Source organism: Podarcis melisellensis (genome assembly GCF_964234715.1).
Source record: "Podarcis melisellensis genome assembly, chromosome: 7".
In the NCBI taxonomy this organism is placed as follows: domain Eukaryota; kingdom Metazoa; phylum Chordata; class Lepidosauria; order Squamata; family Lacertidae; genus Podarcis; species Podarcis melisellensis.
Window position 1 is genome coordinate 43,608,424 of NC_138539.1, and position 144,179 is coordinate 43,752,602.

The 144,179-nt window shown below is 42.2% G+C and overlaps 2 protein-coding genes and 1 pseudogene across 6 annotated transcripts; 2 read left to right on the top strand and 1 right to left on the bottom strand.

Annotated features, from left to right (window-relative positions):
* Positions 1-19,527: 19,527 nt before the first annotated feature.
* Positions 19,528-84,876, bottom strand: TAF4B (TATA-box binding protein associated factor 4b). Of its 2 annotated transcripts, XM_081919522.1 has the most exons (16): positions 84,733-84,876; positions 77,362-77,526; positions 61,104-61,252; positions 60,408-60,512; positions 59,597-59,764; positions 59,386-59,508; positions 58,342-58,431; positions 57,051-57,704; positions 54,181-54,310; positions 51,758-51,863; positions 46,595-46,764; positions 43,533-43,663; positions 42,245-42,370; positions 40,109-40,165; positions 33,457-33,564; positions 19,528-20,564 (listed from the first exon to the last, which is right to left on the bottom strand). In XM_081919522.1, exons 3-16 carry the CDS (start codon positions 61,215-61,217, stop codon positions 20,421-20,423), a joined length of 2,226 nt encoding a protein of 741 aa, XP_081775648.1. In that variant the 5' UTR covers positions 61,218-61,252; positions 77,362-77,526; positions 84,733-84,876; the 3' UTR covers positions 19,528-20,420. The 2 variants fall into 2 exon arrangements, with proteins under 2 accessions (XP_081775648.1, XP_081775647.1); XM_081919521.1 differs by lacking the exons at positions 77,362-77,526; positions 84,733-84,876 and adding an exon at positions 70,976-71,777.
* LOC309374541 (malignant T-cell-amplified sequence 1 pseudogene) lies at positions 71,898-73,385 on the top strand (annotated as a pseudogene). Its single transcript, XR_014173495.1, has 2 exons — positions 71,898-72,013; positions 72,577-73,385. The product of XR_014173495.1 is annotated as a malignant T-cell-amplified sequence 1 pseudogene (transcript).
* A 103-nt stretch (positions 84,877-84,979) lies between the features above and the next one.
* Positions 84,980-108,569, top strand: SS18 (SS18 subunit of BAF chromatin remodeling complex). Of its 3 annotated transcripts, XM_081919533.1 has the most exons (11): positions 84,980-85,178; positions 87,800-87,876; positions 89,168-89,252; positions 94,533-94,686; positions 96,010-96,231; positions 97,368-97,535; positions 98,365-98,469; positions 100,721-100,813; positions 101,520-101,636; positions 105,939-106,072; positions 106,937-108,569. In XM_081919533.1, the coding sequence occupies exons 1-11, from the start codon at positions 85,110-85,112 to the stop codon at positions 106,961-106,963; spliced, it is 1,251 nt and encodes a 416-aa protein (XP_081775659.1). In that variant the 5' UTR covers positions 84,980-85,109; the 3' UTR covers positions 106,964-108,569. The 3 variants fall into 3 exon arrangements, with proteins under 3 accessions (XP_081775659.1, XP_081775657.1, XP_081775658.1); XM_081919531.1 differs by lacking the exon at positions 100,721-100,813 and having other exon boundaries at positions 84,983-85,178; XM_081919532.1 differs by lacking the exons at positions 98,365-98,469; positions 100,721-100,813 and having other exon boundaries at positions 84,983-85,178.
* Positions 108,570-144,179: the final 35,610 nt, after the last annotated feature.

Below are 144,179 nucleotides of genomic sequence, written 5' to 3' on the forward strand. Positions count from 1 at the left end.
ATAGAAATTAGCAAACCAGTGATATTTTAGGGAGCAGGCTAGCAGGCGGGGCCCATTACTTACATCATAGGAGCCTACACAACACAAAACACTGTTGCTGTATGTAGGTTTTTATTTGTTTTCTATCTTATATTTTAGAAATGTACATCGTTGTTTTTTCCTTTAATTTTTGTGGGGGCCCCCAAGAGAGTGGGGCCCTAAGCTATAGCTTGTTTAGCTTATACATAAATCCAGCACTGGTTCTGTGCAACACTCTCATTTTTGGTTGGTTTTGATTTGAGCAATGTTTTCCTTAGTGTGGTTGATAGAGCAGAATTGAACATGATGCAAGAATGTCTGTCTGGTGGGGTTCCTTCTTTCCCAAAGATCTGCATCTGCTACAGTCCTTCCTAATAATCATTTATTTGACTTTATTGTGCAAAATAAAACAAACTGGAGTGACTCTGTGCATGCATGCCCACGTTATCACTGAATGCGTTACGCAGCTTCCTGTTTATGTCTTAATAAATACACTGGTCTACAGACCATTGCTTTGCATTATCAAAGGGCTGTGGAAACAGTGGCTTTAACTGAAGTATTGCAGCTCTCTAGTGAGGCTGGTAAGCAATACCACATAGAACGTGAACCAAAGACTGAAATCCAAGTGCCTCTCCTAAGGCTGCCGAGATGGTCATAGCAGTGTCTGGATTAGAGCCTGGCAAGCTATGTGGCTGCTTTGATTGCTTTTGGGAAACATGTATTAGCACATTTCCTCCTGTTTTACTCCCGTCTCAGCATGGTATATTTTAAAACAGATAGCATTTGCAGATCCAAGTCAAAAGATCAAGAAATGGTAACACAAAGGAAGTTGCTTCATAATTAGCATTAATACCAAGTACATTTTTGCATAACAGAAATTTAGAAAAGGATTGTCATTTCATGGGTGGGGGGTTTAATCTTGGTACGTGAGGGGATGTGTTGAGTGCAATATGTTTTGTTCTTTAGACATTTGATTCTGCAAATCCGTATTCAAGTTGCACTCCTAAGAAGGTATCTATTACTCCTGTACTGGGAGTATTTTCATTTCAAGGCCAACCAGTGAACATTTTACTTAGTAGTATTTTTTTTTTTTAATACATAGATGACCCACATTAAAAAACTATTCAAGAAGCAAACCATTTTTGTCTTAGAGACAAGACTACTGCCACACACACAAACACAAAAATACCCTCTCCTGGTGCATTATTGATCATTAAAAGTTAAAGCCACAAAGCTTGCAGCGTTATCAAGCAATATCTACTAAATCCTGGAAGCATGGAAGATAACTGAAATGTAATCTACTGCAAAGCAGCTCCGCTAGTGATGGATAGCGAAACAGAAGCAGGACTAATGAAAAATTAATGAAAACAGTTAGTTCCATAAGAAAAATGATCTGTTTTCTCCCACCTTTGTATCGATTTTAACTGCCCCTGTAATTGGAAGTGTATAATTTTGTCCTAAGGTAAATATGAAAGGGATTGGGGTGGGGGTGTTAGGTGAGCATATCATTCTGGATGCATTGCTGACATACTTTCAGCTAGAAAAACAAAGCATTTTCCTTAGGATGTTGAGGCCTCATGTGACTTGAGTCTTCAAGCGCCTTTCCCCCACCCCTCCGCCCCTGTTCAGGCAAACTGCCATGTGTTTGCCTGAAGCCACTTACTGCTTGATCAGTGGACTCTGAACATTTTGCAAGTATGTAGAAAAATATTTAGCAGAAATCCATTCCATGTAATGTTTGTGTGTCTGTGTCCAACATGTCTTGTGCATTGGGGGGTTAGTTTCCGATTGATCTGCACAATGCCACAAATGTTCCCTCAAGTCATGTTTACATTTCAAAATGTTGCACAAGATGGATGAATGTACAATAAACAGGTCGCAGAAAGACATGAGGACCTAGAAAATACTTGCAGTAGCTCAGCATCATTGCTGAAGTACAGAAAGTGTCCTAGGGTGAGGGCAGAATCTTGGCCATGTCAATTTTCAGGGGTGGACTTGGGTAATATAGCATCCTGAGCAAGAACAAAAGTGACTTCTGCCCCCCCCCCCATGGTTCTTAAGTTTCCTTTCACTGCGCACTTAATTTTATCTCTCATAGATTCTCTATCATTTTTGTTCTGTAACAATCTCTTCTTTTCAAGCAGAAACTCAATCCAAGCCTGCCAATGAATTGGTGATATTGTTGTTGTTGAGTTGTTTAGTCGTGTCCGACTATTCGTGACCCAATGGACCAGAGCATGCCAGGCACTCCTGTCTTCCACTGCCTCCCGCAGTTTGGTCACTCATGCTGGTAGCTTCGAGATCACTGTCCAACCATCTCGTCCTCTGTCCAACCATCTCGTCTCCTTGTGCCCTCCATCTTTCCCAACATCAGGGTCTTTTCCAAGGAGTCTTCTCTTCTCATGAGGTGGCCAAAGTATTGGAGTCTCAGCTTCAGGATCTGTCCTTCCAGTGAGCACTCAAGGCTGATTTCCTTAAGAATGGATAGGTTTGATCTTCTTGCAGTCCATGGGACTCTCAAGAGTCTCCTCCAGCACCATAATTCAAAAGCATCAATTCTTCGGTGATCAGCCTTCTTTATGGTCCAATTGGTGATATTACAATGTTCATTTAAGTAGTCTCTCTAAATATTCTACTCTCTTGAATATTTGAGCTGTATAGTCTTGGAATCTTGCTGTTAATCTTGCTAGTTCAGCATATTCTGACATTTTACTTTGCCAATCTAGCTTTGTGGGCATGGAGTCCCCTTTCCATATTTTAGCAATAACGATCCTAGCTGCTACTACCACATACATATTTTCCTTAATCTTTTTGGGATTTCATTATTCATTATGCCTAGTAGGAAGGCTTCAGTCTCCGAGGAGCTCAAATGCACGACCTGTTTCAGGACGCAGCTAAACCAGAAGTCTGAAACTGTCTTTTAGTTCGACACTCCACCCTAATATTTCTTATTTTCATGCCCCCCCACTTGCAGCAACTCAATTGCCCATCTGATTGGGGCTTAACTTTGAGTAGGTACCTGTAAATAGGGTTTAAAAACTTTTTATTTTGTGCCCCCTTGGCTCACGTCATGTGGGGAAACCACCTTCACTGTCCTAAATCCAGGACTGCCATATTACATAGAATGCTGCTATAATCCATATATTGCTTCATCTTTATTTATAAGATCACTTTTGAGAGTAGATGCCCATGCCTCTTAATGAACACCAGCCATTTTTGGGGGGGGGGGATTGCACACCATGGCTCAAATTGTGTTTACTCTTTGAAAAATGAGATTATCCAGCACATATTTTCTTACTGCGTCTTCTTAAATGTAGAGCGCAAAACTTTGCTAGCCTCATGTAAAGCCATATAACTGAATGAGTAACATTACATTCCAATGTATTAAAACATACCCTGGGAATGCAGGTCTATGGATTTAAAAAGGGGGCAAATAACTTTTTCCATTTGTAGTATTCCAGTTAGCTTCACTCTGGGTGCTTTTTGATAGACTGTAATATTTGGTTTAAATACTATCTCAGTCTATGCAAGGGTATCTTGTAGCTTTGCAAGGAGAACCGTTTCTTAATCTTAAAAATGAATTGCCTCAATCTGGCAATTTGACACAAATTGTTTTACAAGAATGCTACCAGCACCGAACATCCCTTCCTGGGGAGAGGCCTGATGAAAATCCAGTTAAAACGCACACTAAATCGGTGAGTAATTAATTCATTAATCACACAGGACAATTAGTGCTTTCACCCCGAGTATAAGCTTATTCTTTGCAAGCCCAGGAAGGAGCAAGACGGATGCATCTACAGCTGGAGGTATGTGACATGTCTCTAAACTATGGTCTAAACCTGTGGCCTTATTTACACTTCTGCTTTAATTCAATGATGAGCTGTTTCCCTAATCATGCTGCTTTGTCAAAAGTTTGTTTGCTTTTCCAAATGTCACCACGCTTAAGGCTAGTCAGTAGGTAGAGGCTTTGCTGAAACACCAGCGTACCCTGGATGCAGCTGTGCCTCAAATTCCTGCAAGCTACTCCACCTGTTCTTGAGAGCCCTCCCTAACTCCTCTGTTAAGTGAGGGGTGGGCGACTGCACCTTGAGATGGATTATTGTTACTCTGTGTCAATTTTTCTCAGGTGCTTTTATGAGTCTCTTCTGTCCTGTTTCTGCATTAGTTTTCAGATCCATTTTTTAAAAAAGTATTTAGATAACATATGTTATTTCTAAATGTATTTTATTTCAAAATATGCATTTTTACATATGCTTCCCACCTGCCTTAGTTTAGTGCTGTACTGGAAAACTTGGAAACGGAAGGATAGTTGTGTTCCATTTGATGTAACAATAGTCTGAAAGATGTGGATTAGTTTATTTGCTTAAAAATGCAGACTGAACTAATTTTTCTTTCATTCCTACCTACCTACCTAACTAACTCATCAGCTCTGCTATGGAGACCAGGACCAGTGTGATGTAACAGGTTTTCCCTAATTACTACATTTGGGGTGATGTTGGGCCAGCCACTATGTATCAGTGCTATTGTGAAGATAAAGGAGAGAGATGTCCTGCGATCCTTGGAGGAAGAATGGGATCTCCTTCCATGAGGGCCTGTGATTTCTCATTTATTGAGGGAAATGCCCCATTCAGCCATTCTTTGAAATACTGTTCCTGTTCCTGTTTAATAAATAAAATGGCTTTCAGGTACATCCATGTGTTCAAACAAGTTCTGGATGAAATTAAGCTCTGTCCCGAGGGGGGGGGGGAGTGTAATTTGGTATGTGTCCTCAAAAGGACTTTTCCATCCCACTTGGACCAAAAATGCATCAAAATAAAATGGCAGTAGGAAATGTCAAAAGGTGAAATATGTCACCTCAGGATAAATGATGGCAACGCATAAATTGTACGTATTCCTTCTTCACTCTACTCTGCAATCTGGAAATTGTATCAATATCATCTGATCCTTTTCAGGCGAGATGCCAGGACCTGAAACTAGGATAGATGCTCTCCAAACCATCCCAGGTCAAAAAATAAGTTACCGGTACCTTTACTTACAGCACACACAGAGAGGTGAATTAATGTGTTATATGACAAATACCATGCTTTTCTCCCCAAGAAAAGATTGCACTTGGTTTTGTCACAAAAGGGATATTTGTTTTGCTGCCATCTACAAGAGCTGGTTGGATAGTGTTCTCAAAGCTACCAGCATGAGTTTGACCAAACTGTGGGAGGCAGTGGAAGACAGGAGTGCCTGGAGTGCTCTGGTCCATGGGGACACGAAGAGTCGGACACGACTAAACAACTAAACAACAACCACTACCAGAGCTTGACTTTAAAGGCTGAAGTATGGGCTGAGTGCAAGAAGCAATGCAGGGGGAAAGGCTTTTGAATCTGATGCCACACATCCAAACTCTTTTTTTTTAAAAAAAAAGTGTATGTGACTCCCGCTCTCACCTTCATCTCCACCCTGCATGCATCTCTGCCATCTCCCAGTCATTGCAGCTCTCTCTCCACCACTCCTTTTTCCTGCATCACTCCATCTCTCTCTTCCCACTCTTGCCTTTGGGCTCTTTTTCCACACCACTCCCTCTGCATGGAATGACCTGCCCGTCTTGCTCCACAAAGCTTCCCTTCCTCAGTCACTCCTCAGGCATCTCTCCCAGCCTTCTTTGCCCCCATCTGCTTCTATATAATCATGGCTGCTCAACCTCTTCCTTAAAAGAAAATCTTTGGGGTTTCCCCCCTTTTCTTTTTTTAACGAGAACCATGTTTTGCTTGCTACATAAATGAAGCCCGGGGATTATCTAACATGGGTTTCATTTACATTTCTTTGTTGACAGATTGCAGCTGTAACCCAGACTTCATTGTCTGGGTTGTTGTATTTGAAATATATCGTAAGCCATTGCAAGGGTACAAATTCTCCCATCAAATAATGCAGGGCTGAGTAGTCTTGGCTTCTAGATGTCACCGGCAACCTGAGCCACATCTGCAGCTTCTACTTAAAGTACTTTTATGCCGCTTTAACTGAGAGAATTCTGGGAGCTGTCGTTCCTTAAGGGTCAAGACTTTTTCCACGTATAAGGGGAATTAAAAAAAAAATGTAAGAAAACAACAAAGAGCTCGACAATTAAGCGGCATATAAAGATTATTTTTAAAAATCAAATGGCAAACAAAGGTTTGCAGAGGAAAAAACAAGTCAGGATTCTAGATTTCATTCATTGGCATCCAAGCATTGTCCTCGTGGGCTGGCTATGGCTCTCTAGGGTTGCAGGCAGCCTTCCTCAGCCCCACCAGAGATTGATCTTGGGACCTCAGCGTGCAAAAAAGATTCTCTATTTCTGAGCTACAACCCTGCCACCTCAAAGAGGACTTTGGCTCCATGTCTAACATACCACATAATACCAAAGAAATCAGATGCTTTTTCTTTCACTGTAAGAAATACAGATTGCTGTCTGTGGTTCATGGTCTTCTGAATATTTGAATAAACTCAGGGCTTTTTTTTTTAAGCCATAATTTGCTGGAACTCAGGTCTGGCACCTCTCAGGTGTGTGCCATTGCCATGATAAGAGACCAAGGGAAGCATTCATAGTGAGTTCCGGCCCCTCTTTTTCTAGAGAAATAACACTGGGTATACTGTGTCTTCTCATAAGTAAAGGCAGCTGTGTTGGGCTCTCAGAAAACAATCCACAAAGTTGCTATGATGGCACCATACCTTGTTCAGGGCATTCACAAGCGTGTCCCAGCTTTGGCATGCTTCAGGACTATTCCTTGACTAGATGAGAAACAAAGGAGGTGTTTGCTTGTGGGGCAACAGGGACAAAAATCCTGGTGTCCCAATCTGGATCTTGTAATAGTCTCAAGATAGAATGTGGGTGGAGGCAGCAGACATTCAAATAAGGCCCTTTTACATGCTCTGCAGGTATCAGCTTGCACCAAGGCCTATTGGGAAGCAGCACGGCTGATGGTTCTTGCAGAGCACTTTATCCGTTATGCTGAAAAAAGTAATATTAAATGAGTTAGCAGCAGCATCTGCGTTTTCTCCATCTGGCTTTCCACAGAGCAAAGCAGACTGAATTGACCCCCATGTGGGAAACTTGCAGCCTGACATGCTTCCTGGCCAGGGTTTGGTCTCCACGCCAATTATTGTAGCAGCTCCTTTAGGCTAGGCTTGTTTCATGAAGCTTCAACTCTTTAAAAGGCCCTCGTTGCACAAACAAAGCAGCACTCCCGTTCCCAGATCGTTTTGAAACATCTATCAGTACATCTGAAATAATCCAGGAACACCAATTTGCTGCAGAGCTGAGAATTTGCATCTTGCTAATAAAACATTTACAGTGGGGGGAAAAACAAACAAACAAACAAACGGCTGGAGAAGGAGGGGTTTGGAGAGAGGAGGGGGAGAATATATCAGCCTGAGATAAGAAATCTGGGGCAGAAAAGGACACACACCAATTACTGCAGCTTGCACATGCATCTGCCAGCTGAAACCGGTTTCACTGGCAGTTGCCCAAGGACAAACGCCACAGGGCTGCTGACTCTCTGATGCCCTTTGGTGGTATGCCTGGATAAACCAGACTTTAAAAAAAACACACCAAAAAGGGGGTTTGGCATGAAGGCAAGATAGAGCTGTGCTCTTTAATGCCAGCTTCAGATCCTTGTGTTCTCCAAGCATCAATTAAAAATGCCTCAGTCTTGTTCTGCTTGCTTGCCAGAGGACAGGGTGGAATTTGCTTTCTTTCCATAACTCCTCAGATTGCTTTTTACAAGAGCAAAAGTTAGCATTTGCCTGCAGCATGGCAGAGAGAGGGAGAGAAAGGCGGGGGGACCCCCGTTTTCCCTCGTTCTTTCAGGCTATTTACCCCCCTCTCTGTTTCTCCTTACAGAGAAGTAAAGGTATTTGATGTGTTGGCTCGGAGAGGCACTGCAAAGGGCGGGAAGTGCGGTTAATTTGCAGTGTTTTTCTCAACAGCACCAGCTCTTTCCCGAGGAGTTTGCTCTAATAGCTGAGGCATGTCTGTGGGAATCACGCTGAAGCTGTGAACTAAAGTGTAGGTGTGGGGTGTGGGGGCCTCTTCCAACCTGCCCTCAAAAATCATATCTCATTAACCGTGCCTAACAGAGGAAGCTCTACACTGCCGTCATTTTACATATTTTGGGCTACAGCTGCCCGAGGCAAATGTTTTTAGGCTATTTCATAAAGCTGTCAGGCCAACATGCCTGCTTTTGTTTGAAGGAGGAATGCAAAAATAATCTCTGGTGCATCTCTATTTTGCTAAAGGAGAGAGGGGGAAGCAGGGAGGCAAAAGAACATCATGCTTTTAAAAAAAGTTGCTTAAAAAGATTGTCAGTATTTTGGTTCTGTTCATTAAACCATACATTTGTGGTATGCCCAGCTCAGTAAGCCTGGCCTCAAGAGTTTTATACTGTATATACACACACGTCGTGTGTGTGTGTGTGTTGTCTACAGTGGCACCTCGGGTTACAGACACTTCAGGTTACAGATGCTTCAGGTTACAGACTCCGCTAACCTGGAAGTAGTACCTCAGATTAAACCTTTGCTTCAGAATGAGAACAGAAATCACACAGTGGTGGTGCGGCAGCCGTGGGAGGCCCCATTAGCTAAAGTGGTACCTCAGGTTAAGAACAGTTTCAGGTTAAGAATGGACCTCCGGAATGAATTAAGTTCTTAACCTGAGGTACCACTGTATATCTTTTTTCTCTCTTTTCTACTTCACGCCATGACATCTGCATTCACAGTGTAAAAGGTGAGGATGGACATAGGGAGGCCTGTTAATTTCTTCACTTTAGTATCATTTAGGTAAGAGAAAATGGTTTGCTAATAACAATGCACGCAAGTATATTTCTCGAGTCTCTCCTGCTAAGCACAGGTCAGTTATTGCCACTGCTAAGCTCACCACCGCTCTTGTTACTAAGTGGTTACACTAGAACACAGTGGGCCAACGTGTAGCCGAAGGGCTGCATGTAGCTTTCAAGGTATTTTGGGTGCCCCTCAGCAACATGTGACATACCCTCATGCCGCCTTCCCAAAGCTAGTTGGAGACATAAGATGAAGGAGCCTCAGGTTGCTTAGGAAGGACCTGAGGGAGGAGGAGCCTTAGAGAGCTGTGGGAAGGCAGACTTTCAGTCCTCGCAACTGCCAGATGGGAAGAGTTACTGTACTCACTAGGCCTGAGTGGTTTTGTTTCTTTGAATAAGCACCTTGTGAGTTCTTCCTGACCTGCTGATACCCGTCCTGACATGAACATACCTAATTTGATTTTTATGGTAAAAAAACAATACATCAACAGTAACAGCCATCTTTCAGAATTCACACTTCTCCAAATGCAATTCTCCAGCCCCAAATGCATGAAAATAAAATAAAAATGCATTGCACTGGGCAAAATTGCATACAAATGTATGTATATTAGGAGGAATTTGCAGTAAAATTCTGATGAATTTTCATGAGGACTCAGGTTAAAAAAAAACTGATATGAAAATATGAAGACCTAAAATTACATTTGGAAAAATGAGAAAGCAAAATGGACATTTGCCCATTCCAGGCAACAAATTAACACTTATCACAAAGGTTTTCAGGGAGGTGGGTAAGAAAATAGAGCTTTTGAAGAGGAAAGTTTAAAAGACCTAACAGTGGTAATAGCCTCAGGGTTCTATTGTAAGGAGTGGGGCCTACCTGCAACAAAATGTTGCTTTGTGGCGTTGTCTTGGTTTAGAATGCCAGCCAGCCATGCTCACTCCCAGTCTACTCCATTACAATTCCTGTTACAGTGGTACCTCTGGTTACATACGCTTCAGGTTACAGATGCTTCAGGTTACAGACTCTGCTAACCCAGAAATAGTGCTTCAGGTTAAGAACTTTGCTTCAGGATGAGAACAGAAATCATGCTCCGGCAGCGCGGCAGCAGCAGGAGTCCCCATTAGCTAAAGTGGTGCTTCAGGTTAAGAACAGTTTCAGGTTAAGTACGGATCTCCGGAATGAATTAAGTACTTAGCCCGAGGTACCACTGTAATTGTTTTCACCTCTCTGGCTGGCTCTGTGTACTCATTGGCCTGTTTAATTCTAACACCCTTCCCAAAGGTAGTGTTTTAGTCAGTCAGTTAGTTAGTTTTTGGTACTTCTGCAAAACCCTGAGTCCCCCCAAAAAAACCTCCCCCTTCTGTATGGATGGTGCCATTTTGGCTCCATGAATGGATCACACTCAACGTAAGTGTGCTATTCATGTGTGGCAAGGCTAGGCAGCACAGGGTGCTCCAGCAAGCTGTTGAACCATAGGCTCCTCATTCCTGAGGGAAAGGATTGAACCTTACCGCTTGCTTAAGAGGGCAACTGGCATGTTAAGAGTTTGCAGGTTGCCTACCTTTTTTATGGTAGCAGAGCCAGGATCACTCTTTCCTCTTCCGAGTTCTCACACCCTCCATCTCCAACTGGATTGTGCTGGCTCTTCCCCACGACTGGCTCCCAGCAAGGCTTAGGGCTACCCTGTGTTCCTGCTTGCTGTCCTTTTCTGTCTGATGACAGCGGGCCCAGGGGCTTGCCTCAGGCTTTCCTTCTTAGGGGAAACAGCTCCTACCACTTTAATGATAGCTTTCTACCTTACAGCTCTTCTCTCTCCCACCCCACGCCCCACTTTGAAGTTGCACATCATGCACAGCCATTTAAATTAGCTGAAGGCAGAGCTGAAACGATTCAATATTTTAGGGCCTTGCAGACAATTCATGGGTCTGTTGGGCTTGTGGGCATTAGCACTGGTGCCCACTTCTGAACACCTATTAAGTATTATGTCTGCTATGAAGAGGGACCTTTAGCCACTGCCCACAAAGACAGAATTAGTACAGGGACATGGAACCTCCCACCCTCTGGATGTCACGGGGTTAAACCTGCCATTGGCCTCTGATTGGATATGGAGTTCAACAACATCTGGAGGACCACAGCTTCCCCACCCCTCTCATAATACGTAAGTGCGGATGGTGGTTGGAGTCAGCCCTGGCCTTCACAGACTCTAGCTAAAAGTGCTCCCAAGAAAGAAGATATGTTGGAGCCCTTGGCATTATCTTGATGATGTGTCACTTGGCTTCTCTCTTTTCTTTCCTCCATCTCTCATTTTTACACACTTTCCTTTAATGGTGGCACTTCTCATGCCAAAAATCAAGGGAGGGTATGTCTAATCGACTTATTAAAAGTAAACCTAAAGCAGCACTCAATGTGGCATAGTTTCCCTAAAATGTTGCCAGCTGGCTTTCTTGGGGGGGGGGGGATTTGAACTGAACATACAAAAATATTAGACATGAACTTTGGAATGTTGGATGATAACATTGTTAATGTATATGTTAAAGGGAACGCAAGCTGAGCAGTTGATGTACATGACAACCAGCCATTGTGCACATTCACCCAACCTCATGGACATGCACATTTGCGATCTGCAATCATCATCTGAGGCCCTTTTTTGTGTGCCTCCTCCACAAGAGTTCCAGAATGTGGCAACGCAAGAACGGGCCTTTACTGTAGTGGCCTCCCATTTGTGGAATGCTCATCCCAGGCACCAGGCAAAAACATTTCTCTTCAACCAGGCCTTTGGCTGATTCTACAGCCTTTTAAATGTGTTTGGAGGAGTGGGCATTTTTGTTTTATTTTTATACTATCTCTGCTTATATTCTGAATTTTTATCTTGTGATCTTCGCTGAGATCTTCAGATGAAGGGCGGTATATGAATTTAATTAATATATGATCTGCTAGTCATTGCACACAATCCCTAACAGGTTGTTGGGAATGTGCATATATTGAGTGCATTTTGTATATTCCCCCATGCAATCTGCACATTCTCCAGTCAGTATGCAGTCTCCAAAAAACATGCCCCGCCCCTTCTTGTTCAGAAATGTGCATTTGCACTCCCCAGACTGCTTCTGGCCCACAAAATATCCTTCCATTGATCAGCGAAGCAGCAGGAACATTCTAGTTTCTATACCACTCTACCCTAGACTTCAGTAAGAGCGATCGTGAACACTGCCTGTTTATAGAGGGGACCATAACAAGAACAGCCAGGTACACAGTATCTCTGCAATTAAAACGGCTGGGAAAGCCATCAGTCCCCATTCCCAGCTGCTCAGCTACAGCCACAGTTCACACCTCCTTTCCCAACCTGAGTGCATATGCAGCAATGGCAGCCATTAATCTCTAGGCAACATTTTCCACACAGAAAGTGACAGCTCTTGCTGGCACAAAGCCAAGGGAAGGCCTACATACAAATATGCCTTATTTACTACCCTTAAGCATAAATAGAGTTCAGTCTCCTATCACCTCTTGCAAAAGCAACCTTGCACCTACTTCCAGACTGCATAAGACTCAAAGCATGCTACCACCTTCGAACTCTATGTAAAGTCATCAACTGGAAACATGCATCAGGACATAGGAACATGCTAAATGATTTGGGTGGAGATTGTTAGCAAGGGAATGTTGGCAAACATCCTGCTGCAACTGTGCATCTGCACTTCTGTACATCTTTCCATATGTATCACTAACTAAGGACATGGGAGAAATTAGATTCAGTTCACATTTGAAGACGAGTTTTTCCAATTGGCACTTCCCAAAACAATATGCAGACAGCAACACACCTATCCCTTGAAACTCACACTCCTCTGAATTTTGCAGTTCAGTTCTCCAGCTGAATCATGTTTAAAAATGCATATATTAGGGGGAAAGTGTGCACAAAGATAACTATATTCACAAAAATAACATATTAAAATGCATTATATTGGAGAAAATGGCTTGCAAAATTGTGTAGTCAAAACTACATGGAAAGATTGAGCAGAAAATTGCACTAAAATCCATCAGGTTTTTTTAATTAAAAAAAAATAAACAAATTGCTAATTCCTGCAGGAATGTGGAAAACTGGGTATAAGATGGGAAAAATAAGAAATAGAGAGAACCAAAATTGGACAGATCCTTCCATCTCTGTTCACTACTTTTCTGGATGCTTTCTATTCTCAGTGTGTTGCACAGTGTTTCCCCAGCACAGCAGGAGGCAGAGTGAAACAGAGACAAGCGAGAAAAAGGTCCCCATCCTCTTCCAACTGAGGTTGGTGACGCCTAGGAAGGATGCCACCCCACATCCCTCTATGCTGCTTTTTAAGAGCTTGCGGCCCACAGATGCCTTGCTAGCCACTATCACATCCATGATAGCAAACATTCACATTGTATACCAACATTCCTCTAGCATACAAGGACACCTATAAATATGAGTCTAATCAAGATTGCAGAAGTATGTTTATGTCACTAGAGTAGGAGGGAATCTAGTTTTTTCTCATTGCTTATCTAGGTAGCTAGCTACATACAGAGCTACTTGGAAAAAACTTACATCATGTGATGGCCCATCTAATGCCCAATTATATGTACTGTGGTACTTCCGGTTGTGCATGGGATCCATCCCGGAGCTCCAGTTGGATCCTGAGGAGTTTGCAACTGGAGGTGCCGCTTCTGCGCATTTAGCGAAACCTGGAAAAATACTTCTAGGTTTGCCGCATTCACATCCTGAAGGATACGCAACCAGAGATGTACGTATCCAGAGGTACCACTGTAGTATCCTTTCTTCACAAACTCCTTACAGCTATGGAGAATCTTTGTTGCTGAACTCCAATTCCCATCATCCCCAGCAAGCTTGGCCAATGGCCCAGGGATGATAGGACGTGTAGTCAACAATAAATGGCCCCCCAACCCTTGCCATAATAGGTCATTATCAGCCCCATTTTACAGACTAGAAGAGCGAGTGGGACCGCGATTTGCCAGTGACCATGGCAGAGTCATGTGCACATTAACTACAATAGCTGCGCTGTGTTCTCACAGCTGAATTTGCTTGGTGAGGCTCAGCCCCTCAAAGCTCTAGCAGAGCAGTGCTCTCGCACAACCCAGAGTGTGCAAATTAAAATGTGCTCCCACAGAAGAATCATTAACTTTGTGTCGTTAGGGACCTGAGGGAGATAGGAAAAGATTTTTGCTGGTGGCAAAGTTTCCAGCGTTAGCTAATGAATGTTTATAAAGTACTTTGCATATATAGTACCTTTTATCAGAGGATCTCCAAGTATTAGATTTATCTAGGAGGCCTCAGGCCTAGGCACACTCACACACAAGCTGCACACAGCCAAGGTGGTTCACACCGGGTTTTAAATTTTGATCACATCTTTGTATTATATGCAAAGGACATTTCGTTGTAGTTGAGAGGCAAGCCGTACTAACAGGACCAAAAAAAATGGAACAAAAGCATTTTGCCAAGGAAGTGAAAGGAAGAGGAAGCGAGTGATAAGTGGCTGTATCAGGTGTGCTGATAGCTGGAGCAGAGGGTCAGATAGCACAGGAATGCTGAAGCTCCTCTCTCCCCTAAAGCTCTTCTTTGCCAAAGGGGAGGAGAGCAACACACCTGATTTGTCCTTCAAATAGTCACACGTTGCAGACTCGGCTGCTGCCTTGCAGACTAGCAAGTCAGGCATTTCTTTCCCAATGACCCTTTGTAATGGCAGAGATGCAGTGCTCTCTGTTCTAGAGTCAATATGCTGCTACATTAAAGAACCATCAGCAGGGAATGCAGAAACAAGAAGATGGAAGGCAGAAACACCCTGCAGGATTAATGCTGGAAGGTTCCAGCAAAACAGAATCACCGGCAGCTACAGAATTCAGTTTTAAAGGTCCATGCCTTACTGCCTGCAACTGTGAATGCAGAACACAGCCATCTTGGCTAGTAGCCATTGGTTTGGGGAATATGCTTCTGTGCTTCATTAACTTTGATATTACTGTGGCCTCAATTTAGGGCAAAGACATTTGGTTAAAACAAATTGGTTATATAAATTTTAATATGCCAATAGTGTGTATTACTAGCTTTATTCTACGTGTGACTTTTGAGGGCCAAACTTGATTTTTGTTTTATTGTTTAAATACCTTCATCCTTAAAAAGAAAGAAAGACAGAAATCCTAAGGCAGATTTCAGCCTGTTAAACTAAACTAAACTAAAATGCATCCCTTATCTCGGATGTCATTAGTGAGGAAGCCACCACGTTCCTTTATGAAAATCCCCCATAAAACAGTAGTTTGACCACAAGTTGTGCAGAAATGTAATAAGACTCGAAACACTTAGCATTTCCTCATGACATACCATACACAAAATGGTAAAAATATAAATAAATGCAACTGCATGTGGGACAGCAGCGAGGATGATAAGTTTGGATGTGAGAAACCCAGGTTCCGTTCAGACCACATAGAACCTAAGCTAAGCTACTTTACAAGACAGAGAGTGGCTGAAAAACTAAGAGGCAGCTCAGAGCTCCTGGAGGACAGGCAGAATTACAAGCTAAGAAAAATAAAGCTCCCAGAACGAGGACCAGCTTGGCATGCTTACATTCTGCAAGCTGCCTCTGGGTGTTCTTTGCCTTTGTGCTTCTTATTTGGGTAATAAGCAGTCTTTATACAAATGCTTGTCCCCTTCCAGGCCAAGACATCAGCACCTCAGCTGTACCTTACCTGTGAAAGAGGAAAAGTGGCACACGAGTGATGCTTCTGCTGGTCCCCTTCCTTTACAGCATCCAGAATCTTGGAGGAAGCAGATGCTGAAGTCTTGTGTCATAGGCGGCGACAAGAAACCTGGCTGGGAATGAGCTACTATCAGGGCCGTCTTAAGCATATCCGGCGCTGTGGTGCAAAGATCTCTCCGGTGCCCCCCCCCTTCCCAGAGTTGATCTTTTTTTTTTAGGGCTGGAGGAGGCAGGCAGTGGCTGGAGGGCAGCCTCTCTGGCAGGGAAGAGGCAGAGGCTGGATGCAGCGCCTCCTGGCATCACACCAAGCGAGTGGCCTGCGCTGAGCGAGTGAGCAAGGGCACGTGCGCCGCTCTCGCCAAGGGTCAGCTCAATTTTTTCCATTTTAGCCTTCTGGCGCCCTGCAGAATTCGGCACCTGCAGGCTAAAAGGGAAAAAACTGAGCCTACGCTCGCTCAGTGTGCTCATTCGGTGTTCCCCAGACTCTCGCCTGGCGCCCTCCAGAACTTGGTGTCCTGGCACCCCGCACCACTAGCCTCAATGGGTAAGACGGGCTTGGCTACTACACTATTAGCCTTGCCACTGTCAAAGCCCAGCTGCTGGTGATTTCCGAGGCAAAGGCAAGTAAGGAATTCTTTGCATAAAGACTAGGGCCTAGTAATGCTTGTGCATTGGAAGAAACTCCATTTTGGAGAGGCATGGTGCACCCCACATTGCAATCTGTATTTTTGAGCTTATTCTGCACTCCTCAATCCCAAGATTCCTCTTCAAAGGTCACCTCAATGTTTACATCTCAGTAGCTTTAGCTGTTTTCCCACATGAGTTCCCCAGATTAACCCCCTTTGTACATTTTTCCAGCTAAGATACTACCTCGGCTGTCTTCATCTCCAACTAGTGGGTAGGATTGCCTTGCTTGTAAAGGGATTTTCAAACCTCTTTCTTGAGTTAACCAGGGTTGGGGACCAGTCCTCAACTAGGAACACCAGGTTTTTACTATAGTTTCAGTAGCATCAGAAGTATTTAAATGTTCCACTCAGCTCCACTCAAAGAGCTTTCCACAAGACTGTGGAGGAGAGAAAAAAATAATATTTGACTTGGAATTTCCAAGTTTGGTAGCAATATGCCACTTCTTCCTAAGGGACAGGTTTATAGAGTCCCCAAGGGCTTCACATAAAAAAAATCAAAAAAATCTGCAGCAATAGTTGTTTTCGGATATCCATCATTGGGTATCCTCAGGCAATGAAAACACCAAGATGTTTTGCAGAAGAAGAAAGGTCACAGGAATCAGAAAACAAGTCCCTTTAAATAGGATTTTATGCATTCAGAGCTATTCCTGCACAAACCTAGTACCATATTTAGGACAAAGGTTCCAAGCCTACACATATAATTTGTTCATTCATTCATACTTTGCCTTTCCCACCTGTAAAGAAGGGCTCAAAGTGGTTCACAGAAAGCATAGATTTAATGAGCAACCTATTTTTAAAAAAATACAAAAGCAGGTGAGAGAAATAGAAACATACTAGGGAGCACATCCTATTGAGCACTGGGATTTTCTGAGTAAACATGCATAGGATTCTGCTGCAACTATTAAACTTGGGCATGAACAAATTAAGCTGACACCACAAAATGGTTAATTCAAAGAGCCAAGTGTAGGATCTTCCAAGTTCATCCAGCTGCTCTCCCATTAAAGAAACAAATCTCAGCTGCTGGACTATCAAATCCTAGATGCAAGTTCATTTTCTCATCTAACAGTTCCCTTTTCAAAACTTGTTTTATACCTACACCTAATGGATTTGTAGGAGCTCCTAACATTAAGAAATGCTAGCTGACCGCAGGACCAATCCTCTGGCTATAGCAAGGAACCCATAATAACAATGTCAGCTAATAAAGAGATTTTGGGAATCTTTGTAGTCATCCCATTCAGACCTGAGCAAATCAAGTCCCAGGACCTCCAAATGAAAGTTACTGTTGTTATTGGAGGTAAGTTTATCTGCTTAAATTGCAGCATCAAGGAGTAAACTAGTTGTCCCTATCTGAACAACCTGTCAGTCCACAATTTAAAAGGTTTGATAATTAACAAAGTTACCACCAGGAAAGGACTTGGACCAAGCCCAAGCATAATCAGTGGAAACAACTGGTGTTTTGAGATACACCTCTGACCCAACATGATTGGTTTCCTTCAATATCTGGTAGTTAAGCTACATTAAAATCAGAGGCACAGAGGCTTTTCGCACTGGTGGTACCAGTGTTGTGGAATGTCCTCCTTGCAGAAATACAGGCGGCTTTATTGGTAGGGCATTTTTCAGAATCTTTTAGCAGGTTTGTTTCACTGTATATTTTAATTGTGGGTGCCTTTAATGCTTTGATGGAACTGTATCCATATGTAATTTAAATACGGTCCCATCAAAACATTAAGAACACTCACAAGAAGAATTTAAACAACTAGATCAGAATCTTCACATTCAGGGGAATGACATCCCTAGGAGAACAGAGTTGCGAGTCAAGAAAAAATTGGACGATTGCTGATTCCCCGTCCCTGGCATAAGGGATTACCTACTCACAAAGAACAACTGGAAGGTTAGAAGAGCCAATTGTGTAGAGCTGCAGCAAGTAGCCTTTGTCAGTGGGTACCTTCAGGGCTCACAGGGCACAATTTCACACAGCACACTTGCCCACCTCTATTGCAATGTTTGGGGACTACTGGCTTGGCTTACGATGTGATAAGGTGACAGAAGACATGCTTAATTCCTCCTTTCTCCTGGGCTTCCATGGGAGGAAGGCTATGATATACACTGGTTCTCATTAATAACAACAAATCAAACTAGATGTGTGGGGCAGTGTTCACAAATGGCAACACTCATCTACCCTTATCTTATGGTGTTCTGCTGCTTTCAAGCCATTTTTCTACAGCTCAGTTCCAATACCAAAGGTGAGCTAGGTAATGAGATAATTGCATAAAGCCCTTACAGGTCTAGTTTGAGGGCACATGGTGCAGTTCCCTTGCAGAAGCTAAGCAGGTCTGAGTCTGGTCAGGGCCTGGATGAGAGACTGCCTGGGGGAGAGGGAGTTCCTTGATGAGAGGCAGGATATAAATGTAATTAAATGGCATGGGGGAGAGGGAAGAAAGGCCCGTTTCACTTCTCACACATGCACTTTTGAGGAAAAAGACCCCAACTCCCACCTTACATGTGAACAGTGCAGACAAAAATGCTTTAACACAAGCTATATGCAAATATCGAGCTATATTCTTGAAGTATTCTCTGCTATTGCGGACATTCTGCTTTGATGTGCTGACAGCTAGCTCTTCATGACAACAGTGCTGGATGCAATAATGCCATCTCTGATGTTTGATGGAGTAAATACTCGTTAACATTTTTAATAAAATAGTTATTTTAATGCAGTATTTAAAATAATTTTAAACAATTGTCAGCAAGACTGAATACACAACCAGGGAAATGCTGTACTTTACATAAATAGTAAAGCTATGCATTTTATTATACAATTATCTTTCTTCTTCTGTCTGCCTTATCCCACCAGTATCTTGCTGAAATTTCACACAGACAAATAATTCACTATGTAGGTTTAACTAACTTAGTTCAGTTTTTCTAACAGAGAAACTAACTAGATTAGAGCCTCTCAACATTCTGCAGTAGTCCTGGTGTCTTAAGTTAGACGGTTTCCCCAATTTGTAAGGTGGCATACCCAAAAGATTTGAAAGCCTTTAAAAATAAAGACTTTAATGGTAAAGACATTCAGCTGCTATCTCTTACCCATCCCAGTATACACCCAATGTTATACATTATGTGCACAGGGTAGTGCAGAATTTGTAGGAAAGTGCAAAAGGTGTCTTCATATGGCTCTCCACAACCAACTTCTTCTGGAGTGATTCACAGCAGGCAAACCGGCAGGCTCTCTTTAAAGTCCACCAGAACTATGACTTCAGCTCCTTGCAGAGTTTTGTGCTCTCCCACGAAATGCCACAGCAGAATTTTTCTCCCTATTAATCGGATTTCGGAATCGCATCCAAACTTCCAGTTTAAGATCAAATCCCTGATAACTGTATGTCTGCTCTTTGATTTCCATAATGTAGGAAGCAGGAGATCAAATAATTATATTCTATACTTTACATAAAGCAGTGTTCCACACTGCAAGAGCCTCCAAGATAGTTCCCTGCTTTAAAGTCTGCACAGATGCAAAACCGAACGCATCCAAAGTCATTGTTATGCTGGAAATGGAATGGAAAGGGCAATCGGCTTGTGTTAAGTGTTCCACCAGATTTGCCTTTTAGATTTCGGCAAGTACATTTCCAAAAGCTGCTCGCCCGAACTCTTACAGTTCCAGCTTGCTTCATCCGTCCAGTAGTACTGGCAGCAGAAGCCATGCCACTGGGAAGTCCCCCTTTCTTTGGAGGCAATAGATTGCAGATCTCACTTTGGCACTTCTTTGGCTTGCTCCCAAGTGGTTTCTCTTCCAGCTAGCTATAGCGAACTCTAAAAACTAGGACAGCTAGCGAGGTTGAATCCTGTAGGCAACACGCTAGCAAGCTGCTTGCCTGCTGGTTTGTGATTAAATACATTCGTCATACCACCCTTCCCCAACTGCAGCATTACAAGGCACAATATTCATGGGATAATATTGCAGATTGAAATACTGACACAAGTGTCGCTTATACTGAACTTCGCAGGCTCCTGAAGCCTTCTGTCTCCAGTGCATTCAGGCAGCATACATGTTTCTAGTAACCACCCAGTAGACTGTTCTAGGTGGTTCCCTTCGTTTAAGAAAAAAGGGAAAGGAAACAGGTGATCACTGTAAACCAAGGTTTCAAGATAGTGCAAACAGGTGTTCTTTGGCAACAAATGCTGGCAAGCCCAAACGCAAACTGCCTAGCCGTTACTTCAGAAGAGCTCGGTACAAGGCTAGAGAGTGCTTCAGCTCTTTTTCTTGTTCCATACAGAATATCAAGTCCCTGAGGCAGATGCGTGTTATTCGTGGATGAAGATTTGGTTTCGCAAGGCTGGGTGATCTGTTTAAGCCCTAGAACAGGAGAAAGGAGAGAAAAGGTGAGTAGTCATTAAAAATAAATAAAACTCACTGTACAACGTAAGTGCAACTCCAGTAGGATCTTATACTGCATGAGCTTCACCCATCATTATTTGCCCTAACTTTAGAGGTCTCCCATGCAAGCAATTGCTCGACAGGGCACAGTGTCTTTGCAGGAAACACATGCAATTCAGTATGCTGAGACCCGTTTCTCAAAGAATTGTGTTCAGAGTCTTCAGGAAAAAATAGGATAAAGCTCTTAAATGGCCTCATCCTGAATATCCAAAAGGAGACCTCAAAAAACTCCACCCCAGCCTTAAGATCTATTGAAGAGGTCCCTTTATCTTTTTTTTTTTTCATATATTTTTATTGAGTTTTAGCAACACAAAAAAGAAAAACTTATTTGTATCCCATTACATCTCATCTCTCTTCTCTGTTTAGACCTCCCTCAACTTTCCCGACAATCTTTCGCACCCTCTATCCTATCTACACATTTCTTAGCTTCAACATTACCATTAAACGTTACAATTCTTTCTATGTTTCTCTTTGCGTAATGTTCCTCACTCTTTCACAAAGCTTCTTTGAGACACACTAACGTTGTCTGTTCCTCACATACGATTTCCAAATAATCCGTAAATTTCCCCCAGTTTTCCAAAAATTTCTGATCTTTTTGATATCTTATTTTGCCTGTTAATTTGTCCAATTCTGCGTAATCCATAAGTTTAGCCCTCCAGTCTTCCAGAGTCGGGACCTCTTTTCCTTTCCAATTCTGGGCCACCAGCATCCTTGCCGCCGTAATAGCATATTGAAAAAATTTACAGTCTTTCCTTATTATATCCCTTCTTGTTATTCCTAATAGAAAAATTTCCGGTTTTTTAACAAAATTATATCCTAATATTTTCTTCAGTTCACTGTGTATAGTCCCCCAAAATTCCCTTATTTTGCTGCACTCCCACCACATGTGCATGAATGTACCCTCCTTCTCTCCACACCTCCAACATTTATTACTGATTTTATACATTCTAGCTAATCTTACTGGCGTCAGGTACCATCTATACACCATCTTCATTGAGTTCTCTTTTAGGGAGACACAGGCTGTAAATTTTATGTTTTCGTTCCATATTTTGTACCATTCATCTATTTCTATGTTTTGTCCCAAATCTCTGGCCCATTGAATCATCGTATCTTTCACCCCCTCATCCATCGTATACCATTCTAGCAAGATTTTATACATTTTTGAAATCACCTTATGGTTGTTATTCACTATTTCTATTTGAAATTTGGATTCTCTTTCTCTATACCCTTTTTCTTTTTCATCCCTCTTAAACATTTCGTTTATTTGGAGGTAGTGTAGCCAATCATAAACCTGCCCTTTTATTTCCTCGTATGGTTTTATCCTCCATTTTCCCCCTTCCTTCCTCACCAATTCTCCATAAGTCGCCCAGTTGTCTCTCATATTAACTTTTTTAACTGCCAACACCTCTAATGGGGACAGCCAATGTGGGACTCCGACTTCCAGAATGTTTTTATATCTATCCCATACCTCCAGCAAGGCTCTCCGAAAGATATGGTTTTCAAATGATTTATAACCCTTTTTCTTCTCCTTCCATAAATGGGCGTGCCATCCAGCTCTATTATCGAATCCTTCCAAATCTAACAGCTTTGTGTTTTTCAGGTTGATCCATTCTTTCAGCCAACATAAGCATGCTGACTCATAATATATCTTTAAGTCGGGCAGGGCAAACCCCCCCCTTTCCTTTGCATCTATCAATAATTTATGTTTAATTCTTGGTTTTTTCCCCTGCCAAACATATCTTGCGATCAACCTCTGCCATTCTTTAAAAATCAACGTTCCTTTTAGGATCGGTAGCATTTGGAATAGGAACAACATTTTGGGCAATACTGACATCTTAATTAGAGAAATTCTGCCCCAAATGGATAATTTTAGTCTATTCCATATTATCAAGTCCTTCTTAATTTTATTCCATGTCGGTGTATAGTTATTCTGGTATAGGTCGATATTTTTTGGGGTCAGCCAAATTCCTAAGTATTTCACTTTTTTGACGATTTCAATTCCTGTTTGTTGCTGCAGTTCTTCCGTCGCTGATTTCTCCATATTTTTAACCATGATTTTTGTTTTCTTCCTATTTATTATGAACCCCGCTACCTCTCCAAATTTCTCAATTTCATCCAATATTTCTGTAGCTGACTCCAGCGGATCTTCAGCCGTCAGCACCAAGTCATCTGCGAAGGCTCTTACTTTATGTTGGTCTTTTCCTACCGCCACCCCTTTTATTCTTTCTTTTTTCCTTATTGAGTCTAGTAACACCTCCAGAACCATGATGAATATCAATGGGGACAGTGGACAGCCTTGTCTAGTGCCTTTTGAGATTTTTATTTCTTCTGAAATCACACTATTTACTATCAATCTGGCTCTTTGCTCCGTGTATATCGCCTTTACTCCGTTGAAAAAATCGTTGCCCATATCCCTCTGTTCGATGTTTTTCAGCAGAAAGTCCCATGATACATTATCAAATGCTTTTTCAGCATCCACAAACATTAGCATTGCCTGCTTCTCATTCCTAGCAGACAGATATTCTATAATATTTACAATATTTCTCACATTGTCTCTCATCTGTCTGCCGGGAAGGAAGCCTGCCTGATCTTCATGTATAATTCCTTGTAAAACCTTTTTCAGCCTTTCTGCCAGTATCCCTGCGAAGATTTTATAATCCGTATTCAATAGGGAGATTGGCCTATAATTTCTGACTTGCGTCAGATCTGCATCGTCTTTTGGAATAAATGTTATGAGTGCTTCTCTCCACGTCTCCGGAATCTCTTTCTCCTTCAAAATCATATTCATCACTTCTTTCATTGGTTGTATCAGAGTTGTCTCTAATTCTTTATAGTACCTTGCTGTAAAGCCATCTGGTCCCGGGGCTTTTCCATTTTTCAGTTTTTTGATTGCCTCTTTTATCTCTTCCAATCTTATTGGGGTGTTCAGTCTCTCTTGTGCCTCTGTTGGAATCTTCTGTACTTCTTTCTCTTTTAAATATCTTTCTATTTTCCTTGTGTTGTTCTTTCCTTTCCTTCTATACAGTTGTTTGTAGAAATCCAAAAATCCTTTCCTAATCCCCTTAGGGTTGGTTATCTCCTCTCCATCCACCTCTATTTTGTTTATTGTATTTCGCTCTTTTCTTTCCTTAGTCTGCCATGCCAGCCACTTCCCTGCTTTATTTGCAAATTCAAAATTCTTTTGTCTTAATCTTTTAATATTCCATTCAACTTCTTTGTTTATCATCATTTCGAACTCCTTTTGCAACACTTTAATACTTTGTTTGATTCTGGCATTATTTGGTTTTTTTATCAGTTTCTGTTCGTTTTCCATAATTTGTCTTAATAGTTCCTTCTTTTCCTTTTCTCTATTCTTTCTTTTAATCGAGTTCTGTTGGATAAAGTACCCCCTCATCACCGCCTTGCCTGCGTCCCAGACCACACTCTTCTTCGTTCCTTTGTCCCAATTATCTTCAAAATATTCTTTCAATTTCTTCTTCGCCTCTTCAATTACCTTTTGATCATCCAATAAGTAGTCGCTCATTTTCCATCTAAACGATCTTTCTTCCAAACTCTTGATTTCTATTTCCAAAGGACTGTGATCTGAGATTACTCTTGGTTGAATTTCTACCTGGGATATTCTCGGTGCCAGCTCATTTGATATCCAAATTTGGTCAATTCTGGACATAGATTCATTTGGGTCGGAGTAGAATGTGAATTCTTTTCTTAGTGGGTATCTCAGCCTCCAGATGTCTATTAGATTACAGCTCTTTATCATTTCAAAAAAAGACTTAGGTAACTTCCCTTCTTTTGAGCTGTTATTCCTTAGTCTATCCATTTCTAAGGAGACCACCCCGTTCATATCTCCCATCAAAACTATCTTTTGGTCTGCAAATTCTAATAGTTTGTCCTCCAATTTTTTGTAAAATTCGGATTTATTATCATTTGGCGCATAGATCCCGACCACTATTATTTTTTCACCTTGCCAATTGATCTGAATTGCCATCATTCTTCCTTCATCGTCTTTGAATATTTGTTGGGCTTCTATTTTGCTTTTGACGTACATTACCACTCCTCTCTTCTTCTTTTTATCTGAGGATATAAATTCATTGCCTAATCTCTTATTAATCAGGATCCTTCTGTGACCCCTTGCGATGTGGGTCTCTTGTAGACAAATTATGTCTAAGTTTTTCTTCTTTAAAAATTGTTCCACCTTGTTGCGTTTTTTCTTTTCATTCAAGCCATTCACATTCCAGTTCCAGATTTTTAAAGCCATATTATTTTACTTAAATGTATTTAGATGCCTTCCTCCTTTTCTTCCTCCTCTTCCTCTCTCGCCTCTTCTTCCTCCTGTTCCTCGTCTCTCTGGCTGTTTTTCCTCTTCGTCTCTTCTCCTCCTGATGCGCCCTTATCCTCTTCCTCCTCTTCTGCCGTCAGCTCTTTGTATTTCCTTTGAAATTTACTTATCTCTTGCGGATTGGTCAGTCTGTGCCTTTTGCTCTTGTAAAAAAAGGAGATCCCCTCGGGGAACTCCCATTTAAATTCTATATTATTCTTTTTGAGAGTTTGGACTATTGCTTTATAGGGGTCTCTCCGTTTCAATAATCTAATTGGAATGTCCTTGAAAATGATTGTGTAGCTACCGTCTATAATTAGCCTTTTTTCTCTATTTTTTTGAAGGACCAAATTTCTCATGTCCCTATCTTTGAAAATTATGAGGCAGTCTCCTGGATATTTCTTCGCTTTGTTTGTTTTAACCCTCATTCTGAAGACGTTCGATATCATATTTGCTACTTCACCTTCCTGGAGGTCCCTTTATCAATACGCAGATGTTTAAAGTGTGACGGCCCATGTGCTGCTCCTCCATGGTAGCATGTGGAACTTTCCTAGGGGTCATGCGGTAGCCAAAGACTCTTTCACTTTTAGGAGAACAGCAAGCACCTTCTTAGGCTTCATGTCAAGCTATCTCACACTGCTTTTAAAACTGACCATATAACCTTAGTATATGGTTTCATTATTGCTGGAAGCCACCCAGAGTGGCTGAGGCAACCCTGTCAGATGGGCAGCATACAAAATATTGTTATTATTAACATTAGCTGCTTTAAGTGGGACAGAAATGTTTTTTTTATTTAATCCAAACCACCTTAAGGATATAGAACAAAAGAATTTTAGACTCGTTTAGAAAGTAGGGAAACAATACAAGCCAACACATTTAAACGCTTGGCGATTGGCATGAAGTATATCCGTAGGAAGTGCTACTGCTGCTACTTTGACACCAGCAAACAGACTTAAGTTGATACCTGCTTTCTCTCCCAAAAGAAAGACTATTTCTCCCACTAACATGATACAAGACAACACCAGCTGAAAACTGAAATAAGAATGCCATCGTTTTGAAGCTTTCCATTTGTTCAATGGCTTGGAACAAAATAGGCATGGGAGAAATATCATGGCCATGTACAGGGAAAGAGAGAGGTCCCTCTTGTCTTGGTAAGACACAAAAGGGTCACAGTTCAAAGAAAGACAACCCCTTACGGGGAGGGGAAGCAAGGGGGGGTGGCTAGCTTTGTAGCACAGCTGCCACTACAGGGTTGAAGAGGAGGTCACTCCAACAGGATGCAGCAGAAAGCTCAAGGCATTATTACAAATGAAACAAGCCTCAGGGGATTCCTCAGCAATCCAATAGCCATGTCCTTCAGAAGTCAAATAACTTTAGGGAGGGGAAAGTATTTACTTTCTAAACAGAGACCAGCTTAGAGGGCTTAAAACTGAGCATTCACACACAAACCTGTTCATTCTCATGTAGCCCTTTGAAAAACAAAGTGTAAAGGACAAAAACCTCAAAATTCCCCATGAGCAATCTCCGTATCTGGATCCATCTCTCCACCCTTGAGAACAGTCATAGCTTGAGCTCATGTAAGGTTTACTCAGAGGTTTGAGTTCAGTGGGGCTTCCTTGTGGGATAGTGTGTACTGCAAGGATGGGGAATCTTTTCAACCTGAGGGTAAGCATGAGGGGGTTGTTTTTGATTTTCTTAAACCAGTACAACGCATATGGATTATGGGTTTTGCCATATTCACAAAAGAGCACACATATTTGTGTATGCTTCTAATCATATGCAAATTTACATCCTCCCTTGCGTGGGGTGAAGGTGACAAACATAAATTAGGAGCCAAGTGCAAGCAAGCAAGCAATGTTTCTGACAAAACAATAATTGTATTTCTATACTAGAAAGGACGTCACCTGTTCAATTTCTGCCTGCCACACAGCTGTTCAAAGCATAAGAGCCCTGCTCTCCCTCCCCCCCAGTGCCAACCCTAAACCATGCAAATAACACTCTTTAGATTTTCTCTGTAGATTAAAATAATGGAGAAAGACTGCCTGCCCTAGTTCTTCGCAGTTACTCAATACACGGCATAATTTCTGAAGCATATGTTACACCCTTTGCTCCGAAACCTCTTCCACTGCTTCCATGTTTGAAGGTGCTGGCTGCAATTACTTAGGGATTAAAATAAGTCACTCTGTTGTAAATCTGAGGAGAGTGTCTGAACATGTACATACATGCCGTAAACCAGTCCCAGCATAATTTAACTTGACTCTCTCCCTGTCATCTCAAGTTTTTACTGACCATATAACCCTTGGTTATTTGTCCTGCTTTTTGTGTTGCCTTCATTTTAGCCTCTCTTTCACAGGCCCAATAAGTAGACTACTCATACCACTGGAGACAAGGTTGCCCAGTAATTTACATATCTTCCCCACTTCTGTTCAAAGTACTGAATTTGCATCATTCACGTGTTGTCTCACAAAGCACAAATATAAGCAGTGCCTTTTTTGTGATGGAAGAGAGTACCATCGCCTCTTTTTTTATTGGCCATGAGTGTTGGTTAAGGTTAAGTGAAGTTTTCCTCCAACATCTATTTAACCAAGAAACACTTGAGTCTCTCTCAGGGAACTTTCCCAAGGCAACAGATTTGAGCTTCTCCCACACTGGGTGTGGAGTGGTTAAAACTTTGTCAGGATGAGCCCGTCATTTTTATGATTATTTTGTATTGTCTTTCTTTTATATTATGTTTTATTGTACTTCTAAATGTTGTTGCATACACCCCCAATATTTTATATGAGGGGCAGTCTAGAAATATTTTTATGAAGTAGATAAATATGATAACTTAATCAAATGCACACAATAGCCCATATAGCTTTTAGCTTACATATAGAATTTGGAAACAGATGTGCAAACTGAACTCTAAATGGAAGATTGGCATAAAATCTGGGAGACTTATCCAAGCCTTTCATTATGTGCCAAAATAAAAGAACTGTCATGCAAAATCCTATCTAGGGCTCTCCCCCCGACCCCCAAATAATATACAAAACCAGATTGGTCTCTGGTTTAAGCTGGTATGCATGTTATGTTTTTTAGATGCTTTAATTGCTTTAAAATGTTTTTAGATTGTTTAAAGTATGTTTTCATTTCACTTTAAATTGTATTGTTTAACATTCTGATGTTTGTTGCTCTGGCCTCCTTTGGGCGGCAGGGCAGGATACAAATTTAATAAATAAAAGTGTGCTTTTCCACATTGTGAGAATGTGAAGCTGTAGCAAGGTTTTCGTTTTTCCTGCTGCTGTATATGAAAGCTGATGAGTCGTATCACAGACACCATCCTTCCTCGAATCCAGCCAACAATTTGCTGCATTCTTTTAATAGTTGGCATGACAAATACAAAGTTAACAGACATTAGCAATAATGTTACATGGTTGATGGACTAAGCTAATCATCACTGGTCCAAGAAATACTCAAGGGGCAAAAATACAATTATATAGTATCCATTCTCAAGAGACAATCAGAAGAATGAGCATTAAATTTAAAGGTTCTGCAATTTGTTCCAAAAGCATTTATATAATGTTTTCTTATGCATGTACAATACATGCATGTAATGAAGTCATGCCAGGTAAGAGATCCACCCTTGTTTCTCATTTACCCTTGGCAGATAAGCTTGAGTTAGCCAAACAGTGGAATTTCTTTCACTCTCCCCATCAAGTCAATTGCAGAATATTCTCATGAGAAATCTACGCAGCAAACTTTGGCCAAATGAAACAATACAAAAAAAAGCTCAACAGCTTTTGTGTCCGGATTTTTAACTTTTTGAAATATGGCAACCTTATGCTGTGCTGCATTTTGTTTTTTGAAAAAGTTTTAAACCTACACTGGCTTTTAAAAAAATATAAAATAAAACCAGTAGAAATCTCATGTAAGACAACTTTCTTTAAGGTTTTTATTAGCCACTACAAGATTAGGGTTTCACAGGGAAACCAGAATTCTGAAAATGAAACAAACTTCAGTTGCCAAGAGATTGTAAAGTGGAAGACATGCTTCAAACCAGAGAATTCTGCTTTTTTCCTTCTTCTTCTACAGGTCAAGTGCCCACAGCACCACTGTGAGGTGCTCCATCAATGTGCCATGTTGAAAAGCAACACTTAGAAAGAACTTCAGTTGACCTTCTATTTCTTACTGGGATGAAAAAGTCTCCAAGACAGCTCTCTGACAGTAAAATAAGTAAATGAAAATACTATACAGCACTTTTGATTTTTAAAAAGGAGAATGAGAACTCTTAGGACACCTCATGGCATGACAGACATGTTTTCACTTGAACAATTTAGGAATAAATGTGTATGTTTATGATCCAATTATCTTCACTCATGCTGGAACTTCACTAAACTGTCAAAGATCTGCAAGAGACTAGGTATTAATATTCTGTTGTGTAGCTTTCCTCCCCCAACTTACATTGTGACATTTCTACAAGTCCTTTCAAATGTAACCAACAGAGTGTTTTACATATTGAGACAAATTACTGGAAATGTAGTGTCAGTTTACTCATGATTATGCCCAAGATTCATGCTTACATGTCACTATCTGTGGCTGCATCAGATCCTTAATCTGTACCTGGAGGTAACAAATACTGTACAAAATGTGTCATGTTAACTTAATAGACGATTATTAAACTGAAATATTCTGGCTCTTTGCCACATCATTTTAGGCAATATATCATCAACTAAATTATAAAACTCTTGACCCTTCACATGTCATCAGCGTTTGTGTTATCAATATGTTTAGCCCAGAGCTACAATACAATTAGTCATTTAAATTGCAGATATCTTTCACACAAGAAAATAATTAAGTTCATCTCTGTACAGGAATGGCATTCTATGGGCCTGTGAGCTGCACTGCTTAAACCTATAAATGGCAGTCTAGAATATTTTAGCCAATTTACAGGCAAACATCTGACGTCATGAGTGTGGCCCAAACTGACAACCTTCTACGAAATTCAGAGATGAAACTGAAACTCCACCATCCACTGACAGATGTGACATACAACACATTTGTTGCTTCCTAGTCTCTTCCAATGAGACTGTGTCTCAGTTACAGAGAGTCCCAAGATGCACCAAGCACTTAGAATTGAGGAGACTCAGTCAGCATGCAAGTCAAGGAAGCTGACAAGCTTCTGAACCCAGGAGTAAGGAATCTGCAATCCTCCAGAGGCTGTTGGACTATAATTCCTATCAGCCCAGCCAGCATGCCCTACGGTCAAGGATGGTGGGGCAGCAGTAGGTTCCACAGCCCTGCTCTAGAATATACATTTGTCTGCATAATTAGCTGAAAGTCAGTCAATTGGTGCATTATTCCACGACCATGAGAGTCAGCCCTTAAGGGAGCTTGAACTGTTACGCAGACACAAGTTTCTTTCTGGCTCCCCTGTGCCTGTGTTAAAGAGTACAGAACATTAGCTCCACAATCATGGCAACAACCTGGTTGTCCCCATAGTTTTTGCCAATGCACCAATAGTGTCAAGTATGGTGCACACACTGATACCGAAGAGATAGCTATTAACCCTATTTCACATAGATATGAACATATAGGCACAGTGCTGCAAATGTGATTTTTGAAGAATCAAATCAAAAGGTAAATCTTGCTTCAAACCTCTAATCTTCAGGAGAAGAGTGTCCAGGCTTATGCAGTCAAAATGGTAGCATCAACACAGAAGAGGGTACTCATAGGAACCCTGGGATTGGAACGTCACCACCAACTAATGTTCTATATGTGGCAATGAATGGGAAGACTTCCTTGGGCAGAGTTTAACTGCTTTCACAGGAAAGTGCCAAGGAGAAGTCTGGAAAAAGTGACCTGGCCCTCAGGTAATAATGGCAACCTTCCCAGGAGATGTCTGCCCAAAACACTTGGCACGCTGGGAGGGGCATGAGCAACATAAACTAGTTCACTCCCCCCCCAAAAAAATAAAGATGCTTTAGCTTTCCATATAACTGTGTATATATGAATTAAATGCATGCTTCTGGTGCACTACCACTAGTTTTATTTAACACTTATAAAAAGATAAATAACTGGAAACGGTCAGATGTGTGTCAAACTGCTTAAGCTCTTTGACATTTAACAGCTTTAGAAAATAAGTATCTTTGCACTCGATGGATATAGTTCTACATATTTAAATTAGACATGTTTTCTCAAAATATGCTTTTGGTGATTCCTAGTGTGTACAGGCCCCCAAGCCATATTCTTCCATTTCAAGGCCATCCTTTCATCTCTGAACAGAACACTGTTTACTCATCAGGATGTTTTGCTTTCCTTGTTATGCGTATACTGCAAGCATTCTGCTTCTATAAAAAAAAAGATTTCTCAGAGATTATTTGATTTAAAAACTACTTTACAGTCATAACTCTTCAGATCCATTTACAATACACCTCACCATTTCTAAACCCCAGCAAAGAACCAGGACACTTCAATACTGGTTGGAACAAACTGCTTAGTGGCTGGACTCTAAAAAGGAATTTGCACAGGAAGCCCCAGCATCTATGTAAAAGATTAAAGCTCCCAGAGATTTGTGTACTGTAAAATAATGTTACAACACATGCCACACATGCCACTCTTCCTCTCATGGTTAGAAATCTAAGCCTCTGCAGCATGGGCTGGCAAATATTGGTGGCCACATTCTCCCACTCCCATACCTAGTGATATTAAAGTTATGGCCTGTCTCAAATTACTTGGCAAAATTATATTCAAGAAAGCAGGCCCCATCACACTCAAATATTCAACCTAGGTCATGTTGCTTTTTTGGTAGTTGAATACCAAAATATATTCTTCATACACCTAAAACTGTTAAGTCTTAACACAACATTGTGTTCCCACTTCACAGCTACACTTGCGGGTGAGCTGCAGTTGGCTGTCTCTCTCTGTTGAAAGTCCACTCTGGCCAACCTAGATTAATTTCTGTAGTGCAGGGATAGGGGTCCTTCATGCCTCCAGATGTTGTTGGACTCCAGCTCCCATAGGTCCTTCCCAATGTGACCAAAGGCCAGGATGGTGGGAGTTGGAGTCCATCAACATTTACAGGTCCCCCACCTCTGCTATGTTTGGAGCATCACTCGTAGGTGCTTAGAAACCAAATGAATTAACTGACTTGCTACATATTTTATAGACACCCTTATAAAGATGCAAAGTGTAGGCATAGCATGCCTTAATGAGTGCTTCCCTTTATGTTGCACAAAATGTTGGATGCTATTGTTCTGATGTATAACTCTATTGCCACTGGCATTTTCATCTAGTGTTATGTAGGGTTACAGCACAAGTGTTTAATAAGGCAGGAACAGCATCAGTGACAGCAAGAATATGTCTAAGGGGCAGCCATTATATTATCCTCTAGAATTATAGAAAAGTAAAAGCTAAGAATAATTACTACCTTGCTCTGCTGTAGCCTTCACCTACTTAATAGTAAACACCATGATTTACCTAATGAAAGCCGAATGGTTAAGGGAGGGACCTGGGAAAGTTGTTATACCAAGCTCATGATTTTAAATCTTTTAGCAGTAATTAAGGTAGATAAAAGCTCATTCTACAGGCTGCAAGAAGATAGCCACTAATTTATTAAAATTTCAAGGCACACACCCAAGCTCAAAGGCAAGATAATATCCCTGTTGGTGGACTGATTCACTTTTGTTGGCTAGTCAGAAATTTATTCCACCATTCTTGCCCTGAGAAGCAAAATATCATACCAGAACTCACTTGTCCCCTGAACATCCTTAAAATTCTGGGCAACATTGTTAGGGAACAGCCATTGGTTTTAAACCCGTGTGGGTGTCCTCCATTCGCAGGTGATGGGTGCTCCAGTCCAACCTCATCGGGAGTACGCCATGTTAGCAAAGGCAAATAGGTATTTCAAGTGAACTTTTAAATTTCTTTGAAATAGCTGGCTAGTTTTATAATTGGGGGGGGGGGTTGAAATGTATTCAGATGATCATTCTAGCTTTTTTTAAATATTCGTTTTATATCTAGACTTAACAGCAACCAAAATAGTTAGGCAGAAGAAGAGTTCTCGACTGATGGAAACCCAGGAACTTTCCATTCACCATCATGCAGAAGCAGGTGGGATAACAAGAGCAAATGGATTTTCTTTCATTATTCGGGAACTTCTAGAGAGATGAGATTCAGGATGAGAATTCTGAAATGCTGTGAGACATCCAAGATAGGTGGGAAAAGACTTGAGGCTTGCCTTAGATATCATACAAATGATGCCCATGACATTTGCACAACCACAGCCAACGGACACTAGCCGCCCTTGTCCTCTTGCTACATTTTACTACAGGAGTAGTAAAACACCATTCCTTTTCAGAACACAACTCATAATCATGCAGAACTTTTCTGGATGCCAAGAGGCTGCTTCATTGCCGCTAAAACTGATAAATATCAAGTCACGTGAAATTCCAACAATATACAAAACAGAAACACAGTTCAGCTGGAAGATACTAAACCAAGAAGGGTTACTGCACATACCCCCAGTCCGGATGAATCCAGTGGCCTCTTTTTTCTTGGCCCAATGGCTGCCAGAGCTGCATGGTTAGCCTCCATTTGCTGCATTTGTGCAAGTTCTAATTGCTGCAACTAATTTAGGAAGAAAAGAGGAAGTTATGAGTAGGTTGGTCTGCAGTACCCTGAAAGTCACGGCTCAACTTGAGTCAGTTAGTCTTAGCCTTGGCCAGTCTTCTACAGTTAGAAATTCATGAACCGAGTGTGTTCTTGTTTGCTTGTTATCCCATTTGCATAGCAATAAAAAGGTTCAACAAGAAGCATATTTAGGGGCATCATTCTATAGGTCACTATACATTTGTTTTGGGGGAAAATACGTACTTCAGTGGAACATTTACCATTTAAGAAAGTATGTAATAATCTCTTTAATATTAAGCATCCCATTCTCCATTTCCTTTATTAAAAATACAATTTATTCTGAGATAATCTATTAATACTATTTTAGCTTATGTTTCCTCCGTCTTGCAGGAAGCAGTTTTGATTTATGAATATTTACCTAAACCTCATTCTGGCTGCTATTTGTAATAGGCTGAGATGGCTAGAGCAGTGTTTCCCAACCTTGTGCCTCCAGATGTTTTTGGCCTACAACTCCCATCATCCCTAGCTAGCAAGACCAGTGGTCAGGGATGATGGGAATTGTAGTTCAAAAACAGCTGGAGGCACAAGGTTGGGAAACACTGGGCTAGAGCAATGCAGGTAGCCACCGCATACATCTCTTAGCACCAGATCACAAATACATACATGCAAGATACTTGAGAACTCTGCACTGTGACAAGATGCAAATATATGAATCACTTCTACTGAGAAGTATTGCACAGGAGGTATCAAGTTCCAACCTGTTAAATCTGCCATGGCCAATTCACAAAAATAAGTTTACTGCATGTTGCAGACAGACAGTTGTGCTATGTGAACCAGCTCCCATATGCCTTTACACCCTAAATTCATCCCTCAAGGGATGAATTCAGCTACAGTAGCTTACAGCAGGGATAGCTACATGCACTCCCAATGTTGTTGCAACTGCCATCAGCCCTGGCCAATTGCCAGGGAGTATGGGAGCTGGGAATCCAAAACATCTGGAGAACCACAGGATAGATATGTTACTTATCCCTAAACCAGATGAAGCAATGTCCCACCAAGTCTCAAGACTAGTATACTCTATAGACTTCTCAGCACTACTATATATTTGCTCAGAAGGCACAAGTCTTGAGATCAGAAGCCAGCCAGAAAGCATTTCAAGCCCATTTTCCCTTCTTCGATTTTTCCATCTGCTACAAGTACAAAGATTTTTTAAAAAACCTGTGTAAAGATCAAATTGCTATGAAAACGTTGCAGAAATTGTAAAATGGTCTTTGTTGCTGCTGGCCTTTTTAATAATAATATATAGGTTTTTTAAAAGTCTGGTCTTGAAGCAGTCAGGAGTTTCTAGGTGACACAATAACCATTTTAGTTAATCTGACCTGAAGCACAAATAAAGTGGAGGCACATTTTTTTAAGCCCTTCCCAATGGTGAAATGGCATTTGCAGCATAGCTGTAATCACATGAAGCAATTTTTAAGAAGGGGAAAATGCTCTGTTCTCCTGTTCAGTTTTAAGAAAAGATTTCCTTACCATCTCACAGAAATTGGATTTTTCCACTTTCATAAAACTTGCGCGCACACACACACACACACACCACATTTCAGTACAAGTAGGAAGGGCAAGTATTTTAGTTTAGGAAGAAGTACATTGACTTGTTGCTTTTGACGCACTTAAACTCTTCAGATGCTAGACAGTTGATGGTCACTTGAACTATTGTTTTATTTTGCCCATGCACCAGGGCATTCTGAATACTTAATGTGCTTTAAAAAACAGAAAGCATTATCTACTTCACTGTGGTACAGAGCAAGCATTATCCACCTGATAGGTACAGAAATAATACATTCCAGAGGGCAGTGAAGGCCCCAAACAGCTTTCAAGTGCCATTTTACATTCAAGGGAAGCTGGTTTGAAACCTTTAGCCCTCATAGGTTCATAATTTAGCCAGCAGAATTCCTCTCCATGTTGCCCTTCCAACAGGAGATGCAAATGCAACTAAACTATCCAATGACTGTTGCACCTATTACCACCTGTCATGCCATCTGATATGTAAAACGAGTGACATTAGTTCAGGTCAGATGCAATGGGAAACATAGAAAGTTTCAGGCTTGTATGCACTTCCCTCTTGTCTCATCTACTTGAACTTTCAATCCCGATTTTGAACTGTGCAGTTTTACATGGTGTGCAAATCTGACTTGGTGCATTCTCATGTGGGACAGCAAACAGCCCACAAAAAGAACAACTGCAGCTGAAAGTTTATAGGAACAAAAGCTACTATGTGGCTTTCATGGACTGATGGAAGGTTTTATTGGAAAATGTATACCTACTCCAAACAGAGAACTGTGTTAAGTCTGGGTGTCACAGTTTAAGGAGGCCTTTGGAAAAAAACCCTGTAGTGTGTCCAATAGGCAACCAGGACAAAAGGCTTGGAAACCATGTCCATAAAGAACTGTTCAAAGAACTGAGTATGTTTAGCTTGAAGAGAGTATAATGGAGAAACAGGATAGTGGCCTTCAAATATATCAGGCACGTCCAACCTAAAGTTGGTTGCGATCTATCAAGAAGTATCAAAAACTGGCAGTGATCTACCACCCTCCAAAGTCATTTAAGTTAAATAAATGAATAAATGGATCTTTATTTCACAGATATAGTAGCTATATTTAGATATCATTATGACAGATCCAAATAGTTACTAGATGGACAAGTAACTAAACAAGTGAGGAAAGTCAAACTATATTTTTATATTAGTTTGCACAGATCTGAGGAGCCAGCTTCTCTCTCTGTGTGTTAACTCTTTCCCTTCTGAGTTGCTTCCTTCCTTGCTCCGTGATTCTCCTTCGCTGCTTCCGTCCCCGCTCCCATCAAAGGGAGCCTTCCCAAGCAGCTCCTCCTTGCGCCTCCCTCTGTCTCTGGCAGCCGCCTCCTTCCCCATTGAGAAAGCCAGGCTAAACCCACCACCCCTCTTTCAGCAGCATCACACAGACCTCCCCCCACCTCCCTCGTGCCTCCCTCCATCTCCCCGCATGCGCTGCTCAGAGAAAGGCCCTGTGATTGACCAGAAACAACCTCGCGGTCCACCGAGGTCTCGCAATTGACGTGTTGTACATGGCTGAACTATATGAAGACCTGTCACACAGAAGATTGAGCAGACTTGTTCTCTGGTGCTCCAGAAGAGCAGTGCTAGAAATAAAAGGTGGAAATTGCAGGGAGAAACTTCCAAATAGCAACAGCTTCCCCACTAACAGTGGAACAAACTGTCTTGGGAGTTGGTGGGCTCTCCTTTGCTGGAGATGCTTAAGCAAAAGTGGGCAGGCATCCATCAGGGATGCTGTATGTCCTGCTTTTAGGCAGGGGGTTGGACTAGATCTCCAAAGTCCCTTCTAGCTCAACCACTCTAAAAAAAAAAACACCACACACAAACACACACAAAAAAACCCAAACAAATACACAAGATGAAAAATGCAATAAAACCAAACACCATTTTACAGCCTATAATATTCACGTATGGACTCTGCAATCTTCCTGTTCTCTTTTAGACCTTTGTTGTCAAAAAGTTCAACTTACTGTCTAGCACAGTGTTTCCCAAACTTGGGTCTCCAGCTGTTTTTGGACTACAGTTCCCATCATCCCTGACCACTGGTCCTGTTAGGTAGGGGTGATGGGAGTTGTAATCCAAAAACAGCTGGAGACCCAAGTTTGGGAAACACTGGCTTAGCAGCTTTTCCTGTTCCTGGTTTATTTTTTTAAAAAGAATGTATTCAGCCATCAGCTTCTCAAACTACTTCTTTGCTTGCTTCAGTTTATGCTCATTTATGAGAATTTCCCCCCTCATTTGGATAAGACTTCTATTTTTTAAGGAACCCTTCTTCCCATTCCTTGACCTTGGCATTTATGCCTGCTTGAATCCTCTTGGCACTTGTTCATCACCATTCTAGTCTGTAGTACTACTGCAGTGATTTAAAAGAAACTTCAAAGCTGCCTGAAGAGGTCTGACCCACCTGACCCGCCCCTTCAACTTCCTTTTAACTAATCCCCTCATTTGAGAAGTTTCATCTTTTGAAGGCAGGTGCAAGTGCTGAAATTTCCAAGCAATTTTCCCCTTACATATTGTGGCCACTTTTCCCAAGTTGTCCAGCAACACTTAAACACCATATCATGGGTAGGCAAACTAAGGCCCGGGGGCCGGATCCGGCCTAATCACCTTCTAAATCCAGCCTGCGGACAGTCCGGCCCCCCACAAAGTCTGTGGGGGAAAATTTGCTGACCCCTGCACTACATCCTGGGTACTGCATGATATTAGGTTAACACCTTGCCTCTTGCTCCGTGGCCTTCATGAGAATGATTATGACTTAAAATAACTTGCAGCATCTTGAAATTTTGTCCAGCATTATCTTAAACCACATTTTACCTACTCAGTGTGAGGATTGTTGAAACCACCACCACCACATCTTATGCTCTGGCTACAGGTAAGAGTTGAGAATGAAAGCAATATCTAAAGCTTACCATAAAGCCAGAGGAAGGGTGGTATTGGAAAGGAGAACTAATACCAGAAGGTCAAAGATGAGCTGTTTTGACCAACAGGTCAAACTTGTAATCATCAGGAATGGTTTCAACTTGGAAAGCAATCCCTTTTAGTTATTCCCATCCCAAAATCAACTTTGAAAGTTACCGCTCAAGTTCCGTTTCTACCTGGGGAAATGATGGCAAGGCAGCATGACAGTACCAAAGCACTGTTATCCATGGAGTTGTGCATATGCAATATTGATAGATACAACCCTGAAAAGAACCAGTGTGACTCCTCCAGTTGAATGTGCTTCTGGTGTGGGCATGAGTATACGTAACTGAAATGGCATATTACTTTAATTATTATTCCAATTCCCTCCCCTGGTACTGAATTTTGCATTGTAAGCTCTTTGGGGCAGGCAGCTCACCTTTTGCACTCTAAAGCACTGCTGAACACTAATGGAGTTATGTATAAGGAAGTCAAAATGTTTCCATAACTGGGCACTGCACCATTCTCAAGTCACTCCTCCCAAGGTTCAGGGTAGTAAAATGCACAACTAGAGGTAAATATCCATTAAGAGTATCTTATAGGGAACTGCTTTCTTGATAGCAAAACTTAGAGGGGCAGAGACGAAGTAGCATTAGGCAAATAACAATGGTAAGTTGTAAGTAATATGCATATTTTGATGTATAACGTCAATCCCACTCAACGCGCCTAAGGAAACCTTCTGATGCAGTGGGTCCAAATTCCCTCACTAGATGCTCTCCTTGCATTCTGTGGGCATTCCTTTACTTTGGTTGAAGTCTGGTGCATAGATGCCGAGACCATTTCACGGGATTGCCATTTGTACTGCCTCTCCTTCTACATTAATCCAAACAACGAGGGCCCTTTAAAGCATTCATAAATAACCTGCTGCTGCTGCTGCTATTGGCACTTAGAAGCCAACCGTAGCAATGTTAAGCAACAACAAATTTGATAGTTCAAGAGGCACAGTTAAGAAAAAGATTGCTCAGAAAAAAACAAAACCACTCATTTACCACAGAGATCCTTAAAAATGGCATGGAATCAGTCAAGTAACTATAGAAACCAATTTCTTCAGCTCTGTATCACACATCTCACACCTCAATTGTCTTTATTATTGTCTGCTGTCAGATCCTTAATCAGAAATGTGAACAGGCTTGATTTATTCAGCGGGGAAAAGAATCTGTAGGTCAAGTAAAAAAAAAAAAATCTCACTCACACAGTCTTCAACCTTAGGTATTTTCATTTAATTCTGTTCCCAGTAGCTCTGGGGGCAACTCCAGTGAGATCCAATATTAAGGCTCAATTAAAATAAGCTCCAATTAGTGGAGCTTTTTTCTCTCCGGCTAGAAAAGTCAGGAAATGGATATTGGGAAATGTAAAAAGTCAGCTACTGAGAGGAGGCTGCAGCAGACATAAATGAACTTATTTGTTGATTTCTGCAGTTGCTATGCAGAGGCCTCTGGGAGTAAAAGCTTAACCAGTCTAAGCTATAAACTAAAACCCCTGCAGCTAAACATGAACTGCGTGAAACAAGGGCTCCATTCCAGAACAGAAAACTGCTGGGCCCAGAAAATTAAAAGCCAGAGGCGTTTTCCATTTAAAACTAAATCCCAGTACCGCCTCCCAGCCAAAGAATTATAAGCAGTATCAGATTTACAAAACGAACAATTACCCTGGAAAAATGTAGCCTATTGTACGGTCCCAGATGCTAAATCTCAAAGTGTCTTTTTTCCCCCTAATCCCACATTATATTCCTACCAAACACACTGCTGTATAGTTTAGGCCTGTCTAGAAATAGTTCTTTGTAAACTATGAAAATAAAATGTTAAGAGCTCATAATTCATTGACCTCATTTGAAGTGCTGCCCTTGCCTGTAGCAGTTCCTGTCCTTCCCCAAGGCCTCTGCAAATGGTATGCAACAGCAAAATAAACCCTGACCTAATTGCCAGGAGAGGAGGGCTGCCAACCTTCCCTCAGAATACAAAGGCAAAGCGTGGGGACTTGAAAAAGTCATACCTCTTTTGCTTTCTGCTTTAATCGCAGCTGCTCCGGATCTTCTTTATTGGTACGGCTCTATCAAAAAGGAAAGGAAAGGAAAAGAAGGGGGAGGGAGAGGAAGAAAAAGAAAGACGTTTAATAGAAATTACTAGCACCCAAACACAACATTATCTTTAAATATTTAATAAGTTACAATTTTCTCTTCTGATTGGAAATCTTAGCTGCAGGGAATGAATGCCTCAAGCCAGATTGGCTCTCTCTCACACACACATACCAAAAAAAACCCCACCCTCTCTTCATCAGGGACTGCTGCCTCTATTCTAGCCCAGAGGAAGCTTGAACTAAAAATGATGCTAACATTGTCAGTCAGGTCCAGCCTAGGCATGATGATGTTCATGTCAGCAACAGACACTTGGGAAAATGAGAAAAGCAGCAAGGAGGGAGATAAAAAGATCTGGCACCATATTTGATGGGCGTGCAGAAGACCTCCTTAAGGAGCCTATTTTTTCAGTTCCTATATTGGGCCATTTTAAAATAGGTCATTTGCAAGAGTTATAATAGGTTACGTTTAATAGGTCCCAGGCAGCTACCAGTGGATCATCCGGTAGGGGAAGGAAAGACTTCTAGGTCCATTAGCAAATTGGTGTAACCTTGAAGCTTCTAGCTCAGTGCATAAGCAACTTGCTGAAGGCCACACAAAGCTCAGTCATCCCCTGTGATCTGTAATGTGGGATAATAGGAATGTACCCTTTAAGTTAATTCTAAGCCATGTATGGGGAACCTCAGGCCTGGGGAGTCCAAAGGTGGCCTCTCCAGTCCTCTATCTGACCCTCAAAACTCTGTCCAGGAAACACCCATTTCCCCAGGCCATGCTGATCACCAGCCCTACTTCATACCTTCTTCTTGAGAGTTTTTGCCTGGCTGGAATCTGTCCTTGAACTCTGCTTGCTTGGTCGGAGGACAAGGAAAGGTGTGTGGGTGTGAACTGCTCAACTGTACAAAGGTAAAATTCATATTTGTTGCACCATTGACCTGTGGTTCCAGGAAGGTTGCCAGCAACCTCTGCAAAGGTTAATGCTGGGTCCTTGCAAATCATAGCCAGAATCCACCTGTCCCAAGATATAGTCCCCTGCCCAGTAGTTTGCAGTGGGCTAGAGTTACATCTTCATCACACCCAAGTTAGACACACTGAAAGCTATATAAAGAGATAACTTTCTGCACTTCTATGCTTGGCTACTGAATTCTGCACAGACCCATGGACATGCAATATGGAAGTCTCTGGCAAGAGGTACCAGCTGCCAAAAACTGAGAAGTCTGGTGGGAGATGACGGAAATGGTTTAAGAATTGGAAGCAGAAGTGTCCTCTAGCTGCTGCTCATCCATTTTTGTCTTCAACATGAAGCAACAAAAAATAATAATAGAAGGATAGGCTACAAACTCCCCACCATCTAGTTCTAATTTTTGAGTGTTTGGCTCTGTCTTATTTCTGCTTTTAGCAAGAGCAGCATTCAGTAAATGGTCTAGAGTCATACAGCCCAGACATAGGCTTATTACCAACAACTTTGAAATAGTGATAAATAGTAATATAACCAAAGTGTATGACGTTTTCCTATTTGCTTTTAACATCAATCTTTTTTTTCCCTATGGGATATCTTTCCTACGCATTTCAAGTGTCAAGGGGGCCCACTGGCACCACACAAAAAACACACAAATGCAAGAAGTGTCCATAGATTACCACATGTTTGGACTCAGGAGCCCTGTTTAGGGTAGTTTTTAATGTTTGAAGTTTGATCATGTTTTTAATATTCTGTTGGGATCCACCCAGAGTGGCTGGGGAAACCCAACCAGATAGGCGGGGCATAAATACAATACAATAAAAATTATTATTATAGAAAATATTGGAAAGATGGAGTAGTAGTAGTCCACTGTTGCGGAAGAACTTTGCCAGAGTTTGAACCTTTTCGGTAAACCTTGGGATCCACAGAGCCCCTGAGTCCCTGAATCCCTTCTCTGAGGTCCAACTTCTCAAAGTACCCAATTACTGTAAAATACCCATCCCCTAGATGGATGTGCTTGTATAGTTCTTTACTGGCAGCAGCTAGGTCTAGGAATATTTAGCTGCCGTAAGTCTTCTGTAAATAACAATTCTCTCACCTTGGCTGCCCGGAGCAACACCTCTCTCTCTTCTTCATCCTTTCTCTGCTTCTCGATCTGGTCCAACTGCTCAAGAAACCGAAGCTGGGCCCTTGTATCACTCGTTATTGTGTACTTGTCATTCCCCTAAAAAGCGGGGGGCGGGGAGAGATAATTTATGGTTGTTTTAAAATACAACATGGACCACTGGCCCCCAACCTAGATGTTAAAAGCAAGTCAGCTTGCATTAACGTAATAGACAAGTTTAAAATAAATTCAATGCACATTTGCTTACCAAGATTGCATCTGCTTATTTTATTATTTATTAAATTTACATTCCATTAAGAGCTACTTTCTTCCAAAGTGTTTCCAGATTTTCAGTTAGCTTATCTATACTAGCTATTAAAACCAGCCATTCGCTCCAACCCTCCCCGCCACAAAAAACAACAACCATTTTTGCCTATGTCCAGTTTCAAGGTTCCAAGCTCAGAAAACAGGCCCAGCACTGAACTAAACTGATGCCTGAAGACACTTAAAGGCAGGGAAGAATGGGGGCATATAATTGGAAGTATGCTGTACCTCCAGTGACAGGCGTGCATGCTTGGGATTGTAGACAGTCCTAGGAGGAATCTCTGGAAACTCTAGTTAAGAGAGAAGCCTGGAACTGCTGGCAGTTAAAGCAGACATATACTGGTCTAAATGAACCAGTAGGTGGAATTGGTATGTGTTAGCTTTTTAGGGGACGCGGGTGGCGCTGTGGGTTAAACCATAGAGCCTAGAACTTGCCGATCAGAAGGTTGGTGGTTTGAATCCCCGCAATGGGATGAGCTCCCGTTGCTCGGTCCCTGCTCCTGCCAACCTAGCAGTTTGAAAGCACATCAAAGTGCAAGTAGATAAATAGGTACCGCTCCGGCGGGAAGGTAAACGGTGTTTCCGTGTGCTGCTCTGGTTCGCCAGAAGTGGCTTAGTCCTGCTGGCCACATGACCCGGAAGCTGTACGCTGGCTCCCTTGGCCAATAAAGCAAGATGAGCGCCGCAACCCCAGAGTCGGTCACGACTGGACCTAATGGTCAGGGGTCCCTTTACCTTTACCTAGCTTCCTTTTGGTTATTGCCATTTCCATGACTGCATTTTATTCTTACAACCTAATAGCCAAGAACCTCCTGTGTCCATGATGAAGCACACTTTAAGGCAGATTTTAGATATAGGATGCCAATACAATTACTTTTTTAAATTTTTTTTTTAAAAAACCCACTGACTGGAACAAGACTGTTAGGAGACCAAGAAGCTTAATGATTATTTCCTTTACCTTACAGGTCATCGTACGATGCTGAGCAATTACAGTTAGTTTCTCCAGAAGCCCTCTTAATCTCTCTTGTGTAGCATGGGAGATCAAGTTCAGAACATCTGAATTAACTTCCGTAATGTCATGGCTTTTACCTGTGGAGGCAGAGAAAATCCATTACGTGTTTTAGTACTAGCTGATAATTGAAATAATTAGCACAGCAGGCATTCTGCTCCCCCTGGAAGTCATACCCATTATGAATAAAGGTTTGGGAGATTGTGATTTTCCTGGTAAAGCCACAACTTCAAAGATCTTAGACATTACATTAATAAAACCTAGCCTACAGCTTCAGAAAATAGACATTGTTTCACTTAGCCCCTAGAATCACTTTCCTTGCAAGGTCATTTATAGGACAAAGTTAATAAGAATACAGAAATCAAGGCTTGTGGTTGGGAGAAGGGAAGTAGTAGTAGCTGTAGAAATTAGTGCCATATTCGGTTAATTTCAGTAATTAAAAAAAAAAACACAAAACCACACGCACAGTTACGTTTTGCCCTGTTTTGACACAGTGCTTGTTAAATCTTGACATGTTAATGAACTAAGTAGCTTTTCGCAACGTACTGGGCCTTTTTCATACTCCAGTCCAGCCAACAGCATATGGCAGCTTGACCCAGTGTCTCAAGGCAACAGCTTGGAAAACAGCGAAGTCCAATAGGGCCTTAAAGCAGCCCCCTTTCCCCTTCACCCATAACTGCAGCTTGCCTGGGTGAGCTCCGCTTCTCTCTCGTTCTGCATCCCTTCACTCCCCCTAATATTTTCAGAGCAATGGCACAGAGGCAGACTGCTTTAAGGAAAGCTGCTTGAACCCTACACTAAGGCTAAGCATCTTCTCTGCAGTGCTCTGCAGTAGCGCATGTAACTAATGAAGGCTTCCTCTGGTTGACAACAGACCCTGCTTTCAGCACAGGCTTCGTAAGGTGTAGCAGCTGCCCAGGCAATTCAGTGCCATGGAAGCAAAATTACTATTAAATGCAGACCCAAAGGCATTTTCCTGAACCTGCACTCTCTCCCCTTCAGAGATTTGAGAACTTAAAACAACAAGTATACTAATGCAGAAAGGGCATATTTCATGCCAAGAATAAAATGTACCCTCAAAATAGGTGTGCAAGGGGTTGCTGGCTGCTATCACGAACCTCGGCAGAGAGTAAGACAAGCTACTGTTTTAATATTAAAATGGTCACCTTTTACATTAAGTTGTTTATGGGCAGAAAGCATATTCCAACATTTGGTTTAGGCTGCACTTTACACTTCTGCAAAGCAGCTTCACTGTTGGTAGCTTGCAAACATTTGCGGAAATTAAGATGTTGAGATTTGGGGAAACAAAGGAAACTAGGATTTGTTTAGAGCAGAGATGGCAGATTTGCAACCCTTGGGCCAAATGCAGCCTCCAAAGCAATTCTGTTTGGCCCCTGGTGGCCATGCTAAATTTTAAACCAAGGTGTGTGCCCAAGTTTCATCCATGAAGGACAATGAAAAATGCTACTTGTACAGTATTAAATTCACACTTCTAATGTTTAACTCTTTGGGTTTTGCATGCAGAGTCCCGGTTACTAAACAGCGTCTGTGCTCTATATCTGAAACACTTGCAGCTAGATGATTTAGGCTCTGTAGGACCTAGCCACCTTACTTCAGTTTGTGGCCATATGCTTCTGTCATTCTCCTTCCTCTGGCTGAGGCCATTTTGGGGCAGGGGAGAAAAGCTGGGGATCCAAGTCAAGGTGGTTTTGGAACAGACTTTCACATGACATACCGGTAACCCCTTTCCAGGGGCAACCTGTGGCCAAGACACACCTGCACCTTCTACCCCCACCCCAACCATAGGGGAAAGGTACGCACACCCAAAAAGATGTTTAAGGGGAAGACAACCCTAGAACATCCCCTCCTATTTAATTGTACCAATAGTGGGATTTGCCTTAAGCACTGCTGTTGGACCTCTTTGCTGTCTGGCTGATGAGTTGGGCACTATCCTTCTCATAGCTGCTTGGTCAAATGGCCCCAGAAGCCTATGCACCAGCACAATGGCTCATGGAACATCTCTCTGACCTACTGCTTCAAAGATGTATTGCTGGCCTGCTCAGAAATAGAACAAAACCCTCAAACATCAGTAAAAAAAAATCTCATCAGTAAAGGGATTTTACAAATTGGAAGCCACCACCTAGAAAGCCCCGTCAGCAATAAATATCAACTGGGTGCCACCAACAAATCAGGTCTCCCCTGTTGATTATAGGTCCAAGATGGCTTGGGGCCCAAGCAACATAGGGCTGTGTATGCTGGTATTAACACGCTAAACAGAGTCCAGTAGGTCATTGGCAACCTGCACAGCGCTTTCAGGACTGATGACAGTCACATTGTGTTGCCTCACTAAACTAGCAGCTGCATTCTGCACCAGTGGCAACTTCCAGGCAGTTTTCAAGGGCAGTCCCACACAAAGCACATTGCTGTAGTCAAGATGGGAGGTCAACAGAGCATGGACAATTGTAGCCAGACTATCCCAGTCCATAAACAGCCATAGCTGGTCAACAAACCAAAGACGAGCATAAACACTCCTAGCCACACAGACTGCACTTGGGGATGCAGTGACAGGCTGGAATCTATAGGTACTCCCAGGCTGCAAACCTGTTCCTGCAGGGTGAATGAAGCCCTTGCAAGAACAGGTCATCCACCCAATTCCCATGTTTGTTGCTTCAAGATTTCTTGGGCAGGGGTTGAAGTCTTTGACTGCATGTGTTAACCAAACAGACGTGTGTTAACTATACATTAGCACTGAGTAGTAAAGACTGCAAAGCACTGGCCAAAATCTATAGTTTCCCATTTTTAAGATTAATATTGCTTCATAATCTCACTTTCAGTGCTGCTGCGATCCAAGCTAATTTGCTATTTAAAAATTTGGCTGCTTAAATACAAGTTCCGTAACTCAGTACAGAGCAACGACAGTACATTCAGGAAAGAGGTGGTGTCAAAGTTAAGATTTATGCAGCCTGTTTTGCATTCTGAAGTATCCCACCCCCGCCCCCCAATTTTCTCACCCATTTCTAGGATCTTCTTCTGCAGTGCATCTGAAGAAAGGAAGAGTTCTTCTGGACAAGACCGGATAATTGCGCCGACTGATTGAGATTTCGAACCGAATACGCATGCACTCTCTTCACTCAGGTTGACCCCAGCCATAGAAGTCACATCGTTGATGTCATCTTCATCTCTACAAGCAAAATTTCTATTATATTTTGTATTGGGTTATAAAGGCAAACTATTCTATTAAACACTGAGCTTACCAACATGACCATAGGTCCTGTCACTAACTAGGCTGCTTTTTTTCTTTGATCTGCACTAGCTAGAATTTAGCATTGCAAGTTCAATGTTTAGGTAAACTTGGCAACTTTGGCATAGTTCTCTACAAATGACATAAGCGGGAAAGTGAAGGCTCCTGAGAAAGTCATCACTGACCATGATTAGAAGCCTGAGGGCTGAGTGAGACATGAAAAACAACAACTGAAGAGACTTTGTGGGTAGGGAGATTAGGATCAGAGAAGCGAGTGGGGACGTCCTTGTAAAGAATTCAAAATTCTGCAGAGGGAAAACTGGTGGGAAAGTGGCAATTTGAAGCACTGAAGTTCAACCTCATTTAGAACAGGTAACTGACTTATTGCCTGGACACGAGAACCACTTGCCCACAGAACCACTCTCTCTTGTTAGGGCTTAATCTCAGTTTGTTGGGGGCCCACCATACAGCCCACAAGTACAGCCACACACAGCCGCTCTTGATCAGATACTGTGGAGAAACAGAGCTGTGTGCCACCAGCATACTGATAACACATGGCTCCATATCCCCCGATGACTGCTTCCAATAGGTTCATATAGATGTTAAATAGCACTGGGGAACAAGCAAGTTCCCTGCAGCACCTCATAACAAATGTCACAGGCCTGATGAACATCCCCCCATACCACTCTTTAGAACTGATGTTGCAGGTAGCATGAACTGGCATAAAACAATGTTCCTGACACCTGTGTCACACAGCCAGTCCAGGTCCATGGTTGACGGTATCAAAAGCCACAGAGAAATCAAGCAAAAGCACAAAGGTTGCACTCTGCTTCTTGCTCTCCCTTCAGGGTGATTTCATCCCAACATCAGGTCTGAAACCAGACTAAAATGGGTCCAGACTATCGGTTGTACCCAATAATGCCTGCAGCTGCTCTGCCACAACCAGCCAATGACAACCACAGACTAGGGGATCCAGGGTGAGCTTATATATACCGTATTTTTCGCCCTATAGGGCACACCAGCCCATAGGGTGCATTTATTTGGGGGGGAGGGGAATAAAGAAAAAAAAAATCCCCAACCGCAGCCCCCAGAACGGGTCCGGGAGCAATGGCGAGGTTGAGCTTCGGGGTGCAGGCTGCTATCCGCAAGCCTAGGGAGCCCAGCGGGAACTGCCGTGGGACGCACACACATTTCCCCTTCATTTTTGGAGGGGGGAAAGTGCGTCCTATAGGGCGAAAAATACAGTGTGTGTGTGTGTGTGTGTAGCAGTGGACACAGCACCAGCTCATTCAGGGTAGGCCCAATACTTTAAGCTTGCCAAGAGCAAGATCGCATAGAAAAATAAGCACAGTCAAGTCAGAAAAGTATTCAATCTTTTAGTTTAAAAAATAAGGTTATCAGAGAAATGAAGGAGAAACAAGGACTTGAACTTGTCTGTGTAATGGTTAAAGGAACTTTACTACTACAACAAAATGAATAACAAGGGTGTATTGCAACATGGGTTCAATTGTTCAATTAACCTAATATTTAAGAGAACTTGATATGCAAGCTGGGGCCGTTCTAGTTCATTCCAGTAGAGCATTTGATATGGTACCACAAGGAAAAATACTCCTTTCAACAAGCAAAAAAAGAGTTACAAGTATTGAAAGAAAAGAAGTGGGATTTTGTTGGGATTGGTCTTGAACCCATTTGTTCATATTTTAGTGAACATGGTAATAAAAATGCACTTAAGGGTCACTGAGTAACATGCTCAAGATTAGGGGGTGACATGAATTGATCTTTTCACTAGGACCTAGCAAGCAGGTATGCATGGGACCGAGTCCCCAGGATCAGACTGTTTGTCAACATCAATACTATTTCCTCCTGTGGTAGTTATGGATTATCCACAGAAACCATTAATCTGGGACATTTATTTTGTCAATTACAGAAGTTGCTTCTCTACTTAAGCATTTTATTAGTTTGGTACATAACTATGTCCTTAAGTGTGGAGTACACTGATCTAATCAAACTTTCCAATTGAAGCAAGTCCCTCCTGGTTTTCTCATTTAGTATATCTCATTTAGTAAACTTTTCAATGAAGAAACACACACAAAAACTTGACAAACAAGTCTTTAGCACCCTCTGCTGTTCAAATATTGGCCCTGCACCTTTCACTGTTTTAATTACACAATTGTTCTAAAAATAAGGACAGGCTTGGGCTAAAACCTGTAAGATGCCAGCCAGAGGCTGCTAATCAAAATCTGCATGGAACAATTTAAAATTTAATCTAGGATTAGGTTGGCAGCAGCTACATACTCATCTGTGTTCATTGTCTTTCTTTCTATTTAAGAAAGCTCTCACACAGGTAAAAAGCAAAATTAAGACATCTGGACAAAAGTAAGATTGTTCTAGCTTTAGGATGAAGGATTTCAGATTACCATTCTTTTTACCGAAGTGTGATGCTGCAAAAACAATGGCTCCCAAACGCTTTTCACCATGGACCACTTGAAAATTGCAACAGGTCTTGGTGGACCAACTTAATCTTTTTTTTCTGCATGTTGTAGCGATTTTAATGTGCTGTGCTAGGTGATGCATGATTTTGATCATATTTTTATTTCTCATATATTGTATGTCATTGCGTTACAATTTGAATTCCATAGAATTCAAATTGTAACACAATGTAAGAAATGAAACCAAGAAATAGCAATTAAAATGAATATGAATATTCAACCACAGACACCCCATGGACCATGTGAATGAAGCTCTATGTGGTCCACAGACCAGAGTTTGGGGAAAGCATTAAGTCCCCCAACCCCCAAGTACATAGTCTCTTGTAGGTAGTGTAACTTCCAGTTAGAATCTGCAGACAGAGATAGTGAAATAATCTTCCTTAACAGCCATGAATTATCACAGTTATCTTTCAGTTTTAATTATATGGTAGGAGTTCAATAGAGCATTTGATGCTGCTAACTGCTGGGATGTCAGACCTTATGCTACAACTTAGAAGTAGTGAGAACAGAAACTTCCTGAACTACAGCTAAAGTAGCTACTCTAACCTTCCATATTTGGAGGGGAAAAGCTCCCTTGCTACAGTGTTTTGCCATAGTATAAAAGGTAAAGGGACCCCTGACCATTAGGTCCAGTCATGACCGACTGAGGTTGCGGCGCTCATCTCCCTTTATTGGCTGAGGGACCCGGCGTACAGCTTCCGGGTCATGTGGCCAGCATGACTAAGCTGCTTCTGCCGAACCAGAGCAGTGCACGGAAACACAGTTTACCTTCCCTCCAGAGTGGTACTTATCTACTTGCACTTTGACGTGCTTTTGAAATGCTAGGTTGGCAGGAGCTGGGACCAAGCAACGGGAGCTCACCCCATAGCGGGGATTCAAACTGCCGACCTTCTGATCGGCAAGTCCTAGGCTCTGTGGTTTAACCCACAGCGCCACCTGCGTCCCTGCCATAGCATACTAGCACTAAATTAGTAGAGTTGCTTTCTCATCTTATACCTACGGCCCTCCACCAGATATTGCCAGAGTCTTAGGGTTACTGGGCCTACCTTATGTGCATTGAAGTGTCTAAAACTTAGATGAATGCCATACTTATGCCCTACGGCCCCAGCCAGCATGGCTAATGGTCAGGGATGGCAGGAGTTGTAGTCCCAACATCATCTGAACAGCCAAAGGTTCCCCTTCTGCACAAGATGCCACTGACATCCTTGCCTCCCTCCCCAAACCCAAAACATTTTATGCATGGCACAGACTTGTACTAAATCCTTGTGCTATTACACCAAAAGGTGCACTAGTTTAAGGGGAAAGGCTAGAGCCCAATAAAGGAAGGGGCCAAGATCTTCTGGAGTGACTTTTTGCCCCAAGAGTGGACTACACTAATGTGTCAACCTCTGAGCCTTCTATGCAACAGAAATCTGAAAGGGATTTTCCTTCCAGCTACTGGCCACATTAGAATGATTTTTTCAGAGTGATGAAAACAAATACAGCTTCTTTTCCAACAATCACAGACAACTAGACACATTTGATTTCAATTGAAATCTGTTAATAAATCTCAAGTCTGTATTAAACCCTAAGATTCAGCTAACAGATATGATACCCTTCTGAACCCTACAAAAATGCTGCTGGGCTATTTAAAAGGAATAGAGTTTGCCGACTTAGAATTAGCTTAAATCTATCAGCAATGGGCAAATATAGTATATTTGACTACCTCAAACCCCAACAGAATAACTAAGAAAAATATGGTATGTAGAGTTATTAATGAAGCTGACTTATTTTCATCAAGGATCATTGAAATACAATCTTTGTTCATAATTTATGGAATAATGTTGTATTACAATTACTTTTTCTTTAAGTGTTCCAACAAGAATTGACTGAATTATCTAATTTCATTAATATTTTTTTGAATGTTAAGTGTGCAATTAAAATCCGCTCACGTATACTTTACAATGTATCATTTGTTCAAGCATTTTATTCATATTGCTTAGGATAAAGCAATCTCGAATCCAAAGATTTGAAATGTGTGAAGTTTTAGTTCCCACAGACTTAAATTGTATTTTCCTTCAGTGAGGTAGCAATACTGATATTTTGCAATGTGCGAATTCATTTAATGAGTTGGACAGTTAGAAGACAGGATAAGGAGTTCAAAATAAAAGAACTAGGATTAGCAACTAGATAAATGAAAGCCTGGACTTCAGGAGCATATAACCCAATCAAGCTCTGGAATGTAAATATCTGAAACAGCTGGCAGGGCAATTTTTAGGCTTTTCCTTTCATTAGCACTAAAACATCAGAACCAAGGAAGCAAAAACTCCCATCAGAAATCTTAAATATTTATTTAGGCATCACTCAATTCTCTGTGGCTGTTTGCTTCCCACCCACCCCCACACCCCGCCTCCCAGCCAGGCTTTTGCATAGTACACAAACTTCCGACTTTGTTTATTTTTTACCTGAAGGATTTTGTTCCGTTCTCCCTTATTTTATTTCTCTGAACAGGAGATGCTTGAAGCGACAGAATTTTGTTTCCTGGCAGGGTAATTTGTTTCACAATGGAACCTAAAAAAAAAAAAAAAAAGATGAACAATCCGTAGCAGAAAGCAAAATCCTTAATGACATTCAGCGCACAGTGCACCCAAGAACAGATATCTGGAGAGACTGTGTCCAGGATTTTTCTTTTCTGTTTTTTTTTTAATGAAAGCTGTGTATTTGCTTCAAGGTCAAAATGCAGTTCCCATACACATTATCTGCTCAAGTTATTTTATCAGGACATGGACACCTGGACAACTGTGCTATAGCCAAGAATATTCCAACATCAAAGGTATCTGTAACTGTTGCCTTTAACAAAGGCTGCTCCCTCTTGTAATTAAGAGAACTCTCCAAGTGATTTTCTAGACAACTGCTTTTAGCACAGTTAATACATTTGCTGTGCAAGGTCCAGCTATCTTTCTTAAAGGTTGTGGATGGATCAATGGATAGTACTGTGCCAATATTCAAGAGGTAGCACCTATCACAGGGAAAATGCACTTCTGGTATTCAGGATATCATGAAAAGGTAAAGGTACCCCTGCCCATACGGGCCAGTCGTGTCCGACTCTAGGCTTGTGCACTCATCTCATTTAAGAGGCCGGGAGCCAGCGCTGTCCGCAGACACTTCCGGGTCACGTGGCCAGCGTGACGAAGCTGCTCTGGTGAGCTAGCACCAGCACAGCACACGGAAATGCCGTTTACCTTCCCGCTATGAAGCGGTACCTATTTATCTACTTGCACTTAGGGGTGCTTTTGAACTGCTAGGTGGGCAGGAGCTGGGACCGAAAGATGGGAGCTCACCCCGCCGCGGGGATTTGAACCACCGATCATACGATTGACAAGTCCTAGGCACTGAGGTTTTACCCACAGCGCCACCCGCGTCCCTTCTTTCATGAGAAAGCTTAGGGTAAATGGTACAAGCCTGGGCAAGCTGCTCCTCCTCAAAACTCCTGGCCACCTTCCAGTGTGGCCAAGAAGACAGAACAGAAGCTTTTGCTTATTCACAGTGTAGTGTTACATCTTAACCCTAAAATGGTTAATCTTATAGATGGTTTGTAATGGAAAGTAGAGCTTTTTATGAGAGGAGGGGAAATTCAGCAGCCCGAGGCTCATCCGGGTTCATTCCTATCATCATAAAACCATCATGATAGCCAAAGCTCAGCTATCATAAACAAATACTGGAATTTGTTTTTCCATGTATCATGGCACCTATTATTGACATTCATAGTTCAGACTTTCATAAAAACATCAAATTGGTATACAACATTTAGGAATACAATCCACACATTCATAAAAAAAGTTAAAAAGCACCAACAAATACTGAAAGGTTAAAAAGAGATAATTCATATTAAAAAGGCCTGTCTGAACAACATAGTTTTCAAAAGACATTGGAAAAAAGCGAGAAATGGTTCCTGCCGAATCTCTTCTGGATGTGAGTTCTACAGGTCTGGAACTGCCACAACCAAGGTCTGGCTCATAGTAAAGGCCAAACAAACATCAGAGGTAAGTGGAACCACTAGAAGTTCATCATCAGAGGATCTCAGTGATGGAACATAGAATCAGACAAACTCTTAATGTATTTTTGGCCCAAGTTGTTTACAACTTTGTGCCTGGAAAATTGGCAACAAGTGCCAGTTTCTTAGCAGCTGAGTAACATATTGCAATTAACTACAGTGTGCAACACTAACAGAGATGCCCAAGCCTACCTTATCCCCGTTTTAAACATTTTTGTGAACCTGCTGACTTCAGAGTTGAATTACTGCAACCAAGCAACTCTATGTGGGGCTTCCTTTGTGCTTAACCCAGAAACTGCTGTTAGTGCATACAGCTGCAGTTCACTTGGTGACAGGCATGAGAATCTGTCAGCATGCAACACCCCTGCTCAGAGATCTGCAGTGGTTGTCATTTTCTTACCTGGCCAAGTATATAAAGCCCTGAATGGCTAGGGAGCAGTTCAGTTGCGTGATCACCTTAACCCAAATGTGCCCACTCAACCACTTTGATATGTGGAACTGGTGCCATTACAGGTGCCACATAATACTAGTTCCACAGCTGTAAGAAAACAATCTTTGGACACTTTGGAATTCCCTGCTTATTGACATCAGACAAAACATTGAGCTGTACCCACTGAAATGCAGGACACCCCACCAAGCACAGTGATACATTTGTAAAGTGGAAACAGCATGGTGTGCACTCAATGGTTCAATTCAATTTTTATTTTATTTTATTTATTTTTTGAATTTATATACTGCCCTATACCCGGAGGTCTCAAGGCAGTTCACAGAAAACTAGGCAAGCTATGGTTTGGGTATGAGGTCTGAAATCAGCCAGATAAATTTTAACTGTACCTGCTGGAAGCTGGCTAGACTGGATCAAAGTGTTTAATGGCATTTTTTCACCTGATTTGTTCGCAGCATGGAGTGAAGCCTGTTCGAGTGTGACTTTTTTCAAGATACTTCCTGAAGGCTGCTGGACTATCTGGAAAAGTTACACATAAAAGTACTCAGCACACATTGGAAACCTAAACAGTCACAATATTAGATCAAGTTAGTCATGCACATGAAAGTGCAACACTTGTATCAGGGCTGACCAAGTCATCCAAGATCAAGCTTGTAAATGACATTAGGATGTCAAATGGCTTTAAGAAGTCTGACTACATTCCCCCCCTCTTCCAGCAATAATGGGTACAATCATATTGGCAGGACACATGCTTTGTGAGCATTCCAATATAAACTTATTTGCACACTTAAAAGACACCGATAGAACCACTGCTCAGCAGCGGCGTAGTGTGGGTTGTCAGCACCCGGGGCAAGGCAAGTAATTTGCGCCCCCTAACCCGGGGCAAGGCAAGTAATTTGCGCCCCCTAACCTGCCACCGCTGCCAGCTTCTTCTTGCTGCTGCCTGGTCTGGTCTGGTGTGGTTCTCTCCCTCGCTCAGCGCTGTGCTGGGCGGCCGCTGCACTGTCCCTCCCCCAGATAGTCCCTCGCTCTCTCTCTGCACCGCATGCCTGGCACCCACCCCCTCCACAGTGGGCGGCGACCCGGCGGCTTGGATCGGATTCGCACAGCCAGCACTGCAGTGAGAGAGAGTGAGCCAGGTAGGGGCAGAGAGCTGCGAGTGCGAGCGCACCCCCCCAGATGTTGCGCCTGGTGCGGCTGGCCCCCCCTGCACCCCCCATGCTACACCACTGCTGCTCAGTGTTCTCCCTTCTATCAGAGGCGCCAAAGTTTGCAATATGGAACAGGCCCTTCCCAGTGGCACCAATGAGATTATGAAACTTTCTCCCCCTGGTCTTTCCTGTTTAGGACAGCTGGAATTTGCTTCAGAAGGGATTTGTGGATCTGGTGAATTTATGAACTTGTGTCAAACCGCTGGTGCTCCTCTTCAATTTTTTTACTGTTTTATTGGCTGTTTGATGTTGGTTTAAACACATGAAACTGCTTTGGGGATAATGTCAAAAAGCAGGATGAAATTATCTTAAATAAATCTGTTTGATCATAAAATGAGATCAAAGCTACCTACTGCTACTACTCAAAAGGGCAAATATCAGAAGCCATTTTGCCATGGCTCACAGTTAAAGACATTATGTACCCCCAATGTTTTACAAGACTAAAAGTGCCTTCTAACCTCTCCTGCTCCCATATATTCAACAGCTTTCCAGAATACTAACAAGTTTGATGTAGGGGTTCTGTGGTGAAGTTTGAATGGTGTGAACTTTATGCCAAAAGCAGGAGATGCTTAACCCCACCCCCACCCCAAACATGAAAAATCAGGGTAAAACTGTTCCATTTCCATGGGACGTAATTAGAATCTTCCCAGTGACGTGAACCTCTAGAAAGAAGAACTAGATGGGCATTTTAAAACTGCCAAGCGAAACATTGATGTTTTCTTCAACTTTGGCTCTCCAGCTGGACTACAGATCCCATCATCTGCTGTCACTTAGCCCTAACTCTCAGGAATTATTAAAGTTGCTGTTCCACAGCGTCTAAGGATCCCAAGGATGAAGAGCACCAATTCTAGAGACAGAACAGTCCAGAAAATGTTATAGATCAGACAGAAAAAAACACCCCTGTCCTTAAGAGGCCATATCTGATACCTAATAATGGAGCTCTTCAGACACTGTGTATGTACAATTTGCAGCACGGCAAATTTAATAACCTAAGAAAAGTCTGCTGGATCAGGCCAATGGCCCATCTTGTGTAATATCCTGTTCTTGCAGTAGCCAAGAAGCAGATGCCTGTGGGAAATGCACAAGGAGGACCTGAGCACTTTCCTCTGCCGCAGTTTCTAGCACACTGCTTCCAACCGCGGAGGCACAACACAGCCATCACATTAGCCACTGGTAGCCACTGAATTTGCCTGAACCTCCTTTAAAGACATCCAAGATGGCAGCCATCACTGCCTCACACGGGAGCAAGTACCATAGCTTAACTATGTGCTGCATGAAGTAGTGCTTTCTTTTATTTGTCTGTGAAAGGTTTCCTGCTCTCCTTATCAAACAGAAAATAACTGCACGGTAACTTTAACATCTCTTTCAGTTGGTAGATCAGGGAGAAAAGGGATGTCCAACAACAGTACCTATGGTGACTTCAAATGAGACAGACTTAGCAGTGGGGAGCTGAGTCAACCATCACCATTTAACATTTGTACAGCTCTTGAACATTCAAAGTATGTAACATAGTCTTTAATCCGTACCCAGTAAAGTAGACCATATCCTCCTAATCTGTATTATGGGAATGAGGCCAAGATATAATGGTCTGTCTACGGTCAAGTACACAGAATGGGTGAACTGTGCAAACACACACGCAGTTCAAGTATTCATGCTCAGTAAAGTTCTGGTATTGGAATGCTTAGTTTACATTGTCAAATACCTAGAAAGCTGCTCTGTTTAGTATCTGCCAGAGTTTTATTCATGGAGATGGGTGCTAAACATTCCTGATTCTTTGAGTGGACTACTATCAGACAGATATATTCTTCAATGTTGCTTAGTACTCACATATCTCCATACTGCCCCTTTCCTCATATATTATTAACCTTTTACAATGGACATCTCAGGTGTCAAGTTATGCAAGGTACGTAAGGGGCAAATGAACAAGTGCCATTTTAATTATATGCTGATAAACTGCCTTTGAATTGCTGGCTCGGCTGAACTGCTAAGGTTAGAAAACTTCAGAGCTTTACAGATCAAGAGCAAGATAAACTTATCAGCTACTTTACCTTTACAGCCTGTGTCTGAGCTGAATGGGAAAGGACAGAACTGGGATGGACAACTCTGATCGTGATTGGTTTCCCAGCAACGGGCATTATGGATTGGAGAGACGCGGTCACTGCTGTTGTAGCAGTTGGTGCAGCAGTAGTCAAGGTTGGCTTCAGAGCTTGTAGAGATGTTGCTGTAGCAGAAGATGGCGGCTTTACAGAACTAGAAGCAGTAAATGCAGGTGATGACGACATTGCAGGGGTACGGACTGGTTTCACAACCTGGAGAGAAGTGGTACCAGTTGCCACCATTGCAGTGGAGGAGACTGGATGTACAGCTCTCACAGTAGTTGGTTTAGTGGAGGGAACGGGACTGGCACCTTGAAGGGAGAGTGTCCCTGACAAAACAGGCGTGGTCTGAACAAGCTGAAGAGAACCAGATCCTCTTGTCACTCCTGATGTACAGAAGACTGGGCCTGAAGTCTGTTGGGAGGGTATCCCCGTCGGAATTTTAAGAGAGGTCGCAGTCACAGGAGTGCTGGCAGCAGGTACCGAAGAAGCGGATGATGCTGTGCTACAAATAGGAGGAGCTGTTTGTGGTCCTGATTGTTGAAGACACTGCCGTATAAAGGCCTGCGCGTCAGGCATTAATTGCCGTAAGGCAAGCATACTTTTCTACGCAAGGAAGAAAGCAATAGAAAAAAATTAAGATCCTGCATTTTCCTTCCACCAGTGACACCGCACTGTGTCTCATTGAATAGTATCAATGTCACCGCTAAAACATTAAAAAGATAGCAGACCAGCTAAACAATACAAATTATCACATCTGATCTTCAAGGAAGATTCCTAAAGTTCAGGCTGTTTGCCTTTGCAATCATTAACAAATCTGCACTTTGAGAGGAGACTTAAGCACACTGGACAACATCCCAGACACATTTATGAAGCTGGTCCTGAAGTCCTGCTCTTGTTGCATGTGTGAGAGCCACAAGAACCTGAATGGGCAGGAAGTTTCCCCTGAATGGGCAGAATTTACCGAAATTGTACATGCAGGTTTGTGCCAGCTAGCCTCACACTACAGGGTATGATATCACAGATTTGGGGAGTCCCAATTCTCATCACAACACCATGGAGGCATGGACAGAATTTCACTGGAGAGGCTCATTTTCCCACACCAACCACTTCATGCTGAGTCCCAGTGTGTTTTGCTTTACAAATTAATTCTCCTGACATTTCAAAACAAGCTTTCACCCAGCCATCAAGGACCATCACCACTTTGATACTTAAAATGGGGAGCAAATTCATTTAGACATACCTTGAGAAAAGGGAGAAGATAGGGCTGAGGGGAAGACTTTAGCTCAATGTACAGTTTTCTAGTAAATTCTTCAGGTTCCATTTTGGCTTCCTAGATAAGAAAGGAAATGGTTGCACAAATGTAACGTGTCATTTCTCCAGATGTGCCTAAACTGAACCCACCAATTCACTCACTTTCTTGTACTAACAATTTCATACGCTGAATATTTTATTCAACAATTAAATTGAAGAAAGTATACAGTATCGGCAGGCTCCCAAAAGGAATCTAAGATTAATTCTTCACTGGTTAAGAACCAGCAACTGCGGACAATAAGTTAGATTTCTAAGTTGTTACTAGAAACTTGGAAATGTACCAAGGCGGTAAAAAAAATTGTGCCATATTTCTGCCACATGACTAGAGAGACAGACTGCAGAGAGTCAAATTTCTCCTAGTTTGTATCCAGAAGCAGGTAAAATAAAACAAAACCCTTCCTATTTGTTTAGCTTCTCTTTCCTGTTTCCCACCTGTATTTGAAGCATGTGCTACTATAACAGGCAGTATTTAACTTGCCTATTCTGAACATGCTCAGGAAAAGCAAAAACAGCTACAGAAGTATTGCCATGCCATACACTCTACACCAGTCACTCTGTGAAAAAGAATGGGATCAGCTTCTGGCAATTATGACACTCCAACATTAAGGCACATGCATATTTAAACATGGTATAGAAAAACTTATTGGGGGGGAAAGGAGCCTTTCATTGTTGAGAGGTCTGCAAGAGTGCCTCACATGGTGTGCCTGAGAATCCTGCCTCTCTCTGAATGTTGTCCCAGTACTCAGGCTAGGACTGAAACATTGGCCTGCAGCCAGGCTGCCTGATGACTGGGATCCTTGCCTTATGCCATGCCCCACTGTGCACCGTAGCCAATGACGTTGTGGCCTCTAGTATGCCCCCATGTAATTAATCCATCCCGTACTTCACACCCTTCTTTCCTGTGTGCACACAAATCACTTCTGAGTAAATACATTTAGGATCAGGGCACAAATACTTGCAGATGAACTTTTACCAACAGACTTTGTACCAGGTTCTTCACATTCTGCCCCATTTCAGGTGCTTGAGGCCCACTGGATGCCAGTTTTATTAGCGTTGCTAGGAAGTTTTTGCACTTTTCCACATTTTCCAGCATTTCCTGATAGGAAGCCAAAAGAGTAAATTAACTTCTGTTCAGTTCTGAAATACTGGGAAAGGTAAGCAATCTTAGACTACTTTGCACTAACTTTAGAGGTGCTGAACTGTGCTACTGTCCTACTTTCTGTGTCAGAGACCGGCTTCGTTGCAAGAGAGAGCACAGAAGAATCAGAAATAGGAGGCTTTGCCACTGGTCCGGTAACCAAAGACTTTGCAGCCACAACTGTGGTGCTGCTATTATTTGTTGATGCTGTTGACTGGAAGAAATTAAACATTTAAGTAGCTAGATTCAATTCTGACAGGAAAAAGCAAAACTAAAGCTGCTACATTAATATTAGTATCAGGAAGGCACCTTTGTTCTACTGGTGTTGGTGCCTACTACCCTCCAACACAACTTTCCATTAATGTCTCCCATTCACACTTTTAGGAGAAAGTAAAAAGCTACACATAACATCATGCATGCAGATTAGCTCATGTGAACCTACATTTAGATTTAGCAATAACGATTTTGTCTGGCAGATAGTATTCCTAAGAACCATGCACATTTCCATCAACCACCGGGAGCTGAGAATGACCATCACTGAAGACAGCTCATAAAGCATTATGTTTAGAGGTAGACTCCTTTATTGCAGTCAGATTCAGGCATTAGACACTACCATAGGCTGGGGAATATGGATGACTAACCCAACCCATATGGCAACTTGAATGAGGCAGATGACCAGGGAGGGGGTTAGTTTTCCTGTTCCTCAGTATGTTTTGAGTTCCATTGGCAAGTGCACCATTGGGTACGTGTAAAAAAATAGTAATACACACAGCATGATTTATAAAGCCACCTGGCCATTTATTAGATTTGTGACTCAGTGGGCTAAAAGGTGCCAGAAAATAACAAGGAAGTCATACCTGGATTACAGCAGGCTTCTTAACATTAGAATTAACAGAAGGAGTTGTCCAAGTCACTGTTGTATGAGGAGCAGCTGATACTTTCAGTACTTGAGTTCCAGAATTCTTTCAGAAAGATAATAGAATATATATTGTTAGGGAAAAGCCTCAAAAGGAAATATTGGGTAAGCAGCCGAGCACCATTTCCTTCTAACTGGACACATCAGTGTTATTTGTCCCAACTGCAAGTATGCTGGGCAAAAGTCTTTTCTGAACAGGAAGATGCAAATGATGCAGAAGGGGATCCATTAGCACGCCGAGTAGATAAGGCTTCTTTCTATGGATAGGCAGAAATGCTATGACGTAAGAAGCATTTCAGGCTATGACTGTTCAAGTGTTTTTATTTCTAAGTACTGAATTTTTTCCATCCATGTAGTTAACAGTGATAGCTGGTATGAGCAAGTTGAATGCAGAGGAAAGAACAGAAAATCACTGTACTATATAGGCAATTAAGGCTTAACATTTTAAAGTTGTTTAAGCTCCTACGTACGGGCAAGTGGTGCCAGCAGAAAATGGAAAGGATTCCTGCATCTAGACTAGATTCACTTCACTGCTGCACCCACATCCCTGAGAGTGACATACACTGGCCCAAGTCCCGTGAAAAGCTATAGTAGCAGAAGAAATACACAACAAAACTGCTATTACAGAGGTATTTACCTGTACAGTCTGTATTTTGACTGTAGGTGCATTTGCAGGCAATGATTGTCGTACCATTGAGTTCTTTTGGGATTGGCTTTGAACTTGAGCAAGTGCTTGTTGGGACAGCAGCATCAGCTGTCCAGTGTTGCTTCTGACAAGAACCGTTCCTGCAGGAAAGAAGATACTATCAGATCCTTCCACTGCACAGTCTTAAGAGCAAGTACATAAATCTGAGATTGTATAATCCAAACTTTTAAGCAAGAAATCGGCAGCATAAACAGTACATGAATTATGCAATATTACACTGCTTCTATAGTACTGCACACTTCCCTTCTAGGCTCCTCTGTTTAAACAGCAGACTACTACATTCCTGCTGTGCTCCAGTTAGTGTTATGACAGTCGTAGCTTATTGTTTGACCTTTTAAAAATCCATCAAACATATTTAAGAATAAATTCTGAATTGGTCTAGTTTAGTCACGCATCTCTGCTCTCACAGCTTGCAATATAGAGATGTTAAGACACGGCACACCACAATGTTAGTCCTGCTTTTGGCAACAGCTTCTGTATTAAATATTTTTAGATTACACATATTTATAACTCTCCCCCTTTCACTCAGGGGTCCGAGGCCAGGGTACAAACACCTAAAAATCACAAATATATAAAATCAACACAAAACAATCATGAACGAAATCAAACGGCAACAACAACAAAATGAAAATGCAGCCAGGAGAAACAAGTCAAAATGCACCTGACACCCAGCCCCAAAGGCCTGGACAAAGGTGTGTTTTCACCTGCCTTTGAAAAGACCAAAATGTTGGAGCATGATGCACCCAAGGGGAGGTCCTGCCTTACTTAAAAAGTAATTATCATAGTCTTGATAGACAATGCTGTGTGACTGCACACTTCTGAGACCACCTGTGTGTTTCTTTTTAGGCAAGAAATCTCATGCTTGAGATTCTTCACCAGACAAGGCTCATTCTAAAAAAAAAGGTGAGGGCCTTCTTTTGCTCAAATCAGGAATTTTTAATTAGATATACAACTCTAGAATCGAACATTTTAATACTGATTTTAAGGCACTTATCCATGTTTATGATATTAAAGTAGTAAGGGGAAGTCTGCCTCATAGGCACACCCCCCTCCCCAGAGAGCTAGTGTGAGGTAGTGGTTAAGAGCAGTAGACTCGTAATCTGGTGAACCGGGTTCACGTCTCCGCTCCTCCACATGCAGCTGCTGGGTGACCTTGGGCTAGTCACACTTCTTTGAAGTCTCTCAGCCCCACTCATCTAACAGAGTGTTTGTTGTGGGAGAGGAAAGGAAAGGAAAGGAGAATGTTAACTGCTTTGAGACTCCTTCGGGTAGTGATAAAGCAGGATATCAAATCCAAACTCCTCTTCTTAATCCTACTTCCGCAAACTATTCACTGCTGGAACAGGGGCATGTTGCCAACAACAGGATTTAACCCAGCCCTAGTGCCCATTAGCTGATATCACAAACCCCACATTTCGGGGAAATGGCCTTGCAGGCCAGGATTGTCCTATGAGCCAAAGGTTCCCCACCCCTGCTAAATATACTTTTTAATAAGACTTCCAACTCATCCTTAAAAGGGCCAAGAAACCATGCAGAAAGGTATGTTCCTCCTTTCCACATAGGGCAGTGAGCGTTTAAAGTTACAATCATTTCAGGAGTAATAGCTGGGTACTTGTTAAATCCTCTAAATGGTAGGTGCCGTTAGAGAACAAGAAGTTAGAGAGCTGAAAGTGCTGCTCTGCTGTCACCTCTAACCAAGTCAGCTTCAAAACCAACATAAAACCTTGTGAAACTTGTTTGTTTCTAAAGAGAGTGGTACGGCTGTCTATTACGACACCATCAAGTGGTCCTTCTTTCAAATCCCCCATTAACTCTAGGGAGAAACAACCGTCTCAAAGCTCTTGACACCCCCACCAACGCTTCCCTCGGCTATTCTGCAGGTAGCAAGTCAAGAGCCTAACAAAGGCCAGCCTTTGATATCTTCTCTCAGCTACAGACCACTGCTAGAGAAAAGGTTTAATTGGTATGTGTAGTTCCAAGTTGGGGGAGGAAGAAGGATCTGGGACAGCCTGGAAGGATAAACTAGGGCACAAGTAACAGAAGAGAAGGCAGAAGAAAGAAAAGAGGAGGGGGACTGGTAAACATACGGGAAAACTACAGCAACTGTGGCTTCAGAGGAGGAAATGCTTGAAACTTAATTTATTGTTGACTTTATAGTTCACCCTTCACAGAAACTGTAAGATAAATAGCAAACATATAAAATTCATTAATAAAAAAAGAGTAGCAGTGTGTAAAGAGGGGTAATAAGAAACATCCAAGTGTTTCCAACCATCAGCAACTCCCAAAGGTGTGAGTAAAGAAGTGCTTGGGTACAGGAGTATAAATGAAGACAAAATTGCAAATTAAGGGTCTCATGCTCATCTGCAATTTGCAAGCCTGAAACTGCAATCCTAAACACACATGTCTAAATAAGCTTACGGTGCACTTATTCATAAGTATGCATGCACAGGACCTAGCTGTAACACACACACACACACACACACACACACCCCTAAAAATGCTTTGACATCTCAGTACAAAATGCACAATCTACGTAGGGTAGCCTGGGTGCCACAAAGCTTTGGTGCCTTTGTTCTACTTTCTACCCTACATTTATTTTCACTTGTATACATGGGCTGCATAAAAGGCCAAGAGGCACTTCACATCATGTGTCCAAATGTCCTTAAGAATGAAGCACATGGCTCTGCAATAGTTATAATCCTGTCTGCTAACTGCAACGTAGTTGTACAACACTGCCATCTAATGGTGCAGCTAGTTAAGTGTGTGTTTTCCCTTCATGAAATTCTAAGCATGTGTCACAAGTGCCTGAGAACATGGATTATCTAGTGCTGCTCTACAACACTCGCCCACATTTGAACACCTGCCGGGAGAAACAGTTCTAGGGTTGAACCGAAACAAGTGCTCTGTGTGGTGGCCTAATAACTGTTGCCTTAGAACATCTGCATAGGAGGTTGGGTGCCCCTGAGCACAGAAAGGAAGGGGACAGTGCACATCTGGAAGAATCCCAAGAACAGGTAAGCAACACATAACCAGAAGAAAACCTATTTGCTACTTCGCTCCACAGGAGGCAGTGTTTGGTAACGGCAACAAAAGTGTCACTGTGCAGGTGGCCCTGGCTATTGCTATCTTGCTCATCAGCTTTGAAAATCTTTCTAATAACTGCTAAGCCACCCCAACCCAGGAATTATCTGAACAGAACTATATGTGCAGTAGTTTGTATATACTTCTGCTTTGGTTTTCAAACAAAGCAGCTATTATTGTGCCAGAGAACTTAAGATCGATTTAATATTTCCCTCTGTTGCCTCCACTAAAATGCCTGTTCCTGCATTTTAGACAGGCATGGGGAAGAATAACTATGAAAGTAAGTTGTGGGGAACACTCGGGTCCTCAAAACACAACCCAGTAAAATGCTACTGAGTGACTTAATCAGCTGAGACCTCTACAAAGGCACTTATGACAAGTTCCCTTTGAATGCTAAAGGCCGAAAGTTCAATGGTTCCCATTGTAAGATTTGGGAATTTAGGAGGGGTAGGGTTTTTTTTTTTTTTAGAAATTGGGAAATTCTGAATTGGATAAATTTCCTATGCATCAGAAAACTTTCTGAAACCCTTGAGAAAGCCCCTAATATCTTAGCCTTTCCTCATAGCAGAACGTTCAGACCCCACATTCTTAAAATGTGAAATTAAGGGTTTTCTGCCACAACTTACATCACTTTACACTTGCTTACACAGAATTGCATTAGCAATGGCTAATACCACCCTTTCATTACATTTGGAGAGATCATTTACAGCTCTTCACAACCTATTTGTTTTACCCACCCTGAACAATTTAGTGCCACCAGCAAACTTGGCTACCCTGCCCCTGCTCAAGGGCAAACTTTACCCAACCTGGTGCCCTCCAGGTGTAGACTATGATGCCCATGATCCCCACAGCTTCACTAGCTGCAGCTGATGTGAGGTGAGTTCCAGTTCAAGTATCTGGAGGGCACCAGGTTGGGGAATGTTGCTCTCTAGGGCCTGGCTCATAAGCTTCCACAATTTTGCTGTTTCAGAGCACCAGCCTTTGCTGACTACAAAGCAGAAAGTGTTACTTCCCAATTCTTCAGCCAAGTTCAAGCATAGTTACCTTAGTGAGTAATGGCAATAATAGTGTGCAAGAACAACCATTCCCAGTGCAGAATGCAAATAAGTTCTTTCAGTACATTATTAATCCTGTATAATGAATACAACTTCCTCAACAGAAAGTCTGGAATACCCTGGCCTTTAAGGTGCAATCACTACCAATGACAACAGACTTTTGACAGCATGTAAAAAGTGGCTTTTCACCCAAGCATTTGGCTAAAGTGGTGCCAGTGTATTCGATGATATAGTAAGTTGTATTTTAAAGAAATACTGCTTTATTGTGTTTGTGTGCGCAACTGCATGAACAATGAATAGTGGGCTACAAGTATTTTAAATAAACATCCTACCAGCTTTATGAAATTATTCATGTGCGTTACTAAACGTCTATTTGGTCAGAAGCTCTTCTTGAAGGTTGCTTTGAGCCTTTGGAGACACAGGACACACTTGCAGCAACTTTTCATCTTGTATGCTGCTGTCCTCTCCCCCCTCTTCACCCATTCATTTCTTTCTGTGGTGACACAACACTCTTGACACTCCCTGCAATATAGTTAAGAGAATTGCAGCTCTAGCCTGTACTAACAGTTGCCACCAGCATTTTAGACACCCCCAGTCTAGACCCAGGGAAATCCTGATCTGCAGTATTTTTTAAGGAGAAGGGGCAAACTGCTTCCAACTCCCCAGAGCAGTCAAGCACATGTGCTATTCAGCCAACTGTCTACAAAAGAAGCAAGTTGCAGAAACAGTAGCAAACAGAAAGCAAGAAAAAGTAGCGACCAAACAGTAGCAAACAGAAAGAAGAAACAAAACCAGTAATTTCTAGACAACCTTGCTGATACAATTTCTAAGTTGGTTTCAGCAACTTGCATGCATTCAGCCAGCCTTATAGTTAAGCACTAGCCTGCTGGTGGACCATATGCTGCTCATTACGGACTTCACTCTGGGTCACATGGACTTTACATTGCAGTGGAGCGTCTACCCAATATTATATTTTACCCTCTATTTTGGCACTATTGCAGAATCCCATTTTTATTAAGTGACAAGTTTAGCTGATTTTAAAATGCAAGACTAAAGAGATGCGGGTCGGGGCTACTGATTCTTCTAGACCTGTCAGCAGCCTTCGACATGGTCGATCACGAACTCCTGGACCACCGCCTTGCCGACGTGGGGATCCAGGGCACAGTCCTTCAATGGCTGCGCTCGTTTCTCTCTGGTCGGGGACAGAGGGTGGCGCTTGGGGGGGGAATTGTCATCCCGCCACTCCTTGGTGTGTGGTGTGCCCCAGGGTGCAATACTCTCCCCGATGCTTTTTAACATCTTTATGCACCCCCTCGCCCAGCTTGTCCGGAGTTTTGGGCTGGGCTGCCATCAGTATGCTGATGACACCCAACTCTATCTGTTGATGGACGGCCACCCGGACTTGGCCCCAGACACACTGATCAGATGCTTGGAGGCTGTGGCTGGATGGTTACGTGGGAGCCGGTTGAAGTTAAATCTTTTGAAGACAGAGGTCCTCTGGCTGGGACGGGACGACATGGGACTGAGGGGGCAACTCCCATCTCTTGTGGGGGTGCAATTAGTGCCAGCACCGTCCGTTAAGAGTTTGGGTGTAATCTTCGATACCTCCCTCTCCATGGAGGCGCAGATTGCAGCTATAACAAAGGCGGCGTTTTTTCATCTCTGCCAAGCTAAGCAGTTGGCTCCTTACCTCTCTCGCCCTGACCTAGCCACTGTGATCCACGCGATGGTCACCTCCAGACTGGATTATTGTAACTCGCTCTACGTGGGGCTGCCCTTGAGACTGACCCAGAAACTCCAGCGGGTGCAGAATGCCGCAGCGAGACTCCTTACGGGGTCTTCGCTTAGAGATCACATTCATCCGGTGCTATACCAGCTGCACTGGCTCCCGGTGGAGTACAGGATCAGGTTTAAGGTGCTGGTTTTAACCTTCAAAGCCCTATACGGCCTAGGGCCCTCGTACCTACGGAACCGCCTCTCCTGGTATGCCCCACAGAGGAACCTACGGTCTTCAAATAAAAACACCTTGAAGGTCCCAAGCCACAGAGAGGTTAGGCTGGCCTCAACTAGAGCCAGGGCTTTTTCGGCTGCGGCTCCAACCTGGTGGAACGCTCTGTCACAAGAGACAAGGGCCCTCCAGGACTTGACATCTTTCCGCAGGGCCTGCAAGACAGACCTGTTCCACCTGGCCTTTGGTCAGGGCGCAGCCTGACTCCCTCATTTGGCAATCTTTACAAAACTTTAGTCTATGGCTGCCATCAATTTTGATTTTAATTCATTTTTATAATGTTTTATAATGTTGTACTGTTTTAGTGTTGTTAGCCGCACTGAGCCCGGCTTCGGCTGGGGAGGGCGGGATATAAATAAAACTTATTATTATTATTATTAATCAGAATGATTTGTTTTAAATGTACTAATACTATCAGCATTATGGAAGAGGCATTATTCCCTAGTAGAAGGGGATGATTCTTCCACGATAATGACTACTATAGCTCATGCTTGCATCTAAAAAAAATTGCTTCAAAAAATAGAGAGTGCATGTGTTAATTAGGTAATTGTCCTAGTCCTCACATAAGTCACTTCTAATGCCAAAGCACAGTAAGTAGATTTCATCCTATGCTATCCCTAGAGATGCATGTACAGGTTCTTACTTGTCTGCCACTCTTTGGATTATTTTTTTTAAGACACAGAGGGAGACTGCAGATGCATAAATTCATGCTCCAATTTAAACTGTTGTATAAAGCATGACAAAATCTGGAAACCATCAGCACAGTTGGGTTATGTAATTGCATTTTGTCTAGAATAAAGGAAATCACTGTGGCAGACAGGCAAAGGTAGAGAGAAGGACAAACAAGCTTTGCCTACGTTTGTCCATTGAGGCTGAGCATTCAAGGATGTCTCGCTCATGTGGGTTGCAATATCAGCTACTGTTTTTCAAAGCAGTGCAATCTTAGTAAGAAAAACAAAAAATATTATGGCTATGTCCAACAGCGATGTGGGACTTTTTGGAAAATTTTGAATTAGATGATGTCTCATCACCCTAAATTGACGGTTTGATGTATCACGCTTAACTACATTATTTAAAAAGAAGAAAAAAGGAGCTCCGTGTTAATTTAACATGCTGTATAAAAACCTCAACTCTTTCTAGCAGCTCAAAATAGATAAATAGAAATATTTGATTAAGAACACGTTATGTTTCAATAAAAATAATGAAAGAGAGCTTTGACTGTATTTAAATGCTTGCAAACACTATTCTATAGCAGCCGCTAATCCCTGGAACTCCCTTCCATAGGAAAGCCATATGGTACATTGCTTGATTTTTTAGGAGGGCAGTTAATTTTTTTCCTGTTTAGACCAGCTCTTGCATCCCTCATTATTTGGGGTGCTGTGAATTTCTGTACACATGGGATTTTGTTTCTTCTCCTTCCCTAATGCACCCCCGCAAAAAAAAAAAATCTGCTCTGGAGGGTCACCCAAACCCTCTAGAGCTGATTTTGAGGGTGTCAATTGCATGTACATTGAGAAGTTCAATTGCATGTACAGAAGTCTGAGTGAGCAGATATGCAGCTTTTGATACAGCTTCAAAATATTTTAAGATGTTACAATTCACACACTTTAGACTTGAGGGGAAAAATTAAGGTGTCGAAAACTATTAAATACTCATTTTAGCATGCTAGATACTCAATGCATAAGTAATTGTGTTTTCTTGGGAACAGTCATAAGAAATTATGACTTTGGTTGCACATTTTACTAGCATTATTATTCATTCTAGCTGCCTAGCTCAGCATGTATTTTTTTCATGCAGGCAATCCCATGAAACAATGAATTTCTAAAACTGAAAACATTATGTACAAAAATATGGTAGTGATATCTTTTCCAGTAAATTCTTCCTATCACTGATGCCTTCAGTAATGCTCAGATGTTGTCAGGGAAGACACACTACAGGTTGCCTTGATGTAACAAGTCATCCTTAACACAGCTAGCAGCATGGACCAACAGCAACAATTAATACTTGGATAATATGGTAAGGTACATTTTTCAACTTGTTACTTGCTCTGGGCCTGCAGCCACTCTGTCAGTCAATGGCACTCATGGCAAGTAATGTTTGTTGTGGCAAAGTTTGTGTGTGACCAACAATAGCCCTGCCACCACTATGCAGGAGTTTTTTCTGCCACTAGTGTTAAAATGTATATGAAACAAATGAGGAGGAAATAATCTGCAGCTGCTCTGGAGTCTACCAACCTGTGACCTTCCTTCAACAGATACATTGGCACAGATTCAAAATTAGGGCAGGAAAATCAGTGCATTGCCATGTTTCCTCAAAAAGACAAGCAGCACCATGAGATATAGATAACTACCAACTCCAAGGTCACCCACACTCAGTTTGAACTGCAGGATCTCCTAGGATGATCACTCCCTTTCATGCATACCAAGGGAGCAATGAATAAGACTGAAACTTATCAATTTGCTCCTGATTTCATGACATATGTTGTTGGTGACAAGAAGAGCAATGTCTGAACAGGCCCCTGCAGTGGCACTCCTGCCAGGGTTGCTAATTAGATAACTATTTTCGTATTGTCACATTTGCTACACAGAAATTCTGCCATACCAAAGTCTAACAGCTAATATTTAAGTTTGTTCCAACTCCTAATATTCTCTCATTTTAACACCTGCCACCTGCACCTGTCAAGTAATGAAGAAGTCTGGGTAAATGAGAGTAATATCAATTTCTCAAAAAGGTAGAACTTTAATTAGAAAAATATGATACCAATTCAAAGCTGAAGCTAGCGTCAAATCACATTTTAATAGCACAAGATATCAAAACTTCGACATTAAAAGCTTGGGTGTCAAAACGTTTTGAAAAACTTTTGCAAGTATATTAGAGAAGGAAACTAAGCCTACCTCAGGCAGGCAAAAAAGTTCATGTCAGTTTATTATATGTGGCACAAGCATAACTTAGATGAGCAATTTAGCAACAGTTCAATGGAATCATTTCACGCAAATATGCAGTTGTGGGAACTTTTAAGTCACTGATCTGCAATTAGAAAGTGAAACTAAGGGGATTACAATACTAACTTTCTCCCTTTACTTCTACAATAGTCTATGTCACACTTCTAGAACATAAAAACGTTCACTTAATATTGAATCGGAGTGTTTCCATATAAAGACTTAATGCTGTGAACCATACAGTACAGATACTGCAGATGGGTTGCTGGAAACTTTGTTTTTAAAAGTCCTATCTGATTTTCCCAAGGAATCTGCATTGAATGGGGGGGGGAGGCAGAGATACAGGCTGGCATTTTGGTGCCAACAACATTCAGTGGGCAGGTGCTGAGAAGGGGTGATGAAGGCTACTCCATCCCCACAATAAACACCATTTAACCTGCTCAGCACTCTGCAGAGTTTGAACAGGAGTCCCATGTCGTTGTCCCCACTCCCACCCCGATAGCAGAAATTGAAGCTGGGACCGTCTGCATGAGAATCAGTTCTTTGCCATGAAGCAATCGTCCCTGCTCTCATGTTTAGAAGGCACATCCCACCACGATGCCCACAACTCGCCACTAGTCCCCTGATGACTTGACCCGTTAGCTGAAAACAAAACAAAACTTGGCGGCGCCTGGCCTCATCCAACAGGAGCGCTGCCAGGAAAGGGAGAAGGCAACTCACCCGGCGGGATCTGGAAGTTCGCAGGTAGCTGTATCGTCACCGTCTGCGGGGCTTTGGGGGCTCCGGGCTGAGGGGCCGGCAGCCTGGTCCCCGCGCCGGGCGTCTTGGGGAGCTGCTGAGCCGGAGGCGCCCCTTTGCCCGCCGCGGGAGCGGACGCCGCTCGGGGCTGCTGGGCGACGGGAGGAGGGACTCTGCTGAGGGGAACTTCGGCGCTCAAGGCGACCGCCGCGGCGGGCGGCGCCGTGCTGTGGGCGCGCAGCGCAGCCGGGGCCTCGCGGAATCCCCCGGTCCCATTCAAGGCGGCGGCGGTGGTGGCGGGGCCGGCCGCCAAGGCAGCGAGCTCAGGAGACCCGGAGGGCAGGACCCTCCCCGGCGCGGCTGCTCCCGGGGTCGTCATGGAGGAGAGGGCGCGCGGCGGAAAGTGCGGGAGCCTTGCGGAGACTCCGAGCGAGTCCACAGCATAGCAGCCTCCGAGGGAGCCGGCGAAGCTTCCGCAGCTGACGATGCGGCAAAAGCAGCGGCGGCAGAGTCCCCAGCGAAACAAGCTGCCTCAGAGGCTGCACCGCTCGCGGACCAAGCACGAGTTAGGGGCACGGCTGCAGAAAACACATGGTCACGCAGCCGCTGCCGGCTTCTCCTCCTCAGAGGCGCGCACGTGTAGCGCCAGGCACTTCTCGCCTGGAGCAGAAGGCTCCAGCCAGGACAGCGGCGCACGCGAGCCGGCAACGCCCTACGGAGCCCCGCGCCGCCTCCAAGACCCGCCCCGAGGAACAGCCCCCAAGCGGCTCCGCTCTCCGTTAGCCATGTTTATATAGCCACGCGGGGCTCCCCGGCGCACGCGCCCTGGCTCTCCTGGCGGCTCATTGGCTACACCGGGCAACCTCGGCTGGGCGGCGTCACGCAGAGAGCACGGCCCCCCGCGCCGCTGAAGAACGCCGGAGGCGGAAAGTTATTGGGGAAATCGAACGCACTTGGTGGTTTTCTCTCTCTTACACCCAAACACACTCACTCACCGAAGGCGCACGTTGCATCGAAGAAGTAAGTGGAGTTGGTAATGCCAACAGAATGCCTATAATTTAGGGATTTGTCCTTTTAAAATGTTTGCTTTGGGGTGGTGTTTTCTTTAAATTGATATTACTTGGGGAGTCAGCGCAGTGCTCATCCACAGGCACCCCTGCAGCCTTGTAAATAAGCACCCCGAAAGTTACTAGCATGCAAAGAGGAAGAAGCTTTTGGAGGAGTGAATAACACAGCAGCGTGCTGTTTTTCCGTAAAGAGTGCAGAGGAAGGAAATGGAGCTCTAACCTTCCACCACCCACCTGCTCACTTTTCTGCATAAAATTTCCTGCACTGAGCTGCATGCATTTCCTTGTTACTTACGGCTTCCAGGCTAGTGGTTCAATACAAGTCTACTGTGTTAGGGCTAACTTTTACCAGTTGAAACTCCCATTAAGCATTTTAGAACATTGCCAATTCTGTGTCTGTGGTTCATGCTGTTCATCATCTTAATGCAGACCCAGTGTGTTAGTAATTTAATCCTTAAATATTTCCTACTACTATAATTGGTTAACACAATCTAGCATTTTTCTGCTTATCTGCAGCTGCCAATTCCTAATCAACAAGTAGAAATCGTGGCTTGGGCTTGAGAGTGGGAACAGGGCCTGCGTGGGAGCTGCTGCTGCTGCTGCTGCTGTCAGTCGCTGGCCTTCCAGGCCCTCAGTTCTTGGGGCTCTCGCGGAAACCCCAGCAAGATGTTCAAAAAATTTGATGAAAAGGAGAATGTGTCCAACTGCATCCAGCTAAAAACGTCAGTTATTAAAGGCATTAAGAACCAGCTGATAGACCAGTTTCCTGGCATCGAACCGTGGCTAAACCAAATTATGCCAAAGAAAGACCCTGTGAAGATAGTACGTTGTCATGAACATATAGAAATCCTCACAGTAAATGGAGAATTGTTGTTCTTCAGGCAAAGGGAAGGACCATTTTATCCCACGCTCAGATTACTTCATAAATATCCATTCATTCTACCACATCAACAAGTTGATAAAGGAGCCATTAAATTTGTACTTAGTGGAGCAAATATCATGTGCCCTGGTCTGACGTCTCCAGGAGCTAAACTTTATCCTGCTGCTGCTGATACAATCATGGCAATAATGGCCGAAGGAAAGCAACATGCCCTGTGTGTTGGAGTCATGAAGATGTCGGCAGAGGATATTGAGAAGGTCAACAAAGGAATTGGCATTGAGAATATCCACTATTTAAATGATGGTCTCTGGCATATGAAGACATATAAGTGAAGAAGCAGGAAGAATCCATTGGATTTCAGCTGGGCCTGTTTTTAATTCTTCTTATAAAATGTGTGGCTAAATGTAAAATTTGTGGTGATGCTAAATAAATCAAATGAATGCTGGGGGGGGGGAAACAAGTAGAAATGGCATGTAAATAAAAGTTTGCTTCATCAAACAACTTTAGTAATTCTTCAAAAGAATTGCTGTTATTGTGTTCAGATGATACTGTATGCTGTTTAATTTATATTCTCCTGCTGAATTGAAATTCAGTATATTGTTTTCCATCTGTCTGAAGTGTTCAAGACTGGTGAATTCCCTTTCAACAATATGAGTCCCTTGGTCTGAGCTACTCAGGAAAAGCAATTACAATATAATTGTAGGTGTTTTCTCCCCCTCTTCGCTTGTGCAGTGCACCTAAATTCTTTTTAATGAGAAAAAAACAAGACATACAAGTTTTATGCAGCTTTGGGACATCATGAACATGTCACAGTTAACTATTCAATTATTGAAAATGGAATTGGAATCAAGCACCAAATATTGAGAAGTGTAAGTAAACCGTATCATGATCATTTTTTTAGGTTTGTGTAAGAAGCTTGGGTTTTACATGTTGCTTTGTCCAACAGAAATATAAAGGTTATAAGAAATAGGGACTCTCTTAAAATGCAAGCAATAAGCCAACCTGTAAGTGAATTGACAAATCCAATTTAGTTGCTTTTGCTGTATGAATTTTTTATAAGACTACCCATGCTCCTTAGAGAGTTTGAAAAATTATGACATCCATTTAATGGTGATTCCTAGGGAATATTCATGCAACTATTTTTTTGAAGATACACAGGCTTCATCTGGTCTTCAAGCCCCCCCCCCCCAAATCTATTTCTCCTCCAACCCACACCTCATGGGGCTGCCTTTAAAGACAGTTCAGAAGCTTTTGCTGGTACAGAATGCAACAGCCCAGGGATTGGCAAGAGCCAAATTGGGCATGGGGAACCTGTGGCTCTCCAGATCTTTCTGAACTGCAGCTCTTGTCATCCGGGTCCATTGGCAATGAGGTCTGGGGCCAATGAGAGTTGGAGTCCAACAACATCTGAAATGCCACGGGTTCCGCATTCTTGGGCTAAATGGTGCCTGCACTGATAACCTCAAGGCTTGATTACCATAATGTTCTTTGTGTGGGGCTACCCATGTATTTCAGAGGGACGCGGGTGGTGCTGTGGGTTAAACCACAGAGCCTAGGGCTTGCCGATCAGAAGGTTGGTGGTTCAAATCCCCACGACGGGGTGAGCTCCCGTTGCTCAGTCACAGCTCCTGCCAACCTAGCAGTTCGAAAGCACGTCAAAGTGTAAGTAGATAAATAGGTACCACTCCGGTGGGAAGGTAAACGGCGTTTCTGTGCACTGCTCTGGTTTGCCAGAAGCAGCTTAGTCATGCTGGCCACATGACCCAGAAGCTGTACACTGGCTCCCTTGGCCAATAAAGCGAGATGAGCGCCACAACCCCAGAGTCGGTCACGACTGGACCTAACAGTCGGGGTCCCTTTACCTACCCGTGTATTTCAACCAGAAGCTTTAACTAGAGCGGAATGCAGCAGCCAGTCTGCTTACGGGAGCAGATTACTGGCAACAAGTTACCCCATTATATTATTGCTCTGTATTAAGGTTCTCCAAGACAACTGCCTTGCAACAGTCCCCCCCCCCACTTCTCCAGTACTGGAAACAGCATGGATTGCTGTGGTAAATTTCTGTTTGATTCCTCTAAATCACCAGGCCCATACAAAATGAATGTGATCATGTCCAAAGTTTATAAGACTAAGGACGCCGGTGTGCAACAGCCTTTGCCAACCTCATGCCCTCCAGCAATTTTTGAATATTTTTTATCAGTCTCATCCTTTATAGCCATGTTGGCTGAGGCAGATGGCAGCTGTGAGCGTCATGAGGGCAGCAGATTGAGGAAGGCTGTTGTGCACCAAGCAAAAATTATTAAATGAAACTTCTCATCATCTTTCCTCACCTTACCGCCGTTAAGTTAGTATGCTTGTTCAGAGGATAGTAATACATTCTGAGGAAATATATATAATAAAATGGCCAATTGTATCTTTTATTAGGATCTTTTGATCCTAAGAGCTCTCAGGGTGCAATCCTATATACACTTATCTTGGATTAAGGCCTGTTGAACTCAGCAGGGCTTCCTTCTGAGTAGATCCATGTAGGATTGTAGTGCACTTTACCTTGAGCTCAGTGGGAGTTACTTCCAAGTAAAAGTGATTAGGATCAGACTGAACATTACGTAGATCTATGGCCAGACTTGTCTCAGTTCAGAAGAACCAAAATTATTGACTGCATGAAGAAAAACAAGCAAATTGACACAGAAGCGGATGCTACTCACAGCTTGTATTAACAAAATAGTTTACATGCTTCAAGTGAGGAAACTGCTCCCCTCCCCTAAAAATTCTGTGTATGTGCCATATTTTTCCATTTAATTTTCTTATGCCTTGAGTATATCTTTCCCACTGTGGCAGATGCACAGAAGCAATCATGAGAGCTGCAGTATGTTTTCCCTGAAATATTAATTGTAAAAACTATTCTTCAGAATTGTATGTTAACAAAACTGATTGTCACACTGTGGAAATTAGGATGGTAATTTCCCCCTAAATAATACACAAAATTATGTTTTCATATGCTTTCCCAGAACCCTTTCATACCCATAATGTTCTCAATATGGGGCTTCTTACAGTATATTATAAATTAGCATCAATTACTATAGCTCACAGCATTGTCAGTCTAGAGACAGAGACAACAGAAGTCACATAACGTTGTACCACCAGATGCTAGGGGACACCTTGTGCACTTCATGAATTTTCAATTGAAAGGCACAGTTGCCAGTTAGAATAATTTATATCAATTCTATACAGGTGTAGTTTGTTTAGCTCCTATTTAGCCAATCACTCATAACCATAATAGCTGGTTTTGTTGCACCAAAGCAAATGCTTGGGTTTCCTGTTGTTGTTTTGCCACACTGTGAAACCTAATATACAACTGATACATGATTTGAGGTGGAGAAAGCAAGTAAGTTTTATAGGGGTTATTGGCTGATTCCTAACTGGTCCCAAGACAGGAGCAAGCTAGCAGTAAATCACACCAAGAAAGTTGGAGTTAACTCATTATTATCAAAAACAGGATCTACACAGGAGTGTCAGACCTAATGAGCATAGCAACTCATTTCTGGCGGGACTTGCCCCCATGAAGCAGTTGCAGAGACTGCAAGTTCCCGCCTCCCCGCAGCTGCCTAAGTCCCCTCCTCTCCAGGGTTTTCCCCAAGCAATCTGACACAGCAACTGTGTGTAGCTAACATCTCCTCCACCCTTTTCATAACTCTCCTGGTTCTGGGAGACATGCGGGGGGGGGGGGGGCAGAAGAGGAAGTTGTTGCAGCAGGAGGGGAAGACACTCATGCCTCTTCAACAGTTGGACTCTGCCTCTTGACCTCCCTCCTCTCCTGCTTCAGCTTCTGCCTCTTCTTCTGGCCTCCTCTCTGCCACAGGCTCCCCCAGCTCACTAAGCCCTGTTACCCCTTCAGCTTCTGACACCTCCTCCTCCCAGGCTTCTTCCTCTTCTCTCTCTGACCACCGATTGTCATCCCAGCACCAATCCCCGGACTCTGAACCTTCTTCCTTTTGGGGGTTCCCCAGCTGGTTCCTCCCACCATTCCTCTTTATCCAACCAGCCCATGATATCTCATGATTCTTTGTGCCAGACCATTCCAAAACACACTGAGTTGGATCCAGATTTGGGGTTGTATTCAACACTGTTGTTCCACTTGCATAATAGGCTTTTGCTTGCACGATGGAACTTCCCTGCCCTCTCTTCTGCAACCCCCACCCGTTCACTCTCGAAATGTTTTTCCACGTGGTTGAGAAACCCTATAGAACAGTTTTGTGGGTCCTTGAGGAAAGGTGAGGAATAAGTCCCACTGCACAAGCAGAAGTCTTGAATAAGTAGAACAGCAGCATTGACTACAACTAGTGCTATTTTTCTAGAAAAAGAAGTGCTGGAACTCACCATGAACATCTCCCTCATTCTCTTAGAATGGCAATGGCACCCACCTGAGAGTTGTCAGAACTGAGTTCTGACTGAGAAGAAGCCCTTAGTTTATTGCGCTTGGTCACCATTGAAATCAGCTGGGCACATTAATAACTTAAGACCCGGAGATTTCTGTCCCCTAGATTTGAACAGACATATCCAGATGACTCCATGCTCTAGAAGAATGGCTGGAAAGGGAGGAGAGATGTAGAGAAATGCCAAAATAAAAGGCTACAGAAAGAATAATCTCATTATCTGGACAAGTCGCTTCTTGTACACAGTAAGACGCTATTTTAAAATGTCCCCAGGGTTGCAAGTGAGGATTGCTCATAGAAATAAACTCAGAAATCCAAGATTGGGAGCCAATGTGTACTCACACAAAAGACCTCAACAAGGAAAATATTTTTTTTCTGGGAGGTTGATATATTTTTAATATTGCCATTTCAGAACTCAGTTTTGACTCTATTCTTTAATGTAGAGATTTGCCTGTTTGTCCTATGTAGAATGTTGAAGGGAATTTCTGGCAGATGTCATCTGTCATATCTGTTATATGTCTTTTGCACCTAGTTGGTACATCTTGGGGTTCCAGTAAAAAGTAAAGTTGATCCGAAAGTCTGCCTACCCCTAACATAGTTGGTAGCAATCAACAAGAATGTCACTGGAGATAGGAGGATTTATTAAACAACATTTGTACATGCATCTACAAAGCAAGCTCATCAGTCTGAAAATTCTGTGCACATAATAATCTGAGTCTGAGAAAACCTTCTAAGGAAAGTGACACACACAAATTGTAATGCAGTCAAGCCTGAAGAGTAAACACACAAATTTGTATTCGAAACTACACGCTATAGTGACATGTCTAGCCGCCACTATTATGATGATGATTTATTAGACACGTAACATAAGCACACCACTGTCACACAATCCTAAGGAATGAAGGAATCCCCATTTAGGATCTGTGAGCAGTGATTATTGATTTACATGGACCAAGTCTTCAGCACTTCTCTTTTGCAAAGAGAATCCCATGGCTTTTCCCAATCTGCTGCCCTCCGGTTGTTTTGGACTCGAACTCCCATCAGCCTCTGCAAACATGTCCAGTGATCAGGGATGATGAGAGCTGTAGTTCAGAACATCCGGAAGACGCCAGGTTGGGGAAGACTGCTCCATGGTATTCATTACATGACAAGGGCACAATACAAATTACATGCTTCAGATTGTCACCCTATGAAATCAGCAGCAGTAGGTGGCTTGTGATGTAAGCTGTATGGAAAGAAGAAGAGTTTGGATATGATATCCGGCTTTATCACTGCCCTAAGGAGTCTCAAAGCGGCTAACAATCTCCTTTCCCTTCCTCCTCCACAACAAACACTCTGTGAGGTGAGTGGGGCTGAGAGACTTCAGAGAAGTGTGACTAACCCAAGGTCACCCAGCAGCTGCATGTGGAGGAGCAGGGAATCGAACCCGGTTCACCAGATTACGAGTCCACCGCTCTTAACCACTACACCATGCTGGCCCAGTTCCCAACCCTGAATCACACATAACATGTTAATATATGTTGGAACAACCTTGGGTCCCCAAATGTTGTTGGACTACAACTCCCATAATCTCTGACCACTGGTCCTGCTAGCTAGGGATGCTGTCTTGAATGGAGGCAGTCTAAAAAGATGTGTCATTGGAGCATGTGGGGATAACGTAGGTTCACTTCAGAGTTGGTGCCTTCTGCTGGGATGAACTCAAGCCAGATTTTGTTCTGGGTTGCTAATGGAGGCAGAGGAGAGGCACTGACAAGGCGTGAAGTTTCCCTCTCGTGAAAGCAAGCAAGTGTAGCGTAGCAGTCTGGGAAATGGATTCACGTACCTTTTCAACCATAAAACTCAATGACCTGGTTTGAACACCATGGTAAGCCACAGTGTCTTACTGACACCACCACCTCCATCTCACTAACCTGGGGGGCCTGTGAGTCTGTGGTTTGCCTCGGGAGCCAAAATGTGTTGGGCTGGCTGTGGACACCACATACACCACCACAAGCCCTTTGGAGAAAAGAAGGCATACAAATGTGATTAAGAACGTAGAGCCTGCTGGATCAAGCGATGTCACAGCATCCCACCCTGACATTGGCCAGCCAGAGGCCTGTGGAAAACCTGCAAGCAGCATTCAAGCACAAGAGCACTCTACCCTTGATTGATACATAGAATTGATTGATACATGAATTGTAGAAAAGAAGAGAAAAGAAAAGAAAGATAACCTAGGTAGATTTTAAGACTTAGGGGAAGTTAGGCACAACACTGCTGTATTTTTTATTTTATTTATGTACGCATTCTTATGAGTAGGAGACTCCCTTTCAAAAAATAAAGTCAGGCCTTTGGAAGATTTTGTCACTAGGACTGTGCCACTTGTTCCCATTAGTGCTGACTGGTGAACGTGGCATGTATTTTTTATTCTAAAATATTTATATTTGCAAACTAACATGTCACAGAACAGAATCAAAATTTAGCATCGCCGTGACTGTCTCTTGTTTCATTATTATCTCTCTGGAAGAGATCTCAGACACTGATGCCCTTGCAAATGTGCTGTGTTGCTTGGTAAGTTCGTTTTTATATCGAGACACAGGGGCTCATATTTCAAGTGTTACTCTCTGAATATTCCACCCAATAACAAATGCAAATCATAAATGTCAGCGCTGAAAAAGCTGGGCAAGACAAAAGAAACCAATAAATGGAATAAACTCAGGGCATATTTCCCTGTTCAGAAAATCCCTCCAATGCAGTAAAACAGCATCATAAGGAAAGTACATCATCTCACCCTACAAAGTTGCTCTCGTGAGCCAAGCTATGGCACCTCATTATCCGTTAAGCCAGTGACTATGGGCACAACCCAGAGAAAGTCAGGAATGCTAAATCGTAAGGAGATCAAGTAGTCTTGAGCAAAGACTAATTGCCAAAGGCTGCAACCCTAAGGTTATTTGGAAGTAAGCTGTACTGAAACCGGCGGAACTGCATAAACATGGTAGGACTTATTTTCAACAGGGTGATAAGTTTATCTGACTTTCTATTGCACTCAGTTTGAAACAGAGATCTTAGTTTAAAAATAAAAAATAAAATCATGCACAGCCACCCAAACCCCCACCCAGGTAACACCACAAGCCAGCAAGCTAGTGTAGCTGAGGGATCCACGGATCAGCCCCCCCCCCCCCGATCTGAAGTCGCTGGTTCCGTTGCCCTACAGCATCCTGTTCTGGGCCATTCTGCTTCCTACTGCTGGCAGGAACCTTCCCTTTAGCACAATGTTTCTCAGACACTGTGCCTTGGGTCACTTTCAGGAGGTTCTCAGTGCCACAACCTATCCAGGGCTTCCTCAGTTGCCTGTTCCATCACCCAGCTGTGACTTGGGGCTGGATCAATGGGCTCCAGCAACTCCTTACATGCTAAGTAAATGTTGCTAGGAAAAATGTGGGGTGGGGAGGAAGCTAGGTTTCCCTCTCCTATGGGGAAAGGGCCAGAGAGGGGAGGTTAGAAATTCACATATAAGGTGGATGTTATCTTCATCACCACCATCATCAGCATCTGGGAATAGAAAGGAAGGAGATAAGAAGCAAGCTGCTACAGAAGAACGAAGTCAGGAAGAAGGGATGAAAGAAACTTGCAGGTGTTGTGGGGTGGGGAGGAAGAGGTACACTGTGTGTGTAAAAAGAATAGGACAAGAAAATGCAGGAGATGGATAAAAATATGCTGAGACGCAAGTGCATGTGGGAAGGTAAAATATAAAAGCAAAGGCCTTCTCCACTTACAGCCTTTAGATCATAGAATCATAGTATTAGAAGGTACCCTAGCCCAACACCCTGCACTGTAGGAATATGCCACCATCCCGTACAGGGATCAAACGTGCAACCTTGGTGTTATCAGCACTACTCTCGGTATATTCTGCTGACAATGGCAGAGTATCTCCTGAGTAAATGCATGTACTTAGCTTGAGGGAAGATGTGCTATGGAACTGCTCACCACAAGGTAAATGCTGAGTAATTTTCAAGGATGGATCACTTATCAGAAAATGCCAGTGATTTCCAGCTGATTGTGTCAAACTCTCTGCTGCTATTTCCCACCATTTTGTGACAGGTGGGCCTCGGTAATTTTCAGTCTTCACTAAGTTTGAGAAGACCTTTACTAGTGATACTCCTCCCTAGCAGCAGAGAGAATAGGACACAGCATCCTTACCCCCTCAGCTATCAACAAGGTTTTTATTCAGAAGGAAGCCCCTTTGAAATAAATAGGACATGCAACCTGATCCACAGTTCCTCAAAAGTTTTGGTGTCTTCAGTTGCACTTACTTCCAAATATGTGTGCATAGGATTAGACTCTGATCATAAGAGCTTTAAAGCCACTTTTCATTTTGTGCAGCAGCAAAAGGAAACTTGATGTGCCATCTGTGTAAAGCAGGAAACATTGCAGGAACTTCAGGCATATAACTGACACACACAAGAAAACGATTTGGCCGTGGTGCGTTTTATGTTTTTCTGTTTCATGGTTTACACGTTGCTACAGCAAACACCAGTAGAACAATAATGACCCAGGCTGTCATGGTCATTCATCCACTTGTTACAAAATCCAAAAATGGATTTGGATGTCAATCAAATTATTTGTAATGGGGAGGCTGATTAGTGATGATTTCTATACCACTTTATATATTTAAAATATATCTAAGAACTGTAGCAAACAACTGAAGCAACAACAAACAACTTAAACAAAATATTACAAAAATACAGGGTTACATATAAAAATGTTACAATAATACAAATTTACTAATATTGATGTAGTGTATATATAAGTAACTTTGTATTACTGTAACATTTTTATATGTAACTCTACATTTTTGTCAATCAATTCATTTACCTCCTGACACACCCTCCCTCTCAGGCTCTGGGTTCTTGCCCAGGGTCCAAACAAACTTTCAGCTCACCCACAAAAGTCTCACAATAAAGAGTTCATGTAAACAGCAGACATCACCCTAGTCTCTCACTCTAGATTTGCTTTTTATGGGCAGGTCCAAGTTGGATGGTACATCCTTAGGCTGCCCACAGCTGTGTCCCATTCAGCTGCACTCTCCACACCCAGTTCAGGTACAGCAGGTTAGTTGAGCGGTCCAGAGGATGGAGAAAGGCCCCCCTCCACTGACAGCTCTTTCCTCACCGTTTGTCCTTTCCTCCTCCAGATGCTGGCTGAGCAAGTAGTAGCTCAATTGCTTTAGATACACCAGTCAGGTTGTGTGTCTGTACGGCTTTCCTCAGCAATTTCTGTTTCCCTGGGGATGCCATGTGTTCTCTTTTTCCAGGACGCGTCCTCTTTTTCAGGGGTAAAATTTGGGACAAATCGCATTTAGAGCCAGTGTGGTGTAGTGGTTAAGAGCGGTAGACTCGTAATCTGGTGCACCGGGTTCGTGTCTCTGCTCCTCCACATGCAGCTGCTGCGTGACCTTAGGCTAGTCACACTTCTTTGAAGTCTCTCAGCCCCACTCACCTCACAGAGTGTTTGTTGTGGGGGAGGAAGGGAAAGGAGAACATTAGCCGCTTTGAGACTCCCTCGGGTACTGATAAAGCGGGATATCAAATCCAAACTACTACTATTCTTCTTCTTCTTCTTCTTCTTCTTCTTCTTCTTCTTCTTCTTCTTCTGCTTTGAATGACCATCATGGCATTCTCCTTTTTGCTCTGCAAATTAAGGCAAACTGTAGTCTCTGGATGCCCATCCACCTTTCTGCAACCTATAATACCACTGGCCACAAAGACTTGGTGACTCAGCTGCAGAAGCTAACAGACATTCAGATGATCAGAATCAAATTGTTCTTCTGGGTTCCTAACCGGGACATCACAGAATGTAACAATGATAACTGCACCTTCTTTGCTGGGTGCTACATGGTTCAATTTCAGAATGTTTACCATTCAACATCTATATATGAGGCTGTTGGCAACATTCTGCAAACTGGAGGCACAGTATTGGTAATGTCTTTGCAGTCTTTCTAGTCTTGAAGTTAGACTGCTTCAATGCACTCTTTGCATGGCCAGCTGTAACACTATTAATAAGTACAGTAAAAACAGGAATATACTTGCAGAATTGATAACTGACTACTCAGTGTGAATTTATGGCCTTAAATTAAAGCAAGCGAAACTGTTTTGAAGGCTGCAGCTTAAACAGGATAATTGTTCTGTCTCCTGCTTTTTACCCTGACATTTGCCAAAACTCATGACTTAATTTTTTTCTGTTCTATAAAATTTGTTTTTGCTGTCCGATGCATGTGGAGATGCAATATTTCCCCCTCCCCATTCCTTTTTTGATTCTAAAATGAATATAATGAAGTACCAATGGAAAGTAATCAGGTAGAAGCGGAGGAAAACCTCCCAAAATACAGTAAGGGCTGGAAGCAAGTTGTTTGCTGGGTGAGGCACCTTACCACAAGTAGCAGTTTTCAGCTTACCAACTTATAAATCAGTTCCTGTAGCTAGGAAATTTTTACTTGTGGCACCAGAACATAATGGGACCTGGACCTGTGCATTTTCCGTTGTTGCACTTAAACTTTGGAATATCCGTCCTTCTGTCATATGTGAAGCATCATGCACTATTTGCTTTGGACATCTTATAAAGACTAAACAAGAAATCCTTGTAAGCTGCTGAAAGAACAGGTGGAATTTAAGTAATTTTGTGTGTGTGTGTGTATTATTGTAGTGGAGATATTTCTTTTAACAGCACCCTGGCTGGTAGAAATATACAGAAGTTTCTCCTATAATTGTGATTCCAAGGCAGAAAAGGCTTCAACTCCTTTGCGGGGAGGGTTGGCAACCCTGACGCGCACCAACGTATTTGAATAATTATTAATAATAATATTATTTGTACCCTGCCCATCTGGGTGGCTTCCAACAAAATATAAAAAATTATAAAACCTCAAAAACATTAATTCAATTTCTTAAAATGTAAAACAACATTGTAAAATGTAAAATGATTGTAAAACAACAATAAGAACCTCAAGGCGGTTTACAAAAATAAAATTCACAACTATACTTAAAAAAACAAAAACAAAAATATGGCATGTGTGTTTTAAATTAATCCCGCGCCCTTTAAAGCCAAGAAGCAAACAGTGCATTGAAGGAGACAGCAAAGATCCCACTTGAAACGGGACTGAGGGTTTCGCTTAGACGTGCTTTGCCGCACGAGCTGGAAGCTCGCTTTGCTTCTCGCGACTTGAAAGGGAAACGCCAGGCTCAGAAAAGAGTGGGCTGGACCAATGATGCGAGGAACTCGGGGGGGAGGGGGCGGGAATAGATCAACAGAGAACTTCTCTCCCGACCGCCCCCTCCTCTGGGGCTGTAACATTTGTCATCGCTCGAAGGAGGTCGGGTAGGAACGTACCATTGTCGCAGCGAAGGGGTGCGCTCGCTAACAGTCCTCACGGGCTCATTTTCCGGACGGCAACGGGGACCGTTCCGTTTGGAAACGGAGCTACGGGGAGCTGAGTCGAAAGCAGCGCCGCGCCGCCGGGGCACGGTGGCGCCCGATGTCGCCGTTGGCCAGGACGTTGCTCCGTCCCCTCCCCTGTTTTGAGAGTGGCGATGGCTCGGCCCAACGGGTAACCGCTTCCTCCTCCACAGCTCGCTGCTGTTCTTCCCAGGGCTTTGCCGCCGCTGTCGCCGCTGTGGCCTCAGAGGCGGGAGGGGGCAGGAAGAAGGAGGAGGAGCGGGGAGCCGCCGCGGTGCGCGCCGAGGCCCGTCTTCGCGCGGGGGCCCAAGATGTCGGTGGCGTTCGCAGCCCCCAGGCAGCGGGGGAAGGGCGAGATCACGCCGGCTGCCATCCAGAAGGTGGGCTGAGGGGCCTAGGCCGGGCCAGGCTGCCGAAGCCGGGCTGGGGCTCATTACGGGGGGGGGGTGAGGGAGGTCGGCGCCCCGGCTCGCCCCTGGGGCAGCTCGGGACGTTGGGAGCCCCCAAAAGTAGTCCTTCGCCGTTTTAATGTGGCGCTCTTCCTTTCTCTTTCCCTGTCCCAACACCTCCCCGCCTAATGGAGGGGTTGCAGCTGTGGCAGCCCTGCGAGGTAGGCCGCTATTGTCACTTTCCCTAAGAAGGGGTTGACGGGAGGGGTGGAGGTGGCTTGAATATCCAACACAGAGCTGCACCGACCTTCCACTTTAAATAGTAGTAGTAATAGTAGTAGTAATAGTAGTAGTAGTAATAATAATAATAATAATTTATACCCCGCCCATCTGGCTGGGTTTCCCCAGCCACTCTGGGCAACTTCCAGCAAAATATTAAAGTACAATCATTCATCAAATATTAAAAGTTTCCCTAAGCAGGACTGCCTTCGGATGTCTTCTAAAAGTCAGTAGTAGTAGTATTGTGACTTGCATTCGTCGAGATAGGCAGTGCGGTTTTAGTAGTAGGTTTAAAAGTGTGGGATCAGGACCTGGGAGACCAGGGTTCAAATACCCACTCCGCCTTGATGGCCTCTGGGTGGCCTTGGGCCAGTCACTGCTTCTCAGCTCAGCCGAACTCAATAGGGTTATTTGAGGGTGGGTGGGGGTTAAATGAGGAAGGGGAGAGCCATGGCATGCCACTTGAAGGCCCTGAACATGGGATAGAAATGAAATAAATGGTAATAAATGTTGGAAATCCGGAAAGCTCAAGCAGTGGCCGCACACAACATAATCATGGAGTGGAAGGGAAGCGTAGAGCTAAATGGATTATAGGGGAGGGGAAGGAGGAGTGCATTAGCTGGAATTGCTCAAGAAATTGCAGAAAATCTTGTTACATGCATGTGAAAATGTCAGAGATGTCCCACTAATTATAAGTGATTCTCCTACCTCTCCTCCCCACCCCGAAGGCCCACAGCATCCAGCATGTTGCTAACTCATGATCTACCCGGGGGGGGGGCACAAATCATTATTTACTGAGTAATATAAGAGCAGGCATTCAGGATTAACGCAGTGGTGAAGGCAGAGTATAAGAGAAATCATAGCTCTTACCTACTGTTTCAGTATGAAAATTGGGGAGCAGTTGATATTAAAAGAACTTGCATCTGGAGGTGTATGTTTCAGCTGAAGTACTTTTACAGTAAGTTAAGTAGTTTAGAAGAGTGAAGATTTTAAAGAGTTGCTGTAAGTTAAATCATTATGCTTCAGGGAAAATGATGGAAAAGGAGGGTGGGCTGGTAATGGAGAGGTTAGTAATAGGGTATTGGATTGTTAAGATGCTAAAGATATATTTGTGATGCAAAAATACTGTTGAAAACTTGAGAAACCTGATGGTGGAAACACTTGCAGAACTGGAAAGATCACTGTGGAAAGCATATAGATACAGTATTATGGTTTCTAGTGTTGCTTAATTCATGGCAGTCGTAGTTAACTAAGAATTTGATGGTCTGCATTCTTTAGAAGACATTGAGGCTACAGTTTTAACACCAAGGGACATTGAAGTCCCAGAACTGTTTCTAAATGGCTGAACTAGAAGTTACATTTCTTTTTGGGCATGGTGGATTTTTTAAACCATACAGTTTCATCTTAAGTCACCTCCTCCCCATCTGCAATATGGAACTAATAAGACTGATCTATCAGTGGTGGTCTCACAATTACAATAAGATAATATATGTGAAGTACTTTCATTTGCTCAAACTGGTGCTTGAGTATTGATTCTGTTTAAGTAAACTACACAGTTTTAAGTTCTATATTATCTCTGGTAGCTAACTTCATAAGTGTAGAATCAAGAATTTGATGCTTTTAACTAACTGAAGTAATAGAAGTAGTTATAGTAGATTTTATTTGTCTTTTACAGTGACTGCATAAGACAAGAAAAATGAAGTGTCATAGCTCCAATTGACATTTCTTGAACGCAGAAATTCCTATTTTTTTCCTTCTAAAAATTATGAGTAAATAATTATTGTGGGGGTGGGGAGGGAAAGGAATAATCTATGTATGACTAGGAAACTAAAGTGTTCCAGCAGTTTTACTGCTTCAAAATACCTACGGTAATTGCCCGCACTTATTCAAATGAAGCTTCTTTGATTTTAGGTTGTCTGACTTTTCTAATTCTGTCATTCTAAATACCACTATTCAAGTTTAAGTATGTTTAAGATTGTGGTAGAACTTGAAGTTCTTGATAGCTAAAAGAGAAACTGGGAAAATCAGTTACATAGTTGCTGTACCCTCCCCCTTATTGAGGAAAAATAACATAAATAGCAGTGGTAATGAATCTGAACTCTGGATTCCACAAGAGGGACCAAGAAAGTTTATGATCTGGGTTGAAAAGACAGATTGAGACAAAATCTAGCTCCAGTTGAGATCAGTAATCCTGTTACTATGATAGGCAGCAAATCTGAAAGGAAGAAAAGGTCTTTTGCTAAACTTTCAAAAAGAAAAGAGATTCGGAATAATAGAGTTCAGTGGGTGCTTGAATGGATTGACCTTATTGAGAATCTGTTTTATTATTACAGATGTTGGATGAAAACAACCATCTCATTCAGTGTATAATGGACTACCAGAACAAAGGCAAAACTTCAGAGTGCTCTCAGTAAGTTAATTACCTGAATGTAATTCATGTTCACTCTTGCCATGTTCACTTTAACCATGCTCTAAAGTAATGTGCTGTGCATACAGAACAGGTTTTTCAGGTGCACAAAACACATTATGCAAGCAAGTGCATAATCTCTAACTTCTGCTTATATAGCATTATTGTATAGTTGGTACAAGTGATTTTTTTTCTGTTCAGTTAGCTTGTTAGTATATCTCAGACATGTCCAACCGGTCAATTGTGATCAACCAGTAGATCGCGGGAGTGATCCTGGTCAATCGTGGGAATGTTGTCGCCCCCTGGCACTGGGTCCCGCCACTGCCACAGCAGGAAATGCCGGGCTGTACGGGAAGCGCAAGGGATGTTGCCTGGCCTGGTGGTGGCCATGGCAGCAGCAGCTACAACACCCGGGGCAGGGGGGCAGTGACATTCCTTGTCTGCTTGCCTGCCCCCGGCCTGGTTGCTGTGGCAGCCCTGGCACTGGGTCCCTTTGACAATGAGGGGAAAGGTGGGAGGGGGAAGGAGGGAGGGCAAGTGTGATTGGGATCCACATCAGCTGTGTGGCTCCCTTTGACGGAGGGAGGGGGAAGGCGGAATCGGGATCCGCATCAAGTGTGCAGCTCCTTTTGACAGGGATGGAGGAGAGAAAGAAAGGGCTGGCTGGGGTGGGGGAGAAGCCGACTGGCTTCTCAGAGAGAGAACTTTTGCCTCCCTCCCCCCCATTTAAACTCTCCCCTCCCGCGTCCAGTTAGCCACCTCCTTCCACACACACACCCCACGCACACTCCTTGCCCCTCCAATGACAGTGGGTAGATCACTGCCAGTTTTTTATACTGGGAGTGGATCACAGTCTCTTGAAAGTTGGATGTGCCTGGTATATCTGTTTTGTGACATGCACATACATATGTGTGGGCCATCATGGTGTAAAATTTTGAATAGGCAAGTTAAGACAACGGTGTGGTTCCTACAACCAGCATTACCCAAAAGACCTCATTCAACTATCAACCATCTACACAGGAATGTACTTTGGATATGTGGGAATAAGGCTTTTAAGAGCTTTAAGATGTCAGAAGCAGCACCTAGAAGTGGTGCCTAAAACTAATTAATAGCCATTGTGTGGAGACCAAAATCTGAGTATTCTACACCAATTCCTGTTTCTGAGTTTTTAAGTGTAGCCCAGTACAAAGTCTTCATAAGAGGCAGCCATTAGAATAGCTACATGGCAGTTTTTGACAGTAGTGACATGAGAATCTTTAACCTTAAACTGTAAACATACTCTGCTTTTTTATAGTTATCAGCAATTGTTGCATACAAACTTGGTCTACCTAGCCACAATAGCAGACTCCAATCAAAATATGCAATCTATACTGCCACCAGTAAGTACCTTGTAAAGACAATTTTGTGTGCTCTTTCTAATGTAAAAATGTACCTAAAGAAAAATTTAATCACAAATATCTGTACTAATTTTTCTGCATGGCATCTTCTACCTTGTAACAAACATCTCTACCCCATATATCTCTGTTTGCAGTATATTACTAAAATAGAACCTTGTGCACAACACTTGCTTGATTTCATTGAAAAGGCTGTAATTCTTAATATAGGATCAGTCATAATTAAAACCAGCCCAATTCAAAGTGCTGATTTTGACTTATAAAGTCTTAAATGGCTCAGGACCGCAGTACCTGAAGGACCGCCTCTCCCCATATAAATGTCCCAGATTCTAAGCTCACTGGGGCCCCTTTTTTGTGTGCTTCATCCATGTGAGATCTGAAGGGTGGCAACATGAGAACGGGCCTTCTCTGTAGTGGCTCCCCATTTGTAGAATGCTGTCCCCAGGGAGATTTGATTAGCACCTTCACTATATGTTTTTAGGCGACAGGCAAAAACGTTCCTTTGGCTGATTATTATTCCAAAGCCTTTTAAATGTGTATGTGGAAAGGGGGATTCTTGTTCTGCTGTTTCGTTTTACTTATTTTTATCCTGTATTTTATTCTGTGATCTGCCCTGAGATCCTATGATAAAGAACAATATATAAATCTAATAAATAAAATAAATAATTAGATTGTACCTTGACTATTTTACCACAGATTACCAAGTCTCTTTATGGATATGGCACAGTGATACATTTTATTTTTAAAATGCTAACTCTATGCAACTAATTCTTCCAGTTGCTGAAGGGCATAAGAACATAAGAAGAGTCTGCTGGATCAGGCCAAAGGTCTAATCCTCTTTTGAAGCTATCCTAGTTTGGTGGCCATCACTGACTCTTGTGGGAGTGAATTTCATAGCTTAATGTTGTGAAGAAGTACTTTCTTTTGTCCTGTATCTTCCCTGAGTTCTAGTGTTACAAGAAAGAGAGAGAAAAACTTTTCTCTATCCACTTTCTCTATACTATACTAAATTTTATACAGCTCTATGTTCTCTAAACTAAATAGGTGCAAAGGTTATAATCTTTCCTCAGATGAGTTGCTCCATCAGCTTGATTATTTTGGTTTCCCTTTTCTGATGCAGTTTGGGATCTCATGTTAGGATTTTCCATGGGGAAAGTGAAGCTAAATTCAAAGGTGTCCTTTTTTTGCTTGCGTAAGAGGTTGCATAACTACTTGCACAAGTGGAAGCATGATAATTCCTATAGAATCTACTTAGCATAGCATTGCACGAGCTGTAATACAACTTCTTCTCCAAGCACTTGCAGCTATTTTCCTTCCACCCACAGTTATTTGGAGCCAACCCATTTAATGCAACTTACCCTAATATTCGATTGGTTGAAAATGCCACTTAACACACTAGGGTTGTGCCCTATGGTTTCATAGTACCTCATCACAAACATTTGGAAATTCAGCCTTACCAAGAGTTGTTAACCAAAAACAAACCACTGTTTTCTATTACCTCCATGCTAGTTTTTGTTGCTGATGTCCCCAACACACCCTTTTCTTTACAGCACAGTGCAGCACCATCAACATCGTCTCCCCACTGCCCCCTCTTTTTCAAAAAATGTTTTCTATGGTGGCAGCAGCACCACTGCAGGAAACTTCTCTGGTACCTTGGTTCTTAGAGAAGACCAAAAGCCATTAACGAGATCCAGCCTTTCTGCGCAAGAATGCCTGTGGTGGTACTGCAGTTTGCCAGAGTGGCTTAGAAGGACTTTTAAAACAGAAAAAGTAAGCTTTAGAATTGTTAAAGTCTACCTAGCTGCTGTGGTCAACCAAACACCTAACCACCTTGCCCAAATGCCTGGCTCTGTGAAGGAGCCCTTTTTCCATTCTCAAGAAACTCCCAGGCCAGATAGAGATGGTGGCTAGCCAGCTGCCATGGATGAGAACCAAACTCGACTTCCACACGAAGTGATGCCTCCACACACCACCAGCTGGAGCCATTGAGTTCGTAGGTAGCAGGCTGGGCTGGTGAGGGGCACATTTTTAGCCAGTGCCTGACTTGGGCAACTGTTGGTGCCAGACCTGTTGTAATTGGGAGGTGGCTGAAATGGTGCCCTCTAGATGCTGTTGGAGTGCCACTCGCATCAGACTAGAGCATTGGCCATGCTGGTTGGGCAGTTGATGGGAATTGTAGCCCAAAGCTTCTGAAGAGTACCAGGTTGGCTACTTTTGTTATTCATAATAAATTTGAACTTTATCCAAATACAGCTTGGAAGACTAATTAGGTTGGCTTCTATTCTCCACCTATAAACTGAGTGGGAGAGGAACTTGGACTGTCCCTTCCTCCCACCCTCTTAAATATGCTGCTCTGGCAGGGAAGAAAGGATGCTATTGTGGCTGCATGCCAGCTGCAAGGTGTTCTAGGAATTCTAGTTTTGCCAGTGTTGAGAAAGTTGCACTATACAGTGCTTCTTGCATCTGGTATAGCCATAGCAAAATACTAGATGTCTCTACCTCCCTTTGCTGTTGCCACAATTCTTTTTGTGCGGTGGGTGGGGAGAGATGGATAGATGAGTGGGGAGGGAAGGGGTTGTTGGGCGATCCAAGTTCTTTCTACATTTGAGGAGAACAGTTTTTTAGGACAAATTCCAAGCCTGGCATGGGGAATTTGCCCATCTTCGCTTGCAACTACCTAAAATCTTTCTTGTACCTAGAGTTAGAAAATATGCTTATTGCAAAAGAACTAGAAGTTAGGCAATAAATTGACAATGGATGAAAGAGTGGAAGAAATGTACAGGCTAGGGCTTTTAAAAAATAGCTGAACACCTAAAGAAGAAAACTGAAAACAGATTCCTTTATACATACCTGTTTTTCTTTATCGACTTTTTGAAGCAAACAAATTATTTGTTCAGCCATGTCCTCTGGGAAAACCTTACTAATATTCTTCAAACTTAAACATTCTGTTATTGTCTGAAAGAATAGTTGTCTTTACACTTTTATGCAGATGTTTTCCTTAATATAACATCTTTAACATGCATGAAAGTCATAGCCTGCTTATTTAGTGTTTTTAGATGCCTTAGCTTTTTGAAAATTGGATCCAAACATGTTTTTCCTTAAGCATGAATAACTGTATATATTGCATGGTTATACACATGTAAACCAAGTATGATTTTAAAAATGTTTAAAAAATCTTTATCCTATACTAGAGTTCTCTATTTAAAAGAATTGGCAGGTACTGAATTGATGCAAGTTTCAGAATCTTGTTTCTCTTGTTCCTGTATTTATCCACACACATTTAGTTCCAGTGTCTTAGTTAAAAGTAAAACTCATAGTTTCTTTCCTGTTATGTCTGCTGCTGGTAATTCAGTAACCCAAACCCTGACTTTCATGATCTGATAGTGGGTACCAAGGAAACGTCAACTCTTTAGGTAAAAAAGTGCACTTAATAATCTTGTTTGTGAAAGATGTGCAAGTTTGAAACCTCAGTCCTGAACTTCGCTGTTCCACAAGAATGGTTATATAGTTTCTTCAGGCCTAATATGCATTTTAGAAATGAAACTTAGGAACATAGGAATCTGCCTTTTACTGAGTCAAAGCATTGATCTATTTAGCTCAGCACTGTCTCCTCTGACTGGCAGCAGTTCATCAGGGTTTCAGGCAGGGGACCTTTCAGGATTTTCCCAGGATGGAGTTAACACAGACAATGACTTCTTTCCAGAACTCTGCCACTATAGGGCATGACTAGATTACATGTTTCACTGCCACCCCTGGTGTGCCACATTGACAACATATGTCTTTGGGTGCAAGATGCTTCAGGTAGATGTGGTGAAAAAAGACAAGCTTTGGTGGATTAGGTATAATAGAAAATCCAACAAACAAAATTTAGTAGGGGCCAAAACAGTTTGCTATTGTCTCAAGTGTATAAGGCAGTCCAGCTGTCTTTGCATCCGTCGCATTGGCCATCCACATCACATTTCCCATTACCCAGTAGGTTTTTTTAAAAGGTAAGAGTGTGTGGGTTTTGAATAGTTTACCGAGGGTATGTGGTCCTCCAACAACCCCTGGGTTCAGAGGCACTTAAAGCTACTGGGCCAAAACCAGAAATGAAAAAGTATTAAAATTGCAACTACTGCCATTCTGCTGCAAAGGGCAGGGCAGAAAGTCTTCCTCTCTAGGCTTACCTTTTTTTTTTAGCATGGTGACTCCCACCACCACTTATCTCTTCCATTGCACCATCATGCCCCCGGTATATACAGGGTTTACACCAGATGGTAAGTTTCCCCTGGGAATAGTGTCTCATGATTACTTCACAGGTCTGTTTACACAGCTGTATGATAAGAGCCTTCCCTGCTCGTGGGAGATTCTCATGGGAAGTATGATGGGTAGTCTGTCCTTTGAAGCTCCCTTCTTTGACTTTCCTAGAGGAGACTGCCATGCATTTATATACCTTTATTTTGCTTTCCCTCTAAACTTTTGCATTAAGCCTTTTGTTGATGTAATAAGGGAGTTGATCTTTGAAGATTTTCTCTGTAATTCTGCATACCACCTCACACACCTCTTCAACCCTCCGGAGCAGATTTTCAGGTGGTTGGAAGTAGAGGGGGGAATCAGCAAAAATTGCCTGCTTCCTCTTCTTTGAGTGCAGTAGAATGCTCTTCCCTGAGCAGATTTTTTTTGCTCTATCCCAGTGTCCCTGCGGGAATTTATGGGATTCATAGAATCGTAGAATTGTAGAGTTGGAAGGGATGACAAAAGTCATCAAGTCCCACCCCCTGCAGTGCAGGAATCTTTTTGCCCAACTTGGGACTCAAACCCACAACCTTACAATCAAGATTATCATGCTCCCCACAGGCACCCTGAAGTCAGCTAGTTCAACCCCCTGCCATGCAGAAATCTCAACTAAAGCATCCATGACAGATGGCCATTCAAACTGCTTAGAAACCAGCACCTTCCTACGGAGTCCAGCACCTTCCTAGGGAGTCTGTTTTCATATTCAACATTAAAGTAAAATCCTGAATTTATTTTGTAGCAGGTACAGATAAAAAGGTTGGCATTCTAAATAAACAGCCTATAAACAGCCTGAATTGTGAGGAGAAAGTCTGTGCTGGAATAGTCAAACTGGAAGATAGTGCTGTGCTGCAAAGTCTTACCAGGTATTGAGGGTAGTTGAATATATCAAGAGAAGCAAGGCACATGCTGAAGAACTTGGTTAATGTACCACATGTATATGACGGGTATTTATTGTACTAACTTCTTCTGTTTCATTAAATTGTCTTTCAGCCACCCACACAGAATATGCCAATGGGTCCAGGAGGAATGAGTCAGAGCGGCCCTCCCCCACCTCCACGTTCTCACAATATGGGTTCAGATGGTATGGTAGGTGGGGGCCCTCCTGCACCGCACATGCAGAACCAGATGAACGGCCAGATGCCTGGTAAGTTTTTTCTCCAAGAAGACATTAACACCAGGGTTGCTCAGCAACTGAAACAACATGTGGGCTCAAGGGATAGAAGATTGTTGATGACAAAACTGCTTTGAATACCCCCTGAGTACAAGCTCTCTAAGTTTGTTAGCTACAGAGCTATGTGACCTGTATTCTGTGTTTATCAGGCTGCCCTTGGGCTTTGATGTATCTGACACACAGCATTCCTCTGAACAGAACTGGCTAAATTTAGTCTGTCTGAAACCATACAGTTACAGCTGTGTTTAGAAGGCTTTCTGAAGAAAGGTACTGGCCTGTGGTTGAGTAAATTCTCACTGAAAGATTATCTCATGCTATCACATCTAGGTTAGTGTGATATGTAAGAGTTGAAGCTGATGGAAAAGTCACTTAGACAGAAAATCTAATTTCTACTAATCTCTATAGTACAATGGCGGGGTGAGGGCTGTATATCAACCAAGTTGTGTACAATACCTCAACATGATTTTTTCCATTCTAAACTTGAAGTCAAGTTTTTATTACAGAATAAAAGTGTGTGACATGTCAGTGCTTGCAGGATAAAAGCAAAACAGTGTTCCATGTTTTTATCAATTTTATTAGACTGTATTTTTCTGGGGAAAGATTGGCAATAGCACACAAAATGTCATTGAAGAAGGAATGCCCACCATTGGTTATTTTTTCATCAAAGAGACCCTACTGTTCGAATACCATAACAACACAAGAAAAGCCATGCTGGATCAGACCAAAGGCCCATCTAGTTAAGCATCTTGTTCTCACAGTGGCCAACCAGATTACTGTGTGAAGCTTGCAAGCAGGATGTGCAAACAACAGCATTCCCTCCACTTGCAGCTGGTATACGGAGGCATATTGCCTCGAAGGATGGAGGAGAATGCAGCCATTGATGGTCCTATAAACCATGAATTTGTCTAATGCTCTTTTAAAGCCATCCAAGTTGGTGGCTATCGCTACATCTTGTGTCATCAAATTCCATTGTTTAACCATACCATTGTTTTAACCATTTTGGGTATTAATTAAAATGTTTCAAATCTGTATAAACGTGACTTTGGGTCATCGATGGAGTGCTACATTCAGCATGTACAAAGCTATAGTCAATGTAGGAAATGTTAACAGTGATGCAAAATGTTATTTCTTTTGGAAGGGCAGTATGACTAAATATGCAGGAAATTTCAGTCTTCTAAGTGTGTTGTGTTTAAGTGACAAACCTTATTGAGCAGCCTAGATGATTTCTAAATGAGCATCATAGCTCTGTGATTGTGTGTTTCAAGACATTAATATAGAAATTATTTTTCTTCAAAGGACCTAATCACATGCCTATGCAGGGGCCTGGACCGAACCAGCTCAACATGACAAACAGTTCCATGAACATGCCTTCAAATAGTCATGGGTCCATGGGAGGTTATAATCATTCAGTGCCATCCTCTCAAAGCATGCCTGGACAGAATCAGATGACAATGAGCCAAGGACAGCCTATGGCAAACTATGGTCCTAGACCAAATATAACCATGCAACCAAATCAAGGTAAATGAATAAATTTGTACTCTTTATTATTATTTTATTATTTCTATTTAATTAATTTGTATACCACCCTTCATCCAAAGATCTCAGGGTGGTTCCCAGCATAAAATTCCTCCTTTTCATCAAATAAGATAAAATGATTTCAAGCTGTTTATTGGGAACTGAGTTATGCTATTGAAAAGTAGAGTTGGTTTCTGATCATTACTTGTTGAAAATGTCTGAAAAAATGTTTTTTTTTTAATCAGTTAAGAGTTCAGAAAAGCAAAGTGAGCCAGACTGAGCAGCTGTGAATCCAGGCAGTTTGGATTTTCCACAGTTTGCTACACAGTGAAAACAAGAACACAGGTTTTTGTGAGCAACTGTTTAAATCATAGCAGGTTTTAGTCTGTAGGTAGGAAGAAGTAGAGTTGGCACACCACTGTGATTATAATAAAGAGAAAAGGTACCTAAAATTATATGTTGACAGGTTTTCCACGTCTTTCACACAGAGGATCTGAAGCAGGGTTTTAGCAAATTGTTAAAGCAAACACAAGGTTGTGTTGCAGGAAATCTTAGATTATAGTCTTCAAGATCCGGTACTATGCTAGGTCAGCTGAAGCCAATGAAACTTTTCTAGCATATTCAACACTTTACAGTATAAGGTTTGGCCATCCTTCTTTTTGAGCAGCAGATGTCAAAGTGATAAACAACGACCTGACATTCAGAAGACATCTTAAGGCAGCCCTGTTCAGGGAAGTTTTTAACGTGTGATATTTTACTGTATTTTTGGTTTCTATGGAAGCCGCCCAGAGTGGCTGGGGAGGCCCAGCCAGATGGGCGGGGTATAAATAATAAATTATTATTATTATTATTATTATTATTATTATTATTATTATTATTATTATTATTATTGAGCAGGTTCTGCCTATCCCTATATGTTTTTGTCTATTAACTACTATATTTTGCATATTAGCCTTAAACTACTTTTTGTTTATCTTGTAGAAAAAGTTTTGCAAGACATTTTGTGTTTCTGGTGCCCCAAAATTGTTATTTGTCAAAGCTGATAATTAGAAAAGTTAATGTTTCTTTTTGTTTGTCTTGAATGTAGGTTATAGTTAGAATGAATGCATAAAATGTTGCTATGGCTTTTCTCACTGTAGGCCCAATGATGCACCAGCAGCCGCCTTCTCAACAGTATAACATGCCCCAGGGAGGTGGGCAACATTATCAGGGACAGCAGCCACCAATGGCAATGATGGGTCAAGTTAACCAAGGAAACCATATGATAGGACAGAGGCAGATTCCTCCATACAGACCACCACAGCAAGGTAAGATTCAAAGTTGCCAATTTTACCACTTGATTAATTAACACATAAGAAAAACTTTCAGCTGATTTTCTTACCTATATCCTGTTCTCTATATTCTTGACATACATTCTGTATTTATCTAAACTTTTCAGAGAAGGCCACAAAAGTTTATAGTACACAATTTTACGTGTGCACCTGCCTGCTCTGTTTATCATTTCAGGCCTAAAAGAGTTAGCTTTTGCAAAGCTTTTCTGCCTCAGAACATAAAGGCAAATCCCCAAACAAGTGGCTATTTCCAATCCTGTACTATTATGTTTTCCTCAAAATAGTACTTGAAGCCAAAAGGTCACTATTTTGGAATTAAATGTTGAAACCTATATTTTTCTGTTCTAATTTTCATTTTTGAATCAAAAGTTATATAAAAAGATAAAACTTTGCTAAAATCTATGATCAGTATATGGAATACTGTACAATCTGTACTAATGTAGAGTGGAATTGACAAGTTGCACACTAGACAAGATGAGATGGTTTTCAACAACTATCTCCTTTTTCTTTTCTTTTTTAAAGAGCAACAAGTATGTATATATATACACACATATATAGATATTGTCTTTCTGTTTTTAGAAATTTATATTCGCATCATCTTGGGTATATAATTCAGTCAAGTTGCTGTATATATATAATACATACCTGTTTAGTCACAAAGCATTAAGTATGCTTTCTGAAACACAGTGACACGGGTGGGGGAAGTCTTAGATGAGGACTGTTTCTCATAGTAAACTGAGAAATTAGTGAGCGTGCTAACAGAGAAAATAAGTTATTTACATATTGACTGGTTGTGGTTTTTCAGGCCCACCACAGCAGTACTCAGGCCAGGAAGACTATTATGGGGACCAATACAGTCATGGTGGACAAGGTCCTCCAGAAGGCATGAACCAGCAATATTACCCTGATGGTAATTTCTCATAATATTAATTTTCCCATTTTACATACCTGCCCATTACCAGTTATATATAACTATTTGATGAACAACTTTTAGCAGCTGATCACCAGAACACTTCTTATATTTACTAAAGCTTGTAAGTTCAGTAATCTGAAACCCTACGGATAATTTTATTTTACAGCTCACTCAAAGTATAAACTTTGTAACTTCAGTTCTAGTACCCTGATACAGATTTTATCAGAATTCCCTCTTTTGGCTCAAGATATATTAAATTCTTCACTGTTTGTAGGACACTTGATGCAGTCATGTATTATGTCTGCTTTTCAATATCATTTTGCTTATAAAAAGAAATTTTAAAGCTCAATACTTACTTAAGAGCTGTTAACAAAACAACCAATATGCTTTCAAAGTCTTTTCTTTCTGTGTGTTTTAAAGAGCAAGCTGCGGTTGCAATTACTTTGACCCAGTTCGTGGCTGCATTCTATGCTTGCATTGCAGAATTCTAGATAACTCCATTTTTCCTTTTAACATTTTTCTGATTTTGGAAATTACGTAATTTTGGGAAGTACAAATTCTGGCTCTTAGCATTGTAAAATTTTCTCGTAAATTAGAAATTCTTATCATATATTATAGGGAAATGCAAGGATGTTCCTCAGGAAATGAAATTTTTAAATTCATTTTTAATGTATGGTAGTAAAGACAAATTAAAAACATATTGATGGATTCATTGCTGCTGTAAGAGCTAACATGACACTTTGTACATTAATTTGTGGCACACAATATAATACCTTTTTCAGAGCAACTATTGGTTGCAAATTAATTGTGTGGTGTGTTTTTTTTAACGTGTTCAGATAGAATTTGCTGGTATTTTACCACATTTTTATCATTCATCACCATCATATTCATGGTTTACTTAATCCACATGTCAGGAAATCAGATTCCCACACCCCTAATTATGGTTCAAGTTAGAGCCAGTTTTATAACATGTAAAAGTATGGTAAGGCAGAGTCACACAAAAGCACTCTTTCAAATTCTATCAATCACTGCTACAACTTCCCCCTTGGAAGTCATACTGTGTCTTATCTGGCTGCTAGATGTTATGCACAAGACCAAACCAAAAGTGTAAGCCGCCAAGAGAACGTGAACTATAGAGTGGCTTATACGGTAAATGGTATAAAATACATAAAATTATGTTTTCAGCTGTGGCATAGGTAACTTTTGTGAACATTTTCTAAATTCCATTTGCAGCTAGATAAATTAGAGCCACTATGTTCTGCTCTGTTCTTTTCTGTTTGGCAAATGCAAGAGTTGTCTTGTATAACATGATCTGCAAATCATGTCTTTAATTATGAAAAGGCATTTTTAACTGACAAAAAGTAGCAGGATATGGAATATGCAGTTGATTAAAATTTGGGATGCCTATGATCAGGAATGATTTTATATACAGATAGTAGCCACAAAAGTTGAAAGCATTTTGAAAAATGTAGTACTACTTTTTAACTAAAAGAAGCATATTATTACTGACCATGGTCAATATTACTTAATGAAGTAGATTTCTAATTACAAGCAGGAGAAATATGTGAGAACTTAAAGCAAGCATCAGGTAGGATGTTTCTTTTACCAACTGGATCCTAATGGCAGGTGTCCATAGCATTTACTCATTGCGCTTATACGATAAAGGAGAATTTGGAAGGAAAGCTCTCCTTTCTTCTTGTGTCCCGTCCCCCCAAAGGATTGCTGTGGATAATAATTTACATTGGGGCAGGGGAAGATAAGTTTTATTTTTTAGATATGCCATACCAAAAAAAAAGCAATGAAGTTTTTTGGAAGTTCATTGTAGTGTATGTTGCTTTTAGCAGCATATGCTTTTGAATTGGGAATCAGTAGAACAGGTGTATGATAATTGGTTTCTTTGTTCATTCTAATTAAATTCAGGTTATTTACATGTGAAAGGACTAAATGCTTTTATTTTTATAAAAAAAGACAAAAGTACTCCCCACCCCCCCACAACAAAGATGATCAGAAGCTGAAGACTATCCCTCACTGTGATGTTGCTAGAACTACTTCCTTAGCTGACTTTTTCATATCACGTGTTAATTCCATATAAAAGGAAATCCTATTGGTAAATCCTTCTAAATCAGTTTGAAGGTTCTTTTTAATGTATTTCCAGCTGACACTGATTTTTCAGTAAGATGAAAACTTCTTAGGATTTTCATTCAGAGGCCATTAACGTTTCTTCCTGTCTCTTGTCGAATTGATGTAGGTCATAGTGATTACGGTTATCAGCAACCGTCGTATCCTGAACAAGGCTACGATAGGCCTTATGAGGATTCCTCCCAACATTACTACGAAGGAGGTATCTATATACCTTCACACACACATGCACACATACATTCCTTTTCCTCTTCCCTTCCACAAAGGAACGAAATCTTGCACAACATAACCTATTTCCTGCCCATGCAAAGCTCTTGTAGACTACTAGTCGCTGGCTGTTGAGAACTGCAGGGAACTTGAAGCATTCAAAATAGTTTCTTGCAACATCTAAACCTTAATTTGTCATTTCTAACAGCAGTAAAATGACTAAAACACCGTTAGCATCTATTCAAATCGTACCTTTTTATTTAAACATAAATCCATTGGTCCAGTTGTATATTTTGTGTGTATGTGTACATACAAATATAGTGCCATTAGGAAACAGCTTGCTGATTTGTGTAGCTAGTTTGTGCTCTGTAGCTGTCTTTAATTTTGTCCTTTTTTTATTTATTTAGCATAGTCATGGCATTATCAAGTCATGACATCACGTTCCAGTAAACTTAATGCTCATTTGGCAGAGATGCTGAAAAATGCTGCAGTTTAGCCTTGCAAAATCTGGCTATAACTGCAGTTTGTTTGGCCTAATTCCTTCTGTTTTGGTTTGTTTGTTTTCTTGGTTTTGTTCAGTTTTTGAGATCAAGACTGGATTTTCATTTTGTTTTTGTGGTGTTCACTGTGCATATTAAAATAAGTGGGGAAAGAACTAGAAAAAGTGCCTTTAACTGTCCTTGCTTAACCTCATGTTTCAGGAAACGCGCAATATGCTCAGCAGCAAGAAGCCTACCAAGCACCGCCTCAGCAGCAAGGCTATCAACAGCAACAGTATCCAGGTCAGCAAGGTTACCCTGGGCAGCAGCAAGGTTATGGTGAGTAAATACATAGTCAGGGGTATATAACCTATGGCACTATATAGTTGAACTTCAACTCCCATGAGCCTTGGCCATCATAGCCAGTGGTCAGAGAGGATAGGAGGTGAAATCCAGCCATTTTTGGAAGGCTACAGTTTCCCCATTACTGGGCTTTCTGCTTTTAGTTTACTCCTTTATCCTTTTGTAGCTGTCTATGGAACCAAAATGTCAATTTACCAGCAGCAATAGAGCATTTATGCACCAACAGTCACAGAAGGTTCAAATCCACAGGCAGTTTATAAAGCAGGATTATGCACACACTCCCCATGTGGCTATGGGGAGAGGATGGGGAGTTTTCACTTCTGTTATTAAACTAACCAGTAAACCATATGCCTTGAAAAAAATGTTTTCAGATAACACTTCTCTGTTAAAAGTAACATTTGAAAGCAGCAGTTTCAAAATCATTTTTTACATCCTTTGGCTCAGTTCCCTTCCTACACAGTAATTGGGAAGGATGTAGGTAGAATATGCCTAATACACACATTTGAATTGCCATTATTTGAAAGTTAGTCTTGTTTATTTCTGTATAACTTCCAAGTGAAATAAACTCAAGATCACAGCCTTCACGGTGTTAATTTAAAACAATATTTTTGGTCTCCTATAAGTTCTGAAATTGAAACAGACTGTGATAGAGTGCATTTGTGTGTTTTATCTTTTGCTTTTATTCAAATTGAGCAACTCTCAGAATCAGTGTTGCTGATGTGCTATTTTTTCTAATTTCAGCATCTCTTAATAATTTCTACAGCTTTAACCTGTTTCGTACATAAATAGAAAGATCAATGCCTAACCTTGCTCTGAACCATTTTGCAATATGAAGTAAACATAATATAGATATTTTCATCCTCATTGAATAACTGCCTAAGATGCAGACTGCAATCTGTGCATGCAGACTGAAGGTCACTGAAGTGAAGCTTCTGTGAACAAATTTCTGCCTGGTTAAGGAATTCATTGGGTTGTATCCAATGCAATATTCGTACAAGGATGCTTATATAAAGGGAATTCTGAAAAAAAAATCTTCCCACTGCAGCCCCTTTCACCCTTGAAAAACTTTTCAAGACCCAGTGTGGTGTAGTGGTTAAGAGCGGTAGTCTCGTAATCTGGGGAACCGGGTTCGCGTCTCCGCTCCTCCACATGCAGCTGCTGGGTGACCTTGGGCTAGTCACACTTCTTTGAAGTCTCTCAGCCCCATTCACCTCACAAAGTGTTTGTTGTGGGGGAGGAAGGGAAAAGAGAATGCTAGCCGCTTTGAGACTCCTTAAAGGGAGTGAAAGGTGGGATATCAAATCCAAACTCCTCTTCTTCTTCTTCTTCCCAAGACAAAGGCATCAGATGCCATTGGGGGCAGTGGCATAGAATTGGGCAGAGGTAACTTGCACTCTCCCAAGAGTGGCTGGTTTGGTGTGGTGGAGCTGCCCTCCTAACACAGCTGTCACTTCCTTCTTACCTGAACAATGCTAGGGCATGGTGGGATCATTGGACTGACACTGCCAGTGTGCCTGCACAGCCCTGCCCCTGCAGCATCTAGGTAAGTGGCAGCAATACCCACCCTGCTGTTGTCTCCTGCTCTTTCCGATATCCAGCCTCCCACTGCAGCCCTCTTGCTCCATTTACCAGGCCTCAGGAAATGCTTTTCAGGGGGCTGCAGTAGAAAGGAGAGAGTGGGGAATTTAATGTGTGTAAGCATCCTTTTGTTCTTACAGCATTGAATGGACCCGACTGGTAACAGTCAGTGTTACCTATTAAACAAACATGAAGCTGCCTCAATTATACCGGATCTAAAAGTAAGGGTGTTGTTGTTACAGATAGGTAGCCGTGTTGGTCTGCCATAGTCAAAACAAAAAAAATTCCTTCTAGTAGCACCTTAAAGACCAACTAAGTTAGTTCTTGGTATGAGCTTTCGTGTGCATGCACACTTCTTCATCTTGGTATGAGCTTTCGTGTGCATGCACACTTCTTCATTCTTGGTATGAGCTTTCGTGTGCATGCACACTGTATCTGAAGAAGTGTGCATGCACACGAAAGCTCATACCAAGAACTAACTTAGTTGGTCTTTAAGGTGCTACTTTAAGGTGCTACTGGAAGGAATTTTTTTTTTTGTTTTAAGGGTTGTTGTTAGTAAATTTTTATACCATCCTACATCCAAAGATCACAGGGTGGTTTACAGTATAAAGTTGTAGGTCAAGGATGATGGGAGTTGTAGTCCAGAAACATCTGGAAAAACAGATTCCCATCATTCCTGAATACCAGCTGGAGCAGATGCTGCTGCGGAAGACCAGTACCTTCTTAAACTCAACTTTAGATAGCCTTTGTAGTGTGACTGCTATATAATAAACATTGGTCAGTATCCAGACTACTGCAGTAGTAGTACTTTGTGCCCAAGAAGGCTTTTAGCAGGTGTTCCTTGGAACACCAGTCTTTCCTTCCACATTGCTGGTACCATGTCTAGTTTTGAAACATATGAGACTTCCAAGCGTAGTTTGTGATATGGCATGAGAGTTTGCTATTCAGAGGAAAGTTGTCAGACACCATGCTGAGCATCTGGTACACCATTGAAGTGATATCCTCTATAAGGCAAATAGGACAAAGTGGGCAAATGCTGTCATCTCTGGAAAGCCTTCCCTCTACAGCCCTTGTTGTTGCATTGGCAAGCAGTGTTCAGTAGTGTGCTTACATTCATTGTGAGACTTGAATTTTAACTTAATTCCTAGCTGCTGGATTCCATCCTAAACAGCATTCTCTTTTAAACAAGCCAATAACATAGTTTTATTTGAAATGTTAATATTACTGTATTTGAGAGAGACTAGATAAATCAGTGCTCTGACCCAGTATGGAGGCCAAGTACTGTGGATGTAAACCACACGTTTGCAGCTTTTGTTGAACAGACTTCTTTAAGCAGTATGTATTTTTTTTTTCTGGGTAGAGCAAAGAGGATATTGGAAGGTATCGGTGTCTTTCACCAGTGCAAAATGACAAATGTATCAGCTTGTAGATACATACTCACTATATGATATGTAACAAAAATGCTTCCTAGTGTTGGATCAAGTTAAGTTAATAACTGCGTAAATAGACTTGGCTATATACTAGAGTTCCCCTACTGATTTTTAGATATTCATAGCTCTTTTAGTTTAATTGGATCCTGCAGAGTCTTTATAGGAGGCATCAAAGAATTTGGACACTAGATCCCAACAGCTTTGTTCTAATGTTTTTCCCCAATTGTAGAACAAAGAGATTCCGCCACCAAAAGCTATTGAAAAGGCGGATAGATTGGAAAGTGACAAGTAAAGCTTTGAAAAGAGTTTCTTCACTTGTCTTTGGTGGGCATCTATCTGGTAGGCTCATACCCACACTCTTACTGCCTGCCAGAAAGCAAAAACAACAGGGTGTATTTATTAAGGGGGGGGGTAAAGGGTTGTATTCTTTGTACTTTTTTCCAGAGTTTAAACAGAGGGACATGGTAATTATAATTTGGCCTTGTTAAGTCACTACTATGAGCTCAGCTTAACAAAATTGTCATGTTTGTAAAAGAAGAAAGATAACCATATAAAATGACTTGTATCTTTCAAATCTGGATAGCAGAAATTATTCTTGCAAACCTGGAGTTATAATATCATGCAAGGAAAAGTCACGAACTTTATATGATTCATGAGGAAAGGTTGCATCTTTTAGGCTTTCCTTGTTTAGAGAAAAGGTGAATAAGAAGGGACATGATAGAGGTGTAAAATTATGTGCGGTGTGGATAAAGTGGATAGAGAAAAGTTTGTCTTCCTTTCACATAATAGTAGAATTCAAGAGTGTCCAATGAAGCTGATTGTTGGAAAATTCAGGACAGACAAAAGTATTTCACGTTGTATTTAGTTAAACTACAGAATTATCTCACTTAAAAGGTAGTGATGACCACTAACTGGAATAGCTTGTAAAGACAATTATACAAGTTTATGGAGGTCAAGGCTAGCAATGGCTACTAACCACAATGACTTTTTTTTACCTCCACTGATGGAGGCAGTAAGCCTCTGAATGCCCATTTTTGGGAATCCCATGCAGGGAAAGTGCTGTTGCACCCAGTCCTGCCTACTGGTTTCCCCATGGCATCTAGTTGGAAATGTGAGAATGGGATGCTGGATTAGAGGGCCCATTGGTGTGATCAACAGCCTGTTCTGACTTTTTGAAAGAAATGGTTTGATGATTATGATTTGTTTCTGACTTTGTAGTTTTAATGTTTGAGTTGATCCTTGTTTAATTTTGCTCTATAAAATATTTCAGGTCCTTCTCAAAATGCTCCAGGACCTCAGTATTCCGGTTATCCCCAAGGGCAAGGGCAGCAGTACGGAGGATATCGGCCTACGCAGCCTGGGCCCCCACAACCACCACAACAGAGGCCTTATGGATATGACCAGGTGCCGTTTTTGTATTCCCATTTTAATATGTTAGCTTTCAATTTGTCATTTCAGGTACAAGTTATTATTACACATTTCAGTTTTCAGTCTTTGCAGGCTTATAGTTTGTCCTCTTTAGCCCTCTTTGAAAGAACAAAGTTCTTTCACTCAAAGTGGCCTGAGTAAAATTAGGAATACAATTTCACTAAAACAATAAATTTAATTTAGCTACTGGGCTTTGGTGCTGTTCTTAGATACAGGTTGTATCCAACTTGCATTTTACTCAGTGTATATGCATTGAAATTAATCAATTAATCAAGTTAGTCATGTTCATTAATTTCAACTTAAATTACTCAGAACAAACCCATTGAAATTAATGGACACTAAGTTATGCCCATTAATTTCACTAGGTCTGCTCTGAATGAAACTTAGTTGAATGCATCCCACAGGGTCTACTAATATAAATACTTTATTGTCACTGTACCACTTGTTTACAGCGAGATTAATTATTTATATTTTTATATATTGTATTTTTATTTTAATTGTAAGCCACTGTAGGAACACTGTAGTTTTGAAGCTGCAGGGTTTAAATATGGTGAACAAATTCAATCTGCTGGTTTTGTTGGAATGTCAGAACAATAAGTTAAAGTCTGAAGGTCTTTATTACCAGTTCCAGTTTCTAAGAAAATCAATAGTGTCAAGTATACAATTGAAATTTTGAAACAAATCCCATTTGCCATTACTTTAGCTTTAGAAGAAGTGAAAGTTCAGGGGTATGTGCAAGTCTTATGACTTTGGGACATATTCCAGGTGTGTTGTCTTGTTCTAGGAAAATAAGGAAACCAACAGTATATTTACATTCATTCTCTCCCTCTCTCTTCTTAGGGGCAGTATGGAAACTACCAACAATGAAAGAAAAACAAAAATCAGGAAATAACCAGTAAATTTTAGCAGCTGTATTGCCTCTTCAGTATTGTGGACATCTCCTTTTGAAGAGAATATTCTAGTCTATCTAGTTTGGGAAACAAGAGAAACAGAAGAAAAAAGAACCCTGCATTGTTGATAAATGGCTGCTTTTCAGTATATTGCCTGTCTGGACTAGTTTATAAAAAAAAGTGATAGTCTTTCTAAAATAATTTTGCATCTGTACTCTAGATGGCAATATTGGACAGAGAATACTCAATTTTACAAGGAGCTTAGAACTGTACATCAAACAAACTGTTACAAGCTGAAATGTATGAACAGCATTGTATGTTTATGAAGGTTAAGGGAATTTGATATTTTTCCACAGATTCTTTTGTAAGGGGAAGGGGAAAATTTTTACAGCAGCAATATTTTATATATTATGTTTTTCATATGGAATATGCAAGGCAGTACACTACGCACTGGGCAAGGTCAGAAACCCATATAGATTGGCACATGATGCATTCTTTATTGTGTTAGTCTCATTGTTGTATGAGAGAGAGATGCTCAACATACATTCTTGACAGACTGGTATGCAGAATTAATACCCCATCTATTTAATGACAGGATGATCATGGACAATAACACAGTCTAGTATAAAGAATTAATTTTTAAATATTTTGTGCAAAGCTCTTTTGTAAAAATGGTTTCTAGCAGTGGCAATTTTCTGTAATATTATTATTTTGGTAACAGGAAAATGTTCAGATTGGATTTGTAAGTGTCTTGTAATGGTTTCACATAAATCAAGCTGTGATCTTTTTCTGATTGCAGTAACAAGGAATTTTAAAAAGTGTTCATTTAACTTGGCTTGAATATACAAAGTATTTAAAAACAAATTATAGATAGGTTGACATGTATTTTATTTCTTAAGTGTATTTAACTTTTAGTAGGATCATTTCTATGTAACAAAAATAGTATAGGCGCTTTTGTAAAACTCTTGTCTAAACTTTATCATATGAGAGTTAAGAAAGAAGGCATTTGTTGTTTTATGTCCATTTTCATACTGGTTAATGAGAGACCAAGACCAAGTTCTAGTGAGGTTTTTTAAAATGCCAAACTCCATTGTGAACTGCATTAATTTTTAGTGTTGCGTGTGAGTTAGCCATCACTTGGATTAACAACAGAGCCATAGAGAACACAAAACTGTTTTGAGATCAACCTGCAATTGTTTTCTCAGGTGCATCACCATAGAGTGTGTTGCACAGAAATACATGCATTTAGGCTGTCTTGGTAAATATTTTTAAAAATATAACTAAAATTGGTCCAGGAGTTAGATATGTTTATTATGTGTTGCTATATTTTTACATGATAAGCTGTACCTGAATGCATAAGACATAAAAAGATGCATTCCTCCATAATTTTAAATTCAGAACAAATTTCTTTTTTATATTGGTTGCAAATTAAAATCAAGTTTTGAACTGAAAATGTGAGGAACATAGGTATGAACTAAATGCTTCTAGGTTCTGTGCCAATTTCCCACCACTGTGTACTTCATTGCTATTTAAAACTCTCCTCCATCAACTCTTAACAGAAGAATAAATTATTTGTGATTTTATTTTTTTCATTTGCTCCTTTAAATTAGATCTGTTTCACTCTGATATTTCATTTGCAAGCATGTTGCAGTTTTTTATTTTGTAGTTGTTGGTGCAGGATAACCAAATAGTATTTGTATTCTAGAACTTTATCAAAATTCTCTTCCCATAGCCAAGTTAATTAGAATTAACTGTTCAGTAATCAGTATGTTGTTGTGCGTAGGCTGTTTGTTACAAAATTCACTCTGAAAATGATGGTCCATGAGACTATAATCAAGATGACTGAATTAGATAAATGAGTTGAGACAAAAAAACATGCTGAACCCAACCTGCTATAGATATGTTATCTCATTTAAAATAAGCTCAACTGACATTAAGAAATAATTTGTCTTTCCAGCCGATCTTCTGTTGTCTTACTCTCATTTTTAATGGAAACTAAAATTGCAGTTTTAATAAGCAGAATTTCCTCCAGGGTTTCTCTCCAAGGGAATAATGCATTTTCAAGGTTTAATTGTTTTATAACGGTCCTATTTTGTAAAAGTTTTTAATTGGTGGTGACAAACATTACCTTATTCCTATGATATTGTGTTAAAACAACAACTTAGGAGATGGCTTCCCTTTGATTATTGGCATTTTGTTTAATGTATTTTGAAATCTAAACGAAGTAAAATACCAAGAGAGAAGAATACTGCAAAATGACAAGTGTGATAAACGGTTGATGCAAGTGGCTATTCTTTAGCAAATGAAAATCCAACCCAAAATTTTCTGCCAGGATTGGCAGAAAAATATAAATTACATAATTATGGGCAGAGGAAATCAATAGTAGCATATAATTGGGGGGGGGGTTTCAACAAAAGTATATTATTTACACCTGAATTTTTAGGGATATGTATTATATATATATACAGCAACTAGGACTGATGTAACTTGGGAGTCCAAGAATATCTGGAGGGCACCAGGTTGACTACCTTAGTTTTATACAATCACATGATATCCTATGTTAAGAGTAGGATTTCACCATTCTGTTGTAGTGAAGTGCATTCTAGTGTGCTATACTGGTGATTTTTATATTTATCAATATAGATTGTCAAAAGGCCTTTGACAAAGTGCCTTGCCAAAAAAAATATAAAATTGGAATAAAAGCAATGAAGGAAGATTAGGATTTTGCATAAAACAGGAATTAATGGGGGGAAAGATAATTGAAATGTACTACTAGTCTATACTAGTCTATATAATTACTGGTTTCTAGTGTCATTTGTTGAAATTTTATCCACAGCTTGGGTTGTAGGTCTATAGTAAATTATTTCCAGCCTTCCTTGTTGGAACGTTCTTTTCCCTGGAAAAAGATAGCCATGTTGTCACCAAACCTTTGGTGATTTCCTGAACACAAACTTAACAGTACTCACAGTAGAGCAAGGATAGGGAAGAAAACTTCACTGAAACAGTTGTAATTAAGTAACGGGATGCAAAGATAATTAGGAACTTGATACAGGTAAAATTATAAGAGGGACTGGATACAGTAATCATATCTGACCTGATTGGTGGCTTTCATCACTGGGAAGAGATGCTAGAATATTGTGCTGGTTATGAATGCTTGGCTGTGATCTACAGTATAGCCAACAGGGCTAATAGTGTCCGCTTCTGATCATGAAGCCATATTGGTTTCCTAGATTCTCTAGGAACTTAAAAGAAACTTGCCCCAAAGGCTGCAAATGCCCTTCTTGCACCTCCTTTTTTTCTGTAGTCAAGGTGCCTGCTCACTAGCAAGTGCTACAAAAGCCAATATACTCATCAGTCTAGCTCAGAATTGGGGAACTTGTAGCCCTGCAGTTGTTGCAGCTCCCATCAGCCCTTGCTGAAATAGCCTGTAACTTCCATCACCTCTGACCATTGGCTAGCAACATCTAGAGGGCAACAAGTTCCCCCTCCTGCTGCATCTCGTCGTCCTTCCTTAAGTCCAGCAGCTGTGCATGATTGTCTTTGAAGGGGCATGACTCCTTGTTTGAGCACTTTGTGTGTCTGTAATCGTCCTGTAGAGGTATCCCACTTGATAAGATTCTGGCCTTTTGTACAGCTAACTTTTCGATCAATTTTTGTGCTAGCCACTCTGCTTTGGGGAGCTCAGGTACTAAGGTCCAGAGCATTAGTATGAATTCTTTGCATGGTGTCTTGCACTTGTTCTCAGACCTGGCAGGCACAGTTGATGCACTTCTCCCTCTTCGCTGCATGACAATGGGTAGTTTCAGTGCCAGTGCTGTTCATAGCTAAAATCTGCCCATTGCACCACACTTTTTGGGGTGCCCATAGTGTCCTAAGGCTCTCGCCTAGGTGCCTCCTTCCATGCAAGATATTCTACAAATCCAAATGAAGGATTCCTTTTGCACAAGTACTAAGGCAAACAAGTGCTTCCTACCTACCTTTTCCTTGGTACTCTTGCTTCATAGTACGTTTAGATAATGGGCTTCCACTTTCAGGTTCAGGTCTCCCACTGCTATTGAGCAGCCAGACTCATTCCACTTGGAACTCGTAAGGAGTTCATCTCTCCAGGGCCCTTGAAAGTCCTGCCAGAAACAAAACCCTACAGGAAATAGGCACATTAAAAAGGTCTTCTGGAGATATCTGGTAATAATGAGGTCAGCTTGAAACTGATCATGAGATACTGCATACTTTTCCCAAAAAAGGAGCTACTATGGTATGGTCAGGAGAGCAGTCTTTCCTGTTCAAGGCAACATTTCTCCAACATTTCCACATATATATTAATGTACATGGAGGGGTGGTTTGTTTTTTTATATATCTCCATTCCTCCAGCATCTGCAACAGCTGCTGTCTCTGAGAATTCCAAGAGCTAGGAGCTGTTGCTACCATCTGCCCAGTGAAGCCTACAAGACGCAAGGAATATCCTATTCCATAAAGAGGACAGAAGAGAAACTCTACCAAAACAGAGCAAAATGTTTTCCCAGTTTTACTCTGCAAACCTTTGAAAACTCTTCCAAATAAATAAAATGGTCAGGCAGGTAGAGTGCTTTCTCAATGTTAAACAAAACAAATTTCTTATGCTATACAAATTATGGAAGTCATTTTCCCTCACCCTTTCACCGGTAGATTTCCAAATGGACCTGATTAAGTCATTGAATGGGTGTAAGAACCACTGTGTGATCAAAGCGTCTATCACTACAAACCTGTGGTTTTGGAGCTATTTGTGATTGACTTTTCACATACGCTGTTGTCAGGGGCTCAGGAGCAGAGGCGCAGGGAAGAGAGGAGATGGAGAGCGAAGGGGAAGAATCCGAGGGGAGCGTAGGAGAAGATGACAGTGGCCCGAGAGATTCCATGAGTCTCTCCAGCGAATCGGAAGATTCACAGAAGTAGGCGCCTATGGCCAGGGCTAGGGGGGCCCCAAGAGGGACGCTCCAGGAGCAAGGGGCCAGCGGGGACTCCCAGAGCAGCAGTTGGAGATCAGGACCAGCTTCCCCACCAGAGCGTAGTGGGGGGGAAGAGTCCCAGGTAGCGGGGCCAGCGTATCCCCCGCCAGGGAGAGAAGATGAGTCAGGGCTGGCCATGCCTCCATCGGAGAGTCAGGCAAAGGAGGGGAGGTCAAGTCCAGCGAGCCTACCGGAAGAGGGAAGCAGTGACAGGAGCAGTATAACGGTCAGGAGGAAGGTCACTGGGTTGGCGCGAGAGACAAGTTCAAATGTACAGGAGCGCGGGGCAACAGAGAATGAGGATTGGGAACCAGGTCCTAAAGCTCGCCGGAGGCAGGGGGAGGAGTCAGGCGACTCAGCGTCAGAAGAGTCCAGAAAGGGGAATGCCACAGCGGGCAGGAGGACCCAGAGGAGGAGAGAGCAACGGAAGAGGTGGAGCAGGGCTAGGATCTTAAACTGGTGTCAGGGGGGAGGAGATTCAGACGGGACTTCGTCGGTCTAGGGTTTAAGACGTAGCTTTGGAATGGAAGCTGAACTTAAATAAAGACTTTTGTACATAATGACGACCTGGCATTGGTCCTCTGTGAGCTGGGACCTAGGGGCAGCTCTGACAGCTGTCTTCTAGTTTAGTGATATGCTGATGATGGTGATGATAATAGGATTACAGCTCTGCAGATCAAAATCACTGAGATGACCTCGAAATAGATGCTTCCCATTGTAACGGTTTCTAGTGCTGGTCTACCTCAGCAAAAGCAGCAGATGTGTGGTACCTTTAAAGACCAACAAAATTATTATGGCATGACCTTTCATGGAGTACAATCTAGTTCATCAGATGCATGAAGTCTTAGCTTCAGCTGCAGCCATATACCAGTAGTTGTGTGTATAATGAATGAAATGAAACACAGCACAGACAACTGCTATTCAAAGTGGTCACTCACAGTTCTTAGCCTAGTTTAGTAACTGCCGTTGCGCCACTCATTAGAAAAAAAATTCTTGAAGTACATGAAGCAAAGTTACAGTGTAGGAGAAAGTAACCCAAAATGCTGTGGTGCCTTCAAGACTTGTTGATATATTTTGACATAAGATTTTACAGGTAACAGCTTACTCTTTCATGAAGTAGCTGTCAGAAAATAATAGATTGACTGATTTAATGGACTGGATTCTGAGAAAGTGTTTTCAGTGACCCAAGCTGACCATACTTGCTCTGGATCCAACCAGAGGCCTGGGACCCACACTGGAATCTCACATGCTTCACCGATGAACATAAAACCCATAAAAGAGAGGTGGCCACTTAGCCAATCTCACCTATTTGTCCAGTCTCAAGCTGTATGGGGAACCACGCCCAAATCTAATACAGACTTTAACTGGAGAGTTTGCCCTCAGCAGAAACATGGGTAAGCTCTAAGACCCATATATTAACCTGATGCTGTGCTTTGTGGGGCTTCTTGGGTTAGAGAAAAATGTTCTACAAAACAGTTATAATGCACAGATTTAGTGTTTCTTAATGGGATTTCTGAGGCCCATAAGTAAAGAAAAATGTCCAATTTTTGAACCCCATGGAATATAGTTCCCCAAGAAAACATTTAAGCTGCTACATAGCAAAGCACTGAAGAGTGAGACTAAATTCAAAAGAAGATCATGGCTCTCTATCTTTAAAAAGAAGGGAAAATCCTGATTTGCATTACTCTTTATTTCTGTATTTCCCTTTTCACCACCTCCACAGCAGGTATGCCTGTTTTAATCCATACAAGTTAGTACTTAGTCTTCACTCCCACATAAACACAATCATTTTGCAAACATGTTCTAATATTAATTACCCCCTTGGCACTAAAAGTCAGGATTTCCTGATGTAGCCCACTAATGTAAAATGCATTAGTGCAAATGCTGTCTCCAAGAGTTTAGATTTAGATTCTCTTAAATAAACAGTGATTACTTCCCCCTCCTCGCTCTCTCTAAAGGGGGGGGGGAGATCTATACTATTATCTGCTCCAAAAGTCTAGTTTCTCAAACAAAACTTCTGCCAACCATCACCTTTGATCTTTTTTTAAAAAATAAGTTTTAAAAACAATTCAATATATCTAGAGAGAAAATTGTATTTGGCTTCTCTTAAAGAAGGTGGTGCTCAAGTTCTGAAGTCTTTCAAAGGTCATCTGGTTGGCCACTGTGAGAACAGGATGCTAGACTAGGTACGGACCTTTGATCTGATCCTGCAGTGCTGTTCTTATGTTCATCTTAGATAAAATGGACTGTAGGAAGAGAAGGCTTCAGGTTGAGACCATAGGGGCTGGAATGAGACACATCTGCCCACTCCAAGTCGCCATAGGAATGTGTCCTCACTGTCATGGGATTAAACTTCCAAATTTATTTTTACAGTCAAGTGGGGTGCGTCAGAGCATTTTTGTAATGTTCAACAACTTAATACAATTTTTAAATAATATAAGTTTTAAACAGTATACATAGAAAGATGCTTACAAGTAATTTACTCGTCAAGATGAAATGACAATCTAACAGACTGAGATTCTGCAATGTACTATGATTATTAATTTTATTACTTGCGAATTTCTAAAGCCCTGGTTTACAGGCCTACTCAACTCTTTATAATCAATGCTCTGTGACTGTATAGATCCATCTATAATCATGCCAAAGACTGCTGCCATACAGAAAGCTTCCAGAGATTTCCAAGGTATTTTGACACCCAGCGATAGCACAAATATTGCAGTTTTCCAATATTCTTTTGCCCTTTGACAAGCTCACCAGCAACGTAGATGACTTGCTCCCATAAAACTACACTTCTAGGCTGTAATGATTTAATTTTAATGGGTTTTTTAAATGCAGACATGATATTTAAGGAAAGTGTTTAAATGAGTTCCTTTTTCCTCCTTCTCATTTGGGCAGCAGAAACAGTGTGAAGGGCCAGAGTTGGGTGCAGCCGGAAACAGCGTCTGTCTGCACAGGTGAATAACTGTCTTAAAGTGTGTGTGTGTGTGTGTGTATTCCTTTCCCATTTGAGTTGTGTTTTTTGTGTTATTTTTAGTCCGATCATACGCAGGAGAGGGAGCCGATGGTGCCAAAGCTCAGATTAGAAATGGAAAGCAAAGCCGGAACTGCTCTGAAAATCAGTAGGTGCTCAGATTCTACTGTGCCGAGTGTCATAGAAATGCCTATTAAAGCACCATCTTCATGCTCGGAAGAGCAGAACGAAGCAGTTAAAACCTTGGGCTCTGCCAATTTCCCTCATAGTTTTTGTATGAAAATAATATTTAAGCTGAGTTCTACAGTTCCAGATACTGCTTCTTTCTCGGAGCGAGGTGGGTGCGGGCAATGTTTTGCTCGTGAGGCAAGCGGCGCGCACACCGAGATGCGCCTGCAATGGCAGCACTTTCAGGCAGGAGGGCCACAAGAATAGAGAGATCTTTCCTACCAAGCCTTCAGAATAAGAATAGAAGGCTGCCTGAACTCTCGATGGAGAGCTTAAAGGGAGAGTGAGTGGAAGAATGATTGGCAACAGGAATCGTGGGTGGCATTGGAGTGAATGATAGCTGGAAAGCGTTGAGGAGGAGGAGGACAGTTAGGAAACAGCTGGACATTGAGAGGAGACTGTCTTCAGGGTTAGTGAGCAGGATCTGAGAGAGAGGAAGGATTGATTAAAAGGCCAGTGTTCTAGATAGCTGTTGAAGAGGAGTGCTAGTTGTCAAGCTAAGGCGTTTCAGAACCATTATTTCTTATTTTATTAAATTACTATAACTTTTAGGTGCTATGTTCTATTATAAATACAGTGGTACCTCAGGCTACAAACTTAATTCATTCTGGAGGTCTGTTCTTAACCTGAGGTACCACTTTAGGTAATGGGGCCTGCCGCTGCTGCCATGCCGCCGCCACGCAATTCCTGTTCTCATCTTGAGGTAAAGTTCTTAACCCAAGGTACTATTTCTGGGTTAGCAGAGTCTGTAACCTGAAGCGCCTGTAACCTGAGGTACCACTGTATGTTCAATGCTTTTAAATGTCTGAAGGTGTTCTGGTCTGGAGGATTCTGGGAGAGCATATTGCACCCCCTGAGCTGGCTTTCTTTTACATAGACCAACCTATACCTGAGTCCTGCTGCTCTCTGTAACTCAGTATGTGGTGGTAGCAGGTCATTTGGGACAGTTTTAAGGTAGTTCTGTATTTCATAGAGCACCTAAATGGCTGACCAAGTGGCCTCCAGTGACCAGGACCCTGTAGAGGACGTCTGGAATATCACAGAAGGTGAAACAATGGCTCTTTCAATATTAGCAAGTAAAGGCACGAAATAGATGCTCGCTGGAGAAAGGTCTGTCTGGAAGAGATGCTTCAATGGAACACAAGGGGCAGCCAATCTGCTCAAACAGAACTGTGGCTGGGTGTATGTTTGCACAGGGGATAAGCGGCACGGCTGGTTCAAAGGGATCTGCCTGCCTTGAAATGACCACGACACTGCAAATGGCTTCTGCCACCCACAGCAGATAGCAACAGCTGGATGATTATAGTAGTTGGCATCGATATTCCGTGTTCAGATACATTCACTTTTATTCAGCTATGCATTCGAAAGAGAGTGGGAGAGAAGAATTATAAGTGGTTATGGGCTCATATTTTAAGTACTGCGTCATTTGTCTAGAAAAAGCTGAATAAATAGGGCAGACGGAGCTCCAGAAGGTTGTGGTGCGACAAAGCTTGGCTCAGCCCTGAGACATTTTGATTGCAGGATCCAGCACAGCAATATCTTGTCCCTCATGTTGTCTATATGAAATGGCTTGGAGAAATCATTAGTGGATTGTGGGTGAAGTGTAATTGGTATGTGAGAGACTCCCAGCTCTAGGTTCTTTTTTGTAAACTGATTATGGCGAGGCAGTGAAAATCCTGAACAGTGAAAGTCATAGCTTGGTGGTAGAGCTTTTGTACTGCATGCAGAAGGTCTCTGATTCAATCCCTGGCATCTCCAGGTCAGACTGGGAAGTCCCCTGCCAGAAACTCTGGAGAGCAACTGTCTATCCTTGACTAGCTGGACCAGTGGTCTGACTCAGTATAAGGTACCTTCCTATGTTCCTATACCTGGAGTTATTTATGGACAGAATGAAGGCTAATAAATTCAGTCTGGACATGGTACAGTTGATGAACTGAGTTGAGGAAGACTGAGTTGATCCTATCAACATCTCATCTTAAGCCCATGCTTCTCAAACATTTTGAAGTGGAGCCCACCTGAAAATTTACTCAACCTTCCAGTACCCACTTACAAATTTACTTTCACTTTTCACAACAAGACACAGACACTGTTAGTGGGTGGTTCTCTGGTCCAGAAAAGTGGAATGCAGCTGGTTTGGAGTTTCAATCAAGTGCCCTCAGACCACACTCTAGCTACCTGTCTGACTGCTATGAAGAATCACTTTTTGTGGTACAGGACTAAAAGTGATAAGTCTGGAAACTCATCAAAGGATAAATTTGGTATAGCATGTTAAGATTAAATAAGTATTTTTCTTGCCCTCTTGTAGAAAAAGAGTATGAAATGGTTCTTATTTCTTATTACACTAAGGTATCCTCCACAGGCAACAGATAGCCAAGTAATAAGAAACCTTCCACTAAGGATTTAAAACAAAATATGTTTATTCTCCCTCAACATAGACCATGCCATAATAGCATATATTGGCCCAGTTTGCAACAATTCAATCTGCCAGCTCTTAAGACAGTTTTTTTCCCTTATAGAAAAAAAATGGTATTCCCATTACCAGATTATCACCCACCACCTGCTGTATAGATTCTCCAGCATTCTCTGAATGTATGCTTTGTGAGGATCAAAAAGCTCCACATTAAAACAATAAATAGCAATAAAATAATAGTACTTGTTAGTAAAAAAAAAACCCAAAACCTGGCAGTGCCAACCCCTCTGTCTTTGAACTATAAAGTACTTCACCATTTTAACCTTTGATTATGGACTATTATAGAAACTTGAGAGCCAGCCAAGTGCAGCAGGATCACATTTTTAATGGGGGCAAAAAAGAAAAGCCCACCTTGATATGTATTGTTGAGCACTGGGTCAAGACTAAAGTTCACTTCCATTTGGGTGTATTTTTTTTCCAAATCACAGGACGATTAATTTAATAAACCAGATGTGACAGTCACATGGAACCTATGCGTAGTCCACATGATCATTTACAGACGTCTGTATATGGGAAGGATGACATGGCCAAGCTCTGCCTGTGGTTCTTATAAGGGCATCAGAAGATCCCTGCTGAATTAAACCAAAGACCAACTAGCCCAGCATCCTGTTCTTGTAGTGACCAACCAGATGAGTATGGGAAGCCCAAAAGCTAGACATAAGTGCAAGGGTGGTCTCTGTACTTGTGATTCCCAGCAACCAGTCATAGAGGCATATTGTCTCCAATTGTGGAAGAAAGACATAGCCTCCTTGTCTAGTAGCCATCGATAGCCCCACCCTCCATGGGATCTGCATTCTTCTTAATATTGCAATGGGCTGTTTTACATATGTGATTCACACTTTATCGTAGTACTCCTTGATTTGTATGGTGCCTATAATGTTCCAGGGGATGCGGGTGGCGCTGTGGGTTAAACCACAGAGCCAAGGACTTGGCAATCAGAAGGTTGGCGGTTCGAATCCCCGCAACGGGGTGAGCGCCCGTTGCTTGGTCTCTGCTCCTGCCAACCTAGCAGTTCAAAAGCATGTCAAAGTGCAAGTAGAAGACAAGGCTTCAGCCGGAAGGTAAATGGCGTTTCCGTGCGCTGCTCTGGTTCGCCAGAAGCAGCTTAGTCATGCTGGCCACATGACCCGGAAGTTGTATGCCGGCTCCCTCGGCCAATAAAGCGAGATGAGCGTGGCAACCCCAGAGTCGGTCACAACTGGACCTAATGGTCAGGGGTACCTTTACTTTTATAATGTTCCAGGCTTTATAATATAAAATAAAATATTCGGAAGACTCTTTATCATGTTATATTTGATTGAAATGTAGCTTGATAGGCTGAGGTTACACATTTACAATCAAAACAGACATATTTATTTTATTTGCTTACCTAAAAAAATTCTATCTTCGGTCCAGCAGGACTCCCAGAACAGCTTGCAGAGAAAATGTAAAACAAGGAAAAAACCAAAAATCAATAAAACAATATAATACATTCCTCAATGCAGCAAGAAGCATCCTAGCATTAAAACAGAACTTTACACTAATAGTCCTGAAAGGGTAAAACACTCCACACTGCATGCTGAAAAGAAATTGGACTTGGCAGCCAGTAAGTAGGACCGGACCGGACATAACATTAGGCACAAGGTGGGCAATGCCTCAGATGGCAGATGCTGGAGAGGCGGGGGTGAGTGGTGGCAATGCATTGGGAAGACAAGGCTATGTGTGTCATGTGACTTGTCATTTGTCCCCTAAGCTAGTCTACTGCCCTCAGGTTGAGTGGAGGTGTAGCAGACTCGCCCTGCTAACTGCCTCCAATTAAATATAGTGGACCCAGCACACAGTACACCAATTAAACAAATTTCTACAATTTACCACAAGCTATCTTGTGAGGGTTTTGTGTGAGGGAAACTTCAAATCAGGAAGTCTCAGACAAGGTCAAACAAGAAAAGTTTTATTTACAAAAACAAAACAAAACCAGGGAAAACTTATTCACAATTAGGTTCACATTTGGACAAATCTCTTGGTGGATGGATTGAGGGGTACAGACCGTTGAGGGACTGAAGTAGCTCATAGGTCTAGAGCAGTTCTTCAAGCATATTCCATCCAATTCCAGCTGGCTAACAACAGTGAGGGAAGCTGCCAGCCATCCCCACAGCCATCCCTGGGTGGACTTGAAGCACCAACCTTTTGGCTAACATCCAGATGCACTGACACATTGCATCACCTGTTGCTGCAGTAGTTCAAATGATAGTGTTGCCAGAGTGTGAATATTTGTGACTAAGCTCTCTTTTTCCAAGTGGGGCTGCAGCTGCTACACCAGCATTTGTTTTGTGGAACTGAAGCCATTTGGGCACCTGTGAAGTCAAGGCTGGATCTAACAGAACACCCCTGTTGTGAATCTGATCCTTCAGCAGAAGTGCAATGCCATCCAAAACAGACTGAACATCACCTCCCATTGAAGATATTGAAGTCATCAAGCAATGGACTTGCTCATGTGAATTCACCTTCACTCTGTAAGCCCTTTGGCAGAGTCTAGAATGGCAGCTCACCCCAATGGGCGATTCTAGGCTACAATCTCACTGGGGAGAAGAACTACTTTCAAAGAAGAAGCACTGTGCCCTGCCTGCAACTGTGATAGGGAAACTCCACCCTATTCGGGCCCAGCATGGGTGCCAATTTGGCTTGGAAGGTCATTCTGCACAAACCACACCCACCTGGCCTACACCTGATATCATACATGACATCAGGTGCAGGGCAGGTATAGCTGGGAAGGAACATTTGGCAGCCTAAAGTGAACTTGCAAGTGGGGCTTCCTAACAGTGTCATTCAGGTGATTGGCACTGACAGAGAGCCCTGCTGGGATCAACTATACCAGGCGCTTGCTTTCTTCATTTGTAGGAAGCTCTTTGGATTCTAACCACACGTGTCTGCAGGGCTGGGGTGGAACTCCATTTAGATAATGTGGTTAGAGAATTTCTTCATTTAGAGCAGGTTTGGTGAACCTTTGGCCTTCCGGATGTTGCTAAATTACAATGCTCATCATCCCTGACCATTGGCTACTCCTCTGTAGAGGAAAATATATTTTGTTTGAAGGACAAATTCAAAGTGGACCTGTAAATGGATTTCATAGAGGCTCCTTATAACTATTTTTATGTTACAGTAACCAGGTGGTTGGTGCTAAAAGTATGTCTTCAAAGGAGGTTGCTGTATCCACTACTGTGTCAATGAACTTCAGGGTCAATTACAGGTGTCTTTAAGAGGGCAGGTAACTGACAGGTAGGTCCACCTGTCAAAGTTGGCTTGTGGTGGTTGGGAGACCTCTGGCCTGGAGTTTTGCTATGATGGCTGTTCATTTTGACTGCCAGACCCCCTGGTGTTCCTCCTGCTAAACTATTTATATTAGCAGTGTTTGTCTACCTTGCTATGTTAAAATTCTTACGATTTAAAAAATGCATGGCTGTTTCTTACTTTGCCAAATGTTGAGTTCAAAAGGTGTATATTCACTTTCTGCAAGGGAAGTTGTTTGACTCCATATTTCTTATTCTCCAGGTCCATGCAAAAGACCTCTGAGCCAAATTATTATTACTTTTTTTTTTTACTGGGGATGCTCTGCAAGTGTCGCTTGTGATTTTATCCAGGCTGATCAATATGCCATTTGCTTTTAACTACTGCTTTCTTCCAGAGAACAAGATGCTGGAAAAGGCAGGTGAGTAAGGTCAAAAAGAATTTAGATAAACAGAGGTAGAAAACTACAGAAAAACACAGCAACCAACAGTCCTTCACCAAATGTAAATCCTCCCCCACCTCAAGTTCCAGGCTACAGCGGGTCCTTTGTGTAATAATTCTGTTTACATTTTTGTCTCTCGAAGAGAACTTGTGTGCAGTTCTGTTTGGGTTTAGCTGCAGAATCTCATGCAACAGAAGACTTACTGTATGCAAAAGAGGTGATCCTATTGGGGCATTTTCTCACAGCCAGAAATAATAATAATAATAATAATAATAATAATTATTATTATTATTATTATTATTATTATTATTATTATTATTATTTATTTGTATCCTCCCCTCCCCAGCCAAGGCCGGGCTCAGAGCAGCTAACATCCTAAAAACAATACAATATGCATAAAACCAGACATCAATTAATTAAAATACATCTTAAAATTAATTCAGACAAGTTAAAATCTGGGCAGGTGGCAATTATCAGGTTGGAATTGAGAGTGATTAATACTTGCCAGGACCAACTGTTTCCACTGATCATACAAGGACCTGTGAGCAGGTTGGGGGCCTCCTTTGGGCTTGTTTTATACAAAGTAAGTCAAACTGCATTCTGCCCAAAGGCCTGGCGGAACAGCTCTGTCTTGCAGGCCCTGTGGAAAAATATCAAATAAGAACTTAAAGAAAATTTCAGTGAAGCCACAATGAGCAACTCAGTTATTAGATGCATGAGAGCAGTTCCCAACACCAGCTCTAAATGAAGAATTTCTCTAATTTCCCCCTTACTTTCTTTCAGAGAAATGGGGGGAGGTTGGTGCTAACTCTCCTATCATGCATGCCCCAGCACATTGTTGTTTTATATTTATTATTGATTTCCCAACATAAGTCAACTCCTAGCAGTTCCAAGAAGTACATATTCTATTCTGTCTGTCTATTCAATTGCCTTTTTGTTGCCGTATCTAACTATGTAATAAAATTGTAAGAAAGTCATCACGCTGCAGTACATGTGGATGCCAATAAGCAGCCATGTGAACTGCAGTGTGACATCAAAACAGCAGGTGGGGATGGCCAAGGCAGGAGGGTGAAAAGGCAGCCCAGACAAGCCACAGAGGAATGGGCAGGGCAGTTCCACAGCAACTGCCCTGCCCCTGCTACCGTATCACAGTACATATACAAAATCTACAACAGGTCTATGGAAATGTGCATATCTCAGCTGAATTCTGTGTATTTTCTGGGCAATATATACATTCTTAAGTCAGTAGGCACAGCCTCCAAGATACTTGCCTCTTTTCTATCTCTATTTTGGAAGTATACAAATGAACTGCATCCCATGAACTGCTTTTGGCCCACTGTGTAATCTTACATGTTTCACAGCAAGCCCTCCCACTCATCACCCAAGCAGCAGGAGAGAGAGGTAGGGCTCAAGAAAAAGATTAATATTTTTTCTTTTCCCCACCCTCAGCTGCTTCCCAGTCACCTGATCACCACAAGGGGCATTGTAGGGAGAAGGAAACCTTAAACCATCCCTCTCCTTCCACAATCCTGCTGCAATTTCTACTTCCCCTTTTCAAATTTGGAGAAATGGCTTGTGTGCAGTGGCCATTTGGTTCCAGCTCTATGAGATAAGACCCACGAAGGACCATCAGGGTTCTATTTCTCTTGGAAGAGGTGCATCTAGGATTGTTATTACACCACCAAGATGAGGTTTTAGTCCAGCTGGTAAAATTGTATGTCCCAGGGAGGAAAAAATAGCTGTTTTCACCAACTGGCATTTAACCCAGATAAGCATCAGACCTGCTGCACACTGATGCAGTTTAGTAGAGCCTACAGATTATTTTCACACACTTCCGGAGTGTTTTCAAACACAGTAATATCATCCAAATAACACACTGGACTCCATGCTGGTTCTTAAGAATTAGCAACATCATTCTTTGAAAGGCACTGGGTGCTGATACAAGTCCACATGGAACATCTTTAAAATGAAATAGTTCATCAAGTGTAATAAATGCTATGAGGCTTCTGTTGCGCTCATGCAATATAACCTGGTGGTGAGCATACTACAAATCAAGCGCAGAGAACATGTTTGCTTCATAGAATATTGTAAATATGTCTGTGGATGGCTGTCAGGTTTATTGAGCTCACTGAAACCCACACAAAGTTCCATAGCCTCCTCTTCATATAATGACCACCAACACCATTATAGAGGAAACCCATTCAGCCAAATCAATCAAAACATTCAGGAATGTTTGTATCTAGTAGATCCTTAAATTCTTCTGATATAGCACCCTCGTCTAAAAATGGTATATACCATAACATCTGTCTTACAGATGCCACATCATAGTTGCTCAACCAAGTTTCTACTCAAAACGATCCTCCATTTCAGCTAAGACTGATGTTTGTACAGCAGTGGCATTTGGCTCAAAAAATGGTGCAGTGTCTGTTAAATGCAACAGACACCTTGATGAGCTGAGATTGAGAAAAGCACCATGTTATCTGGTGAGTTTATGCCATCAGATAACATTTTAAGATGGTGCAATGCTCTTTGTTACTACTATTTTAACACCTGCTCCTTTCGAAACTAATGGACAGTGGGGAACTTTGCAAGCACATAACATGCACTAAAGGTCACATTTACAGCCACATACACTAATTTAGTTGTAAGCTGTTATTTCCAAATAGCAAGACATGTAGCTTTGCTTCAGTCAGTGACACATTTCTAAAATACGGCAAGTAGACGAGATAGAGTAGTTCAGAAACAGCTGAGCTGGTGTCCAACATTTGTTCAATAGACTAACTTTTTCTTGAAGCTTGGCAAAACACATGAACAGCACACACAATTTGTTGCTCCTGCTATATTTGTGGAGCTAATTTTCTCCCAACTTAAAGCAGTAGCATCTGGCACCACAATTGCATGCACTCACTAGCTGGATTGGCTGCTACAGCATAGCTTAGCCCAATGTTCACTGTTTGTTTCTGGGCCGAATTCAAGACACTCACACTAATGCTTAAAGCCCCAGACAACTTGGTTCCCCAATATCTGAAAGGACACTTCCTTCCTTTTTATTAATTATGAGAATATCCAGCCTTAGTACAGTGATTGCACTGAACCATCATTACAAGATACCTTAAGTAGCTTGCAATATGCAATGTTGGTCCACAACAAAAGCATGGTTCCCCCCCCCTTAGATAGACCTGCAATCTTTCTTTCTTGGGGGTTCCCTTTGTAAGTATTTGCCTGGGTTGCCATTGGAACTTATGCAGAGATTCCAGTACTCGCACTGTACCCCCTATATCCAGCCTTACTGCTCCCCACTTTCTTTCTTTTTACTTCTTCTCTAGCCACCCCAGTTTGGCTTTGGCTTTTTCCAGTTTGCTTCTAAAGGCGAGCCTTATGTGAGGCATTGTGTTTTCTCAATACGCTGATCTCTAATCATCTCATCTGCCGTATTTCCAAATTCACATGTAACAATTAGTTCCCTCAGAGCAGCAATAGACTGTAATGATGATTCCCTTGGTTTCTGTTCACGCTGGCAAAATTTGTAGCAATTAGCTACCACTTTCACTTTGGGCACCAAAAGAAATATCCTTTAATGTAGTGAGTGCCGACTCATATTAGCATCCCCAAGAACAGAGGAGAATATACATTGCCCCCTTCTGCTCCAAAGAAGCAGCTAATCTGTACAAGATTTTACTTCATCTCTCTTCTTCCTCCCCTCCTTAATTCATTCAATTTATTACATTCATATCTCACCTTTTCTTCCAATGAGCTCAAGGTATCAAACATGATTCTAACCATGTTAGCCTTACAACGTCCTCATGAGTTAGGCTAGACTGAAAAACAGGCAAGTCACTAAGTTCCCTCAGTCAGCTTCATGACTGAGGGAGGATTTGAATCTGGGCCTTCTTAGTCAGATTTATTGGGGGGGAGCCAGACTACAATTCCCATCAACCCTAGCCAGCAGGGACAATGCTGAGAGATGATGGGTGTTGTAGTCCAGCAAGACTGGGAGGTCCATAGGTTAGCAACCCCTGCTCTAAGCTCAAGACCAGGTGGTTCTTAAGCATCCAAATCCAGACACTGAAAGCAGTCAGAGACTCACCTGAGCCTTGAAAGAAGGCTATGAATGGGCTCAGAGGCAGAACAGCCACTTTTGCCATCACAATGTTGTGACAAGAGGCTGAGGCCCAGTCTTTGTTTCAACAAGGCTAATTTATGGCTCCTTAGTTCTGTAACTCTGCCTAGAATCAAGTAAGCTCTTTATCCCCTCTGCTTTCTCCTTCCTCTGTTTCATACTATGCCTTCTGGTAAGCAGAGCAGCCAGCCCTGTTTTTAAGACCATCTGCTCCACCTGTGTAGGAACATAAGAAGCTGCCTTATACTGACTCAGACCGTTAGTCAATCTAGCTCAGGTGCAGAAAGATTACTTCAGGTGTGGAAAGATCAATTTAAAGGCCAAAGCCCTGTCATGTTAAATGTGTGGCAGAATTTCATGTATCTGGACTGATTTAAAACATATATATCGCTGGAGAGCCCAATGAGGATTGGAACTGTGGCACATGGTAAGGGTTTTAAGCTCTTTCCTTATTCTATAATTCTAAATAAAACTGCTGTGAGGAAGCACTGGCTGAGGTGTGCACTTGCTCTGTCCCCTTGGCCTGATATCTAGGGGTAGGTGCAGCTGCAGAGAGGCAGATCAAGGTTTAACACACAACTGAGAGCAAGTTTCCCTCGAAGGAGATGAATAGGGGAATGCTGTTGGTACCTTAGTGCCATGAACCAACCTTGAAGGGGAACTGATCACAGGCAAGTGAGATACTTACTGATAAGCAGAGTGAAGTTAACCCCATAAACAGAGGACATAACTGTGAGGGTTCTGTAACTAAAAAGGGGCAGGTATATACAATACAGTAAATATAAGTGCCCTGTAGTGAGAAGAGTCCTGTACAGTACTTTCTCCAGGAAGAATAAAGGGCACACCAGAACCCCTGGGAGCGGAGTGTCAGTAAGCCTAACCAAAAGTCTTAAACCAAAGGAAAGGAGGCAGTGAGCACTCTCACAGTTGCCTCCCTGAATCTGCTACTGTATTTACCATGGGAAGAAAGCTACAATTGGTGCCATTTTGGTTGTTATTATTGTTATTTATTAAATTTGTTTACCTCCCTATACTCCCTCCCCGCCTCTCTGCCTCCACACCCAGCCTTTGTCACACACATCCCATCCAGTGGCTGCTTTAAGAAAACAGCAACCCAGATACATTGAATGCCATCACAAATCTATTGTGACTAGTCAACTGGAAACTTCAGGACAATGCAACAAGTGTTTCGGTAGCATTTTGGATCAGGACAAAGGTGGCTCAGGTAAAACAAACATTCATTAGTTAGCAAGGGGTGTGACGAGACTTACAGCAAGCCCAAATACTGCAAGATATTTGCTGGGCAGACTTGATTCTACGACATTTCAGTTGGCAGGTGAGTGACGGGCAGAGTGACAAACAGTTAAAAATTATCACACCACACCACCAGCAAAAACGGTGAAGCGGATGCAGGCAGCTAAGAGCATGGTGGATGGCCATCAAGAAGGGATGCTGAACTGTTGATGGAAATCAGAGGGGAGCATATACTGAGGTCTGTGTGAAGTTAAATGCAGGTTACTCCTGAATCCAGGAAGCTGCAAAGAGAATATCTGTGCAGGCAGAATGTTTGTTCCATGTAACTGAAATGGCTTCGCTGCAAAGGGCAAGGCAGTGTTAGGTCTGCAAAACTCTTGCAGGGGGACCTGGATGGATCCAGCTTCTGGAGATAATTAGAAACAAACCAAAACGTGGGCTGAAAAGAGCTCTGTATTTTGGTGCGAAATCCTGGCATCAGGATCATTGGGACCAAAGTTCAATAACAGGGCACACCATTTTCACCCACAACTCAAAAGGCCATCCCTTGCTGGCACATCCAGTTGAAAGGGCCTCACCAAATGACTTTCAGAATGTCTTTGCTGAGTCCATCTGCCAAACCAGAAGAACTAGGAGGCACAGCACAGGAACCAAAACCTCTCTAACCCAGTGTTTATTTAGCTAAATCCTGCACACAACATTATGTTTGCTTATCTTAATTTTTACTTGAACATGTAAATCTGAATACTGTTTACTACTGTGTCAAATGGCTGCTTGGCAGACATGAAAACGTGCTTACTAAAAACGACAAGGAGAGAACAAAGGGAAGGAACACATGGCGGAGGTGGGGAGATGAAAACGACCCGTTTTAAGGCAAATACCGGTAGGTGTGAACCCTAGTCAGCTCCTTTTATACTGACCTCTGAAGGAGAGGGCCTCCATTATCAGGAGGTATGTTTCACACAGTGTTGGAACAGGGCCTTTAGTGTAGTGGCACCTTCCATTTGGAACTCATTCCCAACACAAACCTGTCATGTGCCCTCCTTATCAACACGCCTCCTAACACAATGCAGATCCCAGTTGGTACCTGCATTGGATTGAAATTGCTTTTATATCTGCATTTATTTTAATTGTTTTAAATTGCTTTTTATGCAGGCAGTTTGTTTTGGATTTATTTTTGCTGTATTTAGAAATTGCTTTGAGGTGCTTCATAGGCAATGGATGGATGGATGGGTGGACTGATGGACCACACTGAGACCCAACCATTTAGATGGAAGCAACATTGAAAGGGGGGGAAATGTGGGTGCTTCTTCACCTGAGCAATTCCATTTTGGATAATGATGATGATGATGATGATAATAATAATAATAATAATTTATTTACACCCCTCACAGCTGGCTAGGTTTCTCTAGCCACTCTGGGCAGCTTACAACAGAATATTAAAAACACAATAAAACATCACACATTAAAAACTTCCCTAAATAGGGTTGCCTTCAGATGTCTTCTAAAAGTCAGATAGTTGTTTATTTCATTGACATCTGATGGGTGCCACTACTGAGAAGGCCCTCTGCCTCGCAGTGGTGGAGGAAGCCACTCAGGTGCCTGGGGCAGCATGCCCAGGGGCTGGCGAGCCACCCATAGGGGCAGGATGCTCTGTGGGGCCTCTGGAGTCTGTCTGCCTCCTCCCACTCAGCCGCCCTATAGCTGGGGGGGGGGAGGCAGCGGGCAGACTGTTTGGGCAACGTGGAGCCTGCACTCGTCCAAGTCATCACGTCTCTCCCAGGAGAGACGCATGGCTCGGGCACGCTGCAGGCCCTGTGGTGAGTGCTGCCTGGAATTTTGTCACCCGCCTCAGTCGTGACACCTGGGCTGGCCCGCACCCACCGCACCCCCCCTTCCTTTGCCCCTGCTGCCTTGTTCCCTGTAACTCACTTCTCGCAGTGAGGGAACCGCCAGAAGGCCCTCGGAACTGGCCCTCACTTGCCGCCTGTGAGTGCCCCCAGAGCATGCTGTATTGTGGCCGGGGGAGTCATGTTCCATCTCAGTGCAAGGTAGATCCTTATATACTCCGACTTCAGTTATTATGGATGGAGTAGCAAAAACAAACTGAACAGCCTTTTGCGCTTTGTAAATTTCAGCACAATTCATCCGTATTCCTGTTGCAGGGCATCATTTAGCGTTAGCAATTTTTGGATCCATCAGTTGCCACCTTTGTGAATGTTGTATACTTGAGCCCTGCTGTAGAAACTGACTGATGTCAACACTCACAATAAAAGCGGCATGCTTACTGCCGGGAGTTCATATTGTGTCCTTCCCACATCGGTCACTGCAAATAGTCTAACTGTGTATCTTTTAAAGAGACAAATACAGCCGTGTGGCATTACTTTAGTACCATTCTTATTCTAAAGGGAGAGGGTAGAGGTGTCTTTTCTTTATTCTGGGCTGATTTAGAGGAGTGCAGCCACATTCCAAGATATTTTCTGCTCCCGTTAAAACTCACAGAGTCACATTAAAATAGTGGTTCAGAAAATAAACTTTTAAAAAATGCTCCCTACCCTCATGAGGTTGGCCTTGATTAAGTGAAAGGGTGTTGTTTCTACATTCTTTCTCTGCTGTAGCTGTTGGGCCAAACTAGCTATGACTTCAGTTTTTTAAAGAAAAAATAAATAGCAGGCATGGGAAGGCCCAATTGTCTTCAGGACGTCTGTATGCAGGGCTAACCTTTTCTTCCCCATTGCAGTCTGCGTGTGTGACTTTTATCAGAATTGCAGTTAGGTAGGAAAGAGTTAAGCCTCTTTACGCTCTTCACGATCAAATAAAATCAGCCCTGCTACAATTGGCCCCCCAGTTACCTCCCTAATCACAGAGAGCCACAGAACATGTTCTTCATTGGCCTTTTCTATCCATCTATCTAAACCATTAAGAACATCTAAAAACATTTAAGGACAGCCACAAACCCTTGCAGCTAATAATTTCAAGGTTGTCCGGAACAGTCTCTTTCAGCCATCAAATGTCTGGGCCAACAGGAATATATTAAAAATTGTTCCTGAATGTTGTTAATGAGAGAGACGGACACACCTCACCAGGAATGGCATTACAGAAATGGGGAACCACCACCAAGAAGGTCCTGTATCTGATCAAGGTCACCCTGGCTGCCCCCTATGGTGGCATCAACTTTTTCCTGCCTTTATAGCATCCATAGCTTTGCTGAGCAGCCTAATGCTCACACAAAGACTTCCTGCTGGCTCAAAGGAATCAGCTGCCTAGGGAGCAGGCCGGTACTTCTTGTGCCTTTCCATTTTCCATTCAGCCTCCAGTCTTCCTGAACTACCTCTGTTCCCCTACTTCTGGGCTTTAGCAAGGTGGAGGTCCCCTCTTAACCCCCCTTTCCCCAATCTGCACACAATCTGCCTATATTATATCTTTATTTCAAAATAAAATTCCACAGTGTTGTGGGGTTTTTTTTTTTTTAAAAAATAAACTTGAAAGAAAACTTTTTTTCATATGCTGAATAAAGATATCAACTCAGTGTCTTGGTTTCCTTGGCACAGAGCGATAGTTTAGTTCTTAATTCCCTCTCAAGTGACTTAATGGTACTGTATTGCTTAATTATAGCAGTTGCTAACTCCATCCGCTAAGATGTAACACTGGGACCCAAACATCTGCAAGATTGAGGCAGAAGAGGGATGCTGCATAATAAGATCCCAATTTCTGTATTATTTTCTTTTTACTCATGTAATGCAGCAAGTGTGTGTGTGTGTGTGTGTGTGTGTGTGTGTGTGTGTGAATGATATTGTCAAGGGTTAAAAGTAATATATGATGCAAGTGCCCATTCTTGCCTTTCAGACTATGAGGTTCTGGCTTCCGGGAGAGAACACGTCTGGCCAAATCCTTCCCACAGCCACTGCTGTTGTGGTTAAGGAACAGTTGGCCAATATATGCTGCTTAAGATAAGACCTGAATAATATTGTGGATTAAAAAAAAAAACTTTTTAGGACTGAAGTCCCAAAGCTGCTGGAAATCATGTTTTCAGGTGGTTTTCTCTTGCATGAAAAGACAACCATATAAGACTGATGGTGCTGGTCTCATTTATTCATTACATTTGAATGTGGCCCAGCCATTAAGATATTCTGTGAGATGGCCTACCTCAGAAGGGAGACTGGAAGGGATTATAAAATAGCAGAAATTGTCAGGGACCAGGAGTCAGATTCCTCCAGACCTGAAGGGAAGGGAATGCAGGAATAGTCCCAGAAGCACCACACTGGGGCTAGTGTGTCACCCCAGTTCTTGGCCCAAGGAAATGGTATAACCATCCTTTGACTCCAAGGTCATCAGAAGACCAGAGCTTCAACAACTCACATGCCTTCCTCCAAAGTACATACAGAAGCCAATTGGACTGGTAGAGGAATCTTACTTCAGTATTGATATAAGGCCAGTATCTTCACTGCACCTGAGGGCATCCGGCTACTGTAGCAGGTACAGGGCAGGCCACATGGTATTCACTCTCCACAGCTCAGCATCTGCTGCCTGAGGCAGGTGCCTTGCTCTGAATCATCGTTGAACCAGCCCTGTCCCAGCTCCATCATGATAGGAGAGTGATAGAGAAGACTGGGCCCCTTTACGTAGAGCAGCCTGTTGCAGCAGAGGTGGTGCTAACAATCAGGCTGCTCCTGCTATTAGCGTACTATTCCTTGTTCCTTTGCAGGAGTAACTTCAGAGCTCTGTACTTCCCAGAGCACCTGTTGCATCTAGCCTGAACCCCGCCGTGTCCAGCACCCTGGTGAGCCTTTCTACACCACAGAGCAGGTCAGAAGTAGTCAATTAATTTCTGTATTGCTATATTTTGCCATTGGGGTCACTATTTCTGCTTTGTGTTGAGGAATGTCGGCACTGCTGTAAACCATCTGTTGCAACATCTCCTGATTCAGTCAGGGCATTTGAGATTATTTTTCCTGATCCTCAATGGTGTGTTGTAATCAATGTGTATACTTAAATGTGTATACTCAGAGGACCTGTTGATGGCATTTTACCATTGTACTGTTGAGAGTGTAATAACTTATGGTCTGTGTGTGTGGTTTGGGAGCTGCATGGTCAGGGGAAAAACAATGCTGTCCAGGGTTGTAAAGACTGCGGAGAGAATAATTGGGTGCACTCTTCCCACCTTGGATCAAATCTACGCTTCCAGGTGCCATAAGAAAGCTGCAGAGATAGTGCAGGATAGTGCGCACCCCGGAAATGATCTCTTTCAGCTTCTGCCTTCTGGAAGAAGGTACAGGGTTATAAAGACTAGAACTAGCTGCCTGAGAAACAGTTTCTATCCAAATGCGATTTTGGTTTTAAATGCAGTGTAAGGTAGTCTCTATGGGAGTATATTGTATTTAATTATAGGGTATCGGAGTTTTTAGGGGGCTAACCAGGCTGGGATAGCTGGGATAGCAGGCTTGTTGGTTTTTGAATGTCTGATGTAGATTTTTTCAATTTCGTCGTTCTGTATGGGACAATGACAATAAAGATTATCATATCATATCATAAATCCAAAGACACTGGTTTGATTCCATAGAAATGTGAATAAAACTCTGTATTGCCCTGGGCTTTTCTTCTTCCCATGGCTCCCCACAGGGGCTGCCTCCTCCTCCAAACTTCAGTCACTTACACTTGACTAAAAGATTGTGGGAACCTCCAGAGCAGTATGAAATGTGATGTAGGGTCTACACAGGGATGGGGTGGAGGGGGGCAGAGAGATGGATTCAGTGGGAATCACAGGGCCACCTTGTGCTTTCCCCTCCTGCTCAAGGGTCTTTGGATGAAAGTCTTTGACTTCAAAACACCACTTGTTGCAGGATATTGTATTCAATCAGCCTGTTAATTTGTAACAAGCAAAACAGTGTCCTAAGACTGTCTGTCTTAAGGGCAACAATTTGGCATCCAACAGCATTAGGTTTCTATAAATGTTAGTAAACAACTACAAATAAAGTTTTATTTATCCTTATATGTAGGTTTTTTTTAATGATTTGGAGAAAACTTGTTGCATTTTTAAGTAGTGTTGCTATAGAAACTGTTTCCTGGGCATTGGTGAGTTCAGGCCGTTGATAATCTGTTTTTGTTGGCCATCAAAAGCAGGAGTCATAAGTTTGTATGTGTGTTCATCTGCAGCAAATGGGGGGGGGGAGTAACAATGTGAAAATAACTTCAGACTCTCAAGTGTGGGTGTTTTCAAAATATATGGAATATTGCTCCCCAGCTGCAAAAGGAACAAATTGACTTGAAGATACAGTTCCAAATTTAGAAAGACTTTTGGGGAGTATAGTGCATTGACTGGGTGAATAAACTGTGCAGTCCCCAAGTAAGATCTCATCTCGGCAATGAACTCACTCTGTGGCTTTAGGCAACCTTCTATTTTTGTATCCTCAGCCCCACATATACCGTTTGGGAGTTATACTGATGTAGCTTTCAGGTTTTTGGACACACAAGAGTGTTAACGGACACGTGAGTTGCACAGATCAGATTTTTCTGTGTTGTGCAGGTTCATGCACACTTGAGCAGTTTTAACTGAATTCTGTCTCAATGTTTCCCCTCCACACCAGTGGACAACAGTGTGAATGAATTCACTCTGTGTGCTGTTGCCCCCTCCCCTCCCTCAATTGGTAGCTTGTCATCTTCTCTGAGTTTCAGAAAACTGTGGCCCATTGTGGGCAGAGGTCTTTGTTTACATTTTTAAAATTTATTTTGGAGATCCAAGTTTTTTGATGTTCCAGATTTGCACAGAACAGTGGGTTTACAACCCCCCCAAAAAAAAACCCCAAATATGTGTCTCTCACCAAGCCCACGAGCAGACCACACCCCTGTCACTACACAAATAAAAATACCACTCACACCTTCCCACAAAATCCATTACAGGATGTCCACAGCTGGGTAATATACAATTTTATGTTGGATTCCCCCACTCCTGACTGCATTATTTGCGGATTGGGATTGAGAAAATCTGAATTAAATAGGGATTGGGGGGGATGCCAGTTGGATGAGGAAAATGTCATGTGGAGGATGCATGTGGATATGGGCTGCACCAAATCCATCTTAAACTGTCATGTGTACACAGCCTACTGAAATAGCTAAAGTTAAAGGGAAGGGCTGTAGCTCATTGGTAAAGCATGTTCTTTGCACGCAAAAGGTCATCCCTGGCATCTCTGAATAGGATGGGTAAAATCTGAAACCCTGGAGAGCTGCTGCCAGTCAATATGGATAGTACTAAGTTAGATGAATGGATGTGTCTGAAGGAAGCTTCCTGTGTTCCTAACTGATTTGAAGTGCTTTGAACCCTTGAAAGCATGATAAAAATGTTAAAGCAGGAGTAGTGCCTAAATTTTTAAAATAAGGCAAACTGAGGCTCAAGCTTTCTGGGAAACATATTCCCTTCTCAGGGCCATATTTAAGGGTAGACAAATGCCCCAGAGTTGGGGGGCCCATGTCATGGGCAGTGGCGCTGTGGTCTAAACCACTGAGCCTGTTGGGCTTGCTGATCAGAAGGTCGGCGGTTCGAATCCCCGCGACAGGATGAGCTCCCGTTGCTCTGTCCCAGTTCCTGCCAACCTAGCAGTTCGAAAGCACGCCAGTGCAAGTAGATGAATAGGTACCGCTGTGGCAGGAAGGTAAATGGTGTTTCCGTGCGCTCTGGTTTCTGTCACGGTGTTCCATTGTACCAGAAGCAGTTTAGTCATGCTGGCCACGCCACATGACCAAGAAAGCTGTCTATGGACAAACGCTGGCTCCCTCAGCCTGAAGCAAGATGAGCACTGCAACCCCATAGTCGCCTTTGACTGGACTTAACCATCCAGGGGTCATTTACCTTTACTAAACTATCCGCCTAGCTAGTGAAGCAAATACGTAGTACAAGCAGTTCATCTTTACTTGAAAGATAGAAATGCAGAGTTGCATAGTCAGCATTACATTAAACTACTTCTATAATTATTAATTATATAAGGTTAAGACCTTCCTATTCAGACAGTCCTTTGGAAACTAGTTGCAGCTGATGTTGACCAGTGGGCTGCTATCAGGGCAATTGGTATGTAAATATGTTAAATAAATAATAATAAAAATGATTGTTGCTGTTGTTATTTCTTAGAAACATGCAGCTGTGCCCATTAAACAGTGTGTATGTGTAAGAGAGAAAGTGTGTGATTGTGAGTGCAATATATATATATCCATGAGTGAATGTGTTATTTTACATAACAGAATAAATTACACATGCAAATTGTGCATTGATGTTGGGAAACAAGGCATTAATAAGGTATTTTTAAAAAGTTACACGAATGGAGGAGAGATGCTGAAGATGCTCTTTGCCTGAGGTACCATTTGGTCTAGTCATCCCTGACCCCAGCCCGAAACATGTGGATGTCTACTCTGGTTAGAGGAGGCCTGTTCTTCTAAAACATGCAAGGACCCTTCATGAGTACAGAAGTCTTTCTTCTTCAGAAGTTAACCGTCCATGAGTTGGAGGGTGATGGGAATGGTGCCAGGGGGTGAAGCCAGCTAGCTCCTCCCCACTGCCCCTTCTCCTGTGTTTCCATTGCACCTGAAGAGGGATTTATTTATTTTTAAAACTATTTCCCATGTTCCTAGGCCAAGCCCTTACCCTGTTCTGGAACTGAGCCTAACATGCAATTGTGATGGTTGGATGAACACTGTGCTTTGCACATGGCTTAATGGCCTTGCTGTTGTTGTTTTAACAATATGAGCTGAAAATCTACAAATTACTTACTCAAGAGTAGTCTTCTGAGACTGTTCATGGAGCTCTCTGGAGCAAAGTGGTTTTAAAAAATGCAGCCAAGGGAGTCTCCCCCCCCCTTTCCTTTTTGTTGCTGTTGTTACAGTTTAGCAATAATCCCTAATATGCTGATAGTGGAAACAAAAGTCACTGGAGACTCTCACCCAACTTGGCTTCCTTTCCATTTCCCTTTCAGCAAGAAGTGTGCAATACGTTAAAACCTGTTGACGTATAAATTTCTCCCAGGAAGAGCTTGTCTATGCTTAGTTTTCCTCGGGTCCTAAGTGGATGGACAGCTTTGCCAACTACATAAGCCTTAGAGTGTAAGTGCAGCTGGACTCAGGAGAGATCAGCGGATACATATTAAACATGAAGCCAAAGAACCCTCTTATTTCCCAGATGAGGGTCAATTCACACTTAAGGCCAAACAAGGCTCTGCACTTAAACACACAGCAGCCTGCTACGGAGCTTATTTTCTTTTAACTAATTATGGGGGAGCGGGGGTTGCTTTCTGCTGTAGAATAAGCAGATCGGTGGGGAAGCTTATCTCCTTTCTCTTCGCCTAGTGGCAGCCAATAGAGCAGGGAGAGGGAACTTTGACAGAGCAGGTCACTCAAGAAACTGGAGCAAAACACAACTACTACTACTAATTTTATTATTGATATGCCAGCCATTCTGGGCGGCTCCCAAAAAAATATTAAAAACCCAATAAAACACCAACCATTAAAAACTTCCCTGAACAGAGATGTCTTCTAAAAGTCAAATAATTGTTTATCTGTTTGAGATCTGATGGGAGGACATTCCACAGGGTGGGCACCACTACCGAGAAGGCCTCTGCCTGGTTCCCTGTAGCTTCACTTCTTGCAGTGAGGGAACCACCAAAAGGCCCTCAGAGCTGGACCTTAGTGTGCAGGCTGAAAGACGGGAGTGGAGACACTCCTTCAGGTACAGGGCTGAGGCTGTTTAGGGCTTTAAAGCTGAACACAACACTTTGAATTGTGCTATATAATGTGGAGTTGTGGGGGGCTTAGATTTTAGAGCAAAGCCATTTTACAGATTTTACACTTAAACATAAGAAGTTGAGACACAAACTTCTGGTCGCTCACTAGCTCACTCTCTCTCATGTACATACATACAGTAAACATGTACAGATATTTTCTCCCTATTCCCTTTTCCCTCCTTGCCTCCCATTGGAACTGGCCTGACTGCTACTGCTGGCTGTTCCCTTGGGCTATGCAACACTGTCTGCCTGTGCAACACTGCCTCTAGTCTGGCTAGGATTCCAGCCTGAGTCTGAATCCAACCCGCTAAGATAACAAAACTCCAACATGCAAACCGTTTATTCCAAAAAATGTACAGTGGAGATCTACAAATAATTGCAGGGCAGTACTCGTATAAATTTCAATTAGAGGTGCTCATGTTAGTGGTTAAAGCCCTAAGCGACTTAGGCCCCAAATATCTGAAAGACCACTTCCTTGGGTGTTAAGATCAACAGAGGGGATCCTCTTTGTAGTTCTACAACCCTCAGAAGTTCAACGGATGCTAGCCTGGGAGAGGGAATTTTCTGTGGCGGTCCCCAAGTTGTGGAATTCCCTTCCCACAAAGGTGTCTCTGGTGGAGGGTGGGCAAAAAAATCAAATAAATAATACCTACAATACTAATATTATTATTTCAACGTGAAATTTTGCATTGTAGACTGGGCATTTATTATTTTGGGAGAACCAGTAGAAGTATCTGGTTCTGTAAGTGCCGGAAGGAAGCAGTGGGAATCTAGCATTGGAAGTGGAGGAAAAGGCCCTTTGTTTGCCAGGCTCTTGTCAGGAGCTTGAGTCGTGGTGAAGAGTAAATGAGAAATCAAAGCACTAAAGCATTTCCCATCTCTTAAATTGCTCCAATATCCCTGTGCTATTTATGATAATTGCCTTTTTTAAAAAAGGAAAGTTTTCCACAATGTCTTTTAAAGAAGTAAAACAACTCTAATTTCTAGCATTAAAACTCACAGCTCCCCCAAACTGAACAGCGAAACATTTCATGATTAATGCACATGTCAAAGATGCTAGTAAATAAATAAATAAAAGGGGCACACCTATATTCTCTCAAATGCACAGAAGGCTTGCTTGTTGTTAGCAGTTCAGTAAAAATGCATGTTATGTTGGGAGCACACAGAGTGTTTCTTCTCCTCCAGTCACCCGTGTTGCCACCTTTGCTCGCTGTTCCAAAGCTTCTGCTATCTTTGAGGCTGCCCCAAGAAATCTCTGTCAAATTTTCAAAGACCAACAAGTGCTAGCTGTGAGTGCAATCGGACAGAAACTGACAGCGCAAGAAGCATGGGCTGAAGAGACAATCTGCCTGTTGGAAGGAGATGGACTTTGTTGGTGGAGGCAGGGACACAAAAATGGGACAGGCACAAATCAGAACAACACTGGTGTAGCTGAGGAACTCTTCAACTAGGGACTTTTCACACAGATGTCCATAATATTTGAACAGTTGCAATACGTTCTGTGTAATATGAAATCCCCTTTATGTCTGACATTCGTTCAGATGAGGCAGGGAAACAAACGTGTTAGGATTTTTGCAGAGAGAAGTGAACAATGCAGAGGTTTCTAAAATGATCTTAAGAGAGAAATATTTAGATTGTTTAGAATGCTGTTGCATTCTTCGAATATGTGTGTGGCGCTGATGGTGCAAACGCTCTCCAAACAGCTAGCACAGTAGTTTGATATGCTACTGTCAAAATAGGAATGCTGGTAGCTCTTGTTGTGTCAGCTTGGGTTGGGAGAAGTAGGGGCATGAAAAATGGCAACAGGATGTCTGTTGGAAAACATAGAAAGAGGCCTGCTGGGTGAGGTTAAAGGTTCATATGGTCCAGTAGCATCAATAGTGACCAGTCAGATGTTTTCAGAAGCCCACAAGTAGGGTATGTATGCAACAGGCCACCCTCAAGATTTGACTCTCAGCAACTTCTGTTCAGAATTACATGTGTTTAGTTAGGAGTGCTAACTAGACCCAGGAGTGTTGAGTACTCACTAGAAGGACAGATCGTGAAGCTGAGGCTCCAATACTTTGGCCACCTCATGGGAAGAGAAGACTCCCTGGAAAAGACCCTGATGTTGGGAAAGATGTAGGGCACAAGGAGAAGGGGACGACAGAGGACGAGATGGTTGGACAGTATTCTTGAAGCTACCAGCATGAGTTTGACCAAACTGCAGGAGGCAGTGGAAGACAGGAGTGTCTGGCGTGCTCTGGTCCATGGGGTCACAAAGAGTCAGACACAACTAAAAGACTAAACAACAACAGTTAAGAAAAGTTGTTAATGGTATGGTCAATATGATAATGGAACCAGCTCCAGGGAGAGGAAGGGGCTGCTGTCAGTGGCTGGAGAGCTAGGCAAAGGCAAGAGAGCCATCAGCTGAGGATGTTTAGCTCTGGTTTGGGAGGAAACTAGATGGCAGCTCTATCATGCTATTAATATCAAGCTTGTACTCAGTTATCATTACTAATAGCCATGTAATCTCCATGAAATTGTCTATTTCAGGTTGAAGAATATATTTCAGTCTGAGCTATGCATTCCCTTCTGGGTAACTTTCCAGGGAGCATGGCCTGGGGTGTGGTGGCTGGGGAATGGGTGTGGCCTCAGAAGAGTCCATGGGCCAGATCAAGATGCCTGGGTAGGGGCTGAATTTGGCCCCTGGACCTGAGATTCCCAGTCCTTGGTCTAGTCCTTGGTCTAGTTGGCAGTTATCAACAGTGAATTCCATAATTATTATGTGAAGAGCTAGTATGGTGCCAATCCATTTTAGTGGGTGACCCCAAGTATTTAGTGTTATGAGCAAGAATGGGGGGGGGGAATCTTTCTTTCTCTCTCCACTTTTCCATTTCCATTCATTATTTGAGAAATATTTATTATCTCCCATGTTAGTTTTCTTTGGAATGAACATTTGAACATTCTTTCACCAGTAGGATTTTTTTTAATTTAAAAAAAACTAATGATTAGGAGCTAATGTCTTTATCTGGAGCCAATACAACCAAAACTCTTTATCCCAAATTCTGAAATATGTAGAACCCACAATACCCCAAGTAGCTTTTATTGTCAGGATATTAAGATCTGCTGATAGCACAAAGGAGATGGAGAACTTGTGGTCTTCCAGATGTTGTTGGACTCCAGTGCCATTCAGCCCTTGCCAGCCAATGGCTGGATATTATGGGCATTGAAGTAAAGCAGCATTTGTGGGGCCACAGATTTCTCATCCCTTTTCTGGACGAGAAGTAGAATTCTCTCCTGTGCTGCCATGCCTTGGTCATAACTCTGCCCCATTTCAGACACAGAGTGATTCACCGGCATACTGGTGGATTTCTGCTGACACATCTGTCTCATGGTGGCAGCATATTTTGTGGTCTGCTATGCTGCAAAGCCTCTGACGGGTGGATCTTCAGTACAGGATTGTGCCCGCAATTATCCACAACAATGCAAAAAAAAGGGGATAAGCATTTAAAATCCCTAACGTTGCTTTTCTGTAGAAAACCATTATTGTAGATTGTCAGTTTGTCCTGTTTGTTTACTCTTTCCTTTCCTAAACATCAATTTTTTCCTTTCACAAGCTTTTTATTTTCATTTTCCGCAAGGCTTGATATATTCTTGGAAGCTCCTTCTACCACTTCTTAGACCTTAGCTTCTTAACTGAAGCCATTTATTGATAAACAGCATCTCATAGTGAAGTGGTACATCAATAAATTAAAGATTAGTTCAACGTGTCAGGTTTCCCAATGCATTGGGCAGGGTCGGGGGAGGGAATGCTTCTTTAGATAAGTCTGGAGGCGGTGAAATAGCTTCACACAGAAAGAAAACTCTGAAAAGACACACACACAAAGACACACACACACACACACAAATGATTCCTCCTGGTCTATACTTTTGAAAGTCATGTTTTAAGAACAATGGCTGCAGTCCTGTATATTTTCTATAGTAGGCTGGGACCTGAGGAAAAAAATTGCTGCATGTATTGGGCGTTTTCATTTGAGAGCTTAATTTGCACGGAGGTTGAAGAGATATTGCAAATGGGTTGTTGACAACAGCCTTTTCTTTTCTTTTTTTACTTACTGGATTTTCCCTGGGAAGGGTTATCTAGATCAAACGGAAAAGAAATTTGGCCTGTCATTTTGATGCCAGTGACATGTAAATGTTGCAAGCAAACACACACACACACACACACACACACTGCATGCATGAGAAGCACCCACCCCACAACAAACACCCACCTTGAAGAACCTCTCTCCCCCAAAGAATCCTGGGAACGGTAGTTTGCAAAGGCTGCTGGGAATTATAGCTCTGTGAGATGTAAACTATAGTTCCTGGGATTATTTGGGGGAAGTCATGTGCTTTAAATGCATGATAGGCATGCAGCCCCAATAGCAAATGGGGTTTCGTGCATATTTCCTAGCTCTGACTTGGAAACTATTCTTTTTATTACTGAACTCGAAATAGCATACATTGACAGGCTCCTTTTTCACACAGAGCCTTCTCAGTATCCATGACATTCATCCTCAAAAGTAGAAAACAAACTATATAGTGTTTTAAAGCACTATATAGCACTATAAAGTTTTAAAGCATTATATACACCCACTAACGGCTGCGTGACAGGTACATACCGTATTCAACAGGGCTAAATGGTCAACTTTGGCAGCCCTGGCCATCTTGTACCTTTTCCCTTCCTTCCCTGTTAGGAAGCTTAGATTAGGCTCCTCTTCCTCCCCGCAAAGTGACTGATGCCCATATTTTGGGCACACATGCCTGCAGGCATTAGACCATTGCTACTCACGGGTTCCTCTAAATATCTGGGTTCCAATCAACATCCAACAAACACAGAATCGGTTTCATACATTAGGAAGGTGGCTGCCCTTCCTTGTTTGTTTTGAAATTTTGCAGACAGTGTGCTTAAGTAAGTGTCACTTTCCCAAACATCTGTCCACTTTCATTGATTTCAGCAATTTTTTGAAGGCTTACAATGAGATCCTGCAATCATCTAAATATCTCATTCAGTATCATTTGGTTGCTTCAGCAAACTGCTGTAAATATTAAAAGTACTGTTGTGAGGGGGAATTTTGGGGGGAGGGGTGCCAGACCCATCTAATCCCGGGATCCAGCAAGTGTTAAAATCTAATGAAACCTTCTAATTCCAGGAAACAGGTAAACTAGCTTCCTGGTGAGGTGATATGAGATTAAAGCATAGCTGTCAAGTGTCCCTTATTTGAAGGGACAGTCCCTTATTCCAGGGCCATGTCCCACTGCTGTCCCTTATTGATGGATGTCCCTTAAATGTCCCTTAAATGATGTCCCTTAAATTTCAAAGGAAGCAGCTCCTCTCCCTCCCTCCCTGCTGGCCAGGGAGGAGGGAGGCTCCAACTGTGTTGCTTGGCTGTGTTGCTCACCCAATAAGAAGTCTAAGAATGACTTCTTAGTCTTTCTTAGACTAAGGGGTGGAGCTTGCATGCCTTGTGTGTGGCTAGTTAATGCAAACTGAGGAGGTTTTTGAATGCTGGATGCTGTTTTGTTGCACGTGCTGCTGCAAACTTTGCAGTGCAAAGCCAGGCCATGGAGCCATCTTAAGTTGAGGCTGCATAGGCCTTGTGGTGCATGTGATTCAGATTCTATTCAATTGAACCTCTGGTTACAAAGTTGGTTGGACAGTGTTCTCGAAGCTACCAGCATGAGTTTGACCAGACTGCAGGAGAACAGGAAGACTGGAGTGCCTGGAACAGGTGAGGCTGCAGGTCCCTTATTTTGGCTGCGGGTCCCTTATTTTCAAGGCTGCTGGTTCCTTATTTTCAAATCTGTAAGTTGACAGCTATGGATTAAGGGACTTGGTGCAAGACAGCAAATGGGTGGGGCACCCTCCCTCAACAGAAAATAAGAAGAGCTGAGAACAGAGTTTGGCAGTGATGTGAGCCAGAAGAAACTGTAAGCTGGAGAGAGTCAGGGCCATGTTTGATTTCTGTTTGAATCCAAGTCTGCAGCTAAGGGAGAAACAAGACCCTTTAGGGGTGTTACTGCTGTGAACCCCTCCATCGTAGGCTCAAGTTATTTGAGATGAACCTACCCAGACTTCAGTTTACTTGGAAAGAATGTCAGCCCCTAAGTTGTGGAACTCCCTCCCCACAGAGGCATGTCTGACACCTGCACTGTGCAGTTTTTGGTGGATGCTGAAGACACTTTGACACCAAAGATGGGTGCTTTTTGGACCACTACTTTTGTCACTGCAATTTGCTTTCAACTGTTTTAATTAATGTTGTATTTTAAAATTCTGTAACGTGCCCTAGAACTTTACCGTGAAGGTGATGACGGCAATAAATTAAAAGGATGAGAGTACGTATCCCACTTACAATGAAGATGTGACTTTCCTTTTGAATATTTGCTGATACGTAGTTGGTTCTGCGGACTCCTAATTGACATCTTCATTTATTTGTTTTTAATAGACACTGTTTGACTTTCAATTACCATGCAATTAACAATTCTAGAAATGCTTTTAATTGCATGGCCAATAATTTCCCCACGTGCTTTCAATTTACCAACATAGTGTGTCCTCTGCTGAATCTGGATTAGACTCCAGTATTCTCCCTCCTCTGCCCCCGCAACAATGTGATTGTCTTTCAAAAGGTGCAGGTAGAAAGGCAAAAAGCCTGAAACACGGTACGGAAGCATTCCCAACCGCACCACTCCATCAACTCTCTCATAGCTTTTACAATGTGGTGAATAGCTCGTGATGAGCCATCGCTCCCTTCGCTTTTCTTTAATGGCAACTTTCATGTCCTTTACTAAATTACTTCTAATTATTTGAAATGAAGCACTAATGTGCTTGGCAGCAGCCAAGGAGACATGCTCTTTCCTCTAATTTACAGCCGGATTCTAGACTCCTAACTCATGTTAAATAGTGTCTTAATCTTTACATGGATTCATTGGGGTGGGTTTGGTATATCTTGGCTGCAGGTCAGAAACCTGCCAATGATGGATCCTAAAGGCAGCTCCACACCATCCAGTTCTGCCATTGTGAATTCTAGCGTACCTTGCTGTGTCTACACCTAATAGCGCTCACAGCTAAGCAGTTTACTTCTCTGTGAACAGGAGGGTGATAGCAAAGAACACATTCCTTTCCTAAATACAAATGGGGGGAAGTATTCTCTCCCAAATGACCTGTTCATACTAGTGTACAGAATCAGTGCATTGAGGAAGGGTTGGGATGGTGCGGACCACAGGGCTGGCTGAAAGTTTCTGAGGGCCCTCAGCTGAGATCAGGCAAACCCCTCTCTCTGACTTACGCTAATAATCTCATTTACTTACCGTAATTTGGATTTCTCTGGAAGTATGAGATTTCGGAATTGCAGCTTCAGGCTGCAATCCTCTTCATAGATTATCTGGGAGTAATCTGAGTTGGGTTGTGCTGGAAGTGAGCTAACTTTGCTAATAGCAGTTGCTCTAGCAACAACTCCTGATCTTTAGAACCAGGGCTGAATTGTTGTCAGTCTTGTAGTGGGAGCAGAGAGTGGAAATAACAAAATTTTATTTTTAAAAATGCAGTCATCACAAAATTGCTTTTTGTCATCTGGTTACCTTGCATGATTGTTTCATTGCTTCGTCTGGTGTAATGGCCCTTGTTAGACAGAAGGGTGCTGTTCTTGAAGAGAATTTCAAAAAGTCCATAAAGTGTCT

What these genes read in the sequence shown, in the direction of transcription:
- TAF4B (XM_081919521.1), bottom strand. Translation starts at nt 71,372, where the DNA reads ATGACGACCCCGGGAGCAGCCGCGCCGGGGAGGGTCCTGCCCTCCGGG. An exon ending in TCAAAATACAGACTGTACAG is followed by an intron (nt 60,513 to 61,103) that starts GTAAATACCTCT and finishes TCTTTCTGAAAG; the next exon opens with AATTCTGGAACTCAAGTACT. An exon ending in TAAAGCAGAAAGCAAAAGAG is followed by an intron (nt 33,565 to 40,108) that starts GTATGACTTTTT and finishes TTCCTAAATTAG; the next exon opens with TTGCAGCAATTAGAACTTGC.
- SS18 (XM_081919533.1), top strand. Translation starts at nt 85,110, where the DNA reads ATGTCGGTGGCGTTCGCAGCCCCCAGGCAGCGGGGGAAGGGCGAGATC. An exon ending in ATACAGACCACCACAGCAAG is followed by an intron (nt 97,536 to 98,364) that starts GTAAGATTCAAA and finishes GTGGTTTTTCAG; the next exon opens with GCCCACCACAGCAGTACTCA. An exon ending in GGCCTTATGGATATGACCAG is followed by an intron (nt 106,073 to 106,936) that starts GTGCCGTTTTTG and finishes CTCTCTTCTTAG; the next exon opens with GGGCAGTATGGAAACTACCA.